The sequence below is a fragment of the Cricetulus griseus genome, chromosome 4 (assembly GCF_003668045.3).
Source record: "Cricetulus griseus strain 17A/GY chromosome 4, alternate assembly CriGri-PICRH-1.0, whole genome shotgun sequence".
Classification (NCBI taxonomy): Eukaryota; Metazoa; Chordata; class Mammalia; order Rodentia; family Cricetidae; genus Cricetulus; species Cricetulus griseus.
This window is the reverse complement of record NC_048597.1, coordinates 56,935,888-57,052,706: the sequence shown is the minus strand read 5'-3', so window position 1 is coordinate 57,052,706 and position 116,819 is coordinate 56,935,888. Positions and strand designations below refer to the sequence as shown.

The 116,819-nt window shown below is 46.0% G+C and overlaps 2 protein-coding genes across 5 annotated transcripts in view; both read left to right on the top strand.

Annotated features, from left to right (window-relative positions):
- The first annotated feature begins 11,639 nt into the window (after nucleotides 1-11,639).
- Zdhhc19 (zinc finger DHHC-type palmitoyltransferase 19) lies at nucleotides 11,640-73,913 on the top strand. 4 transcript variants are annotated; one of them, XM_035444633.1, is made up of 10 exons: nucleotides 11,640-11,765; nucleotides 11,873-12,020; nucleotides 12,357-12,478; nucleotides 12,968-13,107; nucleotides 13,711-13,883; nucleotides 14,203-14,308; nucleotides 17,136-17,221; nucleotides 17,556-17,745; nucleotides 28,829-28,886; nucleotides 40,842-41,367. In XM_035444633.1, exons 2-9 carry the CDS (start codon nucleotides 11,875-11,877, stop codon nucleotides 28,880-28,882), a joined length of 1,017 nt encoding a protein of 338 aa, XP_035300524.1. In that variant the 5' UTR covers nucleotides 11,640-11,765; nucleotides 11,873-11,874; the 3' UTR covers nucleotides 28,883-28,886; nucleotides 40,842-41,367. The 4 variants fall into 4 exon arrangements, with proteins under 4 accessions (XP_035300524.1, XP_035300523.1, XP_027268650.1 ...); XM_035444632.1 differs by lacking the exons at nucleotides 28,829-28,886; nucleotides 40,842-41,367 and adding an exon at nucleotides 73,741-73,913; XM_027412849.2 differs by lacking the exons at nucleotides 28,829-28,886; nucleotides 40,842-41,367 and adding an exon at nucleotides 18,237-18,439.
- Nucleotides 73,914-107,833: 33,920 nt separating this feature from the next.
- Tfrc (transferrin receptor) overlaps nucleotides 107,834-116,819 on the top strand; it is a 15,381-nt gene continuing 6,395 nt past the window's right edge. Inside the window, 11 exon segments of the mRNA NM_001246819.1 lie at nucleotides 107,834-107,869; nucleotides 108,588-108,789; nucleotides 109,348-109,543; nucleotides 110,528-110,668; nucleotides 110,870-110,972; nucleotides 111,890-112,003; nucleotides 112,383-112,481; nucleotides 112,785-112,924; nucleotides 114,001-114,158; nucleotides 115,480-115,599; nucleotides 116,569-116,654. Of these exon segments, the coding sequence (NP_001233748.1) occupies nucleotides 107,834-107,869; nucleotides 108,588-108,789; nucleotides 109,348-109,543; nucleotides 110,528-110,668; nucleotides 110,870-110,972; nucleotides 111,890-112,003; nucleotides 112,383-112,481; nucleotides 112,785-112,924; nucleotides 114,001-114,158; nucleotides 115,480-115,599; nucleotides 116,569-116,654 (1,395 nt within the window).

Genomic DNA, 116,819 nt, shown 5'->3' with positions numbered 1-116,819 from the left:
CTGACCTGGAATTCAGTATGTAGACCAGGCATAACTTGAAGTTACATAAACCCGCCTGCCTCTGCCTCCTGAGTGCTGGGATTAAAGGAGCACACCGCTTCCACCAGGCTCAGGTTTTGCTTCTTAAAGGTCAGCCCCTGCTGGGATGAGGACAGACTTGTCCACAGCTGGACCTGAAGAACAAGGCAAGCGGAGGCTGCATTGCATCTAGGTGTCAGAGCACACAGCCCAAATAAGGGCTGAGGAGATGGCTTGGTCTGTTAAGTACTAACCTTAGGAAGAAAGGATCTGAATTTGATCCCCAGCACCCACACAGAAACGATGGGCGTGGCAGCGTATGCTGTAATCCTACATCTGGGGAGGTGGAGATGGGAGGGTTCCTGGGACTTGCTGGCCATCCAATCTAGCTGAATTGGTGAGCTCCAAGTTCAGTGAGTGACCCCATTTAAGACAAATAAGATAGGGCCAGGTAGCTGGACATTGGTGGCAGCGCATGCCTTTAGTCCCAGCACTCGGGAGGCAGAGGCAGGCGGATCTCTGTGAGTTCGAGGCCGGCCTGGTCTCCAGAATGAGTGCCAGGATAGGCTCCAAAGCTACACAGAGAAATCCTGTCTTGAAAAACCAAAAATGGGGCCAGGTGGTGGTGGTGCACACCTTTAATTTCAGCATTCGGGAGATAGGCGAATCTCTGAGTTCAAGGCCAGCTTGGTCTACAAAGTGAGTTCTAGGACAGCCAGGGCTACACAGAAAAGCACTGTCTCAAAACCAAAGGGAAAGGATGGAGAGTGCTTGAGGAAGACACTCCTGCTGACCTGGGTCTCCAGAGGCGTGCACACACACACTCCAAAAGTCCTACTCACACAGTACCCGCATGCCCTTACTCTAAGTTACATGTTTACGGACTTTATTGGGCTGGAAAGATGGCTCAGCAGCTAAGAGCCCAGGTTGCTTTTCCAGAGTCCTAAGTTCAATTCCCAGCATCCTCATAGCCCACAACCATCTTCCCTCACAAAGCTCTCTTCTGTCATGTAGATAGAGCACTCTTCCATTAAAGAATACTTAAATTAATTTTTTAAAAGAAGTATTTCATTGGTTGGTGGTTTCTCCTTTCAAATAGTTGTAAACCACTTTGAGGCTGAGCACAGTGTGCTGCACCCTAGATCCCTGGCATGGAGCCTGGGGCACGCTACGTGATCCTTGGACCACTGACAAAATAAGAAATACAGAGTGACCACAGCAGGTGCGTCACGAATGCTGGGCGCTGTGGGAAATGAGACCGACCGTTCCTCATCTAAACCTTATCACCCTCTCATAAAGTAAGGGCGGTTTTTACTCCTATTTCACAGACGACAAAGCTCAGGGCAAGAGAGGTTAAGAAACCAAGTTCGGGTGTCATGGGCATGAACAGAGGCAAAGGCGCCTGGGGTAGAGGGGGGCTCGCTGTCGTGGCTCAGTGGGAGGTTTTCAGTATCGAGACTAGGGCCTTTGGGAGTGGGGTCCTCAGGAGGAGACTTTTCCCCAAACACATTGCCATGTCTGTCGGGTCCCGCACTTTACCCTCAGTATAAAACACGTTCTCAGGACAAAACAATATAACACCAGGAGTAGGAGTCTCAGGGCCAGTTACCTCCTGAGATGCAGGGAAGGGCAGAAAAGGGGTAAGGGTGCTGGTCCTTTAGGTCGATGGCCTTGGCCACACCTAACAGACACAAGCTGACTCAAGCAACTTCCGCTAGAACACACCTCAGGTCATTCATATGTGGCAGCTGAGAAGCCCAGAGCTTACCCTGCACACAGCCCTGAACTTTAGACTACCCTGGAGGAAATAACCTCAAGATGGGGGTGAGGATGTAGGCAGGAGGCATAGGAAGGAGTTGGGGGACCTGAGGCCAGGCTGGAGACTGGTAGATCCCAGCAGAGGTGACCTTTTTTCACCGGGTACAGGTGGAGGGAGGCAACCTGCTGGGTGTTCCCATCCTACCCAAAGTCTCTAAGTGGCTGTTTCTTTACAGTGTGCCCATGAGATGAGACCAGGGAGCCAGCTCTGCTCTTCAAGGCCAGCCCCCCTCAGCTAGAGAGGCCCAGCTGGGCCAGTCAAATTCTTCTCCTGGATGTCCTGCATTGACAGCTAGTTAGCTGTCAATAATACTTTTAGAACTAATAAGAACCAATCAGCTTTGTTTATTTTTCAATAGTTTAAATTAGCATATGTTAATTGATTGTATGAGATAATGATTTCACTTCATTTTTACCTTGGAGGCCAGCCTAGGTTACAGAATAAAATTCTATCTCTATGTTAATAAACAAAATGTTAAAAAAGCATATATATGTGTGTGTGTGTGTGTGTGTGTGTGTGTGTGTGTGTGTGTGTGTGTGTGTGTGTGTCATTCGGTATTTCCTTTTTTGTGGTGGTCTGTTTAGCACTTACCTAGCAGAATGTTATCAAATTAGTCAAGTTCTATTCGACATGTAGCCAGCTGAGCTTTCTTCCCTGGCAGAGACTGGTTGAGGCTCCCTTGTCTGTTTCAATTGCCCACTTGTCTGTTGATGGACACTGAGTTTTAACCACTGTGAGCAATACTATTCTGAGTGCAGTCACACAAGCATCTCTGAGACTCAGTTTAGAGTTGCTTGGCTGCAGTGAGCTGGCTCAGGGGGCTACATACCTGCAGTGGGCTGGCTCAAGCAAACTGTGTTCTGTTTCTTAGGTTTTTGAGTACAAGGTTTTCTACTGTAGCTGAACCATAATGTACTCTGGTGTACAAAATGCCTGTAGAGGGCATGGAGTCCTCACACTTGGTGTACAGGGTCCTTGTGCAGGCCATGGGGTCCCCATGCTCCCAGATAAGCCCTAGAGAAACCAGGACTGGCCAGGCAGTGGTGGCACATGCCTTTAATCCCAGCACTCAGGAGGCAGAGGTAGGTGGATCTCTGTGAGTTCAAGGCCAAACCTGGTCTACAGAGCAAGTTCCAGGACAGCCAGGACTGTTACACATAGAAACCCTGTCTTGAAAAACCTATCCATAGAGTCAGGCCTCACCTGAATCCCCCAGGTTCCTGAGCATTGTCAATCACTAGTTTTCTTTTTAATTTTTATATATTTATATTTTATGTATGAACGCTGTGAATGTATACCTGCATGCCAGAAGAGGGCGTCAGATCCTATGATAGGTGTTTGTGAGCCGCCATGTGTGTGCTGGGAATTGAACCCAGGTCCTCTGGAAGAGCAGTCAGTGCTCTTAACCACTGAGAAAGCTCTCCAGGCCCCTTCTTCTTCTTCTTCTTCTTCTTCTTCTTCTTCTTCTTCTTCTTCTTCTTCTTCTTCTTCTTCTTCTTCTTCTTCTTCTTCTTCTTCCTCTTGTTGTTGTTGTTATTATTATTATTATTATTTTGCTTTTTGAGACAGGGTTTCTCTGTGGCTTTGGAGGCTGTCCTGGAACTCGCTCTGTAGACCAGGCTGGTCTTGAACTCACAGAGATTTTCCTGCTTCTGCCTCCAGAGTGCTGGGATTAAAGGTGTGCGCCACCACACTAGAACCCATTCTAATGGAAGAGGCCCCGCGTGCTTTACAAAGGAACCTCTTATTATGCTCATCCCAGACCCTGTCCCACTCCCCCCCAGACCTGTTGCAGGATGTTTGATCACACTGTGAACCCCGAGATTGTGCTATTTACTGGAAAAACCTGTTTCTAGTTGTGGTGTGGCTCAGCCCTCGTATTCACCTTTAACCCAAGAGCTTTCAGCTTGAATAGTGTAAACAGGATTAAGGTCAAGAGGCTGAGCAAGCAATCATTGACAGGAAGGGAACGCAGGATGATTAAGAAAAACCACAGAGAGTAAGGGGGAGTCCGGGGGACAGATAGAGATGCACAGGAAGCAGGCAGAGGGACTTCCAGTTTGAGGAGAATTGTGAGGCGACATAGGAGAATGGAGAGGTTACTGGGACATCAACTGAGGAGGAAGGCCCGCTGGGTGCTTCCTCTGCCTCTCTGACCTTGCAGGCTTTCACCTAGCATCTGGCTCCTAAGTCTTTATTGGTAAAAATCGAATGATTGAGAGTTTGCTAAAAACAACAGAGACCCTTTCCTGAGCATTGTCAGTCAATAGAAACCATTCTTTGGTTGCTTTGGAGTTTTTTTGTTTTTGTTTTTTGAGACAGGGTTTCACTGTGTATCCCTGGATGTCCTGGAACTCACTCTGCAAACCAGGCTGGTCTTGAACTCATAGAGATCCACTGCCTGCCTCTGCTTCCCGAGTGCTGGGATTAAAGGTATGGGCCACCATAACCAGCTGTGATTACTTCTTTTACACGTGAGTCTTCAGTTGTTCTAGCACTGCTTACTGAAAAGACTACTTTTGGGCGGGAGACGTGGCTCAGTGGTTAAGAGCACTTGTTCTTACAGAGGACCTGAGTTCAATTCCTAGCATCCTGATGGCAGTTCACAATTGTCTACAACTCCAGTTCCAGGACGGATATGATACAGGCATACCTGCGAAGCAAAACTTTCATATATATAAAATAAATCGTTTTGGGGGAGGTTGCAAGGGCAGAGGGTAGGTGTGGAGGGAGGGATGGGGAGACGAGCGAGACTGGGGGTGAATGATGTGACTTCACAAAGAATCAATAAAAGTTAAAAAAAAGAAAAGGCTACTCTCCCCAGGGAATAACCGGCAACCTTCTTGAAAAACAAATTGAGGAGAGATATATGGATTTATTATTTCACTCTATATTTCTGTTTTGTTTTGAGACAGGATCTCATATAGCCAAGGCTGGCCTTGAACTCATTAAGTAGACAACATTGATTTTGAACTCCTGACCCTCCTGCTTCAGGCTCTGGAGTGCTAGGATTCCAGGTGTGAGCTGGAATTCTACACCTACTGTACACCAAATTTTATTCTCCTGACTTTAGGATTAAGTGGCAGGTGGGGCCAAGAGATCCCACCCTGCAACAGATCTCACGGAAAAGATTTCTTGGGGGGGTGTGAAAAGCCATCTCAGAACAGGGACACGAGGGAGTGGGAGAGAGGGAGACAGAGAAAGACAGACAGACAGAGCAAAACTGAGAAAACGAGAGATCTATCTGTGATGGTGGGGACCTCTTAAAGGGCTGGGACTTGTGATGATGTGGCTGCTGGCACTGAGACACTTAAGGCATGCTTTCTATCCTAGATGTCTATATCCATGGCCAGTGCCATCATTTTGATTGCTGTGGATTTGTAGTGAGCTTTGAAACTGGGAAGAGGGAGGGCGTTTGCCAGTGTTGTTCTGTTTCAAGAGTGGCTATTTGGATTCATTCTCATTTCCATATGACTTTTAGGAGCAGCTTCTCCATTTATGGGATGAAACTCTCAGTTGAAATGCTTTTCCATTATTTTCAAGTGCATGTGCACGTGTGTTCTTTTGTGTATATGGATACGCATGTATGCAGGTGTATGGGGAAGCTTGATTTTTTTCCAGATTTTTTTTATTTGAATTAGAAACAAGATTGTTTTACATGACAATCCCAGTTCCCACTCCCTCCTGTCCTCCCCTGACCCCCCACCCCCAACTAAAACCCTACCTATCACATTTCCTTTCTGCTCCCCCTGGATGGTGAGGCCTTCCATAGGGTGTCATTAGAGTCTATCGTATCCTTTGGGATAGGGCCTAGGCCCACCCCCGTGTGTCTTGGCTCAGGGAGTATTCCTCTATGTGGAATGGGCTCCCAAAGTCCACACCTATGCTAGGGATAAATACTGAACTACTACAGGAGGTCCTGTAGATTTCCGAGGTTTCCTCACTGAAATCCATGTTCCCGGGGTCTGGATCAGTCCCAAGCTGCTATTCCAGCTATCAGTCTGGGGAGCAAGAGTTCCCTGATGTTCAGGTCAGCTGTTTCTATGGGTTTCACCAGCCTGGTCTGGACCCCTTTGCTCTTCACTCATCCTTCTCTGCATCTGGATTCCAGTTCAGTTCAGTGATTAGTTGTGGGTGTCTGCTTCTACTTCCACCAGCTGCTGGATGAGGGCTATCGGGTGGCATATAAGTCAGTCATCAATCTCATAATCGGGGGAGGGCATTTAAGGTAGCCTCTCCTCTGTTGCTTAGATTGTTAGCTGGTGTCATCTTTGTAGATCTCCAGACATATCCCTAGTGTCTGATTTCTCTGTAAACCTAAAATGTCTCCCTCTATTATGGTATTTCCATTCTTGTTATCTTCTATTCTTCCCCTGACTCAACCTTTCTGCTCCCTCATGTCCTCTGCATCCCTCCTCTTCTTCCCTTCTCATTGTCGTAGCTCCCTCCCCCCTCTTCCTGTGCTCTCAATTTGCTCAGGGGATCTTGACCCTTTCCCCTTCTCCAGGGGACCATTATGTCTCTCTTAGGGTCCTCCTTGTTTAATAGGGGAAGCTTGATGTTAATGTCCGAAATCATTCTCTCTTCCATCTTGCTCTTTGAGATATCACTTGCCAATATGAGTGGTCTTGCCAGCCAGCTTGCTTTGGGATCCCCTGTCTCTGCCTTCTGAGGCAAGAATCACAGGTGGACTTCTGGGGATCTGAACTCTGGTCCTCACATTTGCTCAGCAAGTGCTTTAACCACTGAACCATCTCCCCAGCCTGTCATATGAAATTTTGGCAGATGTTGCATGGATTGGGACTGGGGATTGTAACAGGGCCCCAGACCTTAGCACAATTACAATTGACTCCATGACGGAAGTACCATTCAGGCTGTAACACTCAGCATGTAGACAGCACCACCTGCCAAATCCTTGCTTTTGAGCTTCTGTAGTTCTGCTTCTGGCTAACTGTTCTTGTTAACTGAAGTATGTCAACCCAGAACATAGGTTTTGTGTTTAAAAACTCATCCTGAGAAAGGGTCAGGGATACACTGGGATCCTGAGCACCCAGTGTAGTCACCGGCCAGCTAACAACGCATGTCTGAGCAGTCTTCTCCCAGACTTTTCAGATCCTTATTTCCAGCCAAGCCAATCTTTAAAGTTCTGTCTTAGTTCTCTTTTGCTGTTTGCTGATATCAAGCAATTATGTTACCTGGCTGTTGAATACCCCACAACAGGGATGTAGTTAAATTGGTAGAACGCCTGCCTGGTACTCATGAAGCTCCGGGTTTACAACCTTGGCATGGTGTAAACCAGCTGTGGTGCTGCATACCTGTAGTTCCAGCATTTTCATGATGTAAGTGGGAGGATCAGAAGTTCAAAGTCACCCTTGGATCTAGAATGAGTTGGGTGCCAGCTTGGGTAATTGGTGTCTTGTCTGGAAAGAAACAAAAAGGCGGAAAAACAGGAAGGAATTGCATAGATTTATAGACTGATTGGAGACCAGTGCTGTCCTGACAGTGTCAGGTCTCCAACGATCAGCTTAGGTTCATTGCTAATTTAGGGTTCCTTTGTCTTTCTTGACTATACCTTGAACTTTTCTGCACGAAAGAATCATGCTTCTTTTTGGATTTTTATTAATATTTAAAAAGTGCACATGCCTTTAATCCCAGCACTCTGGAGGCAGAAGCAAGTAGATTTCTGAGTTTGGGCCAGTCTGGTCTACACCGTGAATTCCAGGACAGCCAGGGCTACACAGAGGAACCCTGTCTCAAAAAACAAAAACCTAACAAAACAAAACAAAACAAAACAAAAAAGTGGGGAGTGCCTCTGCTTGGCAGTTGTCTGGGTTAGCTTGGCAGCTATCTAGAAGAAACAGTATTCTGGCTAAAATCGATGAGATTTTATCAAGGACTCTAATTATTGCAGAAGCAGCTAGTTAACTACCATACACAGAAAGACCCAGACTTTTCAGACCCTTATTTCCAGCCAAGCTGATCTTTAAAGTTCTATCTTAGTTCTCTTTTGCTGTTTGCTGATATCAAACAATTATGTTACCTGGGTGATTACTATTTGTTAAGATTTATTTTTAGTTTTGAGCTGGGGGTGCAGTGGCTGCTAGATTTTTGGAGCTCATTGGTCAGTCAGCCTAGCTGAATTGGCAACCTCTAGATTCACGGAGAGACTCTGTCTCAAGAATTAAGGTGAGCTGGCCAGTGGTGGCACAGGCCTTTAATCCCAGCACTCAGGAGGCAGAGGCAGGCGGATCTCTATGAGTTTAAGGCCTGCCTGCCTGTTTACATAGCGAGTTCAGGCCAGCCAAGACTATATAGTGAGAACTTGTCTTTTTTTTTTTTTTTTTTTTTTTTGGTTTTTCGAGACAGGGTTTCTCTGTGTAGCTTTGGAGCCTATCCTGGCACTCGCTCTGGAGACCAGGCTGGCCTCGAACTCACAGAGATCTGCCTACCTCTGCCTCCCGAGTGCTGTGATTAAAGGTGTGCGCCACTAACGCCCAGCGAGACTTTGTCTTTTTCTTCTTTCCTTCTTTCCTTCTTTCCTTCTTTCCTTCTTTCCTTCTTTCCTTCCTTTATTTCTTTCTTCCTTCTTTCTTTCTTTCTTTCTTTCTTTCTTTCTTTCTTTCTTTTCTTTCAGTTTTTGTTTGTTTGTTTGTTTAAAGGTAAAGGGCCAGGGAGATGGCTCCGTGGTTATGGAGCACTCTGCTCTTCCAGAGGACTCAAATTCACTTCCTAGCACCCAATTTGAGCCGCTCACAGCCTCCTGCGATTCTAGAGCCAGGAGCTCTGATGCTTTTCTTCTAGCTTCTGAGGGCACTCGAACACACATGGCATATGCTCACACAGACCCACAAAATACACATAAACACAACTAAAATAAATCTTATTGGGCCTGGAGAGGTGGCTCAGGGTCTTGCAAAGGACAGAGGTTTGATTCCCAGCACCCACATGATGATTCATGACCATTCTTTACTTCAGTTCCAGGAAATCTGATACCCAATTCTGATCTTTGTGGACACCAAACGTGTGTGTGTGGTACACATGCATACATTTGGGCAAAAGATACCTGATATTGTCCTCTGGCCTCCATATGCATAGACATGTGTACCCATACTTTCAGGCAAACCCCTCCCAGATAGAGAGACAGAGAGAGAGACACAGAGAGAGAGAGAGAGACAGAGAGAGACAGAGACAGAGAGACAGAGACAGAGAGAGAGACAGAGAGAGACAGAGAGAGACAGAGACAGAGAGAGAGGAGGACACAGCACAGGAGTTGAAACAAGAGAGATCATGTTTAGAAAGGTTAAAGGTGAGAGAACTGACCCCCAAAGGCTCTTCTCTGACCACTTGCAGCCCCCACCTCACCCCACTCACACATACATGCATGCATACACACAAACAAAGAAAACTTAAAGCATACATTTCAAACATGGTCATTGTAACAGAACTGATGTTTTTAGTACAACAACAACAAAACTAGTTTTTTTGTTTTTATTTATTTATTTATTTATTTATTTATTTATTTATTTGAGACAGGGTCTCACTATGTAGCTCTGGCTGTCCTAGAACTCACTGTAGGCTGGGCTGGCTCACTCACAGAGATCTACCTGCCTCTAGGATTAAAGTGTGAGCCACCACTGCCTGGAATGAAAACTAGATCTTACAAGAGCTTTGAAGACAATCTCATTGCCATGATAAATAAAGGCACTGGAAACTACACTTTGCACCCCTGACTGGCCTTAAGTGACTATAACACTATGTCATATTCTTTTTTAAAAAAAAGATTTTATTTATTTATTATGTATACAACATGTATATCTGCTCACCATGTGGTTGCTGGGAATTAAACTCAGGACCTCTGGAAGAGCAGTCGGAACTCTCCACCTCTGAGCCATCTATCCAGCCCATTATGTCACATTCTTTATGGAGTTTGTCATAGACACTAATAAGTGGTATTGTGACTTAACTGTTTTCTGGAGTGTTCATAAGGAACTTGTAGTTTTCTCAAACTTAAATTATTGTAAAACTATGGCTTAGGAGCAGAAGGATAGTTCAGAGGGCAGAGGCACTTGCTGCCAAGCCTAATGACCTGAGCTCAATCCCTGGGACCCACATGGCAGAAGAAGAGAGATGACTCTGGGTGTCTCTGATCTTCACATGTATAGGTAGGAGATACACACACATCCACAGACAGAGGCAGAGAAGAGAGAGAGAGAGAGAGAGAGAGGAGAGACAGAGAGAGAGAGAGAGAGAGAGAGAGAGAGAGAGAGAGAGAGAGAGAGAGAGAATAAATGTGGGAGGGAAGAATCCTGTGACAGGGGTCCCGGTGCTCTGTCACCAGGTAAACAGCCAAGCTCCACACAGTGGAAAGCCCAGCAGCTTCCCCTTAACACAAAGCTCAGGAAGGCAGTTCAGGGCTGGGACAACCATTCAACAACACCACAGGTTGGGTGTTGGTAGCACACTGACCTGTTGCTGTAAGCAACAAGTTTAAGATAGACAAAGGGGGGCAGAGTTCTGTCATCTGCACCTTCCTTCTTCAATTGGGAGAAAAGCTTTTCCACACCGGACACCGCTCCTGTCTCTTTGAGAAAAATTGTGTCATGGTGATAACTCTGGAAAACCACTCAGCTGAGATGAGTGCAATGTGTGTGATGGTTTCAATTAGTATTGGACCTGAAAAGATAATGAAAACCGGTAGCCTTCATATGTGCTTTTGAATGTCATACGATCTTTTTTGTTATTTCATATTTTTTTTTTTCCAGAGCTGAGGGCCGTACCCAGGCCCCTGTGCTTGCTAGGCAAGTGCTCTACCAGTGAGCTAAATCCCCAATCCCCATGTCATATGATCTTTGAAAAATCTGTGTTCTGTTGCTATAACAAAATACTGGAGCATGGGTCTTTAAAGAAGAGAAACATATTTAGCTCATAGCTCATAGTTTTGGAAACTTAAAGATTACCAGCCACACCTATTGGCCTTTGGTGAAGGTCCCCTTGACTGCCTTACATGGCAAAGGACATCATAGCCAGGACAGTTATGGGGGGAGGTGGAGGGACGATGGGAAAGTAATGAAACTGACAAGATCAGAGAAACTCAAAAGGTACACTAGTCATGAGGCCTGCCTTGTAGTTGTGCAGGGCACTCCAGGCAAGCAGCACTTGTGAGCTCTTCATTGATGTTTTCAAACCCATTGATGTTTCTTGAAGTTCAGTAATTATTGGTTCTCCCAGCTAGATTTGGGTGGGATGGGTCGTCTGGCCTGTCATCAGCTCTGTCTGGGGTGAAGTAGTGTTTGTTCACCAGGAAGTCACATGACCAAGAGATTCTGTGACTGGGGAGAAGTCAGTCCTGTGCTTTTTATAACGACCTGCTAAATGCGGGTGCATGAAGACTACATCGACCCCTTTGAAAGTCAGTCAGTGTCCCTGGTAACCCCTCTCTTGAGATCTCCAACGCATCAACAGGGCTGCAGCACGTGACCCTCTGGGGGACAAGCCCCAGGGGAGGAGGGCTGGTACTGAAAGTGACCAAAAGCAGACAGAGCCTCCATCTCTCTGCCTTTGTGACATCACACTGAGACCTTTCCTCTGCTTGGCTGTGGCTTGTGTTGTTATGGCAATGAAATTCTGGGAGTTATTAGGGGAAAGAGTAGCTAGTGGCTCACACTTGCCCTGTGAGTATGATAATCACCCCCGCCTCTGTGTGTGTGTGTGTGTGTGTGTGTGTGTGTGTGTGTGTGTGTGAGAGAGAGAGAGAGAGAGAGAGAGAGAGAGAGAGAGAGAGAGAGAGAGAGATCCAACATCTATTGTCTTCCTTGATTAACCTCACCTTACTTTTTGAGACAAGGTCTCTTGCTGAGCCCCGGAGCTTGCCGTTTGGCTGGACTACCTGGGCAATAAGCGCTCAGAGATCCTCTTGTGGCTGCTAAAGGTATATACCAATACACCCTGCTTTTACATGGGACCTGAGGATTGAACTCAGGTCCTCATACTGGCACAGCAAGCACTGGGCCAATTGTGCCATCTCCTCTGTCCTAGCCATGCCTCTCATAAAAGACGCCATGACACTTGTACAGGAGCCACAGCAGATGCCTGTGGTCCCCCTGTCATGGTTCCTCCCGAGCCTGTTTGCTGCCTTCAATGTAATGTTGCTGGTCTTTTTGAGTGGCCTTTTCTTCGGGTTCCCGTGAGTGTCCCATATCATCTATTAGGTTTCTTATGTAGAGACAGGATGGAAAATAAAGATAGAACAGAGGCAAGGGCATGCGGAAGGCCTGGGGAACAGTTGTCTACTAAAAAGGAAATGTAGGCAGAGTTTTGGAGAACTGGTGCATGGGGGTAAGGTGGGGAGTAAATGTAGCTGGTAATGCGGTGACATTTGGGTGGGGCCTCTGTGAGTCTGTCACTCGCCTGGATACTTAGAGTTGGCTTTAAGTTCTGTGTATCCTGACCCAGTTGGACAGGGCCTGGGAAGGAGCTTGGGGTTACTCCAGCTCATGACTGAAAGTGGCTGTGGTCTCAGTTGTAGGTGGCTGGCTCAGAACGGAGAGTGGCTCTTTCCTGTGATCACAGGTCCACTCTTCATCCTCACCTTCTACAGTCTCGTTTCCCTCAACTTCTCAGATCCTGGTATCTTACATCGAGGTAAGTGCTCAACCCCCTGGAAAGAGGGGGTGGCACCCCAAAGGCCAGTGCCCTACCCCTAGCCTGGGGACTGCTATACCCCATGGCAGTACTGTTCTGGCTCTAGCATTTCATCTCCTGAGCCACCAAGGTGTGTGTGTGAGAGAGAGAGAGAGAGAGAGAGGGGGTGGGGCAGGATCCTGGGTGTTTTCTAGTTGCTTCACAAGGCTGAAGAAGGAAGCCGGTAGGCTTGTCCAAACTGTACAGCTTCGTTCCATCTTCCCACTACACACAAAAGCTTCAAATGCTACCGCTGTTTCAAAGGCAGAGTTCTATACACAAGGCTAGCTGGAGCATGCCCCCCACCATCTCTCTCTCTCTCTGATGGTCAGCTTGCTCCGTTAGGACTGGGATTCCCTTGTCATTCGCACATTCCCAGCACCCAGTGCTGCTGTAGGGCTGCCTGGAGCAACTGTGTGAAGGCTACTGCCTGACCCTCTTCTGCATCAGGCTCCATCCACGAGGACCCCATGACGGTGCACGTGGTGAGTGTGAACCGGAGAGCCTTCCGCCTGCAGTGGTGTCCAAAGTGCTGCTTTCATCGCCCACCCCGGACCTACCACTGCCCCTGGTGCAACATTTGTGTGGAAGTGAGTCCACCCCCCTCCCCCTTGCTGACTACCTATTTGCTAACTTGTCATCTAGACCTGGCCAGAACCTAAAGCCCCCTCACACATGGCCTAGGAGTGGGCGTAAGACTTTTCCGTGACTGGTGAGGGTCAAGAATGAGACTGCATGTCTGCCTGTTCTTGGTCCCTCACACAGGTCACTGCCTCTGTGTCTATCTGTCCAGGGAGGCTGGCATGTCAACATGGGCACTTTCATTTGTTCTGGCCCTGGGGAAGGGGACAGGGAAGACAGTCACCGGGTATCTAAACCCTTCAGTTGGGCCTCCTGGTTTGTACAAGCTTGCCTCACATGTACTGGCATCCCAGCTTACAAATGTGGGGAGGGAGGCTGGCCCCAGAGATAGTCTATGTCCGACCGAAAGCTACACAGGACACGTCTCAAGACACAGGGTCTTAACTGTGTTGTACCTGGAAATGTCAGCACCAGGATCCTTCCTGGGGATGAAAGTCAGTGGGGGAGGGGCGGGGGGGGCAAGAGTAAGTGGCTAGAAGGCCGAGTCGTTTGGGTGATGGAAGCTGGGTCAAGGGACAGATCCTGGAGGCCTAACCCCCTCTCTGTCACAGGATTTTGATCACCATTGCAAGTGGGTTAATAACTGCATTGGTCACCGCAACTTCCGCCTCTTCATGCTGCTGGTCCTGTCCCTCTGCCTCTACTCAGGCGCCCTGCTGATCACCTGCCTGATGTTCCTAATTCGCACAAGCCATCTACCCTTCTCCATGGACAAGATTATGGCGTATCTGCACATGTCCAAGAACCCATGTGAGGAGCAGTGGGGGAGGGGTTGAGGCAGGTGAGAGATGAGATCTCAGAGGGTGGAGCCAGTGATGGAACCGGAGAAGCCACTTGAGAGGCTCAGTGTGGGCAGACGAGCGTAGGGAAATGGACGGAGTAAAAACCCAGAACAAATACTAAGAAGTATTAAGAACCTAGTGGGGCCACAGACTAAGGTCTAAAAGGGTCAAGCAGGGCCACAGCGTGGTGGGATAAGGAGGCGGGAGTATAGTGGAGAGGGGAGGATGAGCTGGACCGGGCGTGGCTCCTTAGCTGGGCAGCATCCTCGTGGCTGTGCCCTCTGCGGGCTTCCTGGTTCCGCTGGTCCTGCTGCTGCTGATCCAGGCCATATCTGTGAGCACGGCGGAGCGCTCCTGCGAGAGCAAGGTATGTGGGGCGGAGCGAGGGCGCCGGGATGTCTGGCTATGGGGAGCATCTTGGGCCCTCTGGATCTGATCCTTCACTGCCTTTGGCCCTGAGGGTTAAGGCCTTCGGGTTGCAAGGCCACAGCAGCAGCTCGGACCACAGCGCCACCTGCTGGAGCCCGGTGGTCTCTCTCTGTCCTGATGCGCTGCATGCATTTGAGGACTGGGCTTAAGGCTGCATCTCTCACGTATCCAGAACCACAGGCCTGTGTAGTTTGGGCCGAGAGAAGGAGCTAAGAGTTAGACTGGCCCGAAACGCCACTCTGTGTGCCCTAGTGGGAACTTGAAAGATCGGGTGTTGCCTGCTTTGCGAAAGGATTCACCAGAAAATAGACCTTTTTCTCCCCTTCCAGTATTGGGGATTGAACCTTAGGGTCTGGAAAATGCTAGGCAAATGCTCTACCACTCAGCTGGAGTTAATGTCATGAAGTTTGGCTGGAAGTACAATGCTACTAGGAGAGTGAGGAAACAGCTCTGGGGAAAAGACTGGGACTGGGAATTGAAGACAGCTCTGGGAATTGAAGCAGATCCCCTCAGGGCCGGTCACATAAAGCAGCCAGTAGAGCGTGGGAGAGAGCCTTGATGGAAACCCGGAAGTCACAGTAAGGATAGCTGAAAATAGTACATCGTTACTCCAGACGATTCTTCAAAGGCCTTTTGTAGTCCATTTGTCGTCCTAACACAGCCTGGGATAATGGTTGGTTTGTTTTCCACCCCTAGTGTTTTTTTGTTGTTGTTGTTTTGTTTTATCTTCTAGAATCCCACATAAATGAAGTCATTGTTTTTAGAGTCTGCCTTGGCTTGCTTAGCACAACGCACGTGAGATTCACCCATACTGTTATTGTCAGTTTATCACTCTTTATCACAGTGCAGCATCACATCGCATTGTATGGATGCTCTACAGATTGTCCATTTGAAGGATTTTTACGTCATTTCTAGTTTGGGGCAATTATGGAGTGCACTCAGTCCGAACATTGGTGTCCAGAACCTAAACTTTCCTATTGTGTAAATTCTTTTTCTTTTCTTTCTTTTTTTTTTTTGTTTGTTTTTCGAGACAGGGTTTCTCTGTGTAGCTTTGGAGCCTATCCTGGCACTGGTTCTGGAGACAAGGCTGGCCTTGAACTCACAGAGATCCGCCTGCCTCTGCCTCCCGAGTGCTGGGATTAAAAGTGTGCACCACCAACGCCGGGCCATGTGTAAATTCTTAGAAGTGGCGCTGCTGAGTCATGAGGCAGCTGTGTGTTTATGACAAACTACCAGATTGTCTTCCAAAACAGCATTTTGCATTCATACAATGACATATGAGAATTCCAGTTGCTCTACCTTCTTGCCAACACTTGACACTGTTGGAGGTTTGTTTAGTTTGTTTTAGCCCATCTAGTAAATGTGTGGTGATATCCTGTAGCTTTGATTTTATTTTCCTCATGAGAGTGATGTAACGTATACTCAATATTTTGCCCATTTAAAATTCAGATTACTTTCCTTTTGTATCTTAAGAGGTTTTTTTTATGTATATTCTGGGTTTAGGTATGTGTTTTTAAAATATTTTTTCAAAATTTATAGCTTGTTATTTCATTTTCTTTTCAGTGTGTTCCAAATAGCAGCAGTTTTTAACTGTGAAGTATTTGTGTGCATATGCCTGTATGCTTATGCATGGCATGTGTGTGCACACGAGTGCTTGTGTGTGTGTGTGTGTGTGTGTGTGTGTGTGTGTGTGTGTGTGTGTGTAGGCATCCCAAAATGGATCATGTGTATTTGGTGTCGCTATTAAATCCTTGCTTAATCCAAGGTCACAAAATTTTATTCATGTGCTTTTCTGTGGAAGTTTTGCAGGTTTAGTTTCTACCTTTAGATTGATTTATTTGGGGTTAAATTCTGTATGTGGATTGCTTTTGTTATCAGTTATTTTTTTATGTGTATGAATGTTTGCCTGGATGTACATCTGTGTACCATGTACATGCCTGGTGAATGTGGAGTTCAGAAGAGGGTGTCAGAGCCCCTAGAGTGGAGTTATAGCTATGAGCCTCCATGTGGGTGCCGGGAACTGACCCTGAGTTGAGTCATCTTCCAGAACAGTGAGTCTCTCTCTCTCTCTCTCTCTCTCTCTCTCTCTTTCTCTCTCTCTCTCTCTCTCTCTCGGTTTTTTGAGACAGAGTTTCTCTGTGTATCTTTGACTGTCCTGAAACTCACTCTGTAGACCAGGCTGGCCTTGAACTCTTAGAGATCCTCCTGCCTCTGCTTCCAAGGGCTGGGATTAAAGGCACGTGCCACCACTGCCTGGCTCAGTGAGTACTCTTAACTGTTGAGCTGTGTCTCCAGTCCCGAAGATTTGCTGTTTGCTTATCTGTTTGCACCATTTGTTTGAAAGGTTTCCTTCCTCCATTGTGGTGGCTTTACATATTTATTTTAAAAAACAGAACTGGCTATATAGACATGGTTTAGTTCTGGGTTCCACAGTTCTGCTTATCCTCTTCTGTCTTGGACAGTTTTGCTTCATATTTTGGAAATTGCAAATTTGGGGCTAGTCTGGGCAACAAAAGTGAGTTCTAGGCAAGACTGGGCTACAGAATGAGAAGGCGAGGGAGGAGAGCCGTGGTGGGTACAGTGTCAACATCAGCCTTGGCAAAGCTATGCAGCATTGGGCTGCTCTTCATGGGAGTCCAGCTCACTCTGGTTTCCCTGCCCTCCCTTGCAGTCTGGTGGCAGCTGGAGCTGAGCTGACTGAGGGCAGGCTGCTGCCATGAGGGACTGGCCAGTTCTGACATTTTCCCATCCCTGTACCTTTCCAGTGCAAGTACCATCAAGAATACAACCCCTTTGACCAGGGCTTTGCCAGGAACTGGTATCTAACTATGTGTGCACCACTGGGTCCCAAGTGAGTTGGGAAACGAGACATCTGAATGGGGGACCCCAGGGCTGGTGGATGAAGTGGCCCCTTACCCAAGCTCTCAGATCTTGCATTGTTCAGACCTCTCCTTTGGGTCTGCTCCCAGCCTCCCCTTCCACCCCCCCCCCCGCCCCTGCCCCTACCACCATTGGGCCCTTCTGTGAGCCCTTGTGGCTTGAGGGAGTGAGGGAGCTGCAGTCAGAAGAGGATAGCCTAGCTCTGGGCTGGGCTGACCCCCGGGGATATGTCCCCAAACTGAGAGGGAGAATGGGACCCTGGCTAAGAAGGATATTGACTCCTTGCATCTGGCTTGTTTCTTTAGGTATATGTCTGATGTTATCTGTCTGCAAAGACCAGTGGGGACAGGCTGGATCCATGAGAAGACACAGCCCTCACCACCATGCCCTCCTGAACACGGTTCTCCAGGCCCCCATGGCCCCCAGCCCCAATCTTCGAGCACAGCAGGGAAGGGGCCCCTAGGAAGTGGTGAGGCTGCCATTGTTCTCCAAGAGGTAAGAAGGCCCAGGGTATCTGTGAGGAAATCCCCAGGTGGGGCTGGCCATGAAGCTGGATTACTAGGAACTTGGTGGAGGGACCTTGAATGAGGGTTGTCACAGGCTTTCAGAACATTCTCAGACGCTTGCCAGAAGCAAAGACCACATCCCCAACTTACTTTGGATCTGGGCCAGTCACTAGGTCTGTGGCAGTTTCCTCAGAGGTTAATGAGGACAGAGATTAGCCCATGGTTTATACTGTTTTGAAGAATATTCCTTTATTTAGACAAATATTTTCCACACGGTCCAATTTCATTGAAAAATATGCAAGTGGAAGGTAAGGAGCACAATTGGGGGTAGTCACCACAGGTTCCCACCCAAACTGTGACTGTGACTGTGGAGGCGTTAGTTTCCCCTCGGCTCAGTCAATGGGGAGTTGGGGAGGCGGTGGAGCACAGGGGCTGGCTGGGGAGACTGGGGGAACCTGCATGTGCCCACTCTGTGTTTAGATCGAGGCCAGCCCACAGCTGTCTTTGCTGTCAGAGTCCCCTAGACGAGGCTTGCCCTGGCGCACGCAGAGCCTGGACCACCTGAATCTCTGCCTCCCCGTCTGAATCCTCGTGCTCCACTTGGGCCCAGGTCCGGCTGTTTCATTGGTGAGGGAGTATTGGCACCCACCAGTCCTCATTAAATGTTGGTTGTTGATTTCTGATGAGGGTGTCAGGCCTGTTCAAGGGGCTTGGGGACAAAGACCTCCAGAGATGGGTGAGCCAGGATCCCTGGAGACTCAAGCACAGGGTTTATCACTACCTGGCCCCATGACCTTGGGCAGGACATTAAAGCTTCTCTCATCCTTATGATGGACGGACACTATTAACTTCAGTCAGTCTTCTTGATGAGAGCTGGCAGTGAAAAACCACCAGTCATGTCTGCACTGGGGAAGGATGCGGACTCCGCCCTGCAGTACCTCTACCTGGCTGCAGAGGGCACCCACTGCCCGGGAACGTGCAAGTCTCGCTCAGGGTCCCTAGCACTGCAGCACTGGATCTTGCGGCTCTGAAGGAAGGCTGTCTAACTAGGTGTGGGGACCCTTCCAGCGGCCTGGAGAAACATGGGGTGCTCAGTCTTATGTTAAGCCTGCATCTTTCCTGCAACCGCGTCTCCTTTTTGATGTAACCCCATACTCCCTGGTGTGATACAAGGTCCTGTGAGTCTTCAGGTCCCTGGGGGTGCATGATGGAGCACACTTAAACTCTGGCTTTCCTAGTGACCACGGTGGGTGTGGCCTTGTGTAGTACAGGCCATCTCTCCAGATCTTTAGACAGTGAAGTCCAGTTTCACTCCCTTATCAGCCCCCCCCTCCTCTAACTCCCCATCCCTCCGCACCTGTCCCTGGAAGCCACAGGACCCTTTAATCCCAATACTTGGGAGGCAGAGGCAGGAGGACCTCTGTGAGTTTGAGGCCAGCCTGGTCTAGATAGTAAGTTCCAGGATATCTGGGACTACATAGACCTTGTCTCTAAAGAAATAAATAAGTAAATAAAGTAAAAATTTAAAAAAAACCAAAACCAAAAACAAAAATCTCAGCCCAGCCTGGCCCTTCCAGATGGTTCCAGGGACCACATTTTGGGCTATTATGGGTACACATTTAACTGTAGAACTAAGGCAGCTCTGTGGTTACTTGGCAGCCAAGGACAGAAACAGTCCTTGAGCCACTGAGCCCAGATGTGTGTTTATACCTGGGTGTGCATATCCTGTGTGTGCAGAGGGGAACATCCCAGCTCCAAGAAAATGGCAAGAATGTGACAGTCGGGGGGGGGGGGGTTGGGGGTGTTCCTGCTTACTTCCTCCAAAGGAGAGCTCTCCAGGTAGTCTGGGTCAGAGGAATAGAGGGGCCCAGGAGCCTGGGCCAAAACTGCAACTTCCTGGCTTTGAACCTGGCTTTGAACCTGGCTTTGAACCTTTGAACCTGCTGAAGTCCCAGCTCCACCAGGAAGGCTGTCTAACTAGGTGTGGGGACCCTTCCAAGTGACTCTGCCTTTAGCCCTGCCTGGCTTGGGACGGTGCTTATTGGTTCCTAGCCTCAAGGTATGCAGGAGACTCATCCAGCCTCAGGCAATGGGCCCTCAGAGGCTTATGCTACATTACCCTCCCTGACTGTTAAGGCCTCAGTTTCCCCACTGGGCAAGGATGCAGTTTTCTTCAGATTCTCAAAGAGGCCCGACTCCTCCAAAGGCAGTCACTTCTTGCTCTGGGGTGAGGATCCTGGGTCTCTGTTCTTCCCAGTTGAGGGTTTCTACAGCTCTGAGAAGGACCTAGACCACCTGCCCTTGATGCCCATTGCCCTCCTCTAAACTTTACACCCCCTTCATGTGTCCTTCCCTCCAGGCTGGAAGGCTTCGGTTGTGCTGCCCCCACCTTTCTTCGGAACTTGCCTCTGGTTCTCAGATGTACCCCACCCAGTCCTTGGCTAACAGATAGGATGAGAGCTGATATCAGAACCCCATAATGGGGCCTACTCGCCACATGCCCAGTAAACCCTGCCACCCTCAGAGTGAGGGCCAGAGCCAGGAATAACCATGTACCAAGTTGTTGCTGGAGCACCCTCTGCAGGATCCCAGCCAGCTCCTAGAGCCTCGAATAGGTATCCAAAAACATCTCCAAAGTGGTCCTCATGGCCTTGTGGGATGTGGAGACTTGTAGGGTAAGACAAAGCAAAGCTGAGTGATGTATGCCAGAGTAGATAAATGTCACTTCCCTTTGCTCATCCCAGAGGTCTCCACAAGAGTCATTTACCTCATGGAGAGTCACTGGCTTTGACCTTCCTAGAAGAGGACAGGGGTCAGACACCCTTCATCCCACAGCGCACTGCCAGCCACCAGTTTCAGTCATGGTTTAGGGAGTAAAGTGGTTAGCTAAGATAACCTGATGGCAGAGATGGCAACATGCCTGGAGTCTCTCTGTTTCCCAGAAGGCCACTTGCTATGCCTACTTTCAGGTCTCCAGCAGGAGAGCCTGAGCAGTAGCTGCGGGGGACCTGGCTTTCTCACCCCAGGCTCCGCTGATAAGCCAGTGCATCACAGTTTGGGGCCGCGCTCGGGAGCTGATAAGGAGGCTGCTGAAGCCCTCTCCATCCTGGGCCACCTGATAATGGCTCCTGCTGCCTCCTGTTCACTCCACCCTGCTCTGCCCTAACCACCCCACCCAAGAGGGGGCCCTGCAAGTGGCTGAAGGTGGGGCAAGGCAGGATGAAGAGGCAGAGGAGACAATGTAGAATGAGAGTCAAGGCCACCTCCTCAAACCTCACAGGGCACTGACACCTTCCTGGTCACCCTCATGGGCACCTGGGTCAGGTGCCAGGCCTTTAGAGACCTCCGTCTGGGCTTGTGTCTCTTTAGTTCTTAAACAGATACAGCCCAGGGAAGAAGTCCTGGTTCCAGGTGACATTTCTCCTGCTTACTGTCCTGTCAGGCCTGTGTAACGCTATTCACAACAGCCCTGCAACATTGATATTCTTGTTTTAGAGATGAGGAACTCACCATTCAACAGACTAGTGACTTCCCCTGGTCGTGCTAAGAGGGAGAGCTGAAACCCTCTATGACCTTTCCCACCACATGTTCTTCAGTGTGAAGACAGACTGTGGGCTTCTCTATGAAAGGAGATGAGAGGTCGCAAGGCACAGCATTGTCATGGGCATTGACCAGGCAGAGCCACACTCCAGCACTAGCCAGGGGCTGCTTAATCAATGGTGGTGTCATCAGAGTGTGACCCAGGGGCTGCAGGAGGCAAGGCTTTGTGTGACCTGCTTAGGACTTCAAAATGTCAGTTACCATGACAACAGAGTCCACTGCTGCTCAGTTTAGAGTGGGATCCTTTGTGGGGGAAAGAGTACTGCTTTATGGGGAAGTTTAACAGAAAGTCAATCCCTGGGGTGTCTCCAGGCCAAAGGGACTGGAGTGCAGACTGGGGGGAAGAGGGGTGGGGGTGGGGTAAAAGCTGGGACTTCCCTGCAGAGCAGTAGCCTGTGGCTTCCCTCCCTGGGCCACCGCTGTGCACTCTGGTTAAGCAAACAGTGGGTTACCTGTGCTTAGTTGCTTGTGTTCATGGCGCCTAGGCTGAAGGAAGTCAAAAGCCGAAGTTGCTCCTGGCTCCTGTTTCTTGGTGTCCCAGGCTCCATCTCCCTCTTCACCCCCTGTCACATCTTCACTCTGCTCTCAGGCCCTGTATCTTTCCTCTTCCTCGTGTCCTCTTTTCCTACCGCGCTCATTCATGCTGCCCTCCTGCTTGCCATCCCTTCCATCCCCCCCACCCTCTCCCCGACTTTTCCTGGATGACAGCTTCCAGGAACACAGTCCAAGGAGGACTTTCAAGTAAGGATGTCTAACTGTGATTCTTGGAAGCTGTGGGATCTGGGTACAGAGCTCCAGGGCTGGAGGCATCCTGTGCACAGGGTGCCTTTGTCTGCTGCTCCGCTTGGCTTCTGTAGCCCCCGCCAGGCACCCGCTCCTAAAGGCCTTCTGACAGGAACAATTTTGTTTTGCTATGGAAATCAGAGATTCCAAACTAGGGGGGCCCTATGGGCTATCTAGCCACCTCATTTCTCTGGGAGAAGGAAACCAAGGATGTGGGCATCAGGGAGGGCTTTCCCTGGAGTCACACACCTCATGAAAGGCCAGCCTTGGCGGTCTCCAGGTGTCTGCTTGTGCTAAGAAAGCTGGGCCAGGTCCTGTCTGGTAAACAGGAAGGGCCTAGAGACCTCGCTGCTTGGCATCAGTGAGCAGGAGCATAAGGATGACGAAAGCAACTACAGTCACTTTGAATGCTTTTCTGTGTGCCAGGCATCGGGTTAAATGCTCGGCTTGCGTTGGCTCATTTAATCCACACACGGAAGGCACTGCTAGTACCTTTGTGGGTGTGACCCTGGACAGTTCCCAACTCCTCTTGCCTTGACGTGGCATTCCTTTTAAAATGTTTAAGTGCTGGGACTCAAAACCAAATTTTCATGTATTCAAAGCAAGTGCCCATCACTGAGGTACAGTTTTAGATTTTAAGACAAGGTCTCAACTAGTTATTCAGGCTGATCTTGAAATTGGTCTGAAGCCCAGCCAGGCCTTCAACCTGTGATCCTCCTGCTACAACTTCCCATCCCAAGCAGATGGGATGACGGGCCTATGCCACCATGCCCCTCATACCTAGGATTCTGGCTCCATGAATAGGGCTCTGACCTGAGCTCAGCGCTACAGTGGCTGGCCCATTAGGATCGTTTGCCGAGCTTTAGTCATGCTGACCCTCCTCCGTCCCCTAGCAGCAAGGGAGTCAGCAAGGAAAGGTACACATGCTGTGTAGAGGACTGAGCTGGAATTGCCCCAGCTCACTCATTTCTAGATCTCTTTGAGAGCCAAGAGCAAAAATGGAGAGACACCCTCCAGCTGGCCCCATCCTTGTCAGAGCAGCAAGGTGCTGTGGAGACAGCAAGAGAGGGTCTCTGGGGATGTAGGGTGGGACCAGGCTCTGATGCTTCCCTACAGCGTGTCCTAGATAGCTCCCAGCCTGCCGACAAGAGAGTGGAGCCCATATCTGCTCTTGGATGCACTGTTGGATGGTGTGGACTGCTCTTCTCTTGGACGAGGACTAAGGTGGGATGGTTGCCCAGGGGGGCAGTTGGAGGACCAACTATCTCAGTCTACTTAGACTCGGGACTCTTCGAAGGATTCTCCCACCCCACCCCTGGAGATTGAGTTCACAGTTTCATACATGCTAGACAAAAGTACTGTCCCTTTTTCCCATTTTTATTGACATTATAGACGGGTACTTGCTCTTTAGCCCAGACTGAGCCTGAATTTGCAATCTTCCTGTCTCAGTCTCTCAAATAGTGAAAATATACATCTGGGCCACCAGCCTGGGTTCTCGTCCCCTTGTGTTTGTCTGCTCTCTTTGGCCTTCTGCCCTTTCACACACACTGGATTGAGATGACTTGGAAACAGCCAAGACCTCAGGTAGGCCACCTCCTTAACTCCTAGGCACTGAGCCCGGATCACCTTTCTGTAGTGACCTTCGGTTCTCTCTCCTTTAGCCAAGTTATCTGTTTCTAAGGGAGGGAGCCAGGCTTGGTCTTAGGGGACAGGAGTGGGCCCTTTGGTTGCAGTCTGAAGTCCCCAAGCCCCTGCTGTGGGGTACTGGGGTGAAAGCCTTTGTATGGCTATGAGATCTGTCTGTGCCCAGTCCACTCTGACTAGCCTCAGGGACTTGGGCTGTTGGCCTGGCTCAGACTCGAGGTTCTGGCTGCCTTGGGCACAATCCAGAGCAAAGAGGAAAGCAGCCTTTTCCAAAGCCAAGGCCAGAAGGAGGCACACAGGGGCTCTTTGCTGTGGACCTGAAGCCTTTCAGATCTGTTTTCTTTAAATATCCTGCTGCAGGAAAGAGAAGCCCAAACCCAGACATTTCTAAAACATTCAGGTGGCTTTAAAGGAGCAGTTTGTTTGATTTTCATCCCACCCTGTTTCTGCTCAGTGGGGTCTCGGGGGACCACCCCCTGGAGTTTGGTTGGAAGGCCCACACCCTTCCAGCTCCACCCATAGGGCTGCTGCACAGAGACCTTAATGGAACTTGCTGTTCCTACTTTGGTCTGTTTTTGTTTTCTTTTGCTGTGCTGGAGATCAAACTCTTGGCCAGGTGCATACTATGCACACAGAACTACTGAGAAGCATCCCCAGCCCAGGTTTGGTTTTGTTTTGTTTGAGGTCACTTTTCTTTGATCCCCAGCTGTTATGGCACCATTGGCCACACCCTTTTCCTGAAAAGTCTTTCCCTTGACCTCTGGGGTCAAACACACTGTGACTTCTCCTGACTCAGTGCTCTGCCAGACTCTTCTTACCACCCATTAACCCTGAGGTCCCATCAGGGGGCGTGCCTGGCTTCCTGGAGGCTTCTCCAGTGCACAGGACTTTGTGTCCTCGTTTTCCATGTTGGAATGAACCTGGTAGAGATGCTGTACCCAAGATGAACAGATGCTCAGGGCTAGCCCAGATTCTAGTAGTGGGGCAGGAACAGCCACTGGGAAAGAGGAGCCCTAGTTAGTGTGAGAAAGAGAAAAGTCCACAAAGTGTGTTCCAAAGCTGGCCTTAGCCAAGAAGGGAATCAGGAATCCTTCGAAGCTTCATTTGCCTTTCCTGACTCAAGTCCCTTGCTGGGGGTGGGGTGGGGGGTGGAGGGGTACAGTTGTAGGAACAACACACACGTCGATGCAGGGATTAGGATCTGACCAGGAAAGGGAGTCCTGGTAGAAGAGGCCTTTGGAGGGGGAAACCATTCAAGACTTTATTGCTGAGAAGGGGAGATGGCTCAGTGGGCAGTGAAGATGCTTGCTGTGTAAACCTGAGTTCCATTCCTGGAGCCCACACTGGGGAAAAGACAACAACAGGCAGTAATTCCAGCACTCCTGCTGTGAGAATGACCCGGAAGCTGTCAGGCCAGCTACATGGAATAGGCAGCAAAGTGACAGAAACAAGAGAGATCCTGTTTCAACAAGGTGAAAAGAGAGCCAACTCCTCAAAGTTGTTCTGTGACCTCCACATGTACTCTGTGTCATGCACACTGGCACATACATATACCACACATTAAAATACACATACATACCATACATTAACACACACCACACACACTTAACACACACATAACATGCAAATATTAACACAAATACACATATCACACAGTCATTAACACACATATACCACACATAAATTAACACACATACACATACCATAAACACATTAAGACACACACACACATTAACACATACACAGACCACATATACATTAACACACACATAACATGCACATATTAACACAAATACACATATCACACACTCATTAACACACACAACACACATGCCATAAACACATTAAGACACACATTAACATATACACAGACCACACATATATTAACACACACATACCACACACACATAACACACAATACCATAAACACATTAAGACACATATTAACATATATATATCACACATTAACACACACACCACACACACATTAACACATACACACATATCACACACACACATACCACACACACATCAAACAGTAACAAGAGAAGCTTGTCAGCTCAAGAAGACCTGTTAAAAAAACACTGGAGTGCCGGGGGAGTTGGTGGCGCACGCCTTTAATCCCAGCACTCAGGAGGCAGAGGCAGGCGGATCTCTGTGAGTTCGAGGCCAGCCTGGTCTCCAGAGCGAGTGCCGGGACAGGCTCCAAAGCTACACAGAGAAAGCCTGTCTTCTGTCTTGAAAAAAACCCAAACAACAAACAAGAAAAAAAAAAAAAAAAAAAAAAACCACTGGATCCTGAACTGGGGTGGGAGGAAGAGTTCTCACCCATTCAGCATCAAATATCGAGTAAGCACAGTGTGTCCAGGAGGCAACAACAATGTGAAGAGAACTTTTAAAGAGGATGCATTTATTTATAGTGCAATTAAATGTTCTTTTGAAGTTACATGTGTAGAGGCCACAGAGCTGGGTCATTGGTTGAGAACACTGGCTGCTCTTGCAGAGGACCTGCGTTTGGTTCCCAGCACCCACATAGTGGCTCACAGCCATCTGTAACTCCAGTTCCAAGAGCTCAGATGCCCAATTCTGAACTCTACAAGCACCAGGCACCAGGTACACGCGCGCGCGCGCGCACGCGCACACGCACACGCACACACACACACACACACACACACACACACACGAAAAACAAAACTAAGTAAAAATAATTTCAAGTGTATTATTTTTAAAAGACCGGAGGCAAATTAATCAAACGTGGTTTTTGAGAGGGAGTTTTCTAAGTAGGGGGATTCTAGCCGTGGGTGGGGTGTCAGGAGGCTCAATTTCCAGGCCAGCTCTCCCTCTCTCTTGCTGGGTGACTGTGAAAATCTTCCACTTCATACAGGGAACCAGGCACTCTCCCACTCAGACATTACTTGAGAATAATCAGGACCAGGTGCTTATGGGCAGTTTTATTTGCACAGTTGGTACTGGCCACCCCTGTGTAGGCCCAGCTAGCCAAGCCTTCACCCCAGCCTGGGCCTCTCTCTCTTTCCTAACCTGGGAGGAAGCAGCCCCCAAACCCCCCACCCATCTGTGGGCTCTGATCTCAAATTAGAATTCCACCTCTTTCCTCTGCCTGAGTATGAATCATGAAAAAGCCGCCTACACCATCAGCTGCAGCCCCAGAAACAAAGAAGCTTTGGGCAGTGATTGTCTGGACAGCCACCCTAGCCCCAGAGTGTCATAGGGAAAGGAGGGGACCAAACAGGACAGGTGGCATGTGTGTCACAGGTCTCTTCTTATACCAGGTCTCCACAACTCCCTGGGTGGGTGACAATGTGCTCTGTATCACAGGGAGGAGGTGTCAAGGGAGGCTTAGTCCTCAGTGGGATACTGGCTCAGGGTGGGATGGGTTCTCCCTAGTGCTGATGGTGATTGTCAGCTGTCAATCACAGTTGGGTCTCATCCCCATCGCTGTCCACACCACCTTAGCTTAGTGGTACCAGGAGTTTAAACCCATTTCTGATTGAGTCAATGGGAAGCCTGCTCCTCCCCTGAGGAAAATTCAGTCACAGCTGATTCTCAGGCCTCTTTGTTCTCAGGCCTCAGTCCTCTCTGCCCCTACCCCCACCACACCCCCTCAGAAGCCCACAGATCCAGAACGTTCTGTGATCTTTCAATGGTGGCTGTAACTCAGGTTCTTAGGAGAAGTGACTTCTTCAACAGGATAGGGCATAAACCACACTGGTGCCCCTGTCCCCCCTTGCTAAGCCACCCCCAGCCACCAGCTGCTGTTTCCTTTCACAATGTTCCTACTTGGTCAACCGAATTCACCCCTTTCCCTCAGCCTGCACCTCATTTCTGCCCCCTTTATTTTATTTTATTTTTAATCATAAAGTAGAAGAAATTATGCTCATTCTTCCATCTGACTTTAGCTTGTCAGGCACACAGTCAAGATAAACAATTGTTGGTTTTCAAGACAGGGTTTCTCTGTACAATCACAGCTGGCCTGGAACTTGCTCTGTAGACCAGGCTGGCCTCAGACTCAGAGATCCACCTGCCTCTGCCTCCCAAGTGCTGGAACTAAAGGTGTGCGCCACCACCGCCTGGCAGAAAGAAATTTCTTATCAATGCTGTTACCTTCTTTTCTCATGGCAGTCTTATGTTCTAATACTAAGAGCCCCATGGCTGGGAGTAAAGCTTGCTTGTAGAGGGCTTGCCTGGCACAGATGAGGCTCTGGAGTCCACCCCTGGTACAGAGAGAAAGAGGAAGAAGGAAGGGAATTGAGAAAGAATGAAAGAGAGAGAAAAAGACTAGGACAACAAATGAAAGAATCCTATAGTTGTTTGTGTGGTCACCCACGCATCTAAATGCATCAGATTTCCCTGGGAAAATGTGTTCTGACAGGGTCTTGGAAAACATGGAAATTGAAAGTTGTGCCCTGTCTCCATCTTTAGAATGTTCAAATTATGTTGGGTAGCCATCTTAATTTTTTTTTTTCTAGAACAGTGATTCTCAACCTGTGGGCTGAGACCCCTTTGGGAGTCAAATGACCCTTTCACAGGGGTCCCACATCAGATATCTTGAAAATCAGATATTTACATTGATTCATAACAGTAGCAAAATTATAGTTCTGAAGTAGCAATGAAATATTTTGTGGCTGGGGTCGGCACAACATTAGGAACTGTATTAAAAGGTCTCAGCATTGGGAAGGTTGACAGCCACTGTTGTAGATGGCCTGGAGCTCACTAGTTGCCCAGGATGGTCTGAACTCACAGAAATCCTCCTGTCTCAGCTCCCACAAAGTGTGGGCCACCATACCTGGCTCTCTTGACTTCATCTGCCATGGAGGATGTGCCGTTGTGTAATAGACACCAGTAAATACCCCACACAGCTACATCCTAGCCTGCCTTCATCCTGGGCAACTGTGGGGAGTCAAGTGTGCCCTGTGCTCTCTACAGTGCAGGAGCACAGTGAGAGGATTGTCACTGCATCACTTAATTAATCTGGTTCTAAAGAGATCAAACTCCAGTCCTGAATCTCTCCGACTGTCTTCTGCCAGAGCCAGGCCTTCCCGTGCACACCGCCGCTCCTGCACACTGCTCTAGGGACCTGAGCAGGTAAGCAGCTCTACTCTCACTTTCTTACCTCGATTTAGCTTTCCCTTCACTTAGGTCTCGGGAATAGGCTGGCAGGGGACATGTACCACCAAGAAATGGCACTAAGAAGTGACATTCTAACCCCCTAGGATAAGTCTCATTTCACATTAGACCTTTGTCCTGTCTGTCTGTCTGTGTCTAGGGGCAGGGTTGCCCTGATCCTGGATCTCCAGGGTGGCTTGTAACATCTCCAGGACAGAGGTGTCTCCAAGGCCTACAGCTTCAGCAGGAGGTCAAGTGTTATCAAAGAGTCTTTCAAAGAACACGTGACAACCTAGCGGGTTCTTCCCCTGGGGACCTCATATTTTAGTTGTTGAGTGTTTATTTGAGTGGATGTTAAAAATGAATGTTGATAGTTCAAAAGAAGCTTGACCTGACCTGGAGGTAAAGCATTTGGAGACTTTCTTTTTAGAGAGAGAGAGAGAGAGAGAGAGAGAGAGAGAGAGAGAGAGTCTGTGTGCTCCTGTGTGTGTGTGTGTGTGTGTGTGTGTGCTCCTGTGTGTGTGTGCTCCTGTGTGTGTGTGTGCTCTGTGTGTGTGTGTGTGTGTGTGTGTGTGTGTGTGTGAGAGAGAGAGAGAGAGAGAGAGAGAGAGAGAGAGAGAGAGAGAGAGACAGAAAGTGAGAGAGAGCGCATGTGCTCATGTGTATATGTGCGTGTGTGCTCCTGTGTGTGTGCGCTCATCTGTGTATGTGTGTGTGCTTGTATGTATTGACAGGCACATAAAAGGCCAGAGGTGATGTTTTCCTTCTATGGTGTCCACTTTATCCATTTACTTATTTTTTGAGACAGTCACTCACTGACCCCAGAGCTTGCTGTTTAGGCTGGACTGGCTGGCCAGCAGGCCAGCTGGAGCCTGTCTCTGCCCTCCCCCAGTGTAGGGTTATAATCTACCGTGCCACTGTGCCCAGCTTCTTTGTGACTTCTGGGGATCCAAACTTGGGTCCTCATGCCGGTGTGGCAAGCACTTTACCCACTGAGCCATCCCCCCCAAGCCCAGGACACAAGTTTGTTTTTGATGAATTGTTTTAAAGTGTCAAGAGAGGTTGTGCCCCCTCCCCCTCAAGCACCACACAAGATAGAATTTCTCTGTGTGGCTTTGTCTGGCTGTCTTGGAACTCACTCTGTAGACCAGGCTGGCCTCAAATTCACAGAGATCATCCTGCCTCTGCCTCCAGAGTGTAGGATTAAAGGCGTGCGCGTACTCTCCTCGCCTCCCTTGGACTATGCTCTTCAACAAAGTAATATATCCTGTAAATGAGATGATTTAAAGTTGACTTGTCAGCAGGCACTAAGTGTTGTACATGGTGTCCTGGTGTAAGAGCTGCCACAGAAACTTGAGTGACTATGTTTGGGAGACTGTTCCCTCCTGTTGCTCACAACAGCCCCTTAGGGCAGGTGTTATGTTTCACAGAACAGGAAAGGGACCCAGAGAGGTGAGATGAGGACTGTTTTCACCGCTGGCCGTGACCTGGTAGGGATGATGGGTCTGGAGAAACCAGACCCTGGCCCAGCAGTTCAGCCATGCTCTCTGAGCTGTGCAGAGAATAAGGATGTCCTCCAACTTGCTGGCTAAGCTCTGACTGGCTGACCCGAGCCTATGCTAGGACAGGTAGCAGGCTGGGAACGGGGCAGGGGCATGGTGAAACAGAGAACCAGAAAGAAGCAGAAAGACAGGCAAAGACCTGCAGGCGATGCCAGCTCTAGAATATGTCAGAAGAACTAAACCCACTCCCACCTACCAGTACCGGTCTCTAAGGCAACGCTGACACCCAGTCTGCCCACAGGTAAGAATCTGAGTCAAAGAAAAGCCATGAACATGAGGAGAGCATCACACACAGCCTCCAGCGCCATGAATAGTGGCAGCCTAGCACCCTTTCCTGCTGGGGCAGCCAGCCTCCTACATTCCTGCTTTCCAGGGGCCTCTGTTGAATCCCTTGGGGGTGTCTTTCTCGTCTTTGGAGTACTTGCCCATTCCTCTGCCTTTGCTCTACTGTCACCCATAAAGTTTAGTAGTGACTTCCAGGCTGGGTTTAGGAGGTAAACATTGGTTCAAAGAGAACTCACTCCATGGTGGCTACATAGGCCTGTATTCCCAGAGCTCGGAAGAAGCAGATCGCAGGGTCAGGAGTTCAAGACCAGCCTAAGCTACATAGGAAGTTGGAGGCCAGCCTAGGTTATGTGAGAACCTGTCTTACCCTCCCCCAAGAGAGAGCTAACACACAGGTAGTGAAGAAACTATGCTCAGAGTGGATTATGTTTGCAAGCAGAGGGGTGTAGGGAAAGCATGAAGGTCTCACCACACCCCAACAGTCCCACTGAGCCAGGTAGGGCAGGGAAATCAGCCCCGCTAGGCAGATGGGGAGAGGCTCAGGGAAGAGAGGGTGAAGAGCTGGGGGAACCCAGAGGAAGGCACTTAGGGTCATCCAGAACAAGATGAGGGGCTTGGCCGTGGGGGCAAGAGGAAGGCTGGTAGAGTATGGAGAGAGAAGGAAACATCGAGGCCTGCTCTCTGGCCCAGCCGAGCAGCCACAGGAGAAGTGGCCAGGGTAATTCACCAAGGATGTTGAGGGTGTTGCAGGCTTGGGGGGGGGAGCATGGCAGGGCACCGAGGCTGCTTGTGGTTAGCTGGGGGTGAGAAGCGATGTTTAATACCTATTAAGAGAAGTCTCAAAAACATCCAGTTCCAGGAACCGTATTTCAGAGATCAGCCTGTTTTCTTTACCTTAAAACAAACTAAGCAACGCTCTTCTTAAATCTCCCCACCACTCCCTGCCTTTTTTTTTTTCTTTTTCAGTTTCTTGAGACAGGGTTTCTCTGTGTAGACCAGGCTGGCCTCAAACTCACAGAGATTCATTCAAGTGCTGTGATCAAAGGCATGTACCACACATGCCTTGAAGCTAGGGCATGTGGCACAGCTGTATGTAATTCCCCCGCCTTTGCTGTGTTGTGGGGCCCCTAAGAGGCTCCTGGAGCCTCTCATTATCACTCAACACCTTATCCCGGAATTAATTATATTTGTGGAAACTGAGGCCCAAGTAGCTGTTTGACTAGCTCAAGTCTAAGTAGCAAGCAAGTGGCAGGAGCTTGCTCTAGGACCTACCAAGCCCCGAACTGCTTCCAACTACTGTAACTCTGCCATGTGGAGCAGCCCTTTAATGGCTACTGTTGCTGACCATAAAATCTCCGAATACAAAATTGCTTTTGTTTTGGAATTAATGCTTTTATATTTCCTTTTTTTTTTTTTTTTTTTTTTTTTTTTTTTTTTTTTTTTTTTACAGGGGTTTTCCATGGAGCCCTGGCTATCCTGAAACTTGCTCTGTTCCAGGCTGGCCTGGAACTCATAGAGATCCACCTGCCTCTGTCTCCTGAGTGTGGGGATCAAAGGCATGTGACATCACTTCCTGGCCTGCTTTTATATTTCTTATTACAAAAGTTGAACATGTTTTAGAATTTTTTTTTTTTTTTTTTTTTTTTTTAAAGCTAAGGTCTTCTGGTATTGCCCAGACTGGCCTCAAACTCCCATGTTCAAGTGATCCTCCTGCCTCAGCTTCCGGAGTAGCTGGGGCTACAGACATAGACTGCATTGCCCAACTATGCTTTGGAAAAATTTCAGAGTGTCAAAAACCAAAGAAGAAAATTAAAATACTTCATAATCCTGCAATCAGAATCGACCCCTGTGAATATTTTAGAAGCCACCCCCTTCTCCCCCTCCCCTTTGCCCTTCTCCCTCTGATTAGCTTTATTGAGACAGGATCTTCCTATGTTGTCTAGGCTGGCGTCAAGGTCATGATCCTCCTGCCTCCGTGCTAAGTCCTGGGATTGCAAGCATGTGCCACTACTCTAGGCTGTCTTTCTTGTTTCTAGTAAACATGCACAGTTGCTGAAAATTGTCATCTGCTTTTGCAATTTTTTAACTGCTTTACTGAACTTTTTTTGGGGGGGTACAGTTTCGAGACAGGGTTTCTGTATAGCTTTGGAGGCTGTCCTGGAACTAGATCTTGTAGACCAGGCTGGTCTGGAACTCACAGAGATCTGCCTGCCTCTGCCTCCCGAAGGCTGGGATTAAAGGCATGTGCCACCAACGCCTGGCCTTTACTAAGCTTTCTAAGTGCTTATACTATACACATTGGAAGTATGCATGGGACTGGGCTCAGTAGGCACAGTCCCTTCTGTGTGAGCCTAAGGGTGTGGTGGCACACACCTGTGACCCCTGTGCTGGAGGGCAAAGGTGGGTTGGGGACTCCCTAGCCAGCTATTCAAGCCAAAATGGTGAGCTCAGGTTCAGTGAGAGATGATACCTTAAATAATAAGTTGGAGGGCCAGCGAGATGGCTTGCAGGTAAAGGTGTTTCCTTGAAAACCTGGCAACTTAGTGGGTCATAGTGGTGCACCCCTTTAATCCCAGCATTTGGGAAGCAGAGGCAGGTGGATCTCTGAGTTCAAGGCCAGTCTGGTCTACAGAGTGAGTTCCAGGACAGCCAGGGCTACAGAGAGAAACTCTGTCTTGAAAACAAACAAACAAACAAACAAGAAAAGAGCAAACATGGCAACTTGAGCTCAACTCTCAGAACCCACATAAGGGTGTAAAGAGAGAATTAACTCTGCAGAAATTGTCCTCTGACCTCCATAGGTGATCATAGGGGTGCCACTCCCTTCCCACGGTGTATGCCATACACACACACACACACACACACACACACACACACACACACCACACACACACACACACCTTTTTTTTTGTTTGTTTGGTTTTTTTTTGTTTTTGTTTTTGTTTTTTGAGACAGGGTTTCTCTGTGTAGCTTTGAAGCCTATCCTGGCACTCGTTCTGGAGACCAGGCTGGCCTCGAACTCACAGAGATCTGACTGCCTCTGCCTCCCGAGTGCTGGGATTAAAGGTGTGCACCACCAACGCCAGGCTTCATACCTATTTTTTTTTTTAAAAAAAGAAAAACAAAAGATGGAGAAGAGGTTGAAGAAGGCACCCTGACTTTATCCACCATGCACATGTACACACATGCATATACCCTGCACACACGGGTGTGCTCACACATATAATAATGAAAAAATACATTTAAAAAAGATGGTCCAATATGACAGGTAGGATTTTAGTTGGGGGGGTGGTAGAGAAGGAAGGGAGGGAGAAGAGAACTGGGATCTTCATGTAATTCAATCTTGTTTGTAATTCAAATATATATATATAAAATAAAATGCGCCCCCAATTTAAAAAAAAAAGATGGTCCAATTTGAGTTTTAAAATGAATTTTGGCATTCCATGTACATACCTGTACATCAAACCACCTTTACAATCAAAACCCTGAGCAGCTCTGCAGCTTCCCTTTGGCCTGCTTGGCCTCCCCTGGGCCTCTCTCTTATGGCCAGGATTCCAGACCAGGAGACTAGGCATGCAGCCAAGGCTTGCTTGCCTATGCTCTGTCTCCTGGCCAGAGAGTGCTTCAGGGAACATGAAAGATTTCTCCAGAATGTATCTCAGGCCCTCTGTACCTTCCACTCAATTTTGCAATGAACCTTTAACTTTGGAAGACGAGGAGGAAAAAGAGGAGAACAAAAATTTGTTTAAGTGGAACACAAAGAGAAGCTTGTGTTCATAATAAGACATCATAAGTATAACAAGAAGACATGTATAAGGACAATTGGGACACATGTGCAAAGCCTAAAACCAGTGCAGGGATTGTAGTTCAGAACTTATAAAGAATGCTAGAAATAAGCAAAAGGCAAGGAGGCCTGGCGGTGGTGACCTCCCAGCACTTGGGAGTCAGAGGCAGGCGGATCTCTGTGAGTTCAAGGCCAGCCTGGCCTACACACTGAATGCCAGGAGAGGCTCCAAAGCTACACAGAGAAAACCTGTCTCAAAAAGGAAAAGAAAAGAAAAAGGCCAGGAAGACGTAAGCGGGGTCTTGTGCAAACAAAACAGGTGTTCAGGAAACATGTAAGGGATGCTCCATCTCTTTAGAAAGTTCACATAGATGCCACTCCTCAGATCGGCAAAAATAAAAGGAAAGTGTAATCCAGTATTCAGGAGAATGTGGGGCAGAGAGGACACTCTCTGTCTGTCACAGCTGTCAGCTCCAATCCCTTTCGAGAGCCATAAAGTTGTCCTGCCAGGTTGTTATTGCTCTAGCTGCTCCTCACCGACTAAGACTTGTGTTTGCTCACTTGACCCCAAAGGCACTTGAGCTTCTGCAGTACACAGGGGCAAGAATCCAGACAACACATTTCCCCATGAAAACAAAGAACTATAAGCAACCCTGGCAGAGGCAGCAGATGAGCCTGGAGTACACAGATATGAATAACTTTAAAAAATCTGTAATCAAGCCATGTAACTTTTCAAGGTCAAATGGATAAGTTGTGGTGTATCACAATGAGATCTGGCACAGAAAACGGATCATCCCAGCTTCACTTACAAGTCAGTGACAAGGGCAGAGCGGCATTGAATGAGGCGTGACAATGCATTATAACTGCATTACCCATTGACTCTCACCCAGAAGTTCTGGAGGCTGAGAGCCAAGCCCAGGTTCACAGAGCCAGCTGGGCCACCTGAGAAGGCCTCTGGGGAGGGTGTGACTTCTGGCAGTCCCACCCAAGGCTTCACAAGCTTTTCCCAGTCTGCATTTCCCGCTTTGGTAAGAACTCCATATTGGATTAGGGCCCATGCTAATGACCTTGTTTCAACTTGTGTCCCTCTGCAAAGACCCTATCTCCAAGTAAGGTCACCTTCTGAAGTACTGGGTTAGGACTCTCAAAACACCTCTTTGGAGGGACACAGTTCCACCCACAACAACAACAATAACAAGACAGCGGCATTCATGTGTTATGGCAACACTAATAAAATGTTCAGAGATCCGTAGATAGGAGTTCACTGAAGTGGAGGGCAGTGATAAAGGCTAAGTTTGGCTGAGGTGTGGCGTGTGACTGGAGCGTAACATGCCCCGAGAAGACTTTATCATTTTTCTTCTTGCTTTTAGCTTGGGATACAACCACAGGGCTAAGCACACACTCCACCACTGTGCTGCACTCCAGCCCTATTCTTCTGTTTTTTCGGACAGGCAATGGGTTTCTTTTAGTACTCTTTATGATACGTGTGTTATTTTTGTGTGTGGGTGTGTATATGTTGTGTGTTCATGTGGATATACACAGCTATGATACCCATGCATGTGTGTGCATGTGGGGACCAGAGGTCTCTGTCAGGTGTTTGTCGTCCTTGGCAGCTCTACACTTTTTTTTGTTTTGAAACAGGGTCTCTAACTGAACCTGGAACCCTCCCTCTGGCCAGGCTAGTCAGCCAGTGATCCCCAGAAATCTGCTGTCTCCCTTGCCTGCCCCCCAAGCACTGGGGTTCCAGATCCACTGGACACGGTTTTGATGTGGAGGCTGGGAATCAGAGTTCAGGTCCTCAGGCTTGTGCAGCAGGCAAGGAACCAACTGAGCCACCTGCCCAGTCCCGTGCATATTTTATTTCTTTTAAGATGGGGTCCCACATACACAGGCTGGTCTCCAACTCCCTGTATTACCAAAATGACCTTCTCTGAATGCTGGGATTACAGGCACATGCTCTATTCTCAGCTGTGGTTTTTTGTTTGCTTATTTTATTTGTTGTTTGTTTTTCAAGACAGGGTTTCTCTGCATAGCTCTGGTCATCCTGGAACTCTCTCTGTAGACCAGGCTGGCCTGGAACTCCCAGAGATAAGCCCTGCCTCTGCCTCTGCCTCTGCCTCTGCCTCTGCCTCTGCCTCTGTTGTTATTTTTCTTTTAGAGGCAATTTATAATAAGTGCTTACTCTCAAAACAAGAAACAAAAAGATTGAAGCTACTGTGCACAGCATGTTGGAGTTCGGGAAGGTAGGAAGGAAGAAAATCCGGAGGGAGACGAGGGCGTCTTCCTGTGAAAACTGTTGACTTCTGAGAGGTTAATGGCTTACCCAGGTTCATACAGCTAGTGTGGATCATTTTTGGAGTGGCACCTGTGTCCCCAACCCCATCACACAGTTCCTTCCTACATGGCTGCTGCATCTTTCCTGAGGTTATTATCTGTGTCCTGTGCTGCTGGCCATCAGGTTACACATAGTAGGTGCTTAGTGAAGGCACACTGTCTTCTCTGTCTCCCTTCTCACTCCATGTCGTTTATATACCAAGGCTGACTCTCACCTGCCCTCTGGCCAAGTGCAGACCTCCAGAGTGCACAAACTGCAGGGCTGAGTCCTGGGTTCCTGAGTTGACCCTGGGAAAGCAGCCAGAGCCATTGCTCTAGAGAGAATGTTACTGGCTCCCCGAGTGTGAGGACCAGTGGGACAGTTGTCACTGAGACTGTGTCCACACATGTCCCCACCCGACACCACAGTTGTTCTGGAACCTGGGATTTGGTACAGCGAACTAGAGAACTTGTGACCTCAGCTCATCAGTCCTGGGGTGATGGACCAAGTTCAACTTCTGCACCTCCTGTCCATCAAGATAAAGGAATACCGCACTGTTTTGTGATCGGACACGTCATTGTCTGGCTTCTTGAAGTGCAAGGGTTGAGGGAGACAGCCTGCAAGTCTCTTCCAGTAATAGATTCTCGACCGTTTAGCAAGATTTCCTTTGAGCCTGCAAAACTAACCACTGAAGACATGGGTTCCTGTTTTACTTTGCTTAAACTGGAGTTAGCTTGCCAGGAACTGTAGGAATCAAAAATAGACAGAAAGCTGGGTGAGATGTGGCTCTGAAGACAGACCTGGGACATTGGGGTGGCATGCAGAGGTACCACTCCAGAGAATCTGAAAGCCAGTCTCAGGATAAGGAAATCACATAAAGATGTGTATATTGTTAAAAAAAATAAAAAACTCAAACCTAAATAATGTTCATAAATTGAAGACTAGCTTACTATCGCATTCATATAATCAGCTATCATGAAGTCATTAAAATCATATTAGCCAGGAGTTGAACACACATCTGTTGTCCCACACTTTTAAGACTGAAGCAAAAAAGATCAGGGGGATTTGCAACCAGCCTGGACTATGTAAGGAGACACTGTATTTAAAGAAAGAAAGAAAGAAAGAAAGAAAGAAAGAAAGAAAGAAAGAAAGAAGGGAGGGAGGGAGGAGGGAGGGAGGGAGGAGGGGAGGGAGGGAAGGAAGGTAGGAAGGAAGGAAGGAAGGAAGGAAGGAAGGAAGGAAGGAAAAAGGCAAGCACTAGTAGTGCACTCCTTTAATCCCAGGACTTGGGAGGCAGAGACAGGGTGGGGCAACTATGTGAGTTTGAGGCCAGCCTCATCAACAAGTGAGTTCTAGGATAACCAGGACCGTTGCACAGAAAAACCCTTTCTTGAAGAAAACAAACAAAAACCCCACATTGCCTGGTAGTAGTGGTTCATGCCTTTAAGCATTCAGGAGACAGAGGCAGGTGGATGTCTGAGTTCAAGGCCACCCTTTTCTACAGAGTTCCAGGACAGCCAGGGCTACACAGAGAAACCTTGTCTCAAAAAACAAAAACAAAAAACCAACAAAATCTCTTTGTAGGATTTCAGGAGTACTTATAACAATGCAAAGGTGGTATGTGTAATTGTGTCTTCTGTTGTTGTTGCTTTTGGAGCCAGGGTTTCACCATGTAATTCTGGCTGAACAGACTAGATGAGGCCACTAGGGTGGCCTCAAACTCATAAAGATCCACCTGCTTCTTTCTCCTGAATGTGATTGTACTAACATAAATTATAGATAAACAGACTGGTAGATAGACACACATTTATATTCAGTGTGTAGGAAGACACAGTGTACTTGTCTCTGAGCAATGTGTTTTTTTGTCTATGAGTTTTTTTTACAGTTAAAGAGATACATTATATGCTTGCCTTTTTAGGCTTTCCTAGACATCCTGAGGTGTTCTGTTGTAGCAACTAAATCTGCTAATTTGTGCCACTCCACACTTCTCTCCATTTTTCCCTGTCTTATCTACTTGCATACCTTTGCTATTCACAGCCTCTTAGCTACTTTTCTGCTGTTATAACAAAACACCATGATCAAAGCAACTCCTAGGAGCATTTACTGGGGGAGAGTGTCAGAATAATTATCTCTGCATGTTATGAGCATTTAGAATTATCTGAATAGCAAGTAGGTCTGCAAGCTTATTTTCATGACTGGAGAATATTTTTTAAAAATGTGCCATGTCTGGGCTGGAGAGATGGCTCAGCAGTTAAGAGCACTGACTGCCCTCCCAGAGGACAGGGGTTCAATTGCCAGCACCCAGCTCACACCTGTGTGTAATTCCAGTTCCAGGGAATCTTACACCTTTAGACCAATTCACATAAAATAAAGCTAAATAAATAAAATAGAAAGACTGGGGACACTGTGGGGACATGTTCAGCAGGAGGTTAATGGCATGAGTCTAAAAGATTACAGTGACGGATCATGAAGCCTCAGGCCATGCTCAGCTTGTATCAAGTCTTAGCTGAAAATAACAGAAAGGATTTTGATAATGCATTGACATAAACTTTATCCCCAAAGAGTCCTGTCTTGCTTGTTGTCTAACAATGGCCAAAGGATGGCATTCCCCAATGGACAGCCATCGTTCAAGTGAGGCTTCCTAGACTTCTATTGGCTCTTTCAACTTTGGGGTGTTGTCTTTGAACTTGGCCATCATCAGCAATGTTCACACCCAGGGGTTCCCTTCAGGGCTCCATAGCCTTTCCAGTACTCTCTTCCCTGAATTCCTTAAGAACAGAACTCTGGAGCTGGAGAGATGGCACTTGCAGCTCGTGCAGAGGACCTGGGTTTGGTTCCCATCACCTACATGCTGGCTGTTCACAAGATCTGTAATTCGCTGGGTGTTGGTGGCGCATGCCTTTAATCCCAGCACTCAGGAGGCAGAGGCAGGTGGATCTCTGTGAGTTTGAGACCAGCCTGGCCTACAAGAGCTAGTTCCAGGACAGCCTCCAAAGCCACAGAAAAACCCTATCTCAAAAAACCAAAAATAAGAGAAAAAAAATCTGTAACTCCAGGTCCAGGGGATCCAACACTTTCTTCTGGCCTTTTTGGAAATTGCACACTGATGGTGTATGTATATGCACACAGACAAACACTCATACATAGATTTTAATATTAAAACAAAAACCAGAACTCTGGTTTTGTTGGGGATGACAGAGTGGATCACCCAGGCCATGCTGGGAATTATGGCAACCCTATGTCACCAGCCCATCTGGCTATTGAAGGTGCCGAGTGACCATCCTAACCAGCAGGACTGACATGAAAAGAGCACTTGTGGCTGCATTATCCTAATATTTTTGACAGGTTTCTGCTTTAGGGAATGGCAAAAGCCACAGTTCCACTGGGAAAGCTGGAGAATCTAGGAATGCCAGGTTTCGGCTGAGTACCAACCCTGCCCTTTCAGCCCCGCCCTCCACCAGCCTTTCTTAGCCTGAGAAACTACTGTTGGCTTTAACACCTGCAGTCAGGTTTTCTGTTGCTCACAACCTTCCTCTTTACCAGGGACCAGCACTTCCTTCTGCTTTTTCTCCACAGGAGTAAAAAGAGGCTTACCCTGAGGAGGCTTACCTTCTCTCCAGTCCCCACTTAGACCTTTTATGTCCCTGTAGTTCACTCCACCCACAGATTGCCTTTTTTTCAGTTTCCTCCATTCTAACCTCAACTTCCCATTTCCTTTGCTTAATTCCCTCCAAGAAAAACCACCTTCTATTCATGCACGATAACCTAACTCATTGAACATCCCCCACATCAACAAACATCACAAAGATGCCCCCCCCCAGAGACAGACAGACAGAGAGAGAGAGAGAGGAGAGGGAGGAAGGGAGAACACCCCACCCAACCACCCATCACACACTTAAAGAACACCTCTGGTCTTGGTGCAGATACGACATTCTGATCTCTGCTTGGAATATTAGAACATTCCATACAATTGTCTCTTTCCTTCACAGTTAATCCAGTTGGGCCCGTCAATCACTTAGCTAAAAGACCATCACTCAGGGAAGCCAATTCACAGAGGCCAAGCCAAGATGGGCGGAGTAACTATCCCCTTCATGAGGTAATGTACTTTCCTTCCTAGAAGCCCCACCCTCAATACAGTTGCTTAGGGAGCCTCTGCCACAGAGCTCTGTTAGTCTGCCTACTTCTGGGGCTGGAGAAATGGCTCAGTGGTTAAGAGCACTGACTGCTCTTCCACAGGACCTTCTCAGCATCCACATGGAAGCTCACGACTATCTGTACTCAAGAGGATCTGATGTCCTCTGCTGACCTCCTTAGGCACCTTGTTCAACTGATGCACATACATAACACTCATACACATTAAATGAAAGTAAATTTTACAAAGTCTGCCCACTTTTTAAAAATACTAAGAAAAGTGTAACTTTTTCTTTTATTCTATCTCTCTCTCTCTTATTTTTTTTTTTTTTCTAAAACCGTGGTGTCTGTTACCTGATGCTCTGGGATGTCTCTGTCTTCTTTGGGCGTGTCAGTTTGCTGACCTTTAATCCCAGTACTCGGGAGGCAGAGGCAGGCGGATCTCTGTGAGTTTGAGGCCAGCCTGGTCTCCAGTGCGAGTGCCAGGATAGGCTCCAAAGCTACACGGAGAAACCCTGTCTCGAAAAACCAATATATATATATATATATCAATTATTTACCTATTTCTAGGTATGGTCTCACTATGTAGCCATGGCTGCTCTCAAACTCAGAGATCTGCCTGCCTCTGCCTCTAGTGCTGCAATTAAAAGTGTGCACCACCGTGTCCAGCTCTAAGTTCTTTTATTGAGGTTAAAAGCCAAAAAAGGTTGTCTTGGTTTCACTGGTAATAATAAAACACAGGTATACCACACACAACACAGATCACACAATATACTTTTAAAATACTGCGTATGCCACACACAGCATTTGTCATACAGCACATACATACACACACACAGCGCGCACACACCTCACCTCTCTCCTGACCCGCTGATTTTTATACTTTTCTGCTCAGTGGATGCAGAGCTAAGCCCCAGAGTCCCTCTGCACTTCTGCCCACTTACAGCTGCTCATGCCAGACATAGTGCTCTTAATTTACATACAAACTCAGAGCAGAAGAGGTTGCCTCAGGGACCAGGCCCTCCTCTGTCCTGGCACACTGGGAGCCTGAACCTTCTTCCCAGGGTGTGCAGATGGCCTGCCCCAGGGGACGGATATGCCATGGAGAGCATGAGAACAGAGTCTCTCAGGGATTCTCAGTTCCGAATCTGACCTCAGAGGCAGGGCTCCCAGGCCACCCCAAAGGGCTATTTTGGGACACTTGCGCCAGCTCCACCTCCTCCAGAAGAGCAGGGTTGGCCAGAGTACTTGGTATTTGTGGGGATCCTGTGCTGTCTCCTCAGGCTCTTTCCTGAAGTAACACTGCACTTGGGCTGCTGAGGAGCTGTCCACCCAGGAGAGCATCCTTAGACCCAGCCCAGTGAAGGATAGGTGACAGGTGTCACCTTCCTCTGGGTTAGGGGCTCCTGTAGCGTTGCCACTGAATGATGAGAGCACCAAAGGAGTCCCCTAAAAACATGTGCTGGTCAAAGAGAGACTAGGGTGGGCAAGGCAGTGGCCTCTTTCCTGTGAGAAGCTTCCTCCATAGGGGTTAATTTCTGCCTGCTGGATACACAGGTTACATAACCAGGGTCACCTTGGGGTTTGCAGGGGCCCCTGATGTGTCCTGGCATCTGTGATCTTCAATTACCTCCATGTGACTTCCCAGCCTCCTGACATGGCCCACACTGTTCTAAAAGCTGTCCTGGTTTCTGCTCTTCCTGTCCTGGGCAGCCTTGTTGGGCTGGCAGGCAATGGGGTATTAAGGCTTTTTGCTGGGCTATCTGAAACCTTCTGCACTCCACGAGGCCTCGCCCTCTGAGGAGGATCTGCCAGGTCAGCATCTGTGGGTCCAGAAGGAGGAGAGGGGAAGGGTGCCCCGCCTGCAAAGGAACCAGAGTGAGTTCTTTGAAAGGCACTTTGGAAAGAATCTGAGGCGCTGAGGTGTAGTTTAGCCGTAGGCACTTGGTTAGCTCGCACAAGGTCCTGGGGCGGTCCCTAACAGCATGCACACACTCCAAGTTGAAACCTGGCCTGTGACCACGGGCAAATGGGTTTACAGCTGGGGTCCTTTCCTTCCCTGTGATCATGAGCAGTGAACTTGTGAAGATCCTGCAGACTGGGTCACCTGCAATTAGTGGGTGCCTTTCTCATGGGACTCCCCAGGGTGGGGCTTTCTTCTAAGGTTCTTTCTGTAGTCCCAAAGATACTTTATGTGGGAGGGGTCTCTGACACATCACACCAAACATACTAAAACATGCTTGCAAACCTCATGCACAGACACACACAAACACACACACACCACACACACACACACACACACACACACACACACACACACACATACACACTCACACACACACACATGCACATAAGAAACTGCTTAGCAATAAGTAAGTGGATTTTGATCAGCTCTGATTTTTTGGTGGCCATGGTATACACTGCAAATTCTTAGGAAACGAGGAAGAAGGTCACAAAGAGTTTCTAAATGTGATGCCATTTCCCGAACCCTGAATGAATTAACTTACAGGCCAGGCAGAAAATCGTTGGTAACTTAATATCAGGTCGGCACAAGGTTATTCACAGAAATGGGCAGGCACACCAATGAGGCGCCAGCTCCCTCCCCCCTAACTAGTGAAAGTGGTTTTGCTCTTAAGAATCAAATGCATAGCCACTGATCTAGAAGTGCAGGCTACAAGAGTCCACTGAGGAAGTCCCTAACAGGGACTGTGGTTCAAGAAGAGCTCTGGCCACCCAAGCAGGTGTTAGGAATCCTGCAGGAAAAGTGTGCTCTTAGGGACAGTCCCTGCCTCCAGCCTCAGACCTTGTTCCTGAAGAGTCCTAATTTTAGATCAAGGCTTGGCCCCAAGGACTTAATCTCTTTATATGTTTGTATCTGTAGTGTGGTCCCTTTGTTCTAGTGCAGCTCTGTATTCGGAACCTTTGTCCTACTTGCCATGTTTGTTTTAGTTCTCTTTTTATCTTCTATTTCTGATAGGCCCCCCTGGCCAGCAGAACTGAGGAGAGCTTGCCCAGCAAGGGGGACCGTGGCCTCAGCAAAGCCCTGCACTCTGTTGGACCCTTCCTGTCCCTCAGGTTTTGGGAGGGGGGTGGTCCTTGATCTTGAATCCAGACTGCTAGGGTCTGCGGGTGGCCTGGCTTCAAAGTGAGAACGCCTTATGATTTGCAAGTGTGCCAGCCCGGGACTCTTTCCTGGCCCCTCAGCAGGGCCTCTCTCTGAGGGGGTGTGTGAGAAGGGGCTATGGTCAAGGTTGTCCTCAAGGGGGGCATAAACTGCGCATGGTGTGTTCAGTGGTGAGATCCCAGAGCAAACGGGCAAACCAAATGTTTGATGTTGGGTGAGGGGCGTGAATAAAATGTTACCAAGACACATGTGGTACCTGGTACTGTTTAGGTAAAGACACCCACATAAGAACAACACAGCATGCTTTGTGTAGGCTGGTGTGTAAATAAAGGAGTAGGAAGGTCTATGTTCCTTTAAGATTGGGCATAGACATCAAATCCATTGTTATAGGAGGATGGTGTTGTAGACTATGTTCCTGCTTGTGGCCTCAACAAAGCAGGCTAAAAATCAAAATGGAGTCAGGATAAAAGGCAAACCTAAGCGATGCTATTATACCACTCTCAGAGAAATCAAGGTGGGAGAGACAAAAGCCACTGCTCTCAAACAATGAAAATAAAATGGAATGAAAATAAAATTCACGGGCTCGAGAGATGGCTCAGAGGTTAAGAGCACTGGCTGCTGCTCTTCCAGAGGTACTGAGTTCAGTTCCCAGCAACCACATGGTGGCTCACAACTGTCTGTAATGAGATCTGGTGCCCTCTTCTGGTGTGCAGATATATATGGAAGCAGAATGTTCGTTTCTCTGTGGCTTTGGAGGCTGTCCTGGAACTAGCTCTTGTAGACCAGGCTGATCTCGAACACACAGAGATCCACTTGCCTCTGCCTCCCAAGTGCTGGGATTAAAGGCGTGCGCCACCAACGCCCAGCTAATAAAATCTTTAAACACACACACACACACACACACACACACACACACACACACACACACACACGTTCATTAAAAAAAAGAAAAAAGAAAAAAAAAATTCATGCCTTTAATCCCAGCACTCCGGAAGCAAAGACAGGTGGAGGCCAGCCTGATCTACAGAGTGTGTTCCAGGACAGCCAGAGAAACCCTGGCTCAAAAAAAAAAAAAAAAAAAAAAAAAAAGGAAAGAAAATTTCAATGAAAACCAATAAGTATAATAAAAGAGAAAAGAAAAGAAAAGGAAGTTCCCTCCACTTGAATCTTCACAAAAGACACAACCTGAGTTAGTCCCCAGTCTCCAGTCCGGCCTTACAAGGAAGGAGACTTTGAAGCCACCGTCCCCCTTTAGTCTTGGTCTCTGCTTCCTTTGAGCTTTTATTTTATAAAGTCACCCTTGTTCTCTCCTGACCACGGGAGCTACTTTGTCAATGGAACAAAGTGTTAATGGGCCTGGGGTTGAAAGTGAAGCCAACAAACATCTTTAAAGCCAAATGCAATTTTATTCTTTTTTTCTTCCCTCTTTTTTGCAACTTTATTCTTTGGCACCATATATAGTAGTTACCTCAGAGGAAAGCAGTCCATAGGGGATAAAAATGAAAAACTAAGATTTCTCACACTGGATAAAGGTTCACTGGCTGAAGTAAAGCCTTATTAACCTTTTTTTCCCCTTTCTTTCTTTTATTTTTTGAGATGAGGTCTTAGTAATTGTCCAGGCAGCTCTTACAAATCCTGGACTGAGCTGGGTGTGATGGCGAATACCTTTAGTCCCAGCTCTTGGGAAGCAGACTCAGGAGGATCTCTGAGTTTGAGACCAGCCTGGTCTACAGAGTGAGTTCCTGGACAGCCAAAGCTCACAAAGAAATCCTGTCTTGATGGAAAGAGAGAAAAGGAAAGAAAAGAAATCCTGGGCTGGACTGGAGGGTCCCTCTGTTCCAATGAATATTGAGCTTGTTTTTAATCTAAATAATTCTTGGAACTTGGAGAAGGGGTTGGGTAAGCTACTGCTTAGACGCAGAGCCATTGTTTAACTTCCTTCTTTTCAGCTACCTCCTGTGTGAATTGAGCACAGTAAAAATAGCGACAAGAGGGACTTTCAAAGAACTAATTGACCTAGTAGACAGGATATATATATAAGCTAGTTATAATTAGCTTCTTTTTTGAGACAGCGTCTTGTATAGCCAAGGCTGGCTTCAAACTTGCTACATAGCCAGATGACCCTGGGCTCTGGTCCTCTTACCTCCATCTTCTCCAAGTGTTGGAACTACCAGCATGTACCACCATGCTCTGTTTAGTATTTTGTTCTTTTTGTTTATTTGTTTTTGGGACAGTGTTTCACTGTAGTCTTGTTTGGCCTGGAACTAAAAAATCTGCCTGCCTCTACCTCCCAAACGCTGGGATTAGAGGTGTCTCACCACACCCAGCAGTATTTTGTTCTTAAAAGCAATTTTAAGATTTAAAATTTAAGTGTTTATAAAGATGAGCTCTAAATAAAAACCATTTGCCCTTTCCAAAACACATAAGAAAAAGAATGAACAGGGCTGCCTTGAGTTTTCTAGGAATGGACCCCACTCTATTAACATCCTTGGCTCCTAGGAGAAGGGACAGAGGGAAAGATTTGTGTCCTACAGACACAGGGTCTGTGCTGGGTGTAATGAGAATTCACCATATTCCCTAAGCCAGATTTCTCACTTTACAGATGCCAGTAACAATGAGCTTAGGGAATACTGAGAAACAGACCATCGGGGGTTGAGTGTACAGCTCAGTTGTAGAGTAGGTATTAACCTTGCACAAACAAGGCCTTGGGTTTGATCCTCACAAGTGAACAATAACCTTCCTGGAGAACACTGGGATTCAGTTTAACATCATACAACCCCCAAAGAATCTACAACAGTGCCTAAAGCAGCCACACTTGACAGCATGATGTTACAGTGTGAGCAAGGAGATTAATTTATCATCCACACCCTACAGCTGAAGAAAAAGGTGCAAATGTGGTCGAAGGCCTTGGCACACACCTTTAATCCAAGCCTCCAGGAGGAAGAGGCAGGCAGAAATCTGTGAGTCATAGGCTTGCCTGGTCTACAGAGTGAGACTCTAAGAAAGAGAGGGAGAGATGGGGAGAGCAAAGGAAGCAAGCAGCTGAGGAAGCTAGTCCAAAGTCACAGGCTCTGGCAAGCTCTTAGCCACAGCACCCTTTATCTCCCTCCTGCCACATACCACCGCCCACCCCAGCAGGATGCGGCGATGCTCTCAGAGTTTCTGCAAAGCAGGAAGGGAGAAGGCAGTCTTGTGGCCTCCCAGGGCCCTCTAGCAGATGCTTGTCACACACCTAGAGGAGCAACATGGCCTCCTGGGTTGGAATGACAGGTTTTCTTCAGAGCTGGGAAGTCTTAAGGAGACAGGGTGTTAATAATTTAAAAAAGAAATGGTGGAAAGGAGTCACACCATACAGCAAGGCTCACATGGGAGGTTTATTGGAAGAGGAGAGAGAAGGAACAGAGAAGGGGGTAGAGACCAGTCCCTAGGGACAAGAATGGCAGAAGAGAGAGAGACAGACAGACAGACAGAGAGAGAGAGAGAGAGAGAGAGAGAGAGAGAGAGAGAGAGGAAGAAGGAAGATCAGGGAGCTGGGCAAGGCCCAGCTTTTAAAAGAGAATGTAGTGAATGTAGACAGGAGGTGCTCTTACTGGCAGCAGCTGAGGGTGAATCCTAGCAGGACCCCAAGGGCAGTCCAGTACAGATGCCTGAACACTAACACAGGGAGAGCAAGACCATAAGTGTCTTGAGAATACACGGTGAAGTCCTGATCCTGGGTAAAGTGTTTGATTTTATTTGTGAATAAAGAGAAACTCATACAGGATTAGAGTGAGCCCCAAACCCAATAAACAATATCCCTGTTAAAGGAAAAAAAACTGGACAGAGATAACTTTTTAATTTGCTTCCTATTGCTGTGATAAACACCATGACCAAAAGCAATTTGGAGAAGAAAAGTTGGCTTTACCTTACAGCTATATTATGGTTCATTAGGAAAGAAGTCAGGGCAGGAACCAGGAGGCAGGAGCTGATACAGAGGCCACGGAGGAGTGCTGCTCACTGCCTTGCTCATCCTGGCTTGCTCAGCCTGCTTTCTTGTAGCAGCCCTATGAATGACACCACCCAAAGTGGGCTGGACCCTCCCACATCCATTGTTAATCAAGACGTCTACAGACAATATGATGAAGGCCATCCTTCAGTTAAGGTTCCTTCTTCCCAGATGACCTTAGTTCATGTCAAGTTCTCAAAACAAAATGAACAAAAACAAACAGAAAACCAAAACTACCCAGCGCAGGGACTCAGGGAAGACAGAAGCCATATTGAGCTGGAGGTAGGGTTTGAGGGATGAGACTGTGACTGAGACATTGAGATGGTCAGCAGCCCACAACAGAAGAGGCAAGGAAGCATTCCAAGAGCACAGCTCTGCTAATGCTTGACTTAGGACTTCTGGCTCCCAACACGATGAGAGAATGGATTCTTGCTGTCTTAGGCCATGCGTCTTGTGCTGGAAAGCTATTTGGTTAAGTTGCTTCAGAGATGCTTGGGCAATCAAAACCAGGAACAGTAATTACTGTCAACATGTCATGTGCACCAGGTAATGGGCCGACGGATTTTATCTTTGACCCTAATGTATTTTATTATCCTCTTAGATAATAATAAAGCCTGCCAGTCAAATTAGTGAGCTATATAAAACCCAGAGAGGTTAGTAATGAAGTCGGAATCTATGCAAAAACACCTTGAGCTGCACAAGTGGACTAAACTTTGAAAGTTGAAGCTGAACAAGGGCAAAGTCCTTTGTTTAGGTTCAAAGAAGTAATTGTCTGGTTGCAGGATGAAGATTTCTTACCCTGGTGACAGCTCATACAACAAAGGCACTGCCTGGGCACTGTGGATACGCTGCAGTCATGGGAAAGGCAGAGCCTCATAGCCCACGAGACAGAAAACCAGTATCTCAGGAGCCCCTGGGCTAGCCAGGTCACATATGGAGCTCCCCCTATCCCTGGGTGCCATACATCCGGGACTCTAGGCAGGAGAGTGAGGAGTCCATAAACTGCAGTGCAGGGAACAATTGGAACACTGAGGCTGCTTTTCCTGGGAAGGGGAAGCCATGGGAAGGTGGCACATATTTAAATACTTAGTGCCTTTTTGTTTTGTTGTTTTTGAAACAGGCTCTCACTGTGTAGCTATGGCTGTCCTGGAACTCGCAATGCAGACCAACCTGGTCTTGAACTCACAGAGATAAACCCGCTTCTGTCTCCCAGGTGCTGGGATTAAAGGTGTGTGTCATTAAGCCCAGTCTGACTGGCGTTTGTGAAGCAGTGGGGGACAGGCCAATTGTGTGATACTCAGGAGAGAATGGCTCAGTGGTTCCAGGATGGGCACAGCTCAGAGTTAGCCAATTAGAGATAGAGTGCTGTGCTCCCTATGGCTGTAGCAGTCAGTTCAAAAATAGTCTTTTTTTGAGATCCAAACCAGATCAACTGTTAGCCATTGCAGGCATTTGGTTGTACCTAGCTGGAAGACAATCCTTCCATAGGTATCAATACACTGCAGGATGGGAGCCTGCAGACTTCAGAGGGCAGCTGACTGCAGTGAATTCACACAGATGGAGATGTGAGATGGAGACAGAAGCACCCTTCTGGCATTACGGGCAGATCTGGACCAAGGCATACCTGTGACTTTTGATTCTTTGTGATGTGACACTCACCGACTTCCTTTTATGCTTTCACCAGTTATGTCTTTATCATTTGCAATTAGATGTCCTAATGCATCACACCCACCCACAAAGGTAACAACCTGCCCGCTGAGGAGTCACAAAGTAGGAAATGTCACAGTCAATGTTTATCGCACAACTTCTAAATGTGGAAATTATGGTAGATTGTGTGTGTGTGTGTGTGTGTGTGTGTGTGTGTGTGTGTGTGTGTGTGTGTGTGTGCTGGCGGGTCTGTATGTGTGTCACATATGTGCAGTGCTTCTAGAGGCCAGAAGAGGCACTGGGTCCACTGGGACTGGAGTTACAGGAGGGTTTGAGCTGCCCAATGTGGACCTTTATTGACTTTTTGTTCTGGATGACTGGATCTGGCTTTTGGCTTTCCCTGTCCCCACTACACAGAAAATTTCCTGTCTCTGCTTCCTCTTACCTTAATTATGCTGTAATTTTACTTAGCTCAGTATTCACGGTTTATGCTGTAGAGCCATGGATCTCAACCTGTAGGTTGAGACCCTTTGGAGGTCAAATGGCCCTTTCACAAGGATCATATCAGATATCCTGCATAACATCTATTTAAATTATGATTCATAACAGTAGCAAAATTATAGCTATGAAATAATTCTGTGATTGGGGGTCATCACGACATGAGGAACTGTACTAAAGGGTTGCAGCATTAGGAAGGTTGAGAACCATTGCTTTAGAGTATTCCAGAAGGAATGACTTTTCCTACACAATGTTTTAATTACTGTTAATAACTGTCTTCCTTTGCTTGCTTACTAGTGTTCTGATGTCTGTTACTAACTCAAGCCCAACCACTCTTCCATTTGTATAACCAGAGTCAAAGTACTTAATAAGTCATTAGGTTCCATCTTCCTGAACACATTGTTCCAGAACCTTCCAGTTTGCTTTGGTCTAGACTGGCGCTTGCCAGGCCTCAGCCACAGCAGCTTCCTGAGGTGGCCTTTTTCTATCTGCTTCAGCTTCAAAATGCTCTGCATTTTATCAGCTCTTGGTGCCTGGGTCCCTTTCTTCTCTGGGTTAGTGCTGTCATTTTTATAGAGCACATTATAGCTTCCTGGAAGAAGTGAGAGTGTGAGACCACACTACTCTTTTTATTTACTTCATGGTTTTGAGACAGTACATTGATATAAATCCTGAGCTTGCCTTGAACTAGCAATTCCTCTGCCTTAGCCTCCCAGGAGTTCAGATTCCAGTTATGTGTCACAATGCTTGGCCTATTCTGTCTGTCTATCTATCTTCTATCATCTGTCTGTCTGTCTGTCTGTGCTCCAGCTTGAGCCCAGGGCCTCACACATACTAGGCTAGCACTCCACCCTGAGTGACACCCTAGCCCAGGAGGACCCTTTTGGAAATCTTTTTACAAAATGCTTCACACTCACACTTAGGTGTTGGATGCTGTTTTTCCCTCACAGAGATCCATCTGCCTCTACCTCCCCAGTGCTGGAATTAAAGGCATCCACCACCATTCTCATACCCTGAGCCTCCCTTTTAAAAACATTCCCAAACCTCGTCAGAGCCTCTCCTTGTTCATGTGAGTTGGCTCAGCAGATCTGGAGAATAAGTCACAGTACAGTGTCCAAAGAGCTCCAAGAGCTATGGTAGACATGTATATTGTAGCTGTACGACAGATCATCCCCAAAGTGAAAGGCTTAGAGCAGTGGGTACTTGCTTCATTATTATTTTCTTGCTGTGTTGAGGATGTACCCTGGGTCCTTGTGCATGCTAGGTGTCCACGTTAGGGTTTCTATTGCTATCATGAAACACCAGGACCAAAAAGCTAGTTGGAGAGGAAAGGGATTGTTTCCCTTACAGGTCCACACTGTAGTCCATCATTGAAAGAAGTCAGGACTGGAACTCAAACAGGACAGGAACCAGGAGGCAAGAGCTGATGCAGAGACCATAGAAGGGTGTTGCCTTCTGGCTTGCTCCCCTATCATTTAAGAAAATGCCCTACAGCTGGATCTTATGGAGGCATTTTCTCAGTTGAGGTTCCCTCTTTTCAGATGACTCTAGTTTGTATGTCAAGTTCATTTAAGAGTAGCCAGCACACTGGGTAAGCACACACAGCCACAGCCACACTCAGCCATGGCCGCAGCCCCTGAATGATTACCTCATGATGGGGTTGGCCTTCTGTGTGTATGTTTCCCTTATTGGTTGATGAATAAAGCACTGTTTGGCTAGTGGCCAGGCAGGAAGAATAGGTGGGGCTATCAGAGGAGGAGAATTCTGGGAAATGTAGACAGAGAGGAGTCAAGATGTGAACCCGGGAAGAGGGGACACACAAGGAATTCTCCGGTAAGCCAAGACCATGTAGAAATACATAGATTAGTAGTTATGGGTTAATAATTGAGACAGAGCTAGCCAATAAGAAGCCCAAGCCACTGACCAACAGTTTCACAATTAATATAGTATCTATGTGTTTATTTGGGGCTCAAGGGCCTCAGGACCAGATGGGCCAGAAAATTCATGTTTGCAACTTCATGGATGCAAGAAGTAGAAATCTGCCCTGAGTGCTTCAGACTCACTCTGTCCTAAGATTGATGGAGTGGTGCTTGTGACATCTCAGAAGCTTGGTGGGGCAGAATCTCCTGCTGAATTCACTGTTGGGTTACCTGTCTCAAGTCTTCACTAGTGGTTGGCTAAACACATCTGTCCCATGAGCCAACCCACACTGAAGTAGAGGGTACAACCCAAGGAGAAGCACTAAGAGGCCTGAACAAGCTAGCCAGGGCACAAGGCTAACTGAGGTGCTCTTGGTCCTCATTCTCTTGGTTCTTCATCCTCTCCTGGTCTCCTTTCTTATCTCCCTCTCTTCTCTTCTTCTCTCGCTCACCCCAATCCTCTCTCATGGCCCAATCCATCTGCTGGCCGTGTTCAGTCTAGACTCGTCCAGATGCCTCTGCCTGTTCTCTTCCTCATGTCTACAATAAAAACTGTCTCCTCAACCTTACCTAGGAGTAGTGATGTCCTCATTTTCATCCAAAGACCACAGACAACCCATCTGCTAACAATGGGCAGATGGGTTGTTTAAGCAGGTGTATTGATGAGAGCTGAGTACTGGCTGTCACACCTGCATTCAAGAAAACATGCCATCCTCTACCTGAGGAGGGTAGCAAGCATCTGTCTTTAGAGGAAAGAGCTTTGGAGTGTCATGACTATAGTTAATGCTGCTTATAGTAACCAGAATGGTACCAGTGGTAGAGGATGGGATAGCATTAAGCTATAATAAACACAATTCTGGCACATTGCTGCCACATGCAATACCTTTGACACTGCTGAGAGAAATAATCTAGCTACAAAGGATGAATATTGTTACGATTTCACTAGTCTGGGTCACATGGGCAAATCCATAGGGGATGAAACTAGAATAGAGGTTAGCAGGAATGGGGGAGGGAACAGGGATGACTGACCGTATAACCTTGTGAATGAACTTACTGCTGTGGAATTGTGTACATCATACAGAAATGTTAGACTGGAATGGGATGTAGTTCAGAGGTAGAGAGCTTGTTTAACATGGGTGAGACCCTAACAGTACAAAACAGAAGGAAGAGGAGGAGGAGAAGTCAAAGGAAGAGGAGGTTGCAGTGTAGAGGCCAGCAAGAGCGATTAAAAAAAATAATAATTAAAAGTTGCCTTGTGGGACCCAGTGAGATGGACCAGCGGGTAAGGGCACTTGCTGCCAAGGATAAAGACTTGAGTTAGATCCCAGGGATCCACATGATGGAGAGAGAGAACCAACAAGATGTCATGACCCACACACACACACACACACACACACACACACACACACACACACACACCAAACAAAATGTAGTGGAAAAATTTAGATTTATTTATTTTTGTTTTTGTATCAGTGTGTTGCTTGCCTGTATGTGTATGGGCCATGTGCATGCCTGGTGCCTCAAAGGCTAGAAGATGGTGTCAGAGCCCCTGGAATTAGAGTTACAGATAATTGTGAGCTGCGATGTAGGTGCTAGTAATTGAACCCAGGTCCTCTGCAAGAGCAGTAAGTGCTCTTAACCACCGAACCATTTCTCCTGGCCCATTGAAAAACTTTTTTTTGATGTTTTGTTGCTGTTGTCTGAGACAGGGTAGCCCTGGATGTTCTAGAACTCACTCTGTAGACCAGGCTGGCTGCCAACTCAGAGATCTGCCTGCCTCTGCCTCCTGAGCACTGGGATTAAAGGTGTGTGCCTCACCATCAGGCTTGAAAAACATTTAAAAACAGTAATAGTAAATCTTATGTGCATATTTTACCACAATAAAAAGTGTTAATTTTAGAAAATAAGGAAACAGGTAACTACATAAAAAAGCTTTGGGTTGAAATACATTTTCTTTTTGGCTTTTGTTCTGAGGCCATGGTCTTGCTACGTAGTCTAGGCTGACCTGAAAGATGAGTGGAGCTCCTGAGGGACCAACTGGCAGGAGGCTTCTCAACCAGAACAAAGGTGTTACAGAAACTAGAGTCAGGAAGAACCCGGTAAGCTCTGAGAACAGTGTGGCTGGAGCATGGAGAAGGGGTGGGATGAGAGGTAAAGGGTAAAGCCAGCTCTGGAGGGACTTTCAGACCTAAGAAGGAGAGGTAGGGGGCAGGATGGGATGGGGCTTGTGTTTGAGTCCTTTTTAGTTGCTAGCTAAGTGGAAGAGGAGAGGTGGAAGACACAGTGACAAGTGATGGCAGATGTCCAGGTGAATTGCGGGGACTGACGTGGGGTAAGGGTGGTAGGGGAAAGACAGATTGACAATAGGTAACTGGGAGGTAGCTCCGACAGACAAGGGCATCTATCTGTAAGATGGGCCAGGGTAAATGGGTGGGCAGGAGGACCAATTGCCATTTTGAGAAGACTCCATTGATTCCTGTTGACTGGTGGGCGCTTGACTGCAGGCAGAACTGTGCAGTTATCTTGAGAGCCTGGGGGAGATATTGACTGCCATTTGGGGCTCAGGAGGTCCACCTCTGCACCATGTACTGTTCTTCCCCATGCTGCTGAGATGCTTTCTCTCTGTGTGCATTGATGGTTCAGCCTCCAAGGGCATTTCAAATCCTCCCCTGGACTTACTCCAGCAGTGTCTTTCAGAGCCAGACTGGTCCTCACCCTTCTGAAGTTCATGAAGACCTTAGGACCTTGAACTAAGCCTTTGCCACATCCCCACAGTCTTGGCCCTCTCCCCTGTACGTGACCACAGTGAGTGAGCCCCTTCTCAATCTTCATTTACATAGAGGAGATGGGATCTCTGCTCCGCACACTCTGTGCCAGCATCAGCTTGCAGGCATTCTGTCGGCTTCCGCAGGCTCCAGGCTGTTTCTGTAAGAAGTATTTCACTTTCTTGGCGGTGGCCCACTTTCCTCATTTCCTCTGCCTGGGCCTGTCCTGGGGGCCAGCTGGACTTTGATAAGCTCTCCTCCTCATCTTAGTTCTGAAAACCCATTGTGAGGTTTGGTGTTGTTCCAAATGAGCACTTAGATACGAGGGCTGTTGGGTCCTGGTCTGAGACCTCCCCGGCACACCATGAATCATTGGCTGGACAGGGTCTTCTAGAAGTCATGTGGCCCCTGTACTCCTCAGGGCAGAAGTTCATCTGCTATAATCTTTAAGTAGAGGCACAGGGGGAAGCTTCACACCTTCAGGGTGAGCTCTTGCTTTGCCCATCCTGCATGATGAGCCTCATTCTCAGATCTAGCTTAGATCCTCCAGGGATCCCTCAGCAGAGATGGATGACTGTAACAGTTCCTGGATGGAGAAAGCAAGCCCCATCGTCTGGCTCACGTCCATCAGAGACAGGGTCTGATCCTTCCGGGAGGGAATGGAACAAATTCACTCCCTTTACCTCTGCCCTTCTTGGCTACCCCTTGCTTGCAGCCCACACCTTGGACCAGAGTTGCGGTTGCCCTTGGCACCCAGAGGCTGGGGATGTTTTACATAACAGGACTTGGCCAGACATTCTGGTTCGGCAGGTACAGCCTACAAGTTTAAAACTGTTCTGAAAATGCCACACGGCTGCCTAAACACACAAGGTGGAGAGGGGGCAAAGGCCACAGTCAGCAGGAGTTGAGTGTGCCACGGGGACTTTGGGCTCAGAGATCTGACTCTGAGAGACAGTGAATTCAGTTATTTCCACCACACACCTGGTCTCCCAGAAATGGATTTTGTGACCTGCCCACCTCCCAGCTGTGTTCTCTAGAACCAGCTGTGCCTTGACTTACTGGACTCCTCCTAGTGTCAGTCAGCTCTGCCCTTCTGTTCCACACTGTCTGTCACCTATGTGTGTGCAGTGTCTCTTTCCTGTTTTCTGTCATTCTGTGCTCACGCTTTAGACACATCTACCCTCCAATTTTGTTCCTCTTCCTGTTTGCCTTTTCGTGCCTGGTCTCTTTACCCTCTCTAGGTAAACCCTGTGTCTTACTTCAAGCCTGCTGTGGAGGGAGACAGACATTAACCCCTCCATCTGTGACCATGGGCCCCCAAGCTCTCTGTCAAGTGGGGCAATAATATCCATGTCCTTCTGCCTCATAAAGCACCTCTGTCCACAGAAATAGGAACTGTAGATGCCATGCTGCCCTCCACCCCCCACCCCCACCCCCGCCGCAGGATCTCTGTGTTCCAAGTCCGATCTGGAGCTCCTCAGGTAGTTAGTTCTGAATGCCTTAAACTCATTGCTTCTCCTGCCTCACCCTCCTGAGTGCTGGGGTTACAGGTGTGGATCGTCACTTGTTCCTTTTTTTTTTCTCTTATTTACAAACACTTGCTGGCCATTACGGTTGGATCTGGGATTTATAAAGAAGAGCTAGGAACTAGGCAGGCGGTAAACCACTTGCCTTGTAAACATGAGGGCCTGGCTTCAGATCCCCAACACCCATGTTAATGCCTGAGTGGTACAGCTTCCCGCTTGCAATCCCAGTCCTTGGGAGGTGGAGATGTGATTCCTGGGGCAAACTTACTAACTAGACTAGTAAAACCCCTGAGCTCCGAGTTCATGGGAGAGACCCTGCCTCAATACATAGGTAAAGAAGCCTAGAAATATGGCTCAGTGGGTAAAGGTACTTGCCAACACTCTTGACCTGAATTTGACCCCTGGGACTCACAAAATGGAAGGAAAGAATCAACTCCTGCAAGATGTCTTTTTCTTCTCCACATGTGCATCTAGTCAGACTTGTGTGCCCCCCCCCCCCGCAATCACACACATGTGTGTGTAAATGTAATAAAAAATACACAAGCCAGGGAGTAAATGGGGATGCTTCAACCTCCTCACATTCTGTCTCTCACACACATGAATGAACATACAATCACACACACACACCACCCATATGCACACACACTTTCTCACACAAATGAACAGGCATATGCACATATATGCACATATCCACATGCACACACACACTCTCTCACATGAATGAGCATACAGTCACACATGCACACCACCCACATGCATACACACACACACACTCACACGAATGAACAGGCATATGCACATATATGCACATATCCACATGTGCACACAAACACTCACATGAATGGACAGGCACACACATGTACACACACATACGCCTTCCTCCCCCTAAATAAAAAGAGAGAGGAACAAAAGCAGAACAAAGAGGCTCACAGAGTGGACCCTACAGAATCTTGTGGGCTTCAAACCAGAGGAACTGCCAGACCTCCAGAGTTGAGCCTGCGGAGGTGGGTGGAGGCCTGGCTTCTCTGTGGCTGCGGTGTGGTGTGAGGGAGAGAGGAAGGAGCTCGGTGCTGTGGGGAGGCTGAGGATGTCGTGCATCTCTGGAAAGGACTGGGGGGAGGGGTGGAGGCCGTTAGCGTTCCTCCTGCTTCTTGCCCGGCTCTGCCCACACACAGCTGTTCCTAGCCTGGGCAGTAATTAAAGGAGCCACAAAGGAAACGCAGTAGGTGTGCCCATTTCTGCACTATGGCAGGCTTCCCTCAGAAGGGATTTCACAGCAGCTTCCTCACACTCCTGCCTTGTTGGCTATCCACAGACTTCCCAAAAGTGGTCCTGGGATTTCTGTTTTGTACACGGTGCGCGCGTGCGCGCGCGCGCGCGCACACACACACACACACACACACACACACACACACACACACACACATCAAACACATACGTATAGGGTTTGTATAATTTCTTTAAGTATTGGTTTGGTGTTCTGATGTTTGGAATCTGTTCCTGAAAATTTAAAGTTAATGCTCATTAAGAAATGACTAGTCACTTGGCGGTGGAGGTGGTGCAGAAGCAGGCAAATCTCTGTGAGTTCAGGGCCAGCCTGGTCTACACAGTGAGTTCTAGGACAGCCAAAGGCTACACAGAGAAAGCCTGTCTTGAAAGAGAGAGAGAGGGAGAGGGAGAGGGAGGAAGGGAGAGAGGGAGGGACAGGCTAGTCAAAACTAAAATCAAAACTCTAATGCCTCCAACTCTAATTATTTTGCATACGTATTTTAAAAATGTGTTTTGTTCTGTCTTTATAGATTTTGAAACGTAATTTTTTTTTATGTATAAGTGCTTTGCCTGCATGTATGTATCTCCATCACCTGTGGACTTTGTGCTCTCAGAGACCAGAAGGGGGCTGGATCCCCAGGGCCCGAAATAACAGATGGTTGTGAGCCACCATGTGGGTGCTGGAATATGAATCTAGGTCCTCTGTGAGAGCAGTGGATGCTCTCTCCACCACTGAGCTCGCTCTCCAGCCTGGTGTCCTTATTTTTAAAGTTCAAAGTGTCTTTTAGGAATGACAAGGTGACATGAAGCAATTCCTTCTCTCTACTTCAGCGTCTCTTCTATTGACTTCAAAGCTAAGAGGAATGTTAGTAATTTTCACCTGTATTCTGGACTAGAGAAATGACTCAGCCAGGCATGGTGGCACATGCCTTTAATTCCAGCACTTGGGAGGCAGAGGTTGAGTTTGAGACCAACCTGATCTACAGAGTGAGTTCCAGGGCTACCAGGGCTACACAGTGAAACCCTGTCTCAAAAAAACAAAACAAAAATCAAATCAGAAACTTCTGAGGAGAATGTTGAACGCTACATGGGATCCTGAAATGCCCTCATGTTATGCCTAAGCCAAAACTCCACATCAGGTCAGAACTCGGTCAGCTAGGATAACAAAACGAGAGCAGTGAGGGGGTGTAGAATGGGATGAGTGTGACGGAGGTGGCTGAGGCTGCAGGACAACCGAGCCTGGGAGGCCCCCTGCCTTGGAGCTTCCACCATAGGAAAGCTACATAAAAGTGGAGCAAGGGATGAAAACAAATCCCATACAGCCATGCCCCAGCCTCAAGAAATAGTCATGACATCTTAGCCATTTAGCCGCCCCCCCCAGGTGTCCCCAGTTTGTTTGATGTTTTGTTCAAGGCTGGCTTTTTACCAGCAAATTTGAGAGATCAAGTCAAATTTTCCATAGACATTGCAGTAAGCATGCTAACTAGTGAGATTTTAAAAGTGCGCATGTGGTCGCCTTCTTGTTTTGTTTTGTTTTGTTTTTTGAGACAGGCTCTCTCTGTTATGTATCTTTGCCTGTCCTGGATCACACAGTAGGCCTACTAGGAATTTGAGAACTGGAAAACTGCCCTGGGTCACACAGTAGGCCTACTGCAAAGGCAAGGTTAGGTCTCTGTTCTATGCCTCTGTGTTCCACTGCTGTGCTGGGTTCTCTAGACAACTCTGCCTTGGGACTGACTGTGCAGCAGAGCACACTCCATGACCTCTCTGGTCTCCTACATTCTTAGGAGACAAAGCTGGGGTCCCGGGGAAGAACTTGGCTATCTGGATCTGTACCTAAAACTCTTCATGTTCTAACAATAGAGAGGGTGCCAGAGAGTCACCTCTATGGATTTGCCTGTCTCCATCAGTCTACCACCCACTCCCCCCCAACACACACACAACCGCACGTAGTTCAGGCTGCTTTTGAACTCTGATCTTACTTCAGCCTCCCAAGTGCTGGAATTATAGGCATGTACCACCACATCCAGATATAGGGATTCTGTAGTCCTCAAACTGGCCTTGAACTCCTACTGATCCTCCTGCCTCAATCTTCTGAATGGTGGGATTGCAAGCATGTGCCACCACACCCAGTCAAGCTCACACTTTTTCTTTCTTTCTTTTTGAGACAGGGTTTCTCTGTGTAACCCTTGCTGTCCTGGAACTCTCTATATAGACCAGGCTGGTCTCAAATTCAGAGATCTGTCTGCCTCTGCTTCCAGAGTATGAGGATGAAAGGTGTGCACCACTACACCCAGCTAAAGATTTATTTATTTATGTATTTTACGTATGTGAGTGCTTTGTCTGAATGTTTGTCTGCAAAAAACACAAGAAGGCACCAGATCCCATATGGACTAGAAGTTTGTGACCTGCTGTGTGGGAGCTGAACTCTGGACCTCTGGAAGAGAGCCAGTGTTCTTAACTGATGAAGCATCTCTCCAGCCCCTCTTTTTTTCTTCTCTTTTCTTTCTTTCCTTTTTTGTTCCAAACAGAGAGTGAGTCTCATGCTATCCCAATGCTAGGATAACAGGCATGCATGCACCACCATGCCCAGCCCATTCTTTCAAGGCAGTGCAAACCTGCCGAGCTGTTTCCGTGTGCCAAGTTCTGAGCTACCTCTGAGGACAGGTATATTACAACAAAGCCTTTTGGCAGTTAACCCAGAAACTCACAACTGGGTCAAAGTTCAGAGATTCGGTGTCAGTGGAGTGCTCAGCCACAGATGTGACATCCACCACAGCCCCTTTCCCGAGGCTCTGGGACCATCGTGGAAGAGGGAGCAGAAATATTGTTAAGAGTCAGACAGATTTCAGGGAGACTGAAAGAACACTCTCTGGACATGACTGCACGCTGTTGCACTCATGAACTCACAGTGCCTGTGGCTGCTGCACAAGATCGAGCTAGTCCACATTCCAACACAGACACGGGAGAGAGAGGCTTAGGAGCTGAACTTCTATCGATCGCTGAAAAGCAAGTGACAGTTGATGGCTTCTAGGCAGGGAGTCAGTTTTCTTTAAGAGTGTGGCCCCTGGCAGGTCTGTTCCAGTGGCTGACACCACGCCCACAAATTGGACTGGGTGGGTAACGGGGGGGGGGCAGGGAGGAAGGAAGGAAATAGAAAGAGAGAGAAATTGAGTTCAAAAAGTTGTGGGTGGGGAAACCTGGCAGAAGGTGATGAATACGATCAAAATACGTTGTATGTAGTCATGAAAGTCTCAAAGAATTAATTGTATATATAGTTTTATATATACAATATATACATACAATATATATACAGTATATACAATATATATACAATATATATATACATAATCACACGAACACACATACACACATATATTAAAGACACAGTACTTGTCATGCAAAGGGAGAGAGATACATCAACAGAGAAGTGTAACATTCCACAGGTTCACCCTGAACTATGCTATTTGAAGTATTCCTTCACAATCATTCATTCCTATTGCCTTGTTCTTGCTTTATATGTTTAATCACTGGGTCTTTGTTTTCACAAGTTCCTCAAGAGTGGGCAGTTTTTCTTGTCCATCTCTGTATTTCCCAGGGCTTTGCACTAAGTGCACACTTCTTGGTGTGGCAGGCTCTGTATAGCAACAAAGCATAGGGACCTAGAGGATGAGTTCAGAAGGAGGAGACGGAAGTCTCACCTAGGACACTTTGAGAAAGATGGTGTGGCAATGCACAATACACCTTTTTTGTTTAGTTTCCTTTTTTTTTGTTTTGTTTTGTTTTGAGACAGGGTTTCTCTGTGTAGTCTTGGCTGTCGTAGAATTCACTCTGTAGACTGGGTTGGTCTCAAACTCACGGAGCTCTTCCTGCCTCTGTCTCCTGAGTGCTGGGATTACACCCAGCAGTAGTGCAAAAGGTCATGAAAACAATTAAAAGATTCTTTGACCTAGGAAGAGAGTGGTGATGGAGTTGCCATTACTGGACGGGGGAAACTCATTGGATTATCTGGGTGCTCGTTGGCTCTTTAGGTTCGTTTATCGTTGGGCGCCAGATATTGGATTAAGGTCTCTTTATTTCAAAGCACAGCCGGGTGAAACACAGGCCAGAGCTAGGTTAAGAACCCAGCCAGCGCAGCCAGAACAAAGAGAGGGCCCCGTCCCCACGTGCAGTCCCTTAAGAAGCCCCTTTACGTCATTCCGGCTTTCCTTCACCCCGTCCTTATGGGCGAGTCCCCAGGTCCACATGGTACCTGCCCCAGGACTATTGGGCGGGGCTAGGGTGACTCCCTACAGGACTCAGAAGGTCTGACCGCAGCCCCGCTCAAAGGAACCAGAACAGAGGCCGAAAGCTCCTCTAGATGGGCCCTTCACAGCCTCAGCTCCTGAGAGTCACAAGACACAAGACAGGTTCAGGAATAATTAGGATTAGAAACACAAATTGCTTTTAGGTCTGTTTTAGGAGTATCACTCTGGGGCAGAGATCAGCACACCACTCCAGTTTCTGTGGGCTCTTCTAGGCCCTTGGATGTCTGTCCATACTGAGGTAAGAAGGGTGAAAGGCCCTGATCCCCAGGGACTCTTTCAATTTCCCACCCAGGGAGGTCTTCCTTATGCCACCCCAAACTTCCTGCTGTAATACTTAATTTAGAATAATTAAGTAATTAAATAAACTTTCTGCTGTAATACTTAAAATAGAATAATTTTGTTGTTTTCCTTTCATTGCTGAACACTAGAAAGATAGAAAAATGCAGTTAGACATCATTAATTGTAGCACTCAGGGGCAGGGGCAATTGGATCTCTGAGTTCAAGGCAGCCTAGTCTACAGAGTGAGTTCCAGGACAGCCAGGACTATGTAAAGAGACCTGTAAAGTGTGTCATAAGTTGCCCATGTCAGTCTTGACCCAGTCTGTAGCCTAGGCAGGCCTTGAACTTCAATCCTCCAGTGTTGGCTTCTTCTGTATCAGGAATTACACGGGTTTGGCTTAATGTACTTCCTTCTCTGCTTTTTTTCTCTACAGTGACTTAAGTGTAGGTGTGATTGCTTGCACTCTCAGGTTCTTTCCATCCAGCATTAAGAGCACAGCTCCAAGGTCCCTGCAGTCATACTCCACCCCTTGTCCTGGGCTCAACATTTTACTCAGAGGAGACATGGGTTCCCACCTCCTGGCAGTGTGCTGTGCCAGAAACCCCTGGAGAGTAGGAGCGCCTTGTGTGTGGAGCACAGATGCTCATGGGAGGAACACTTCCAGGGAAATACAGGGAACTAGGAGGGAGCTCATTTGGAAAGCCCCTGTAGTCATGCATTTCATAGTGTTGATTAGTGTAACCAAAACAGCCTCCCATACCATAGTGACAGCTTCCACACTGTCACGCTTCATGGGAGGCAGCATGCTCTGTACCACCTCCGAGCAAATTTCCCAGGATCCTCCTCACCTTTATGTTCCAGGAAGACTGTTGAGGTTAGAAAGACACCACGACTAAGTGTCTGGACAAGGCAAACAGTCATCCTTTCTTTCTTTTTAAAAAGATTCTGTTTTCCTTTTTTGTTTGTTTGTTTGTTTGTTTTGTTTTGTCTTGTTTTTGAGACAGGGTTTCTTTGTGTGTAGCCCTGGCTGTCCTGAAACTCACTATGTAGACCAGGCTGACCTTGAACTCACAGCCCTGCCTCCCAAGTTTGGGTCACCACCAGCATCAGCATTACATTTGTTTGTTTGTTTGTTTGAGACAGGGTTTCTCTTATGTAGCCCTGACTGTCCTGGAACTTACTCTGTAGACCAGGCTGGCCTCAAACTCAGAGATCCACCTTCCTCTGCCTCCAAGTGTGGGGGTATCAAAGGTGTGTGCCACCGCTGCCATTAGTTTTACTTTTAATTGTGTGTGTGCCCATGTATCTGTGTGTGGGTATGTGCACATGAGTGTAGTTGTCTGTGGTAACCAGAAGAGGCTGCTGGACTCTCTGATACCGGAACGATGAGTGGTTGTGAGTCACCTGACAGGGGTGCTGAGAACTGAACTCTGGTCCTTGTAAGAGTAGTACTTGCTCTTAACTGCTGAGCCATCTGACCTCCCACAATGAAGGTGTGTGCTCAGTTACCCAATTGATGAAGAGCAAGTAAAAGAAAGGCATTGACTTAGAACTGGCATGTAGGAGAAAATTCCTTGGGGGAAGGTGTTTGTGTACCAGAGGCTAGAGGTAGAAATTAGATGGATCATGTGTTACTGACGCCAGCTTCCAGGGTTAGGAATCCTCTGCTCTTTCTCTCGTTCTGTCCATTATGGAAAGGAGAGAAAGTGCTGTGCGTGTGCAAGCTGTGTCTTCCTAGCATCCCGTGCCTTCCAGGAGATTTCTAAAACAAGGGGGCAGAGGTGCTCATCCATGATCTGTGTGATGGGGTCTACAGAGCTGCACTGTCTCCCTGGGCTCAGGGGTAAGTGTCTGGCCGTCAACCAATACCCAATTGAAAAAAAAAAAAAAGAAGAATGACTTGAATATATTCCCAAAGTTCCTGAGGACAGGACGTGGTAGAGAGTGTAAGTGATGGTGCACACCTTTAATCTGAACACTCAGGATACAGAGGCAGGTGGATCTCAGAGAGAGAGAGAGAGAGAGAGAGAGAGAGAGAGAGAGAGAGAGAGAGAGAGAGAGAGCAAGCCTTACTTTGTAGCACTGGCTAGTCTGGAACTCATCATGTAGACCAGGCTAGACTCAAATTCACAAAGATTGTCTTACCTGCCTCCAAAGTACTGGGATTAGAGATGTGTGCCACCTCATTACGGCAGCGATGGAAACTGAATGTCTGAAGCCTCTGTTTTCTCAGCTGTGAAATGGGAGGAATGAGTGTCCACTTGCTGACTGGTAGCCACAGGGAAAGGCAGTCAGACAGGGGCATGAGGCATGAGGATGCAAGTTGCTCTGACTGAGTGTTCCACTCCCTAACCAGAAGAGGTGCATCTCTCTTCCTGGAGGAAGGCGAAGAAGAAAACACTCAACCAAGTGCTTGGCATACACCAGGATGCTAGGAACAGTCAAGAACTGTGGGTAAGGTAAACAGGTTCAGAAGAGCCCTTCAATTTTGGTTCTGAGAAGTCATGCAACTGTTGCCAAACTCAAGATGAGGGGAGGGGGCTTTGGGGTGAGGACAAAGCCTGGCCCTCCTAGATGAATTCAGAGACAGAGAAACACGCCAGGAACACTCTATGGCTCTTTCAGGCAGGGGTCCCTTCAGATGCCTCGTGCACTGGAGAGATTTCCACCCTGCCGGCAGCCCTCTCTCTGCTCTCCCTCCTTCTCTATCTGTTCTGTCCTGGCTGACAGGTGAGTAGGGGCTGGTCATTGAACTCACATGGAACATGGAGGATATGGTGCCCTAAGCTGAACACAAAAGTTCACACAGGGACTGCCTGTTGCCAAATGATCTGCTAAGAAAAGAGCAACCCTAGGAGTTCGAACTCCGGGCTGGGGGTGCAGCTCTGAGGTGCTCAGCATGGGCAAGACCTTGGGCTTGGTCCCCCAACACTGTGAAAACAATACTGCAAAGCAGGGGCACTGTGGTGGAACCCACGCCTTAAGGAGGGCCAAGAGCCACACATATGGTTGACTACAAAAGTGGGCAGGATGCCATAACTTGTGTCCCACCCCCAGTAGGCGGCTCCACTTCCCTTGGGAAGCAAATAATAAACCTTAAGCAGTGGTGGCACATGCCTTTCATCCCAGCACTCGGGAGGCAGAGCCAGGCGGATCTCTGTGAGTTTGAGACCAGCCTGCTCTACAGAGCGAGTTCCAGGACAGCCAGAACAACACAGAGAAACTCTGTCTCAGAAAACGAAAGCAAGCAAACTTAGAGGTCATGGAACCCAAATTTCTTGTCATACACTTGGGGATACTGGAGCACAAACGGAAGAATGTTTCCATCACACGGGCAGTTGCCATGATAACAATAATGACACCTCAGTCCTTTTTCCTCAGCAGAATTCACTCTGTGCACCCAAGCTGTGGCAAAAAGCAATTATAAATCCCAGACTGCCCCCAGCCTCCCTATTCCCCACTGTGGTTGCAGTTTTAGAGCTTGGCTGTGGCCAAGCGTCCTGTTTATTGGGAGCCAGAGAGAGGGGCTTATCACAGAGGTAATCGGCCTCCTGAGGTCAACTAAGAACAGCCACACTTCCAGACATTCACTCGTTTATTTATTATTTATACCACACCCACTTCCAAAAAAGTTTTTGAGGTGGCTCACCATAAAAGCCATGCCAACAGTGGAGTTATTCCAAAGCGAATAAACGTCTGGACGGCTCAAGCCTTTCATGATCTCAGACTCCGGTAGAAATTCTGTTGTTTTGTTAAGGACAAAAGAGGGGGTTTTGCTTTGTTTTGAGACAATATATAACCCAAGCTGACCTCAAACTTGAGATCCTCCTGCCTCAGCCTTCCAAATACTGGCCTCTGCAGGCTTGTGCCACCAAGACTGGCTCTACAAGAAGCCTTTGATCTCAATACTTAAACAGGTCAGCATTTGAGTGTGGCCATTGAGGGGGCCCAGGCATTTCAAGTAATTAAAGTGAGGGCGCTGGCAGAGTGGACACGTAGGCAGTGAAGATTTTAAAAAAAAGCCAAGAACAAATGTATGAATTCACCCCCCACACACACTTCCCACCTTAGCCTGTCTTCTGTTGCAGTGACAAAGTACCTGAGACAGGGTTTATAAAGGAAAGAGATCTAGCAGGATATGGTGGTACAGACCTGCAATCCCAGTGCTTAGAAAGCTAACCAAAAGAATCAAAAGTTCAACAAGACCATAAAAAAACAAACAAACAAACAAAGGACCAATATGCGTGGGGGTAGGGGCAGCACTGGAGAATGGAAAACGTCACTGATGATTCAGGTTAGGAATCCTGAGAGCATGACACATGGCAGAAAGGAGGCAAGTAGGTGTGAAAGAGGCAAAACCCAAGGCTTTGCCGAGGCTTGCTAAGTACCTGCTCCTGTAGATTGAATTCCACCCCTGGAGTCGGGGAACTCACTCCTGTAACTCCTCTTCCAGGCCCCATCCCCAGTCATCAAGCACCAACATGCATTTCACTAGAAGAGGTCCTGATCATATATGTGAGGCTCTAGGTTTGATTCCCAACAACACAAAAAGCAAAGCAAACCTATAACATCATCTACTTAAGCAGCATTATTAGAGTCTACTGTGTGTGGGGCTCTCTATGGAGATTATTACATTATAAAGCCTCCTTCTAGGAGCAGCAGTGAAGAGGGCTGCACTGGACACAGCCCCTCCCTGTTTCCCAGACTGCACCTGGAGCACTGATAGAGCAGCAACCTCCCTTCTACCTTCCCAGGCAGCTGCTGGCCCTGGTAGAAGCCGGTCTCCACAGGGCTTCCTTTTTGCCTGCTGGGGCAGATTGCTGCCACGTAGCTGTCCAGGCTGTGGGTTCTGGATCCCTGATCCTTCAGACACTGGTAAAGTACCCTACAGCAAGGCATACGATTGATTTGGCTTCAAACAGGGCAGAATGTGATAGGTTAATTTTGGTGGCTCAGTCTTTGATGGATAGGAGATGGCGGTGAGAGCCAGCAGATAGACCAAGTTTTCTTGTTTCTTCTCGGCAGAGATACCCCATCCCACAGACAACCAGCAGTGTCTCCATGACAACGTGCTGCTGCCATGCCCTCTTTTTCTCTCCCTTCCTAAACTGAATTTTAAGCCTCAATAAAAGTACTGGTCCCTGAACTGGACTCTAGCTCCTTCCCCCTTTTCTTTTGAGACAGAGTCCCACTGTGTAGCCCTGGATGACCTGGACTTGGAAGTCACTGTGTTGACCAGGCTGCTTTCATACTCAAAGATCCCCAGCCTCTGTCTCCCCAGTGCTGGGATTAAAAGGGTACACACCTTTTGGGTGTTTGGGCTTCCTTTTTAAGACAGCCCTTTCAGACTGTCATTGCATATGAATTACCTGGAGATCTTACCTGATTGCTGAAGCACGGGGTAAGGCCTGATGCTGCACACTGTCGAGTTCCCAGTTGACATCAATGCTGCTGGTCCAGCAACGTAGTCCAAGGGCAACAGAACCAAGATACCGCCATAAAGTTCATTCCCTTTCATCTCTGGACAGAACACTGATGACTGGGCATTTGCCTAGCCTGCTAACACTTTCTGAAAAGGAAAAAGACTTTGAAAAAGAGACCATCCTGGATAAAGGCAATGCCCCTTTCCTCCGTGAATACTGCAGGGAAAGTGTATGCTATGCTTAGCTGGAACCACAGGCTGGGAGGGGGCTCAGTGGGTAAAGTGCTCACTGTCAAGCATGAAGACCTGAGCTTGGTTACCCAGAACCTATTTGAAAAAGCCGGTATAGTAGGGATAGTCACATCCTAGGGATCAGCTGCCTAGGTAAAACACTAGCTCCAGGTTCAGTGAGAGACTTGGTCTACAAACAAACAAGCAAACAAACAAAAATAATAGAGTGGAGACTGTCATGGTTTGAATGAGAATGGTCCTCATTGGTTCATATATTTGAATGCTTGATCACCAGGGAATGGAACTTTTGAAAAGATTAGAAGGATTAGGAGGTGTGGTCTCGTTCTTGGAAGTGTATGATCTGGGCTTTGGGGTTTCAAAAATCCATGCCCAGTGTCTCTCTCTTTCTCTGCTTCCCTGCCTATGGATCAGGGTGTTAGCTCTCAGCTACTGCTCTGCCACCTGCCTGCATGTCTCAATGCTACCCACCATAATAATAATGGACTATCCCTTTGAAACTGTAAGCAACCCCCCAATTAAATGTGTCCTTTTTATAAGAGTTGCAGTGGTCATGGTGTCTCTTCATAGCAATAGAACAGTGACTAAGACAGAAACCAATAAGGAAAGATGCTCTGAAGTCAACCTCTGGCCACATGAACAGGCAAGGGCACCCAGCACACACACACACACACACACACACACACACACACACACACACGAGAGAGAGAGAGAGAGAGACAGAGAGAGAGAGACAGAGACAGAGACAGAGACAGAGACAGAGAGAGAACTCCACTGTCTTGTGGTCATAACTTAAGGAGGAAGGACCTAAGTCTTTGGTGACACAGTTGAGCTGTCAAACTAACCCTGAAGTGTTCATGGTCAATTGCTTGGCAATTCAATGTTCCTATTGTTTAAGCCACTATTAGGCAATGGGTCACTTATTCCAAAAAGCCTCCAGGTGATAAGATGACAGCAGCAGAATGAGATGAGCAAGCAGTCAGAGACACACAAAGTGAAAACACAAAGCATGGTCTGTTTTCCCCATAGATCATCAAAGTCACCTCAGCAGGCTCCAGCAATCCAGACCTTCTTGGAGCTTGCTAGGCAGGCCAAGGGAGAAGGGCACCCCAGCAGTAGCAGAGAAGGTGAGAAGGTGTGGAGAAGAGAGAGAATGTGGGTTAGAACTGAGAGGAGACAGATTTGGGGAATTAAGAAGAACAGAGGGGCCTGGAGCCAAGCAAGGAAGTCTCATTGGTTGAGTGGGAAGTAGGGAGCCAATGAAGGAGATACAGCAAAGGGAGAGAGGCCAGCCTGGAAGAAGTCAAACAGGTTACAAATTTCCAGTTGAAGGGGTGGGGCTTAGTGGTAAAGCACTTGTCTGTCATGCCCAAGTCTGCAGATAGATAGATAGATAGATAGATAGATAGATAGATAGATAGATGAATAAAAAGTTAACCACATATTGGGCTGGGAGGATTGGTCAGCAGACAAAGTGCTTGCCTTACAAGCAGGGCATGCATTAGATCCCTGGATCTCACATAAAGCAGGCAGCACCTGAAGTCCTAGAACTGGAGAGGTGGAAGCAAATCTGCCAGCCTAGCCTATTTTGTGTGTTCCAGGCCAGTGAGAGTCCTATCTAAAGAGACAAGGTATGTGGGAGGGTAGATGGGGGCAGAAAGGATCAGCAGGTAAAAGCACTTGCTGCCAAGATGTTCTATCTGAGCTTGGTCTCGAGAACACACACAGTGGAAGAGAGAACTATTAGGAAGCTCCACCCAGCCCCACTCCTCCCATTCCAGAAAGCCTGCCATTGGTGGCTCCTCCCCTGGAACTGCTCAAGCCCACCTACAGGGCTATTTACCTGGCCCATAGATCTGCTGTGCACTCTCTTGTTCTCTCTCTTGCCTCCCTGAGAGTCACCCAGGAGTGCTCTGCTTTGCTTTGCTCTGCTTATTAAATCTGGACATATTAATTTGGTTTGATTTGACTTATTGCATCGGCGATGGAGGAACCCAATAACTGGGGATCCGGTACTTATCAAGAACCAACTCTTGAAAAATGTTCTCTGATCTCCACTACTGAAGTGTGGCTTGTGGGTCATCCCATCCTTGCAACATACGAACAAATAAATGCAACTAAGAGTTCTCGTTTTGTTTTGTTTTTAACAAGATGGATGACATCTTGTGATGGGGCCAAGGTTCTTCATCTTGTTCCTGTTGTAGCCATCTAAGGTCTGACTCAAAGATGACACACATACCCTTATACTTCTCTCTTACGTAAAAGTCTGTTAGAAAATTACCCAATCCTGTCCCAGAGACTTGAGGTCAACATGCCCCAGCTAACTGCTGATTTTGCTTTTGTTAAACTGCTTGCTTGCTCTACTTCTCCCTGCAACTGCCAACTTGTATATGGTTTTTGCCTTTAAATGATCTCTGCTGAGCTGGGCAGTAGTGATATATGCCTTTAATCCCAGCACCTGGGAGGCAGAGGCAGCTGGATCTCTGTGAGTTCAAGGCCAGCCTGGACTACACTTAATGCTTATAAAATAGGAGGACTGTTTGTAACTTTAGGAGACACCAGGTATTTCTATGTTAATCGATCAGGAAAAGTATCAAAAAGAGAAAAACAAACAAACAAAAAAAAAACAAAAAACAGAAACATAATGCAGATCATTGATGCCAGTCTCTGGGCCTCTAATTCTCTTTCTCTTTGGATTAACATAGGACCTTGCATCTTAAACTCTATGAACTATTTTGTAAAACAAAGGGTTAATTCAGTCAACTCAATGCTCCTTAGGACAAGCTACACCCTTTCAGAGCAGGATGAATCTGTGATTTGACTAATTTTCCAAAGACCAGTGGGGAATGTGACAGGGCCACTAAGGTTCCTCCATCTTGTTCCCACAGCAGCCATCCAAGGTCTGACTCAGAGCTGACTCTTCCCCAATACCCATCCCAGCCAGTCACACACACACACACACACACACACACACCTCCATGAGAAAGTCCCTTAGAAAATTACCCAACCTTGTCCCAGGGACTTGAAGTCAAAATGTCTCAACTAACTGCTGGTTTTTGCTTAATAAAGGCTCTCAAATTCAGCTCTGGTTTTGTGGTCCTTTGGGTCTTTGCCTCCATGGATGTTTGAGGAATGAGACACCCCAAGTGGTTCTCTGACTTCCACCCACATGTTTGTACATGTGTACTCACACAGGTATGAACATGTACACATATGCACATACACGCACACAACGAAAAAAATAAATAAACAAAAACAGATAATTGGGCCACAAGAGGAAAGGTGAGTATTGAGGACGTGTGTGTGTGTGTGTGTGTGTGTGTGTGTGTGTGTGTGTGTGTGTGTGTGTGTGTGTGTTTGGGGAATGCAGACATGGGATGACCCAGATGCAAAAGGAGGAAATCTGAATCGGTAGCAAGACTTGCTCAACAAGCATACGCTAGCGTGTTTGGGCCTTCTCTGGGGACTCCTCGACTCTTTCTGCATGGCCAACAGAGAAAGTCACTAGCTGTGAGGAAAATCTAGGCAGAGAGCACACCCTTCCATGGCACAGATGAGGGAGCTGAGGCCCCAGGAGGCCTGAAGTCATGCTACAGAGTGAACTGGAGGCCAACTATGTTGAACCTGGAAGCAGCACCCACCCCACCCCCGACCCCCATCCTCAGGCTCCACCCCTGCACACACCCAACCCCTGCCTGCAGTTCCTTTCAGAACCACAGGTGCCTACAATCAAACAGAACAAAACAAAAGACCCCCAGGCCTACCTGGCTAATACAGCCATGTGTGTAAAGCTCATCAGTAGGGCCTGATCCCCAGAGTGAGGAAGCTGGAGATAAAATTCCTTAAATACTTGATGCCTTGTAGCACTCTTCCAGAATTCCCAAGAAACCAAACCTTAATTTAGAATAAATAAATACAGGCCAGCTTTGAAGTTGTTGGAAATAAGGGAAGTTTTATGGGCCACAGAGGTGAAGGAGCTCTCCATAGTTTGGAAGGATTTTCACAGTAAGGATTTTACAGACTTGTTACCACTGAATCAAGATGACACACTCCAGCCTTGGTCTCCCAGGATGCCCTGGGTTCAAATCCCAGCTTCATCACTTACCTGCTTGGGAATGCCTCCAGAGCCTCCTGGGCTTTGGATTCCTTGTTTGTAAATAGAGCAACAGCAGTCACCAGCTCCCAGGGCTCTTGTGAAGATTAGATGACACTGCTGTCTAGTGTGGGCAGGTCCTGGCTGCCATTTCCAACACACACACATACACACACACACACACACACACACACACACACACACACACACACACACACACACACACACACGATAGTCATAGAATTAAATGAGTATCCCAGGCACAGAGTACTAGCAGCTATCACTGTAGGCACCAACCATCTTGGTAGGAAGAAACAGCCCCGCCCTCCCCAGCCTGACTGGGCCTCCTTGCCTTTAGGCCATTCTCCTTTGGGTAGATGCTTGCTGCACTCTTGTTCAGAAATGTGGTCCCTAGGCCAGCAATAGCTGTCAGGTGGGTGATGGTTAGGAAGCTGATTCGAGGCCCCATCCAAACCTACAAAAGTATCATCCTTACTCTAACATGACCTGTGGAGGGGATTCTGACCAGTGTGAAAGTCTAGAGAGCTCTGGAACAGGCTGCCAAGAGGTCTCTGATGCTCTTGATTTCCAGAACACCTGTCTTCCCACGGGCTGTCTTCCCAAGCCCCTGCTTTCTGTAGGACTTTCTGTGTGTCATCCACTTCTCTGTCTCTTGTTTGGTCTGACAGGGCTAGACCCATGGGAGACCGTGGCATTGTCCTAGGTGACAAGAAGCAGGAACTGGTGGTACATCTTTGGTGAGGTCTCAACTTTGCCCTCCATGTGATCCTCTCCAAATCCCTGTGGTTTACAGCTTCTCCCAGAACACCAGCTCCCCCCACCAGAGCCAGTCATGGGGCTGGCTGTGAGTGACTAACCCTCAGCACCCAGTTCCGAGAAGCTGAGATCGGCTAACCCCTCAGTGAACCAGGGGAGGGACCGTCCATTTGTTGCTGATAATTCTCTCCACTGACAGCTTTTCTAAGTGACAGGACTTACCAGCTTGGTCAAGGGGCCCCATAAGCTCTAGAAGTTCAGGGAAGTCTCTGTATTGCCACTTAACAAGTCCTTGACATCTCTGGACTCTCATGGAACCAGATGGAAAGTGAGAGGAGCTCTCTGTGGCTCCTCTGCTTAGGATGAACATGCCTGGGTCAGTTGGAAAGAAAGATCTGGAAGGTCAAGCTGGGACATTCAGACTTGGTGCTCTGAACTTCCACTAAACCAGAACCCTTGCAGTATGCCAGTAAAGATCTGAGTTGTCCTCAGAGTATAAAATGCATAGCACATTGTAAAGGCTTCAGGCAAAAAAAAGGAACAGCCAGACAGTGGTGGCACATGCCTTTAACCCCAACACTTGGAAGGCAGAGGCAGTGAGTTTGAGGTCAGCCTGGTCTACAGAGTGAGTTCCAGGACAGCCAAGACCATCCCACAGAGAAACCCTGTCTCAAACAAAACAAAACAAAACAAACAATAAACCAACAAAAAATAAATAAAAACAAAACAAAACCAAAAAAGCAATGAAAATACTGCATTATTGTTAATTGTTTATTGGAATGGTAATATTTTGGACACACTGGGTGAAATAAACTACTTTATTAAAGTTAATCTTACTGGTTTTTCAAGAAACAGTATTTTAATTTTATCTGTATTTATGTGTGTTTTGCCTGCAGGTATGTCCATGCACTACATGTGTGTGTTGTGTCCTTGGTGGCCAGAACTGGGTGTCAGAGACCTGTGAAATGAAGTCACAGACAATTATGAGCTACCATGTGGTTGCTGGAAATCAAACCTGGGTCCTCTGGAAGATCAGACAGTGCTTTTAACCACTGAACCATCGCTCTAGGTCCTGGTTTATTTTTATTTTCTTTATTTATTTTTGGTTTCTTGAGACAGGGTTTCTTTGTGTAGCCCTGGCTGTGCTGGAACTCAATCTGTAGACCAGGCTGGCCTCAAACTCAGAGATTTGTCTGCCTCTGCCTCTGCCTCTGCCTCTGCCTCTGAGCACTGAGATTAAAGGTGTGCACTACCATCACCTGGCCCTGGTTTTTTCTAAAAAGAAAAAAAAATTGAATGTGTCTCCATATTTAAAATATATTAAAATGCACCGACATTATACCACACAGACATTGAACACTTCTAAAGCAGTGTAAGGGAAGAATTAGAGGGAGATGTATATTTGTTTTGTTTAATGACAAGGTCTCTCTATGTAGTTCTGGCTGTCCTGGAGCACACCATGTAGACCAGGCTGGCATCAAATTCAGAGAAATCCTCCTGCCTCTGCCTGCAGAGTGCTAAGTTTAAAGGCACTCTACCACACTCGGCTGAGATGTAGTTTGGATTGGTGCTCTGTCGGGGTCACAGTTTCACCCTTAAGGAAAGAGCTCACCAAGGAAAACATCAGGAATAATTCACAGAGGTGTGTTTTTTTTTTTGTTTTTTTTTTTTTTTTTTTTGAGATCTCTCTGGTTTTCAAGGTTGACCTAAGATTTCTAGGCTTAAGAAATCCTCCTGCCTCAGCTCCCAAGCAGCTAGAACTACAGACATGTGTGCCACTGGGTCTTACAGGTTTTGCCTGTACCTGCAACGAAGGGCAGCATTTAAGTGAACAACAGATATTTGGGACATGACTTAGGGTTTATTTTAACCCCAGTTAGTTGAGCCCCAAACCCAGGTCTCTGTGGTGTAAGGATTATAAGTCACATGGCAGAAAGATAAATAAAGGCCCAGAGTAAAGAGACACGGTAATCCTGAAAAGATGTTGCAATATGTTTTCCTGACACAGTAAATTTCCCCCATGGCACCGAAAGCTTTGTTTGTGCGGTTTAATGGCTGGACACTAAAGAGAATGTTAGCAATGGCAGACAAGAAGAAAGTTAGCAACCCGGGCCTCTGTGAATGGCCATGGAAGCCCATAGCCATTGGCCATGTGGGTTTGGGGAATGTGTCTGGTTTGATTGCCAGGCTGGCTTCTGGTGAGATGCCAGCCTAATGGACCCACTTCTGATGCTGTCTCCCTTGAGTGTGTCCAGCCCCTGCTCTGACCAGGTGTCTGTTTAGGCAGAGAGCCAAGGTGACAGTCAAAGTGAAAAGGCACAGGGTTGAGTCACTTGCGTGAGCTTGAGCTCTGGGCAGCCCTATATTCAACCATTGTTCAGCAGCTCCAGAGGGGCCTCTACTCTAGGATTTGCTGCCCGATTTTGAGAGAGGGGCAATATGTCATCATCCCAGAGTACCATGCTCCTAGCCATGTCTCATGGAGCACCAGGACTGCGTGGCCAGTGTTTTTTGTGTGGAAGTTGCCTGGGCTATCTAAATAATCCACCCTGTTTGTTAGAGTTTTGGAAAAAGACCAAACTTCCTTCCCCTAAACTCTCATGACACAAGCAAACAAATCTCCCCAAAGCCCTAGCATTAAACGGACATGGAGAGGCAGGAAAGATGGCCCAGTGGTTAAAAACACTGGCTGCTCTAGCAGCCCCATGGCGGCTAACAACCATCTGTAACTTCAGTTCCGGGGCATCTGACACCCTCTTCTGGCCTTTGTGGTTACTGCACGCACATGGTGCATATACATATAGACAAAGCACCTATCTACATAAAATAATATAATAAAATAACAATAAAATAATAATAAGATGATGATGGTGATGAAGACTTTACTTGTGGAATGAAAAGTTGAGACACTGGGACAGTTAAGACACTGGGACAGTTAAGAACAGACTTATCTGTGGTGCGGCAAGGTTCACTGAGCTTTCTTAATGGAAGCCTCTTGGTTTTGTACTTCCACTAGGCAGGGAATCTGTGTCATCTCTTCCCTGGGAGGGATCCTCCACTCAGAGTCCTGGGCTTTCTCACCTGGTCTGGACTGATAGGTTTTCTTACCCCGATATTAGGTTCCTCCACCAATGCAGTAAGCCAGATCAAGCCAAATTAAGAAGACCAGTTTTGCCGGGCGGTGGTGGCACATGCCTTTAATCCCAGCACTTGGGAGGCAGAGGCAGGTAGATCTCTGGGAGTTCGAGGCCAGCCTGGTCTCCAAAGCGAGTGTCAGGATAGGCTCCAAAGCTACTCAGAAAAACCCTGTCTCAAAAAACCAGCCCCCGGTAGTGAAGCAGTGGAAGGGAACAGGAGAAATCACGTCGCCTGTCCAGAGGATGGGGATTAAATACCCTGTAGGCATGGTCTTGAACTTCAGGGAAGAAGCCTGGGCTTTGGTGAATTTTCTGAGGGGATGGAGTCTGGAGAGGGAGGAGTGGAGCCTAAAAGGAGTTTCTAGCCCAACACTGACCTGAGTATTTTAAATTTATTTCAGCCTCTTCATCGCCATTCTTTCTTTTTGGCGGGGGTAGGGTGGGGGGTGGGGTGGGAGTGGGGGGTGGGGGGTGGGGGGTGGGGGTGGAGAAGCAGGGTAACTCCCCCTTTCTATTTTTTATTTGCTTGATAGTGGAATTAAAAGAGAAGACAGTTTAAGAACATGCCTATAATTTGGGGAAATTTCACGATCTAGTCGTGTTTGGAATTAAGTTTCTGGTTTCAGTATGGAAAAGTATTGGGGGCCTAGTGAGTTGTTTGTTTTGAGACAGGGTCTCACTTTGTGGCCCTGGTTGGTCTGGAGCTTCCATGTAGGCCAGGTTGGTCTTGAACTCACAGAGATTCATCTGCTTCTCCTCCGGAGCACTGAGTGGGGTTAAAGGCCCCACTATGAGGTTCCTTTCCATCTCTGAGTAGCTCCACGCCTCCCTCTGCACTGGACAGCCTTTGCTGAATGCACCGTCTATGTCAGACAAGTACAAACCACAGCCGAAACTGACGTCTTCTTATGTAATGAAATGACTTGGGAAATATGTGCGTTTCCATGACACTAACTCTGCAGTTTTTAGCCACAACTTGATATACAGAACTACATCTGTGGTTACTAGGGAACGCTAGCATTTCAAGCTGTAATTTCTGTTACATAGCAAAGCAGATAGGAAAACCATCAAAGAGACTCACAGCTTCCGACAAGGCAGACCCCAGGACAGCCTATGAAAACAGCTGCTGCCTCAGTGAAGGACTTCCTCATAAAACCAGTGATGAGACTGCCAAAGGCATCTGACCCCAGCATGGGGACTACGTGTGTTCCTGTTGGGGAACCTGCAGGATGCATTGGGCAACAGTAGTGATGTCTCTGCTGGCTGCATTGGCCAGAGACTCTCTTTGAATCAGAAGACACACTGCTCTGAGCTCCATTAACTACTGTAGGGATCTCTCCAATGCTAGCCTCTGGCTGAGGTTACATGGATAGAGAAATTAGTCTATATGCAATGTGATTCAGCTCAAGTAGCAGGCGGGAACCTTGGTGCTGACGAACTTCTTTTCCTGGCACTGTGCTGTTGGATGTGTGTCATGGGCTAGGCTCCTCTCCTGCTGCTTCTCTTCCCGGAGATTGCTGTGGCAGAGGAGGAAATAGCAGAGCTTTTTTCCCCCTTTTTTAAAATCGTGGTTTCTGAGGATTAAACTTAGGTCCTCATGCTTGCAAAGCAAGCACTTTACCTACTGAATTACTGACATCCCCACCTCCCCCCCCCACACATCCCCCTTTTTACTTTTTAATTTGAGATAGGGTCTCACTAAGTTCCCCAAGCTGGCATTGAACTTGTGACCCTCATGACTCTGGTTCCAAAGTAATTGGGATTACAAACCTACCCCACCAGGCTCAGCTACGTGATCTGTTGTTTTTTTTAATAGATTAATAGTCTAGCTTTCACATTCGTATCCTTAAACCACTTACAATTCTGTTTTGTATTGTGTGAGGTGACAAGGGGTGGAGTGTCACTTCTCTACTACATTAGTTATAATGCCTGTGCTAGTAAATAGACAAAAAAAAAAAACACAAACAAAGCTTATTTCTTGCTTTTTTTCATCTATCTATCTATCTATCTATCTATCTATCTATCTATCTATCTATGTATCTATGCAGGTCTCTCTATATAGTCTTGACTGTCCTGCAATTTGATATGTAGACCAAGCTGGCCTTGAACTCATAGAAATCCTCCTGCCTCTGCCTTCATTCCCATCCAGCTTTCTCCTTTCAATTTCAAGTTACAAGACTTCATTTAGGCCAGGCGGTGGTGGCCCACACCTTTAATCCCAGCACTCGGGAGGCAGAGGCAGGTGGATCTCTGTGAGTTCCAGACCAGCCTAGTCTACAAGAGCTAGTTCCAGGACAGCCTCCAAAGCCACAGAGAAACCCTGTCTCGAAAAACCAAAAAAAAAAAAAAAAAAAAAAAAAAGTTTTCATTTAGTATCTACTGAATAAGAAGGCCGGAGGGGGAGAGGGACAGGAGGATGGTGAGCTTGAGGCCAGCCTGGGCTACCTGGGTAGTTCCAGGTTAGGTCAGCCTGGGCTACACAGGAAGACCATTTCAAAAACAGAAAAGAAAAGAAAGAAAGAGGAGAAGAGAGCAAACAATGGGTCGATAATGCTTTGAATCATGACTGAAGAGTGTTCTGTTGAGACCGCTGCTTATTCTGCAGCTTCTGTATTTATTGTTTTCTCATATAAGAGAAGTTTATCCGGGTTCTGTGGGCTGCAGGGGATTCCCACATTTACTTCCTTAGACCTGTGACTAGAGAAGGTTCTCACACTGTGCTGAGCTGAATCCTGGCCTCTTGTTTTCATCTGATTTTGTTATTCACCCTTCACCCCAGGGCTTATACGGTTTACACAAATTTCTCAAGATCTCACACTGTTCCTCTACTTTAGTGCAAACTCAGAGAATTGTCTAAGAACAAGGACAGAAACCACATGACCATAGGCTTCTAATACACAGACATGGGTAAATCATCAGGGCCACTTTTGAGTGCCTAACTAAGCCCAAGGTCTGGCTTCCAGAAGCCTGACAGTCCCGCCCTGCCCTGCCCTCTAGCTCCACTCAGCTCCAAAGCTTCTCACACTGGAATCTGGAGAGCCAGTTACAGAAAGTCTTTTTTTTTTTTTTTTTTTTTTTTTTTTTTGAGACACTAGTGCATAAGTTTAATCAGAAGTTCCTAAAATCCCTTGCAGTTCCATAGTACCAGATTCCTATTGTAATTTTTTTTTTAAATGGCATTTTAGCCAGGCATGGTAGCACATACCCTAAATCCCAGCACTCAGGAGGCAGAGGCAGGCAGCTCTCTGTGAGTTTGAGGCCAGCTTGGTCTACAAAGCAAATTCCAGGACAGCCAGAGCTACACAGAGAAACCCTGTCTCAAAAACAAATAAAAAAAGAATATGTGCACATGAAATGGTTACCGTAGTCCTCGACTTCCCAATTCTGTGATCCTTTAAAACAGTTCCTTATGCTGGGGTGACCCTCAACCATGATATTATTTTTGTTGCTACTTCATAACTGTAATTTTGCTACTGTCATGAATCATAATATAAATTATTTTTGGAGATAGAGGTTTGTCAAAGGGGTCACAACCCACAGGTTGAGAGCTGTTGGTTTATAGGATATCTTTCAGCTGGTCTGTCTGATACTTTTCTCATTAGCCTGGGTTTAGAGCTGGAGAGAGGAAAACCACGGGGGGGGGGGTGGTGTAAAGCACTGTTTGGTCTCATCTCATTTCATCAAGCATTATATAACATGCTGCATATAATATAATGTAATGTAATACAATATACTGCACATTCCTCTAGCAGAGGTAGATGACCATTATAGAGGCATAGTTTCCATTAGTCCAGAAAATGCTCTCCTTAATGTTCTCCAAGCTTCCAAGCTCTTGGACACAGTAATAATTGTCACCAGACCCACCTAGCTCTCCTTCCATCAAAGCCCATCTGGATGGCAGTCAGGCAACTCTTTCTTCCTTTCTCCATTAGTGATTTGTAGGCATAGGCAGTAGCCACTGGAGGGATGAGCAAACACACACCTGTGATGCCCAATCCAGGGAGAATCTTGAACCGCATCTCCATACAGTTAAACAGACTAACACCCTATCCTTAAGCTTTCCAAAGGTGACCCAGCTTTGGCTCCCATCCAGAGAGGCCCTGCTTGGGAACCTTCTTTATCAAAGACATGTCTATTCTTCATTTATTTATTTAACCCACCTTTTATTTCTTTTATTTATACTAGTAAGGTCTCATTTGCTGCCATTATTGTTGGTTTTTTTGAGCACAGGTTTCTCTATATAGCTCTGGCAGGCCTGGAACTATACAGAACTGTACTACAAAAGATATACCACCAACTTGGACACTATCTTGTTGTTTGAAGAATGCTTTCCCTTTTGTTTGTTTGTTGTCTTCTTCTTCTTCTTCTTCTTCTTCTTCTTCTTCTTCTTCTTCTTCTTCTTCTTGAGACAGGATTTTTTTTTTTATAGACTTAGCTGTCCTGGAACTCTGTAGACCAAGCTGGCTTTGAACTCACAGAGATCCGACTGCCTCTGCCTTCCTGAGTTCTGGGATTAAAGGGCTATGTCACCATGCTCCAAAATAAACATTTTTTTTAAAAATTGTCAAGGCCAGCTGAGGGCCTGGTCCTCAGGGGTCACGTGGGTTCAGGTTGAGACGTTGGCTCCTTTAGTTTTCCTTACCAGTTGTTGCATCCTTTGAAATGAGTCGCTTCTTGCTGACTTCCTTTGGAAGCACTGAGGACATTTTCCCTGGAATCTCCTCTTGCAGAAGGTACAGTGGTTGGAACCCAACCTCTAGGCCTCCATGGCCTCTCTGATCAAGAGGACAGGTGACTTAGTAGAGTCACATGACCTTTAGAGAGATGTGCCATAGTCCCATGGGGACCTCGATGACCTTGCAGCACAAGAGAGAAATTCTAAAATTCTAGTCCCTTTTAGTCCCCCTCTCCTCACAGGTGTAGGTCTCCAAGTTTAGTTTCTGAATACCAAGAAGGTTAATTACACAAGTTTGGTTCTTTAAGTATTTTCTTTTCTTTTCTTTCTTTCTTTCTTTTTAGTTTTTTTTTTTTTTTTTTTTCCCAAGACAGGGTTTCTCTGTATTGCTTTGAAGGCTGTCCTGGAATTTGATTTGTAGACCAGGCTGGCCTCGACCTCACATAGATCCACCTGCCTCTGCCTCCCGAGTGCTGGAATTAAAGGTGTGTGCCACCAACACCTGGTGGTTCTTTAAGTAATTTAAAAACCATTATTTGCTTGTTTGTTTTGTGTGTGCATGCCCACCACACAACACTTAATGGCTGTCAGAGGGAACCCTGCAGGAGCTGGTTCTCTCCTACCATGTGGGATCTGGCATGGAACTCAGGTGGTCAGCTTGGGAAATGTTTTTACCTTCGAAGCCATCTCCTCAGCCCTGTCTAATTTTGTGTAACATTTAGAAAAGGAAAAAGCAAAACAAAAACAAACACAAACAACAACAGCTGAAAAAATAAATCCACTTTAAATAAATCCCGATTTTGTTAAAACTTGATTTTTTAATTAGTTATCTTAATTAGACATATACTTTTTTTGTTAAGTTAATCACTATAAATATCACCTAGAGGAGACTACTAGTTTAAGTGAACTTAATTGGCCAGGAGGTAGAGGCACACTGGGAGGCAGAGGCAGGCAGATCTCTGTGAGTTCAAGGTCAGCTTGTCTATGGATTTAGTTCTAGGACAGCCAGGGCTACACAGAGAAACCCTGTCTCAGAGAGAGAGAGAGAGAGAGAGAGAGTTTATTATGTCAGCTTTAAAATAGTAACAGCAAAAAATCACATCTGAGAAGCCAAGAACCTAGTAGAGGGTCCTTAAGCCTGGATGACTGAACAGTGGGAGCAGTCCCGCGATAGCTGTCTCTCATTGAGGGTTGACGACTAGCAGTTACTCAGTCCACAAGGTGGAGTGCCTCAGTAGTCCTAATCTGGCACTGGAAGCCAGGAAGGTTCCTGGACAGCAGCTGGTCCCTTGTCTAAGAGGAAGACTGAAAATGTAGGTTCTGCTATCAACAAAGGAATCAGCAGCATCAGCAGCAACAGGGCAGATTAACTCTGAGGCCTTTGGAATTTCCCTTTTTATGTGGGCTGCTACCAGAAGGTGAGCCCACATCAGTCAGCAATCAGAACACTTCTTCAGGTAAGGTTCCTTACTTGGTGATTCTAATTTGTGACAATGTGACATTAAACCAACCATAATACTGATATAGGAAATGCATTGACCTTAACACCTGGCAACATGCCGCCCCGCCCCCTCCCTCCCAGAACACATTACAAAGCAGAGACCTTCTTGAAAAACAGCATCTAAGTCAAGTTAGCGCAGATGTAGCTGAAGACAGCACACACAAGGCAGGAGAAAATGGCCAGAGGTGTGTAAGGAGGAATTTCATAGTCTCAACGCAAGGGAGGTGCACCCTTATCCCTAACCACAGGGTGAAGAGAAAGGAACTCCAACTGGAACTGGAAACACCAAAAGATGTCACTTGGGTCCTTGAACCATGCCTCAGCTTCCAAGGTCTTGGTTTTACAAGCTGTTGATAGGCTAGGAGCCCAGGAGAGAACTCAATGGGAGGGATGAAGGGTGCCCAGGGTGTATCCACTGCTGGGGAAGAGAAAGTGTCCTGCAGAATGGAGAACAGATGGTTCTGAGGATAGAAGCAAGCCCTACTGTACGAACTTTTCTAGGTCTTTAGGAATTTTAAAGTCAAAACTGCTGCTTTCAGGCCGGAGGCTGTTGTTTATCAAACAACAAATAGCATTATATGAGAGAATAGATTTTTAAAGTTGATCTCACACTTCAACTATGAACAAGCTGCTCAGGTGTGGAGGAATCCTTGCATGGGCTAGACTGCAGAGGGAGCAGCCCCAGGAAAAGGGACAGATAACAGACAAGTGTCATTGTGAGCCCGGTTTATCCTTTCAGATATGGGTAAACTCTGAGATTACAACTGAGATCCTAACATCTTAAAATCAGGGGGTCAGGGTAATGGGCTCAGATCCAAGACTAGTGGGGAGTCCCCACCCAGGACTGGGAATTTTGGCACATCAACCAGTGAACAGGGGTCCCGAAGAAACCAGGAACCTAACCAGGTAATGGAGAAGCTCTGGGGAGGTCAAGGGCCCAGAAATGTGAGGGAAGGCAGAACCCCAGGAGTCAGGCAAAAGTCACTAATGGGGGGCCACTAGAAATCCAGCAGTCAGCAAAATATAAGGGCAGGGCAGGGAGGGAAATGGGAACCTGTGGGACCTTCAGGGCTGAGAAGCTGGCAGGATGGAAGAGTGGGGTGGGATGGGAAGAGCAGTTGAATAGGAGCAGGAGATGAGCTGTCAAAGGGAAGGGCAGGTGAAGGTTTGGCAGAGGTGGCAGGTGGGCTGAATGTTAGGCCAGGCCTGCGGAGGATGGAGGGATAGGATAGAGAAGGCAGAGACAGGGGAAGGGACTCCTCACTATGAGGAGGCAGTAGCAAGAGAGGGGTCTCAGTAGAGACAGGTGGATCTCTAAGAGAGAGAGAGAGAGAGAGAGAGAGAGAGAGAGAGAGAGAGAGGTGTCTCATCTGCAGGATCACAGTGTGAAGAGAAATGCAAATTAGGAGCAGGGTCAGATTTGAGAGAAGGGGATCGGATTTGGGAGCCTGCCTGGGAGGACCGGAGGGTCAGAGCAGGATAAACAGAAAAGTGGCATGGAAATGGACGCAGGCTTGAATGGAAGGGATCTTGGTCCATTTTCCCCTGCACTGGAGAAAGGTCCTCATGAATGTGGAAGTCAAATGCACCAGTTTTGGGCCAGCACTGACTGTTGTAGAGGGAGGACCATGATGGCCAGGCCAAGTGACTGTAGAACACAGAACATTTGTTGTTGGTTTTGTTGTTGTTGTTGTTGTTTTGTTTGTTTGTTTTTTGTTTTGTTTTGTTTTGTTTTTTGAGACAGGGTTTCTCTGTGTAGCCCTGGCTGCCCTGGGACTCACTCTGTAGACCAGGCTGGCCTCAAACTCACAAAGATCCTCCTGCCTCTGCCTCTGCCTCTCGAATGCTGGGATTACAGCCGTGTGCCACCACTGCCAGGCTAACATCTGGGTGTAACAGAGCCTTTTGGTCTCCAGGCTGATAAATTTGTGAAGAGGTATGAAAGTCTCTAGGCATTTTAGACTGTGACTGAGGGGAGAAGTGAGAAAACAGAGGGTTTTTTGTTTGTTTGTTTGTTTGTTTGTTTTTTTCCCAAAAGAAAGGAGCACTGGGCACTGGACCTGCTGGAGTCACTGGAGGGGGAGGGATAGAAGGGGCTAGGAGGATAGAGAGAGAGGAAGGAATAGAGTGGAGATCCCACAGGCCGGACCACAAGTGTAAGGCAGGAAGGGAAAAAGCCAGACAAGCAAGTGACTCAACTATGACACAGGCTAATAAAAGGGGAAAAGATGTAACAAGGGGTCTCCGGCGTGACCACCAGTTTGTCATCTGCTTATGGACTAGGATAGTTTTAAGGCAGAAAAGGAGGGGCAGAGGAACCTGAATTTTTTTTCCTTTTTGGCCTGAGGTCAGCCACTGCGAGGGGTAGCTAGGGAGGTAGGGTGTGTAGGGAGCTAAAGAATGTCAGGTGACTAACAGGCATCTGTGTGGTGTGGTAGCCATTACTGGGATTGGTGGGACAGGGAGGTAAGAATCTAGAAAAAACAACTTGAAACCAAGTTACTTTTAGTTTGGATAATTGCCATTGTTTAACTGAAATGGAGGAGCATTACAAAACAGCATGGCTGTTAGATTTCGGAGGCATTTAAAAACACAGACGTCAGACAGAGACCATGGTCTGATCTCAGCAGGTGACACTGTGCATACTAGCACACACAGCAAAGGGGTGGCCTCTCCGTGGGGAGTGGAGGGGTCTGCAAAGGGAAAGGGCCCCCTGGAACCCTGTGAAGTGGGGGGGGGGGCAGTTGAGCTTGGGAATGAGGAAACTTGCAGCCATAGGGGGCTTTGTGGGGGATCTTCAGTCTCTTCTTCATGAGATTGTTTGCCTAAGGCAAAGGCAGATTATTTTAGGAGGCATCTGTCTCAGTGGACATTCCTTTCAGGCGGTAAACTCATAGGAATCCTGTTTTACAGCTAAGACACTTTATCATTCCATACTCTAAAAGTATAGGAAAGGGCGGGGAGTGGAGATATCAAAAGTAGTGGGGATCAGGGGCGTCAATTCTTCCTTAGCTGCTTCAAGCTGAAAGGGTCCTTCTTAGAGGGGCCCGGTGCTGGGTCTGTTAAAGAGAGGTCCTCTGGTAAGTTTGCAGAATTTTAACTTGGTCAGCTGTGATGGATCATGAAATTGCCATCATGCACTCTTTTCTTTGTTTGTTTGTTTGTTGTTTTGAGACAGTGTCTCACTATGTAGCTCAGGCTGTCCTGGAACTTGTTCCATAGACCAGGCTTGCTTCGAACTCAGAAATCTGCCTGCCTCTGCCTCCTGAGTGCTGGGTTTAAAGGCGGGGGCCACCTCTGCTATACCCTCTATCATGCATTCTTAAAGAAACTTTTGAAAAATAATAGCTAGAGGGCTCTAAACAGGTGATTTTGTTATATAGTAAAACTGAGAGGTTGCCCGGGAAGGTGGCAGAAGGAGAAATATAGGTGAGAGACAGAGTGAGCCAGTGACAGGAAGTAGGTATAGAGTTAATTCAGGGTGACAGGGAGTAGTTCCACTGCAAGGGTGCTGCAACCTAAATGAGCAGAAGCAACAGAAGCTACTTAGATGGACCCCCTTGCCCATTTTTTAGTTTTTAGCTGGTATACCCAGAAAACCCTGAAGTCTCTGCTGGGCAGTGGTGGTGCACACAGAGAAACTCTGTCTCTAAAAACCGAAAGAAAAAAGAGAAGGAAAAAAAAAAAAAAAAAAGGAGAAAGACCAGCATGGTGGCACACTCCTTTAATCCCAGCGCTCTGTCTTTGAGTTCCAGCACAGCCTGGTCTACAGAGTGAGTCCCATGACAGCCAGGGTTACATAGAATGAAAAGTAAATAAATAGGGGCTTGGTAATTAAAAGTAGTTACTGCTTTTCCAAAGGACCAGAGTTTGGTTCCCAGCACCCACATCAAGTGGCTCCTCACAACACAGTTCTAGGGATCCAAGGCCCTGTGGCCTCCTTGGGCAGCATCCACACATGGTGCACATAAACTCACATAGGCACAGACACATAAATAAAGGTGAATTGAAAAAAAATATATATATATATATATAATTAAGTCTTAAAATGTCAGCAGATGACAGGCCACTATCTATGGGACAAAACTGTCCTATATTTCTCTCAGATCTCCAATAAACAATTATAAAGCATAAAACACCCATCAGTATCTACCCACTATACATTTTAAGTGCCAAGCAACTGATTAGTTTCCTTTCTCAGCATCCTGAAGTCTCTCTACCATTGACAAAATAGTTAATGGATGACTGGGAAAGAGATAAACAAAAATTTAAAACCTTAAAAAGAAGCGGGTTGGGGGGGAGTGGGGGTGGGGGGTGTCCTACTGAACTAGTTCCAAGACATCCAAGGCTGTCTCAAAAAACAAAGATCATTCATTCCTCTGTGTGTGTGTGTGTGTGTGTGTGTGTGTGTGTGTGTGTGTGTGTGTGTGTGGTGTCATGGGCCATTGTGTGCATGTAAATGAGCCGGATATTAGATACCTTCCTCTATACTGCTCAATCTTATTGCCTTTTGGCAGGATCTCTTTCTGAGCTAGATTTTAGGGTTATAGGCACATCCAGTCATGCAAGGCTTTTGCCTAAGTGCTGGGGATACAAACTCATGTTTGTGGAGCAGGTGCTCTTGCCCACTGAGCCATTTCCTCCCCTTGAAAAAAATCAAACTCTCAAACACATTTTGGGCATCCATCATTTACATTCTGAAATTTTAAAGATTGATTTATATTTACCTTTAACCTACAAGAACTTTTTTATTTGTTTTGTTTTCGTTTTTATTGAGACAAAGTTTCTCTGTGTAGCCCTGACTGTCCTGGAACTAGCTCTGTAGACCAGGCTGGCCTAAGACTCAGAGATCCCCTGCCCCTGCCTCCTGAGTGCTGGGATTAAAGGCATGTACCACCACCGCCTGGTCACTTATACTACACTTTTAATCCATTAATATTTTAGAAGTCATCTTGATTGCCTGAGAGTTCAAAGATGAAATAAACCCTTGGCTTCCCCAAGTTGCTTTTGGTCATGGTGTATCACAGCAATAGGAAGCAGGATAGCACAATTTATCAGCTAATTGCAGAGTCCAAATTTATGGCTCTTTGCTAATCTTACCCTTTCCTGTGCTATGGACCTAAGGTCATGGGAAACTGTAGGTAAGTAAGGGTGTGGCTGCACAAGAGATATGGACCCTTTAATTTTATAAACAGCAGCATTGAAATTAGACCAAGGACAGTCATTTCATTCTTCTAACAGTCAAGGACTGATGTTGTAGAGGGGTGTTTCTTCACTAAATCCATAATAACTTCTCTTTCTCTCTCTTGAAATAGGGTTTCTCTGTGTAGCCCTGGCTGTCCTAGAACTCGATTTATAGAGCAGGCTGACCTCAGACTCATAGAGATCCACCTTCCTCTGTCTCCCAAGTGCTGTGATTAAAGGCTTGTACCACCACTGCCCAACTTATTTCTATCTTTTAAAATATATTTATACTAATTTAGCCTGGCAGTGGTGGCAGGGGCAGGCAGATCTCTGTGAGTTCCAGTACAGCCTAGTCTACAGAGCAAGTTTAGGGAAAGCCAGGGCTACAAAGAGAAATCCTATCTTAAAACAAAACAAAACAAAAAGAAGATACATCCGTGATAAGAGCAAATAAATATGGCACTAAGATTTGTGGCTTTAAGGAGATCTTAATGATTGACAGGTGTCGAAACAAGCATGAGGAGGGAGATAGAACAAATCACACTATATTCTGATTCAATGGCCCTGCTCAAACTTGGCGTAGATCAACTCTTTGCATTTCACAGGTAAGAGTTAAGTAAGACTTCAAGGCTAAATAAATTTGTGCTCAGGTCAGTATCTCCAAGGCAATTAGAGGACTTAAAATGAGTTTCCAAACTAGGCTCTTTTGGCCCCAAAGCTGCCTTGAATACCTTGTCAACTGCAGGCGTGGGCATTGGTGGTAGGGACTAAATCCTCATGTCTGGCCTTAGCCTCTTCCTCAGACCATAGCCTGGTGTTCTGTAGAGGGAATTCATCACACAATACAAGCTAGGCCATGTGAAGCCTGTCCAAGCCAATGTCCTTGCATGTCTCAAGAAGTGAGCTGGGATGACAGGCTGAAGTATCAAAACAGGATGTGCCGATGTTTCATTTCCTTTTGTGAAAGTTGGAAATCTCCCCAAGAAAGTGATGATATCGGGCTCTGTTGGATGCGAAACACTAGCTTCCAACCTTGTGACAGTCTCTCCCTTCAGATCCCCAAGAAAGTGATGATATCGGGCTCTGTTGGATGCGAAACACTAGCTTCCAACCTTGTGACAGTCTCTCCCTTCAGGGCCTCTGATCTGAAGAAGTTACTAACCAACAGAGCTTGTTTGACGTACACCCAGGCCCATAGGAGCTCCATTCAAGAACCATTTATTGAAAACCTAGAGATGGCTATGGGGAGAGGTTCCAGGACTGTAAAGACTGTCCCCTAAACCTGCAAACCATGGAAGCAGAAGGTACAGGTTGTAGTAGTACCAGCCTTGGTGAGAAGGATGTTGGGTTCTCTTTTGGGGTAGGTTGAATTTGACTGGGTCACCAAGGCAACTGAGAGTAAGGCTCTGGATTTAGAGAAAGACATCAGAGTCACAGAAAATGCCATACTCATCACAGATCTGAATGGGACTTGTGGTATTTGGCCTTCAGCTCATCACATGCCTTCCTTTAGGCAATGCATAGTGTTTGTACATCTCAAGGCTAGTTTGTTTCTACAAAAGCTCTTGGAAACAGGTCATTATAGATTTTAGTGGACCTTCTATCCTGGCCATTTATCTTTGACGTCTACTCATCAAACAAGAATGCTTCTCTTAATATTCCAAGTGCTTCTGATGCTGGACAAGAACAGCACACTTCGGAAAGACCTCTCCCCTACAGAAACTTGATGGACGCGTTGTCAGAGAGAGCTGAAGGTTACTCGGGAGAAACTTGATTCCTAGGGCTCAACATAACCTGCTGCACAGTAGATACCTGATGGATATTTTACCAAAACACCAATGAACAAGGGGGAAAAGAATGGGGGCATTGGCTATGAAGGCACAGTCAGTCTCAGGCATAGAGTCTATTCTGTGAACAAGTGGAAAATCAGAGTCACCCCAGACAGATGGCCCCAGAGCAAACTCAGGCTTAGGAGCAGGGGTAAGGCAATACAGTCTCTACAGAGGCAGCGATGCAGTTCACACAAGCACTGGACAGGTACCCTCTGCCACTCAGCACAGATTTGGACCCAGCCCAGTGACTGTGCTCAGCATCCAGAGAGAAACTGGCTGGGGCCAAAGGCTGGACCTTCAGAAGCTAACTGCCTAGAGATATCCAATAGGTTGTAGTGGTATCTGTAGGTACAGTTCTTGGGAAAAGTCTGGGGAGGGGGAGAAGGCTGCTGATTGGAGTGTCATGAAAGGATAATCCTTGAGCCTGTTGTAGGCAAGAGCTAATTGATGAGAAGTGCTAGCACCTGCCCCTGCCCTCCTTTCCTTTTTTTTTTTTTCTGGTGTGAGGGGGCAGGCAGGATTTTTCTGTGTATATCCCTGGCTGTCCTGGAACTCACTCTGTAGACCAGACTGGCCTTGAACTCAGAGATGCACCTGCCTCTGCCTCTGGAGCACTGGGATTAAGGGCAAAGGCTTGCACACACCACCGATTCGAGGCTGGGTGATCTCGCTTGGAATAAAGAACTGGAAAAGAGGAAGTGGGCCAAGACTGGTGCTGTACTCAAGGGCTCTTTAACCAGACTCTCAATCAAAGTTCTTCAAATGTGCATTTCAGGATCTGTTTCCTTCTTGTCTTGTGACTGTATAAGTGGATGGGGGCAGGGAAAATAATGATCTTTGTATTTGTTTCCAGTAGGAGTTTTGTTGATGTTGCTATTTATTTCTTTGAGGTTGGGACATTGATGGCATTTGCTTTAGAAAAATCCAACCCTAGCTCTAGCCCATGGTCTGTCTGCAGGGGAGGTTCCAGAGCGGGGCTGTGGGGACTGTCTGGTCAGCAACCCTTTCCAGGGTACTTGATGGAGTTCACAGGTTGTTCCTCTGGTTTATAGTTTCAGAAACTCCATTTTATTAGTTCATCCAAGGTTATCAGGAAATCTGCTACCCAAGGGCATGGAACACCGATTTTTAAGGCCACTTTATTGGTTTATACAGAGCAAAAGAGAACCAGTGTGTTCTTCAGAATGGAACTAGTGTCTTCTCAGGAGGGAAATCCTCACAAGAACAGGACAGGTGTGTTACTGTGTAACTGGTACAGTCCCAGCAGAGGTACTTAGGCTTTTTTATTTAACTTTGGATGGGATAGACTCAGGGATTGTCAGTGTCATCAAAAAGTATTGTAGAGTAATAGACCACACAGTTACGAAAAAGCAGCTGCCAGGCAGCTAACATGCCAGCTGGCCACACAGTGTGCCCTGTCTGGGGGAGGACAAGGAGCAGCTAATGTAATTCCCTTCCCCTGCAGTCCAAGCGGTCACCCATCAGCTGTGTTAGAAATGCAAAGCCATTCCCCACCAGCTTAACCTTCTAAATCAGAATCTGCTCTTTAAAAGGGTCAGGGCTCTACATGCACATTAAAGTTTAAGAAGTTACGGGCTGGAGCCAAGGCTCCTGTGGAAAGGGACTTTCATCCTGACTCCTGGGGGGAAATCTGCTCTCTTGAAGTCAAGATGAGAGAGCTCCCTTTTAGCCCCAGATTCTCCTGAAATGAAGAGGGCAGGGGCAGGCTCAGCAGGGTGGTCTCCTTTCCCCAGGTTCTCATTTCAGCCTTGCTGCTGCTATCCGCTCACAGTAACTCCTGGATTTGACTTTATTACAGAAGTGAGAGATATAAACAAGGCTCCAGATCTCACTGGAGGCCAGTTTCAGAAGCAGCAAGCTTTTTCTTGCTTTCTTTTTCCTCTCTTTCTTTTTTTGGGGGTGTGTGGGTGGGAGGGTGGAGTGGGGTAGTTTTTTTCTTTTATTTTGTTTTTTGAAATAGTAGTCCTGAGCCAGGCGGTGGTGGTGCACGCCTTTAATCCCAGCACTCGGGAGGCAGAGTTCGAGACCAGCCTGGTCTACAAGAGCTAGGACAGCCTCCAAAGCCACAGAGAAACCCTGTCTTGAAAAAACCAAAAAAAAAAAAAAAAAAAAAAAAAAAAAAAAGAAATAGTAGTCCTGGAACTTGCTCTGTAGACCAGGCTGGCCTCAGACTCACAGAGATCCACCTGCCTCTGCCTCTCAAGTGCTGGGATTAAAGGTTTGTGCACTTTACCCAGACCAGAAGCAATATTCTTTTTTTTTCAAAGATGACTTATTTTTAATTTTTGTGCATTGGTGTTTTGCCTGTATGTATGTCTGTATGAGGGTATCAGATCCCATGAAACTGGAGTTACATGTGGGGTATAATGTGTGGGTATTGGGAATTGAACCCGAGTCCTGTGGAAGAACAGCCTGAAAACAGTTTCTTTCCCTTCAGGTCTGGAAGCCCTTTGGCCCCAAATAAACACACAGAGACTTATACTAATTATAAACTGTTTCGCTGATGGCTCAGGCTTCTTATTGGCTAGCTCTCTCTTAATTATTAACCCATTTCTATTAAACTATATACTGTCATGAGGCTATGGCTTTCCCTGTAATGTTCTGGCATATTACTCATTTGGCAGCTATGTGGCGTCTTCCTGGCAACTCCTCCGTGTTCCTTTTCCCAGCATTCTCCTAGTTTGGTAGCCCCTGCCTATACTTCCAGCCTGGCTATATCCTGTTTGTCCATTGGCTGAAACAACTTTACTCATCACCCAATAAGAGAAACATTCACAGCATACAGAAGGACTTTCCTGGTCCACAGCCAGTATTCTTAACCTCGGAGCCATCTCTCCAGTCCCCAGAAGCAGTAATCTTATGCAAGCTGAGTATTTTGTTGTTGTGCTTATACTTTAGGTTGACTGCTTTTAACCATTATTTGGTTAGGAGGCATGGACCTTCAGCTCATTAGTTAAGATGATTATAAATCCCTCTGCAGTGGAGGCCACTTCTAGGGAGCATTTAGGAGAATTACCACAGGCACACTTTTGACCTGTTGACTTGGGTTTTTATTGTTGTTATTATTTTGTTTTTAGGAGGAGTTTAATTGCGACCCTGTCATCAAAATCCCAAGATGGACAGTTATAAAACTCAGGAGCTTAGCTGTAAATCCTTCTATGGTGGAAGCAAAGCTTCATTCTTTTTTCTTTCTTTTTTGTTTTTGTTTTTGGTTTTTTGGGGACAGGGTTTCTTTGTGTAATAGCCCTGGCTGTCCTGGAACTAGTTCTATAGACCAGGCTGGCCTCTAACTCACAGAGACCCGCCTGCCTCTACCTCTACCTCTACCTCTGAATGCTAGGATTAAAGCAAAGCTTCAATTTTTTGTCTTCTAAATTAGTGTTTAAATAATTCAGTACCCAGTATATAGTGAAAAGTGGTTTTAAGACAGAATCTCAAGACTTCAAAGAATCTTGAAGTTGGGCTCTGCTATTAAAAACATTGTTACTTGTAGTCAGTTATTTGCCATCTTCCTCTATAAAATGGGTAGGCTTCCCAACTTGCAGAATTGTTGGAAGCCAGATAAGAGGACACATACAAGCACCCAGCTCTGAACCTGCATAGTTTAGGGACTTGGTTGACATGAGATGACTCTGGAGCCTAGGAACCCCAGCCATGGAATACAACTCTTCCCACATTTAGGACTCAGGTGGTATGAACCAGAGGAAGCCAGGCCAGCCCTCCCAGATGTGACCACCATAAAGTTGCCTTTTGACCACATTTCCATGTCTAAGAAAGGAAAGTTTGGGCAGAACCATTTTCCAAACAGGAAAATTTTGTCTACTATGCACATTACGCCAAGAAAACCAAAAATTGTTTTTGATGATTTGGTATTTTTCCTGCACGTTGAATTTGCTGACTTGGGATTTTTATTCCTTGTCTTCTTGTAACTTCTTGTGTGTGGGGGGGGGGGCGCGTGCACACAATAATTTTAATCAAACTTAGGCAGTCAGGATTGGCAGTTGGCACCTTTACATATTGAGCCACCCTGCTGAGCCAAGTGGCTTCTTTCTTTATTCATTTGTCCATTTTCCCATTATATCAACAGTTACAAAATTCTTTTCAAAGGCCTCTTCTTAATCTAAACAAATAAACAAACATAAAAAACAACTCTCAGCTCAGTCAAATAAACTTTGAGCACATGCTACACAGTTTATCAAAATGGAGGCAGGAAAGTTCAGATAGATGAAAGTGTAGATAAAAATGTGAAAAGCCAAAGTGGCTCTCTGACATTTTAGAAACAAAATTAACATAATTCTTTTAGTTCACTAGCTGTCCTCAGCAAAGGCAGATACACAGATCCTGGGAGTGTAAAGAAATCAGCTGTCAGGAAGCAGAAATAGGGTTGCATGAGGCTGTCAAATGGGACCATCTGCAAAGATGAGGTTTTAAGAATTATCTAGCACAGTGGGTAAAGACACTTGCTACTTCTCCTGATAATCTCGTTTTTGATCTTCGAGTTCCTCATCGTGGGAGAAGAAGGGGGTCTTGATACTCAGCACGAGAAGGATTTCTAGGGACAGCAAAGCAGTCTTCAAACATCATCCAATTTATTGAAAATAGAAGAGGGAACACAGCTCAGGACAGCTAAGACCCTTCTTTGGTGTGTGTGGGTTAATATCGCTGCCATTGTGACAAAATAGCCAAGAATGGCCAAAAGAGGACCTATTTTAGCTCCTACCATGGTCCCTTGGTAATGACTTTCTAGGCTTGTGGTAAGACAACACATCATGGCCAAAGGGCACAGTGGGGTGAAGCTGGTCACCCCATAGTTTTCAGAAAGCAGAGTCTCACCCCAAGTGACCTTCCTCTAACTAGCCTCTCTTCCTAATAACTGATTCAGCTGTGAACATTAATAAGAGGTTTATTTGAGCAAAGCAACTCCTGGCGGGTTCTCCAGTCCCAGAGATTGAGACTGGAGATTCTGCACCCCCAAACTAAATTAGGGAGGCTGTATAGATTGTAGGCAAGGGGTGATGATGTGTCTGTCATGAGCTGGGTTTGTACCCAAAGATGGTTAAGTGGGGACTTGGGTGGCTGGCAACTTCGGGGAGGAAGCTACAATGGCCGCCAAGAATGTGGAACTGGGTTTTTTGGTGCCTTACCTTTGTTTGGAGACTCTCTGAGCAGGTAGGGTTTGGAGACACACACACACACACACACACACACACACACAGAGATGGACAGACAGACAGACAGGAATGGGGCTTTCCAGGATCATGCAGGAGTGAGCTGGAGGTTCCAAACAAACAAACAAACATATGAATAGATTCATCTAATAAAAAACTTAATACACTATCTAATCACCTGGCAATAGTAGCATCAGCCAGGGACCAGACTTCCACCACAGGCTTGGGGAGCTTCATATCTAAACAACAACATAGTTCAAACTACCCAAAACTCTGAGAAGAATTTTCTCTTGAGCAATTATAGATTTACTCTGATTGGAGAAGTAAGAGAGAACCAGCCACTCGTTTGGATGAAGTAGTGGTATTTAATGAATCTAGCTTTCATTTACTGAGCACTTACTAAGGTCAAGGCCAACAAGAGTTAATGTTGCTTCCAAACTGAAAATTCTATTATGAAATTAATTCTGTCTTGCTCAAGTGTGACTAACTCTCATGCCCTATATCTTCACATTGTTATACTTGTGGGTATAAACATCCTTATAATTAACCAAAAATTAATTACCTTGCTTTCCCCACCTAAATAATGTTGGACAGACTCCTTCCTATTAGCCTGGATATTGCTTCTGTTCTATAGTCTTTCGTGAGTTTTCCTTTTGCCCTGGGGAAACAAGACCCTCAAGTGGTTGTACGGAGACACTGTAGCTCCTCCTCCTAGTAGCCTGGACAGGTGTGCCGGGACACGCCCAACAGGGCGTGGTGACGGGAAGTCTAAGGTGAAGGGTTCTTGAGGGACCGCGCACACGTGGAGATCCATTTCTTCTCTCTTCTCCCTTCTCTCTGGCCTGGCTGCCTTGCTGCCCCTGGCCGGCTTTGGCTTGTGCTTTGACTGGTGTTATCTGAATAAAGAAACCTTAGCCTTATGGACTGTGGATTGATCTCTCTTCATGTGGTCATTAGTATAAGGACAGAAAAACAAAGGGTTCCAAGTTAGTATCAAAGGAGAAAAGAGGAGACAGGGAAACAGTATCACCAGAGAGAGTATGAGCTGGTAACCCCACAGATGTTCTCTGAACCCCATCCTGCTCCCAGGCAGCAGAGTTTCACATTTTAGTTTTGTGAGTCTGGATCTAAAGTTAGTCCCCTGGGCTTCAATTCCACGGAAACGAGAAAGGAGACAGCATGTTACCCAAGCACTGTGGTCAGAACTCACCGTGGGTGAGAGTGGTCTAGAGGTCTCTAGGAAGACCTGCTTAGCCATCACCAAAGTGTGTGTCACCACTTGAGAGCCTTTCAAAAGGCTTCCTGCATCTGTGCTTTCTGCCTCAGCCTCCAACTCGAAAACCTAAATCAATATTTGTTCAAATGCAGGGTGCTAGAGAGTGAAAGCAATGGGCAGAGAACCCGGGAGAAACCTTCACTTTAATTAAGTCCTTTATTCTGCTCACTGGGAAGGTTTGTTCCTGAGAAAGAGGGCCTTGAAGTCCCTCCTTGTGTTTTCATACCCAGGTCCCACAGCTCACCAGGAAGTCAATCGCATGGATTCAAAGCAGCATTTTTATAATCTGGATCATGAAGAGAGTAGGAAACTTCACTATGTATGTACACAGTATGCCTATTGTCATGAAACTCATGTGCCACACGACCGCACGCACGCACGCCCACCCACACACACATTTCTCCATGGAGCACAGTTAAAAATGTTTGAAAAACACTGATTAGAGGGACTCTACCACTGACTTGAGCCACATGCAGCACTCCATAAGGAACATTTATTAAGTGGGCAGACAAATGCTATTTGTGTTTGGTTGGTTTTTGTTTTGGATTTATTTGTTTGTTTTTTGAAGGCACAAGGAGGGGTTGAGACAGGATCTCACTATGTAACCCTAGCTGTCCTGGAATTCACTATACAGACTAGACTGGCCTTGAACTCACAGAGATAGGCCTGCCTCTCTGCCTTTCAGTGCTGGGACTAAAGTGTGTGCCATCATACCCAGCCTGTTTTTTTTTTAATGTAATAAAACACATACAACAAAAACAGATTAGTGTTTTAAAACCTCCAAACTAGGCCAGGCATGGTAATACATACTTTTAATCTCAGTACTTGGGAGAGAGGCAAAGACTGGTGGATTTCTATGAATTTCAGAATAGCCAGAGCTACACAGAAAGATTCTGTCTCAAAAAACCAAACCAACCAGCCAAAACAAAACAAAAACCCAACAAATCAAACAATAATGAAACAAAACCAAACAAAAATGAAACAACAAACCAAAAAAAAAAAAAAAACCCACAAATCCCAAAAGCTCAAAGCCCTTTCCCCTCCATATGCCATCACGTGGCAGATCTGTGTTCTCAACGCCTTCCCTACCCAACTTTGTTGCTTTTTGGTACCTAGTCTGTATCTCATATGAGATGTGCATTAGGACTTTGCTCTTGTAGGGCAAGCAGTAAAGGTCCTTTTTTAGACCTGGGACTGAGGAAGAGAAAGTATTTTCATTCAGTTTTACTTTTACATTAAAAACATTCAGGGCTAGAGAGATGGCTCAGTGGTTAAGAGCATTGGCCACTCTTCCAGAGGACCCAGGTTCAATTCCCAGCACCCACATGACGGTTCACAACCATTATAATTCCAGTTCCAGGGGATCTTACTCCTTCTTCTGACTCTGAGGGCACCAGGCATGAAGGTGATGCACAGACATACATGCAGGCAAAACACATACACAAAATCAAAAGATAAATAAGTCATAAACAAAAATATTGGAACTAGCCAGGTGTGGGGATGCTTGTCATTATCCCATCATTCAGAAGCAGAGGCAGGAGGATTGCAGAGTTTGAGACCTGTTTGGACGACATAGCTAGTTACAGGACAGCCAAGGCTATAAAAAAGGACCCTGTCTGGAAACAACAAAGACAAAATAAATAAATAAATAAAAGACACCCCTTTCTGGCCTCGCTTTGTACAGACACATATTAACTTGAATCTAAGTAATCATTTGGAACCAGACAGAATTGCCGATGAGCCTCTGTGAAGAACAAGCCTTTCCGTTGGTGCATTTGGCTGTCACAGACTGTTGTTTATTTCTGTCCCTATTCAACCTTTGCATGCTGTTTTTAAAAATAAATTTATATTTAACCCATACACAAAAATATAAAAAGTGTACCTTGTGATGCTTTCACACATTTACACAGTGTGTAAGTTGTTTTTTGTTTTGTTTTGTTTTTCTGAAACAGGGTTTCTCCGTGTAACAGCCCTGGCTGTCCTGGAACCTACCCTGTAGACCAGGCTGGCCTCGAACTCACCGAGATCTGCCTGCCTCTGCCTCCCAAGTGCTGGGATTAAAGGAGTGCTCTATCACTATCCTGCCAGTGTGTAATGTTTAAATCAGTTTAAACATTAATTTTGTCTTTATGGCAAAGCATTCAAAATGTTTTCTAGAAGCTTATGTCACTGATTAGCTTTGAATTCCCTGTGTAGCAAAGGCTGGCCTGGAACTTGAGATTATTGTTACTCTATGAACCTTACTGTGAGAAATCACACTAGAACCCCTTGCTCCTATATTCTCTTAAAATAGTTTCTCATATGTATATGTGGTGTGTGTGTGTGTGTGTGTGTGTGTGTGTGTGTGTGTGTGTGTGTGTGTGCATGTGCATGGGTGTGTTTTCATGTGTGTGTAGATGCTCTTGAGCATGTGTGCAAATGGGTGCCAAGGCCAGAGATTAGCCATTCTCCACTTGGTTTTCTGACAGGGTCTCCCACAGCACCTGGAGGTAAGCTCTTCCACTAGTCCAGCTAGCCACTCTGCCTTGGGAATTCCATCTCTGCTTCCAAGGGCTGGGTTTACACAGAGGCCACATGCTTTTGTGTGGGTTCTAGGGATCTGAACTCTAGTTCTGACATCCGGGTGGCAAGAGCTGTCTTCCCAGCCCCTCTTGCTGCTGTCCAGCTGTATCTCAGTTCTTACTGGTCAACATTTTCCCACCCCCTTTTCTCTCCCCAGACTCAGGAATCTGCCATTCTACTCCCAATTTACAACCATGTTGTTGCAAATGATAGAATTTCATTTTGCTGTTGTTGTTGTTGTTGTTATTTTGCTTTTTGAAACAGGGTCTTTATATGTAGCCCTGGATATCCTGCAACTCACTATGTATACCAGGATAGCCTTGAACTCAGAGATCCTCCTGCCTCTGCCTCTTCAGAGTGCTGGGATTAAATGTGTGCACTACCATACCTGGCCTGATAGGATTTCATTGTTAATGGCTGAATAGCATTTCACTATTATTCACACTCACATCTGCCATATTTGCTCTTTAAGTCCGTATTCCGCTGTTTGGCTTTTGGGTACTACAGATCCCCCGACCCCTTTCTTTACATATCTTTTCCCATCATACAGCATTACTCAATACATAATAATGCTGTTACTTTGGTCAACACAAAACACAGCTCTCATTTCAAAGGGAAAAAGAGTTTATTATTGGACCAAATATGAGTGGCCATGGCCCAAGGAGAACAGATTCTATTTGTCCTAAATAACACATTCCTCTGAAAACAATTCCATGATGTTTTTATAGTTACAGAACAATATCAACAAAAAAATAATAAATGAAGGCATCTTTTACAAATACATTGGTGGAAACAAATAAGTGGTAACAGTGGAATTTTTTAAATTAATTCATTTATTTTAATTTTTTTGAGTCTTTACTTTGTTTTTATGTGTCTGAGTGTTTTTGCCTGCATGTGTGTGTATACCACCAAGTGTCTGGTGCCAGAGAAATTTAGAAGACCAAATCTTCCAGATATAGGAGCAATTGAGAGTCACCTTGTGAGTGCTGAGAACTGAACTAGGGTTCTCACAAGAGCAACAAGTGCTCTCAACCACTAAGCCACACCTCCAGCCCCATTAAAAAAAAATGTAATGTTTATGGTGTTTTGCCTGCATGTATGTCTCTGTACCAACTTCATGTCTGGTACAGATAGAGGAGGTCATAAGAGGGCATTGGATCTTCCAGAAATGGAGTCACAGATGTGTGTAAACCTCTGTGTAGGCAGATGCTGGAAACTAAACAAGGGTCCTTTAGAGAAAGAACAGTCAGTGCTTTTAGCAGCTGAACCATCTCTCACCCAAGGAATACAATTTTAAGCTGAAACTGGTCTTGATTCAGAGTGGAGCTGCACTCTGATAGGTTTTCTGCCTCCCATGATAAGTCTCTCTGCTGATGCAGTAGGCCACATCAAGTCCAATTGAAAAAGGATTGAAAAGTATAACAAGAGGTTTATTTGAACAAAGCAACTCCCAGGTGGTTTCTCCAGTCCCAGAGATTGAGGCCAGAGAAGCTGCACCCACAAATAAAAGCAGGGAAACTTTATAGGTTATAGGCAAGGGGTGATGATGTATCCATCACAAGCTGGGATTGTGCCCAAGGATGGCAAAAAGATGAGTACTTTAGGTGGGGACTAGGGCGGCTGGCAACTTCAGGAGGGGAAGCCGTAGTAGCTTCCAAGAATGTGGAACTGGGCTTTTTGGAGCCTTTCCTTTGTTTGGAGACTCTCTGAGTAGACTGGGTTTGGAGAGAGAGAGAGAGAGAGAGGGTGGGTAGCTGGGTGGATGGCGGGGATGGGGCTTTTTTGATCCTGTAGGTTTGAGCTGGAAGTTTCAACCAAAAACTCTCCAATGGAATGCCTTCTTCCTCTCCATGAGTTCAAATCCTACCTAGTGCTATAGACATTTTCTATGTCTGCCTCACCCAATACACCCTGTAAACTGCCTCCACCTATGCTGACCTAGAGCCTACTATGTGCCAATCATTTTCAGTAGCTTCCCCCGACCCAAAACAGGGTCTCTCTGTGTAGCTCTGGCTGTCCTGATACTCCATCAGAGATCTGAAGCATAATCCTAATTGGTCTTATCAATAAAAACCCGGAGTCAGATATTAGGGGGTGAAAGCTGAAAGATCAAAGAAGCAGAGCAGCCAGCCACTACAGTTCTTGCCTCTACGAAATCTCAGGCTGAAAGGGCCAAAATCTTGTCTCTGTCCTGCCTTATTACTTCCGGTCTCCTCTGTATAGTCCTCTGCACCTCTATGGTTAACCAGTAGCCAGCTTCACCCTCTGATCTCCAAGTGTGTGTGTGTGTGTGTGTGTGTGTGTGTGTGTGTGTGTGTGTGTGTGCATGTGCATGGGTGTGTTTTCATGTGTGTGTAGATGCTCTTGAGCATGTGTGCAAATGGGTGCCAAGGCCAGAGATTAGCCATTCTCCACTTGGTTTGGAGAGAACCTTTGAAGTGAGAGCTGTGTTTTGTGTTGACCAAAGTAACAGCATTATTGTGTATTGAGTAATGCTGTATGATGGGAAAAGATATGTAAAGAAAGGGGTCGGGGGATCTGTAGTACCCAAAAGCCAAACAGTGGAATACGTACTTAAAGAGCAAATATGACAGATGTGAGTGTGAATAATAGTGAAATGCTATTCAGCCATTAACAATGAAACCAAGCTTTATTTGTCAGAACACAAACAAAATATCAGGCAACAGAGATCTGACTGCCTCTGCCTCCTGAGTCCTGGGCTTAACAGTGTGAGCACCTACCATCAAGTTTCAGTAGCTTATTACCTGCCTTAGCTCATTAAATCCACAGAAAGGAAAGCTCAAGGCTTAAGGCAGTTGAGAACTCCACCATTTGGACCCTACAGGCTTTAACTTATTTACCCCCAAACCTATGGGATTTTTTTTCTTCAGTAAACTGTACATATCTTGTTGATTGCCATCCTTTTGTTTTGTTTTAGGTGTTTTTCTGTTTTGTTTTGGTTTGGTTTTTGGTTTTTTGAGATAGGATTTCTCTGTGTAGCTTTGTAGCCTGTGTTGGAACTCAGTCTGTAGACCAGGCTGGCCTTGAACTCAGAGATCCTCCTGCCTCTGCCTCTCTGTCTTCCAAGTGCTGGGATCAAAGGCATGAACCACCACCTGGCATATATATATATATATATATATATATATATATATATAGTCTTACTGTTTAGTCCTGGTTGATCTGGAGCTTGGTAAGTCGACCAGGCTGTCCTGCAACTCATAGTGATCTGTCTGCCTCTTTCTCTAGTGTGCTGAAATTAAAGGTGTGTGCCACCAAGCCTGGCTTCAGCAAATTTTGTGAAAATTCTAGTACCTATAACATTATGTCTATTGCACACTTTTTGAGGAACTGTAAGAATTCTTTTGTTGGTTTTTATTTTTAAAAGCATTTTGTGGAAAGTTGACTTTGAAAATGGATAGTTTAAATAAAAATTACCCAAACCATGTTTGGTCTCCCCGACATTCCCGCCCCAGACATTCTTACTACGCAGCTCTGGCTGTCCTGGAACTCACAGAGATCCATTTGCCTCTCCCTTCCAAATGCTGGGATCAAAGGCATTGGACATTACACATGGCTAACCAAATCATGTTTCATTGTAAGCATGTAAGCTACTGAGTCTCCTGAAGTAGAAGGAGAGAAAACTACTAGTGATGGTGACAAAGCATTAATGCTTGTATAGAATAGGCGGCAGAGGAAAATTGTTTCTTAGTATAAATAGGCTTTATAATAAAGAAGAATGAATCCACATTTATCTTCTTAAAGTTACAGAGGAGGCGGAGCCTGCAAAACTTCAGTCCAAAGGGTTAATAAAGGATTTAATTACATCGAATCCACTATCCCTAATAAAGGCATCAAAAGAAAAAAATGGCATCCTCTTTGGTGTCTACCTTATTGTTTCATGTTAATTAATATAAAACTATCATTTGTAGCTGGGCAGTGGTGGAGTGAAGCTTTGGTCCCATCACTTAAGAGGCAGAGGCAGGCAGATCTCTGTGAGTTCAAGGCCAGCCTGGTCTACAGAGGGAGTTCCAGGACAGCCACAGATACACAGAGAAACACTGTCTCAAAAAAAAAAAAAAAAAAAAAAAAAAAAAGAGACAAAACAAACAAACCACCAACTACTACAACAACAAAAAACCCAAAGTACCAACCCAACAACAACAAAACTATTATTTGCAATAGAAATGAATGGTGATGAACATTTCCTAAACCCATTTTTGTCACAAGGGTGCAGCTCAGTTGGCAGAGTGCTTGCCTTCCAGTCAGGATGCCTTGGGTTCCATCTTTAGCACTTTGAGTGTGGTAGCAAATGCTTGTAATCCCAGCACCTGGGAGATGGAGTCAAGAGGATCAGAAATTCAAGACCAGCCTGGGCTACATGAGACCCAGTCTTTAAGAAAAAAGATTTTCCATGAGGATAGCTCACTGGGATAAATTACCTAAATTTGATCCTCAGGATCCACAAGATGGGAGGAAAGAAACAATTCCCAAATACTGTCCTCTGACTTTATGAGCACCAAGGCTCATGTTCATACACACACACACACACACACACACACACACACACACACACACACACTCACACAGTCATTTAAATTACATATATTTAAATGAAACAGAAAAAAAGAATTTCACCTCAAAATGTCATCACTTTATTATTTACTTATTTATTGAGATGGGAGTTCTTGCTGTGTAGTCCAGGCTGGCCTGGAATTCACCCATCTTTCTGCCTGAGCTCTAGATGGCAGACTTGGGGCACCACACTGCTGTGTGCTTTTCTTCCAGGACTCAATCTATTGTCTAAGTTTCTTTTTCTCTTTGGTTTTTTTCAGACAGGGTTTCTCTGTGTAGCCCTGGCTGTCCTGGAACTCTCTCAGTAGACCATGCTGATCTGGAAAGAGATCTGCCTGCCTCTGCCCCCAGGGTGTAAGGATTAAAAATGGTGAGCAACCCCATGCCTGGTTTATTGTCTGAATTTCAAAGAGATCCCTTAATGACTAGGCCAAGAAGTTGATCTTCTAAAGATTTGCAGTGGTGCTCCAGATTATGAAATTATTACATATTTCGGGAGTAGCACATTTTGGACACGAGTACGGTGTAAAGGGACCAGCAGTTTGCAAATCTAAACACTTGCTGCATTTTTGAGCAGATAAACCAAAGGCTGAAGCGGAGGCTGGAAGTAGCACTTTTTAAGTACTCTACCAGGGAGTCTCCTTTATCTGTAATCCTTTTTGTGGTCTAGGACACACTCTCCTTGTAAACTCTTTGTAAACTTATCTCAGGCTGGACTGTAAACTACAGATAGGAAGAAAAGGGTGTGAATGTTTGCAGTTTTAACCGAACTCCTTTTATTTGCTATGCGTTGCAACAATCCTCTAACAGCAATAATGGCGATAAACACGCTAGTTAATCTACAATCTGACCATTGGTCATTGGTTTCTATTTTCCCTCCCATCGGCTCAACTTACTAAGCGTGGGAAGCTCTTTGCTTGGCTCGAGCGTTGCCTGTGAAGATCTTTTTTTTTTTCTTAAGAAATGCATTTTACATGAAAGTACTTCCTTTGTAAAGCATTTCCGTGGCTGCGCAAAACACTATATGGTTTCTAGCGGAGACCAAAACCTACGTTTCACCGCCAGAAGGAACGTTTTTGGTGTAAGGGCTAACCCTTCCGACCTTGTACGGCGTGGCTGACGGTCGGTCAAGGTTAGGGGGGGAGGGCGACCCGCCAGCTGCAGCGACACCGCGGGGGGAGGGGTGCGGCGGAGAAAGGCCTGGCCAATCGCGTGCGCCCTCCCGACACCTGCCGCCTTGGCGCCTTTTCTCTTGAACCCGGCGCCGCACGCACGAGCTGCGCGCGCATCCCGCCTCCAGCGGTCTTGCCGAGAGCACCTCGGTAGGTGTACGTGCGGCCGGAAGTGGCGTACCGGAGAGGGGCGGGGCCGGGCTATAAGCTTGGGCTGGGAGGCTGCGGTCCCTTCAGAAGGCGTGTGGAGCGCGGGGGGAGCTCTTGCGAACTGCTGAGGCGCCTCCGCGTAAGTGACGCGCCTGTCAGTGGCACGGCCCCTCGTGTTCCGCGGGCGGCGGGCGGGCCGGAGCGCGAGGTCAGGGCCCGCGTGCGGCGGGGCGCGGAGGCTGCGGGGAACCGCGCAGGCGGGGCTGCAGGTGCAGCGGGGTGGGTGCGGAGCCGCCGTACCGGGCGCCCCTCGAGTCGGCGCCGCAGGCCGGCCCTAGGCCGCGGGTTCGAGAGTGAAAGGGCCACCACGCTGCGGCGCAGGCTCGTTCCGCTGGGAACACGTGGTGGCGGCTCCAGGAAGTCGCCCCAGGGGACGGCTGTCGGGGTACGCGGGTGACCTTGGGGCTCCTCGCAGGCGGGCGTCCACTGCTGAAAGGGACAGAGCTGTGCTCCATTCCGTGACTAGTGACCTGGGCACTTGGGGAGTTTCCGAGACCCGCACGCTGGAACTGCGGTACCACCTGCGTCTTTCTTGCCAGGCTCTCCGCCTCCTCGGCCCTGCGTGTGGAATCTCATTTTCCAGGGCAGGATAGATCTGAACGTTGCAGGTGATACTAAGAATGTCGCTAGCGGCCCTCAAGCTGAGAGACTGTAGGAATAAGTCGTCTTTATAAGAGCTATTTAGAAATAACCGTAGAAGAGTCAGCGTGCTCACAGTGTTGGACAGCTCTCTAAAATAGTGATGGAGGGTAAAAACTCGTCGCTGAACACTGAACAATGAAGTGATCTTGATGCATTGTTTATCCAGGGGACTGGACTGTTTAGTGTCTTTGGCTTTTTTTTTTCTTTCTTTCTAATATGAGGGTTGAAGTGGGAAATAATCGTGTTGCAGAAATTCTCTGCTACCTGATACCTTTATTCTAGGATTAGATGGATTTGGAATGTTAGATGGCTGTGAACTGTGAAATATGACCTCTTTGACGGAGACATTTAAGCTGACTCAGGGCTTTATCTACAAAGAAAATGGAGTTTAGCCTCTCCTAAGTGTGGGTCCTCCTCTTAGTTTTTGTTTGTTTTTCTGTTCGGGATTATAATAAAATTCTGCTTTATACAGGAATCCATTATCATATTTTTTCAAAGGGTTATATATAGCATAACACTTTATGGGAATGCTGTCAAGGAATGATGGGTTGAACCTAGCCTGTGTTTACTATGGACAGAGAGAGATCAAGTGTGGCTAACTCCACCCTAAGGCTAGGCAGTTATGGTTGTGGCAATGTGCTTATCTGTAATGGAGCAAGGTTCTTGGCTAACCTTGAATTAAACAACAATAAAAGTAACTTAAAAATGAACCTCTGGCCTCCCAAATGAGTGTTATACAAAATAAACTTGAGTGACACCCCCCCACCCCCAGTGGTTCTGACCTTTGGGTTTCTTTTCAGAAAGCTGTGTGGAAGTGAAGACCTGCTAGCTTTATTTTCATTTCAAGCCCATAAAGACTTCCCCAGTGAGAGTCAAACTATGAACCCATTCATAGCCTGGGACCCTGAGATCCACCTGCTCCAACTAGAGAGTGTTGGGATTAAAGGTGTGCCACCACACCCAGCAAAGTTAGGCTCTTAAAACCAGACCATAACAGGGGGGCATGCTGGCGCACACCTTTGGGCAAGGCAGGGGCAGATGGATCACTGAGTTTGAGGTCATTCTGACTGTAGTGTTTCTTAATATCAAAGAACAGAGAAAGGCTGGGTAAAGTCAGGGACTGGGTGTTTTCTAATTTTGAAGATAGTGAGTGGGCAGTGAACTTACAAGAGACAGAAGATCTGGATCAGGTCCTCAGAGGAAAGGTTTTCAATGTGATTGGTTATGGAATGAAGTGTGCTTGTCAGAACCAATATAATGACTTATTGTTTCATGGTATTTTGGTATCTCACTCTGCCTCTGCCTCTGCCTGTGCCTGTGCCTCACCTCACCCATCATCCCTATATTAATTACAGAGCCCTGGTTTTGAAATGGTTTGGTTTGAGATTATTGGTTTGGCTAATATCTTTGCTTGTCTACCATCTCACAGCACAAAGTTAATAAGGTCATGGATCAAACCATGTGAAATTATGTTTTTATTTTATCTTAAATTTTATCATTAGAATTGAATAGTTTTCCTAATCTTTGGGAACAAAGAAGTATAAGTAGCTAATGTGAGAAAAATCAAGATTAATTTTCTCTTGTCAAAGATTGTTGGCAATTGTGTGGCCCATTAACAGCTACCAGCTTATATTTGGAATGGTGTTTTAGCTGGTATATGTCTCTGCCATGGTTGCAGAATATAGATCCAGTGATTTAACTTGGAAGTAAATTCAAAGGAGTTTTTTACAAATAAAGCTATGTTGCTGAGCACTGGGGGCACTGCTCTGGGAGGCAGAGGCAGGTGGATCTCTTGAGTTCAAGACCCCAGTCTGGTCCACAAAGTGAGATCCTGAACAGTCAGAGCTGTTAATAGAGAAACACTGCCTCCAAAACCCAAAAAATTTAAACATGTGAGATTTTAAGTGAGTGACTTAAGTTTTACACATTACTGGATTTGTTTTACCTGAGGTCTGGTACTTTGTGGCTATTTTGGAATTACTCTGTTGTTCACAAATTCAAGAGTTTAGTGATGGGGTTAGATTTCCTAAGATAATTTTTTCTGACTTTTTTTTTTTTTTTTTTTTTTTTTTGGAGACAGGGTCTCTGTGTATCCCTGGCTGTCATGCAACTCATGGAGATAAACCTGCCTCTGTCTCAAAAGTGCTAGGATTAAAGGCTGTGACTTGATTTTTTTGTTCTTAAATTTTGGTTCTGTAGATTAAAATTGAAATAACACATTTCTTGGGGGGGAAATATGCACTTGGGTTATGATTATATAAAGCCAAATGTAGTTAATGCCACCAGCTTGTTTTCTTCAGACTCAAAATGCTCAATCTTATTTATTTAGGTCACTTATTTAATTAAATGTGTTATCACATTAATGGTGAAGCAGTAGATGACTTACCATGGATAAAGTGTCCTTCCTTGGTTGGATCCTCAGTATTGCAAAGCTAAATAAATGTCAACTTAAGACTAGTATAGTTTGGAAGATGAGAGTAGTTTAGGAATAGCTATTTCAGGCAAGCATTATAAAGTGTACACTGGATGATTAAAATTGGCTCAGGGTGGGGCCTTCTAGTTCTGGCTCCAGCAATTGGGTCTGTTGATGGTGCAGTGGTAGTGATAAACTTAGTAACAGAAGGGGCAAGAGATTGTGCTTCTGAGAACACGTATGATCACTTGCACATGACTTAATCATTGAAGCATGGGGATTCAAGAATATTGGTGAATAGGCTTAGGAATCCTATATCTGTCCGAGCCCCCCCTCCGCCTCCACACATACAGGGATTCTCTGTGTAAAAACTCTGGCTGTCTGTGAACTCACTTTAGATTAGGCTGGCCTCCAACTAATTGCCTCTGCCACCTGAGTGCTGGGATTAAAGGCCTGGATACCACCAACCCCCCAGTACATACTCCAGTGTGTTTTTTGTATGTTTGGTTGGTTGGTTGGTTTTTTGAGACAGGGTTTCTCTGTAGCTTTGGAGCCTGTCCTGAAACTCTCTCATATTAATTCTCTGTTCTAATATTAGGTGCTTCCTTGTGGCAGCTCAGAATGATGGATCAAGCCAGATCAGCAATCTCTAACTTGGTAAGATTTTCATCTATCTGTAAAAATGCAATAAAAGAACATACTTTACCCAGTGTGCAGCAAAGAACACCCCAAATTCTTACCAGGCATTCTTTTATCTGATCTAGTGGTCTTGAGGTATGATAGGTCTCACAAAAGAAAGTAATACTCTGCTTTTATGTTTTTGAGACAGGGTTTTGCTGTGTAGTCTCGGGTTGTCCTTGAATTCAATCTTTGTTTCCCAAGTGCTGAAAATAGAGGCAGGTATCACAACACCCACATACAAAGATGTTCAGTTTCAATTAAGATTAATTGTGAGTGACACTGTAAGAATAGGGTAGCATTGGCTGTTTGGGAAAGGTTATGTAGCTAGGTAGAACTAAAATGTGCCGATAGTTTCAGTTACACTAGAGGTTGAGTCAAGAGGATTGCTTGGCTTCCTAGTTCAGGGCCAGTCTGAGTAACATGGTAAGACCCCCATCTCTTTAAAAAAAAAAAATTAATTAGAAAAGGTTATAGGAAATTTACAAACTAGAAACCCTGGAAAGGCTGATTGAAAGTCTGTTAGCTAGCCTTCACTTGCCATTGACAGAATTGGGCACAAAAGAAGAGTATTAGTTGGGAATGGTAGCTTCCCTTATGAATGTATGTCATCCTATACTAATGTACATAGTATATGACCAAACTTTGTAATGTATTAATGCTGTTTGTATTACTTTCCTTTTCAAAAAAATATCAGTTTGGTGGAGAACCATTGTCATACACCCGGTTTAGCCTGGCTCGGCAAGTAGATGGAGATAACAGTCACGTGGAGATGAAATTGGCTGTAGATGAAGAAGAAAACACTGACAATAACATGAAGGCCAGTGTCCGAAAACATAGAAGGCTTAATGGAAGACTCTGCTTTGGGACAATTGCAGTAGTCATCTTTTTCTTGATTGGTAAGAATGTATTTTAAGAAATTAAAAAGTATTTCTTATGACCAACTATTAGAAGTCTTATGTCAGTCCAGGAGATCTTTGTATTGTACATTTTTTTATTATTTAAGTTATGGATGTTGTGTTAGAAATATACACAGAAGCCGGGTGGTGGTTGTACACGCCTTTAATCCCAGCACTTGGGAGGCAGAGGCAGGTGCATCTCTGAGTTTTAGGCCAGCCTGGTCTACAAAGCTACACAGAGAAATCCTGTCTCGAAAAACCAAAGAGGGAGGCAGGGGGAGAGAAGGAGAGGAAGAGAGAGGGAGGGAGGGAGGGAAATATACACAGGATATTTGGAACAGTTTCAAGGATAGCTTCTAGTAAATCAAGGTGTTCTCACCTATGTCTTGAACAGGTTGCTGTATGAAATAATATGACTTATTGTGGTAATTTAAAATTCCATAAAGCTGAGATTCAAGATGTTCTTTCAGACCCTTAGCATTTAATTAAAAGGTAACATTTTCAGGGATAAATTACAAATGAAGTCTGTGAACTTAGCTCTAAAACTTCTGTCTTTAGGATTTATGATTGGCTACCTAGGCTATTGTAAACGCACAGAACAAAAAGACTGTGTAAGACTGGCAGAAACGGAGACAGGCAATTCAGAAATCATCCAAGAAGAAAACATTCCTCAATCTTCTCGCTTATATTGGGCAGACCTCAAAAAACTGTTGTCAGAGAAGCTGGATGCCATAGAGTTCACTGACACCATCAAGTAAGCCTCAACTTGCCAAGTTCAGTTATCTAAACTGTTCATTGGGGGCAGAGCATACTTTAAAGGCTTTCAGAGGGTCCCCTGCGCTTGAGTGTAAGGAGCAACTCATCTGGAGAGTCGCCTTTCTTTCTCTACCGAATCATTTTGTCACCTGTAGTTTATTGTGGGCTGTTAGGTTTTCTTCTGTTCTAATGTTCCCTTTCTGAAATAATCTTTAAATAAATTTAGGTTTTTAAAATTTATATGTATGAGTGTTACCTGCCTGTATGTGTGTGCATCATACTCATTCATGCCTGGAGCCTACAGAGAGAGGTCTTATGGATGATTGTGAGCCACCATATGTGTGCTGGAATTGAAACTGGGTCTTATGTAAGAGCAAGAAGTGCTGTAAACCACAGAGCCATCTCTCTAGCCCTCTTTAAAACTTTTTTTGATTTGTATCTATATGTATGTGGTGAGCAGTACTTCTTGTGTTCATCATTACTATAAGCTGTTTGACCTTGCTTCAGGTCTCCTAGAAACTATCCATCATTTACTAAAATATACGGGTTAGGCTGAGTCTTTTAAGGGAATCTTCATGGTAATAGATTTTTGTTTTTAAAACAAGCTTGAAGGAATATGTTACTTAAGGCATTGATACATTTTATTTCTCTCTGTAACCGCTTAATCCAGCAGTTTTGAGTCATAGTTCATTTAGCCTGACTATGAACAATGTTTTAAAACAGTTTGCTTGATCCTTGAAGTAAATGTTTACTTAAAATATGTATTTTAGTCTACGGCCGTACCACCCTGAACATGACCAATCTGGTCTAAAATAGGTATTTTAATGCAGGCATTTTTAGTTGGCTGGTGGTGGTGTATGTATGCCTTTAGTCTCAGCACTTGGGAAGCAGAAGCAGACTGATCTCTTGTTCCCAAGACAGCCGGGGCTATATAGAAACCCTGTCTCAAAAACAAAGCTAAACTAAAACCTTTCTCTTACAGGCAGCTGAGCCAGACCTCTCGGGAGGCAGGATCTCAAAAAGATGAAAATCTTGCCTATTATATTGAAAATCAGTTCCGTGACTTTAAACTCAGCAAAGTCTGGCGAGATGAACATTATGTGAAGATTCAGGTGAAAGGCAGGTATGTTGAAATAAAGTAGCTTATTTTATAAAAGTAACTGCTTTCAGATATGTTCAGTAGATCAGGCTTTCAAAATGAAAATCAAGGTTAAAATTTAGAGATCAGTTTCCTTAAGCCAATCAATACAAATCAAATGCTATGTGTACTAAAGCTATTGAATTTTTCTTCAAAGATGGCTTTAACTTTTTTATTATCTTTTAGTGCTGCTCAAAACGCGGTGACCATAATAAATGTAAATGGTGACTCAGACCTAGTGGAGAATCCTGGGGGCTATGTGGCATATAGTAAAGCTACAACAGTTTCTGTAAGTAAAAACAGTGCGTGTGACTGTTTTCCCCTGTCTCCATTAAGGAAATTAGATGTCCAGGTGGTATACGTTAACTGATGATGAGGTTCTCAATCTGTTTCTAATGGTCATCACTACCCACAGTTTGAGAACTGCTGCCCTAACTCTTGCTCCTTATTGCTCAGACTGCCCCCATTGCATTGCTCCTATTCGTGTGCACACATTCAAGCATGTTCCCACCTAAGGAAAGGCTTTATTAAATCTTCTCCACATCAGTCACACATCAAGGAAATGGCCTACAGACATCCCTGCAAGGGAGCCTTCCCCAGTTCAGTGATTCCTTCAGATGACTGGCTTCTGTCAAGCTGAAAAGCTGAATAGCACAGTACCTACACTACCTTAGGTTGTCCTTTGACCTCTAACACACAGTATTTATTACTGTGTTTTCAGCTGTTTGAGATTCAGATGTGGAAATATGTAAGTGGTGCTTCCATGCCTGACCTATTTCTGTTTATTCTGGTATACTTACCCTAGACATAACTGAGTGTAAAGGGAGAATGAGATATAGAAAACATAAGGCCGGAAATCTTGGATTTTTCACTTCTAATAACACTGCTTAGTTTTTGCTAAGAACTGTCAGTTTGGGATTTGATTTTTTAAGGCCCCCCCTTTTTTTTTCTCAATTTCTGTGTGTGTGTGTGTGTGGGAGGGTGTTGTTTTTTGAAATAGGACTTCTCTGTATCCCTGGCTGTCCTGGAATTCACTATGTAGACCAGGCTGGCCTCACATTTAGAGTTCTGCTTGCCTTTGCCTCCTAAATACTGGGATTAAAGGCATGCACACAACCCCTTCGATTTCTTTTTTTACAATTGGTCTGTCAGATTATAGTAGTTTTGATATGATGATCCTCATTATACCTAATGTGTTTATCCTAGGGTAAACTGATCCATGCTAATTTTGGCACTAAAAAAGACTTTGAAGATTTAAAGTATCCTGTGAATGGATCTTTAGTGATTGTTAGAGCAGGGAAAATCACTTTTGCAGAAAAGGTAAGTATGGGTTTTAAATATGTTGGTCTTATTCTTATTTTTGTGGATTATTTTCCCCCTTCCATTTCATCCCTTCAAACCTACCTATATGCCTTTTCTTGATCTTTATTCATGTCCTCTTTTGCATAATAATTTTCTTGTGTGTGTGTGTGTGTGTGTGTGTGTGTGTAAATATATGAATACAACTTGCTCAGTCAGTCTAATTCCTGTATCTACATCTTTAGGACTGACCATTTGGCATGTATAAATAATTGGTGTGCTCTTCCCTGGTGAAGAAGATGCCTCTCTAATAGTTTGCCCTTTAGCATAAATTCCAGTATGTGTTAATTTTCATTTTGTGTGAACAGATGTTCATGTTCTGCTTTTCTGTGTTCTTCAGGTTGCAAATGCCCAAAGCTTTAATGCAATTGGTGTCCTGATATACATGGACCAGACTAAATTCCCTGTTGTTGAAGCAGAACTTTCACTCTTTGGACATGTGAGTTATTTCTGGAGTCCATGTTCTCTAGATGTTCTTGCATTGCATCTACTGTGCCTTTCTTAGATCCTCTCAGGAGACTTTTAGAAGAAAGAGAAGATAATTGCTGAATGCTTTATTGATAATACCTTAAATTGAAATTTTTCTGTATACAGTATTTTTAAGGCATTTTATAGAAATCCTTAGATTTTGAGGCTTTAGGTTCCTAAATGGTTTGGGCTATATATAGCCTCAGACCATATCTGAGTCTTAAGGGCAACTTCTTGACTAAGTGGTTAGAACTAACTGTTGTCTGTTTACTAGGCTCATCTAGGAACTGGTGATCCATACACACCTGGGTTTCCATCTTTCAATCATACTCAGTTTCCACCATCTCAGTCATCAGGATTACCTAGTATACCTGTTCAGACGATCTCAAGAAAGGCTGCAGAAAAGCTATTTCAGTAAGTGTGTCTGAAAGCTCTTAATATGGTAAGGTTGTAATTATGCAAGAATGCTAATAGCCAAAGTTGATTAAATAACATAAAACAGTTGGCATCTGGGAATTTGGGGATAGTTAACTGCTAACTTGTATATATGAAAAAAAAATTTTCCTCAGTAAAATGATCTTGATAAGGGACTTGTAAACTCAGTTCACTCAGTGAAACACCTTATTCCTATTCGGTTACTATAGAAAATTGGTTGGATCCTGTTGTCCTGACATCTAAATCCATGTGGATAACCATTAGTTCTGAATTTTCATTTAGCAGCACAGAATTATTCTAGTGACAGTTTGTAGCTGCTTTGTGGTAATACTTCGGTTGTCCTCCCTCATTTACAAGTACCTCTTTCTAAAAATAGAACCTAAGCTGGGCATGGTGGTGCACACCTTTAATCACAGCACTCAGGATACAGAGGCAAATGGATCACTGAGGTCAAGACGAGCCAAACTTATATAGCAACCAGGGCTTCATAGTGAGGTAGATCCCTTCTCCAAAAAAAGTATATCATTAAACTTTATCTTGACTTGTTACTTCTTATTGTGTAACACAGAACAGGTTATTCTAACCCCTCTGATCTTTTTTTTTTTTTTTTTTTCAATTTAGTTGGAAAACTAAAATATATATCAGTGAATAGAGTGGTCAAAAATAAGGAGCATTTTTATGTATGTGAGGGCTTTGTGAAGCACTAGACGGCTCAAAATCCTGAGAAGCCCCAGTGTTGGGTGATTCTCAATAACTTGTTCTACCCAATACCTGTCTCTGAACCTTTGGAGTCCTATTCACCATCTTCCTTAAAATCAATTCATCAATATGTTGTAAGAATACAAAGTGCCTTTGTTAATGGAAGGGTTGGGAAACATGAAAATATACTAACAGATTCCTGTGAAGCTTTCATTATGGATCTGTCTTTGCATGTATTTTAAATGCAATCTAACGATAGCTATGTCTTTTAATGTAGAACCTTTCTGGACAGATTATGGATTTGTAAACCAGAGAAAAATAGCTCAGGATGCTAATACCTTTTTTTCTATTTCTAGAAACATGGAAACAAACTGTCCTCCTAGTTGGAACACAGATTCTTTGTGTAAGCTAGAATCTTCACAGGGTATAAATGTGAACCTCTCTGTGAACAACGTGCTGAAAGAAACAAGAATACTTAACATCTTTGGAGTTATTAAAGGATTTGAGGAACCAGGTACAGACCCTGCCCTGTACTTTTCTTAGTGTTTTGCTTACTCTAGGTGTGTCTAGGAAAGGAAGGAAGAAGGTTAAGATGCTGGCTTGCCTTGCTTTTGTGAAGTGCTAAATCTTGTTTTCCCTAAAGGGAATTTTGTGTGTATGTATTTGTGTGCTTACATACATATATGACCGTGTAGGCATATGTAGAGGCCAGAGTTCAGCATCAGCTATCTTCCTCTAGTCATTTAAACATTTTGCTACATTTCATGTGTGTGTGGATGCATGAGTGCCACAGCATGTGGAGGTCAGTGAGAAATTGCAAGAGATGTGTCCATCTAGGTCCAGGGCATTGAACTCCTGGGAATCAAATTCAGGCTTGGCAGCAGTTATCTTCTATAGTCTGCCCCACTAAAGCTAATTAGACTTAAAAGCATTGGAAGAATTCGAGACCAGCCTGGTCTACAAGAGCTAGCTCCAGGACATCCTCCAAAGCCACAGAGAAACCCTGCCTTGAAACGCCCCCCCCAAAAAAAAAAATAAATAAAAAACAAGGCTTTGCGATGTCAGCTTGTTGGAACTGACCATTATGGATAGAAGAAGCTCTGCTTCATAAGTAAGCATTTTTTCTTTTTTTAGAAGAGTGGTTTTCTTAAGGGATCATATACATTGAAACTATCAACTATCCAGTTCTGCCCATGAAGCATAAAAACAGCATAACTAGTATGTAATAGATTAGTGAACAGGGTACAGTCCCTGGGATAGACAGCATTAAACACAGTCACAATTGATGAATATGGAAGTCCTTGGACTTCAGTTATTATTAAATGGCTGATGTGGTCAAAGAGTAGTATCGTGAATGGCTGAGGAAGTAGTGGTTATCCTGTGACTGTTTTGGGTTTGAGACAGGGTTTCTCTGTAGTTTTGGAGCCTGTCCTGGGACTCTCTCTCTGGAGACCAGGATGGCCTGGAACTCTCAGAGATCCGCCTGCCTGCCTGCCTCTGCCTCCTGAGTGTTGGGATTTAAGGTGTGTGCCACCACAGCCCAACTGTCCTGTGAAATTTAATCCTAAACTGGAATCCTAAATCATCTGAAATTAGGCTTTTATCCTTTGTACCTGACATGCTTATTTTAGATTTCTTTATTAGAACCAGTTTGAAATTAAATACAAAAAAAGCTGGACATGATAGCATACCTACTATATGATTCCCAATTTGATTCCAGTGCTAGGAAGCTGAGGTGGGAGAATCCTAAATTGGATGCCAGTCTGTGCTACTGATGAGGCCTTGTCTCAGAATAAAAACAGTATGATTGTGTGTTGCCCTTTTCTGTTTTTCAGACCGGTACATTGTAGTAGGTGCCCAGAGAGATGCCTGGGGTCCTGGTGCTGCAAAATCCAGTGTGGGAACAGGTCTTCTGTTGAAACTTGCCCAAGCATTCTCAGATATGGTTTCAAGAGGTACAGCAGAAAAGTTCTGACCTTGACACATTGTGAGCTCCATGTCATCCTAGCAGTTACATTCTGCGTTGCTGAATTTAACTTGTAATCTTACATTCAGACACATTCAGGGTGGTATGGCCGTAGACATTTTACATCTTATGGCAGATTTTTTAAACAGTCTTGTTTTCACTGACTCATGACTTGGAAATGTTTCTCCATGAAGTGTCTTTGTTGAACTAGCAATCATCTAATTCTCTGAAACTGTATTTAGTATAAGCCGTAATTCTTAGTCCAACATGTACAGAAAAATAAATCTAACATGACTCTTGGAGTTTACTTGAAAATAATCCCATACTTTATATAATGTACTAAAATTAACAACTAAATATTACTTCCAAGACATTCTCTCATGGTACCTTGCTATGCATGCAATATAATTGAGGTCTAAAGAGGCACTTTTAGACAGAATGTGTTAACATAGAAAAATACAAACAGGGCAGTTGGTGGGCTGTGGAACATGTACTGCCTAAAGGAGTTGTCACAAAGTATGTCCTCTGGAGACTTCCTAAAACTTACTTATAGGTATAGTCTGGTGCGGTGGCGTTGTAGTCCCAGCTACTCGGGAGCATAAAGTAGGGGCATTGCTTGTGAATTTAAAGTAAGCCTGGATAAGGTAGATTGTCTCAGAATAAGGTAAATAATCCATATTTAAGTGACTTGCTTCTAAGCAGATTGTCCTCAAAGAGGATATACATCATAACTCAATACTGCAACTCAGTAACTGTCCAGAGGATGAGGGAGTAACCACCAATAATGTGTGCCTGTTATGTGCTCAAAGTGTTGTAATTAATATACAGGTGCTGTCCTACAAAGATTACCTTAGGATTCTGTTCTTAGTGGGTTTTTGAATCTTGAATTTATCTTCAGTTAGTTACTCACCTGCTTATACCCACTCTGAAGGCGAACCTAATTTCTTGTCTCTTCCAGGTGGGTTTAAACCCAGCAGAAGCATTATCTTTGCCAGCTGGAGTGCAGGAGACTTCGGAGCTGTTGGTGCCACCGAGTGGCTAGAGGTATTATATATTCTATGTCCAGAGTGAGTCTAAGTGTCCTCCAGAACCTATCTTAGGTCCTAGTATACTAAGACTCAATGGAATCAAGATTTAAAAGTAGATCCTTAACAGTAGCTTTCTATGTGATAAGTTAATGTACACATTAATAGGTATGAGATATTAATA

What these genes read in the sequence shown, in the direction of transcription:
- Zdhhc19 (XM_035444632.1), top strand. Translation starts at nt 11,875, where the DNA reads ATGCCTCTCATAAAAGACGCCATGACACTTGTACAGGAGCCACAGCAG. An exon ending in GGCCTTTTCTTCGGGTTCCC is followed by an intron (nt 12,021 to 12,356) that starts GTGAGTGTCCCA and finishes CTGTGGTCTCAG; the next exon opens with TTGTAGGTGGCTGGCTCAGA. An exon ending in TCCTGGTATCTTACATCGAG is followed by an intron (nt 12,479 to 12,967) that starts GTAAGTGCTCAA and finishes CTTCTGCATCAG; the next exon opens with GCTCCATCCACGAGGACCCC.